Consider the following 144,179-nt stretch of genomic DNA (forward strand, 5'->3'; position numbering starts at 1 on the left):
ATTGGAGAAATAGGGGAGAGGCCTTCACCCTGCAGTGGGTATAGTCAGGGTGATGATAATGATGCTGATTATGGTGGTGGTGGAGGTGGTGGTTATATAGGGCAAGACAATGTCCCAAAGGTAATACCAAATTACGTGCAGCCATTACAAACGGTTTTAGTTTTACAATAAATAAATATTCTAAATAGTGCATTGTTTTCAAGAGAGTGGGAGGGGGGCGGTGAAGGCTTCATTCTGAACATCCTAGCAGCGACATTATCGCCTTTTGTGCTTCGTTGGTTGTCTTTCTTAGTGCCATGATTTCGCAATCTGAAACAATGCGAAACTATTAATAAAACATTAATCCGTCCCCAGCCCCGGCATTACTGTTCAAATATAAATCCATGAGCAGTGTCACGCACATGCAGTGTCACGCACTCAATGGCCGCCCATTGCGCGGGAAGCAGCGCCTTCTGAAAAGCTTTTATCCGACCACCATTCCTTGTTGAAAATGCAGAAATGACCTCAAATTTTGAGTTGTTCCTGAATCGCAAGAAAATCAGGTGCAATCCCTACTTTATATCTTTGCCACATTTGAGAGTAGTTTGAGTAGTTTTTACTCCCCACAGTAGAAACAAGCGCCTTTTCTTAGATGATTGCGACGTAGAATCTGTTAGGTTTCGCAATATTTGTGAAACAGCGTTCAATATGAATTCGAGCACGTTGCCCTAATCGTTCGTGAAAGCATATATACGTGCACATTAATCCGTAACTGCGAAGAAAAACATGAGAACCCTGCAGAGAGGAGCTCATTTACTGGACGTGCTATTTAAAGCTCTGTGCAACAGACATCTTTCCTCTTTTTAGTGGTCTGGAACAGCGTGGGGTCCGATCACGCTTCGATGTTGAGATCCGAAGCTGGACAGGACTGGGGAGCTTCCGGTTCACAGAAAGAGCTTGGGAGGTTCGCAGCTGGCTCAGGGCCGTGCTGACACCGAAGGCTCATAAGGAATCGCACTACCTACTGCACCATTTATATATAATGAAAATGTACTGAAAATCTGCTGGGACACTCTATTGCCGAGACAGGTGTCGCATGTAGTTCTACACTCTCGTTTAAAAGATATACCAGCAAGCGAAGGAAAGCTTGTTAGATGTATCATAGCGTTTTCCTCCTCTCCAGGAACGAGGGTGAGGAACGGATGTAGCTGTATTGCACAAAATAACATTCACATTTTTCCATGGCCGGGTTTAGACACCTGCTTCCTTACCTGCCTCAGCCCTACGAACTGCGCAGAAGCGTTTTATACCTATTGATGCCTTGGCCCGGCACAGGTACATATCAAGCATCGCAATAGGAGTGAAATGAAATCAGTGGCTTTTATAACTGTCATATACGGCTAAATATTTGCTCATTTACGATGTCTTCGGCTCACAGCAAGCGCATACTTGCTGCTATTTTAGAAACAGTTGGCGTTTGCACAGTATCAAGATTTTACAACCCCCTATACTGTGCTTATTTCAGAAGCGCACATACAGTAAACTGTTAGGGTGACTGAATATTTTGGTAGCAAGGTCGAGGTCTTAGATGCTGGTTCATCAAAGCAAGGATTAGCATATCCCGTCTGGTATAGGTCAAACCTATATGCAGGAAAGAATCGGAGTGAACATTTTCGACGTTGGTACTTAGATGAGCGCGCAGTGAACTCCGTACGTCTTTCAACTAGGGCCCGATGTCAGCGCCGAAGAGTCTGGATGCCGGTGACTGCGCCATTTTCGGCGTGCTCATAACCCTGGGGTACGCTGTTGGACTGTACTTCTCCTTCTCTCTCCGACGCAAGAATGTAAGTTTGTTGCGCTGTTTCTGCTGGCGTCTTTTCTTTAATGGCTGCATACATTTGTTAGCAGGATAAGCGAAAACTGCCTTTTAAATGGAAATCATGTAGGTTGGCCTTTTAAAAACGTGCTAAGAGTAGAAGTGTGAACTCAGAGTAGAAATACGCGTACAAGAAAGATAATAGATTTAGAGTGTTTTCGAAAGTTGACACCAAACTAAAGTAGGCATCTGGAGCACCTTTATGACTATTATGTCCTATTTATAAGCGGAATTCGTGTTTCGTGACTCATGAATGAACAGGGGTGCTAATATTATTCGGGTAGCAGGCTTTAAAGCACTTTGAGAGGCTTTCATCAGGTGAAGAGGGCTAAGGCTTAGGCGGGAGATAACGATACTGACCATTCTTCATTTACGAAAACTTTTCGGCATGCGTAACAATCCTATAAATCACACTTCAGACAAAAGGAAACAGTGAGAATTTCATCCGCCTAAACGTTATTTACGACCACCAAACATATATATCCCAAATACCAGCTCTAGCTGCCTATGCTTTCACCGTAAGTGTTCATTAGACATTCTAGCATCCGCATTTTTGTTATACGACTAACTGAGAATTAATAACGTAAAACATTATTGTCCTATTGCCACCTCGCCGTGTCCTCACGTATCGTGCTTTGGTTTGCCCGTCTTCGCTGATTGCTATAAACTTCCGAAATTGAAAACCTTTTCGGAATGGGTATTCCAAGTGTGCTTCAAAATATTACGTACTTCGTCAATTACGGTGATCGCTAACACCGCATACCAGAATGTAATATCGTTGCTACCGCTACAAAGTTGCTTCCATTGTTTCTACGATTGCCATTATTGTAATTCAGGTCGTTTGTAGTTCGCAATGTAAAGATCGAGTGGCGAATTGCACATAGTAAAAGCTTCCTTTTTGCACAGCATGCCGAAATTAGAGTCCCGATTGCTATCTATACAATAGCGAATTACCATTACAACACATGGTCGTTACAAGTAATTATAGGTATATAAACAGGTTTCACTGAACGTTAAATGCTACAATAATTTCGATACGACAAATAAGTGCTTATTAAAGCATATTTATCCTAAGAAATGGTCTTGTAGCTAAGCTCCGCTTTCTTTCAAGATACTGTTTAAATGTAAAGCTTTTTAATAATCATATTTATTACCTGATATGTTCATAAACATTGAAGAGTTATGAGCTGCGTTATACTTTTAAAATTATAGCTTGCCGGTTATTTACAGCAGCCATCAAATTTGTAGCCTTTTTTATTTACTACTCCAAGTGCACTCTTAAAGCGCATACCATTTGCAACGGCACGCTTTGCCTGGCGATGTAAGCCAAAGTTCTTTGATGAGATATTCAGCAAACACATTTCACTTAGACAACCAATTTTATTTCGGAAGTACCTCCAAAATGATTCAATATCTTATTTAAAATAGTGCAAGCCTTTACGTGCCGTTATAAGATGAGAAACGGAAACGAAATACCGCCCCCCCCCCCCCCCCCAATATAAACCTATGAAAATAAATACAAAAGAAAACAAATTACACTTGCTTGGTTGGTTTGTGTGGTTTAACGTCCCAAAGCGACTAAGGCTATGAGAGACGCCGTAGTGGAGGACTCCGGAAATTTCGACCACCTGGGGTTCTTTAACGTGCACTGACATCGCACAGCACACGGACGCCACTCCGTTTCGCCTCCATCGAAACGCAGCCACCGAGGTCGGGTTCGAACCCGGGTACTCCGGCACAGTAGTCGGGCGTCTTACCACTGCACCACCCCGGCGGGGAATTACAATTATTGAAGCGAGAAGTTCCCTCAGAATTATCAGGATCCTCCAGTATGGCATGTCTCTAGACTGTGTCGGTCATGCAGGTTAAGCTCCATAAACCCAACCAAACGAAGTCTCCTTCGGCTAGTATATTGTGAGTTTCACTATTCCTGGCACCAATTGACGATACCCAAAGAATAAAATGAACAACTGTGGATGAATTCATAGGTGGAAAAACTGATTTGGACTTAGAAAAGACCACATTTGTTCATTGAATAATGAATAATACTGCAAAGGGATCATTTGGAAACATTTCTTTAGAGCGCTGCTTAAACAGGTTCGTCTATTTATTATTTTATGTTTGTTCCTCACAAATCAGCCCCAGAGCCCTGGTCCCGACACCTTATATATTTGTCCGCTGAAATAGACTACGGTCACTAATGTGGCTAGTTACTAAAGTAAAACACAATTTCGAAAAGAATAATGCTACAGTCCGCATACACTAAAAACATCACTAGTACAAACATCCAGAAAATAATAAAAATGTTAAAATGAAAAACCCTTCCGGCCCCTGAAAGGCTTCAGAAGAAATAAATTTTTGATGTGATGTTTTAGTGTACTGGCTGTTTAGCTGACATCTTTTCTATGATTTTTAAAATGAGAGTGTAGAAGTGTTCTTTCATAGCGTTGGAAAAAGCTACAACTAAGCTTTCGATTACTCTTTCATATAGAGTGTCTTCAAGGGTTTGAAATATTCTTTTGTGAGAAGATTAACGGCTTTGTTTGCATTACTGTGTTTCCTTATCAAGCCGCTATCTTAAACTCTAACACTTTTTGCAAGTAGCTGAAGTTAAGACATGAAATACTTAGCTTTTTTATATTCGAGAAGTGTACCTGGGCCAACAAGACTGACTATTGACTTCATTACCAGAACTCTTTATAACATTCTACGAAATAGCAACAAATCATCTATGTGTCGACTGTACCCCAAAATGTGTAATACGTAATGGCCATAATCATTCCAGCAAGCAAGCTTCTTGCAAAATCTGGGTAAACCTGCAGAATCATGTCACACCTTCCGCCACTTCCAATGCTTCCGTTTCAAATCACGTAGCTGCCGCCTCGATGCTAGAGCGTTAAAAGCGCAAATTCAGATTGTCCGCTTCATATGAACAACTTTTGCAATATTATAATACAAATTACGTCAAACATTGTGAAAAGGCAAATCTATGCAGCTCGGAGTTCACCAAAAAACCATTAGTGAATGTCGCAACCACTCTAATGAAATAGCTGCATAAGTATACTGCAGGTTTTCACAACGTCTAGTATATATATATATATATATATATATATATATATATATTAAGGATATTATATATATATATATATATATATATATATATATATATATATATATATATATATATATATATATATATATATATATATATATATTAAGGATATTATATATATATATATATATATATATATATATATATATATATATATATTAAGGATATTATATATATATATATATTATATATATATATTATATATATATTAAGGATCGTTATTAAGGAATTTAAAGGAGCCAGCAGACTACGAGTGCAAGGCAAACGTTTTTTTTTTATACTGTTTGCATTTACAGGAATTTGTCTTGTGGGAATATAGGTATAAGGAGCATTAGATGCAAGGCGGAAGGAAAAACAACGCGCCGATGGTGGGAGTCGAACCCACGACCTCTGAATGTTGCGTCCTGTGCTCTTCCAACTGAGCTACATCGACGGCAGCCCACCTTTCGCTTGCTAGGGTATATATGCTTATTAACCGGCTTAAACATGTGGGCGTGCGCCAGCGCCATCCTCATCCCTTGTTGCGGATGTGAAACAACCTGTTATACCGCGAGCGTCACGTAGCACGTTATCATTAGGGAGGGCGGCAGCTGGGCTGCAGCCCTCTTACGCTACGTTTGCGACCTCCAGACTGCCAGAACCGAGACCCTCGCGGTACAACAGGATATTTCACATCCGCCGCTACAGATGAGGATAGAGCTGGTGCACGCTCTCATTTTTAAACCGGCTAGTAAAAATATATACCCAAGCTAGCGCAAGGTGGGGCTGCCGTCGATGTAGCTAAGTTTGAAGAGCACTGGCCGCGACATTCGGAAGTCGTGGGTTCGATTCCCACCATCGGCGCGTTGTTCTTCCTTCCGCTTTGCATTTAATGTTCTTTGTACCAATAATCACCATAAGACAAATTGCTGTAAATGCCAACAGTATAAAAAAACATTTGCCGTGCACTCGCAGACAGCTCGCTCCTTTATATATATATATATATATATATATATATATATATATATATATATATATATATATATGTGTGTATGTATATCGAAGACCACTGCCTTTTGCCCCGCGAGGCGCAATCCGCACGACGAACAACCACAGACCAATTTGTGTGAACCACTTTTACTTCTGGCAGTGACCAAAAAAATAACCAATTCGCTGATGAAGCGACAAATTAAACAAAGAAAACCGCGAAAGTGCTAAGTGACCAATTTCCACCAGACGGAAAAGTTGAAAGGCACAACACGATTACAAAGCACTCACGCCGAACGTCCAGATTCTGCGTCAAAACCAGCTTGGAAAGCAAACACAGAGCACTTCAAAACACAGACACAGAAAGGGAACGACAACACAGCGCTGACTTCAACTGGTTTTTTATTAGAGAGCGACACAATACATATGTACGAAAAGTGGGCGGGAAAGAATTGATAACAGCTGCTTAGCTTGTACATATGTATTGGGTCGCTCTCTAATAAAAACCCAGTTGAAATCAGCGCTGTGTTGTCGTTCCCATTCTGTGCGTGTGTTTTGAAGTGCGCTGTTTTGCTTTCCAAGATGACGTACCAACTAGCCCGTTCCTTCACCCTTCATAACACAGCTACGACGAAAAAACGCTCCGTCCACGTATGCCTCGCACAACGCTGTCCACACTGGAAGAAGAAAAAGCTCTGCACCGCTGTCCCGCGGCCTTCCTAGCGGGCAATGATAATCCCTGCTTTAAACGCCCAGATTTGCTCTCAAGCGCATGTGCTGCCGCGCGTGCTGTTGGCGCCCGTTTTAAATAATCGCGTTGCAGCTGCAAAGATCCCAGTGCCCGACAATATATATATAAGGGAAATGAGGGGCTCGTTATTAAAGCATATAAAGGAGCGAGCAGTCTACAAGTGCAAGGCAAACTTTCATTTTTTTTTCTTTTTTTTCGTTTATAGTGTTGACATTTACAGGAATTTTGTCTTAGGGTGATTATTGGAATAAAGAGCATTAAATGCAAAGCGGAAGGAAAAACAACGCGCCGATGGTAAAGTACGATTCCCACCATCGGCGTGATGTTTTTCCTTCCGCTTTGCAATTAATGCTCTTTGTTCCAATTCCAACAGCATAAACGACCTCTTGCAATATTTGGCTGTGGCACTGTATTCAGCATGTGCTGTTAGCTAATGGTACCAGGCAATTGTCTGAAAAGATAAAACAAATCATCTTGCAAACATTTTCATTCATTGTGGCTGCTGGTGGCTTTGCACATTTACATGCACATGTAAACAAAAGCAGCTACACGACGTGCATTATATTATGCAACTCGAGCCATGCTTAGCAAAAATGCTAAAATATCATGTACCTAATTCGCACAACGTAAGTAGCTTTTTACTTTGCGCTGCTATTCCCCAGCAATCGACTAGGCAGTGTTCAGACGGGCGGGCCGTACGTATCGTGGAAAAGCATCATCCACCACCACTCCTACTCGGAGCGCACGTGATCGGCAGGCGCCGAGTCACTGCCATTTCGAGCTACTCGAAAGTGCCGTTTTCGTCACACATGATAAGTAATTGTTTCACTCGGACAGTCTGATGCCCAGTCCTCTCATTTGAACAGAGAAGGTAGTGGGTCGTAACTTACCATAATTATTTTTTTTTTCTGACGCTGGATGGCTTGCAAAGGCCTTTGCGAACGCCTTCATTGCGCAGTGGAGCAAGCGCTCGTTCGCCGTCGGCGCATCCCTAAAAATCTTTGCAACATCTTTGGACGGCGCCTTCTCCCTGCGCTGTATAGTGTATGTGCAGGATGGTGGCGATCTCGAGCCACTTGCTGGTCGTCCGCCTCACTGAAACGCTTGCGCATGATGTTTTCTTGGCACAGGCAATGGTACTGCAGCATTTGATGACACCATTCCTTTTTTTTTTTCCTTCGGGATGCTGGGGAAAACTATGTGAAAACGGGGGAACTATGTGGCCCGTTGCGCACAGCAGCACTCTACAAGCCCTCGCAGCACCATACCATCGGCGCTTGGTGTAGCTTGGCGGCTTGGCTCCATGGCTGCTGAAATCCCGTGAGATCTCGCGAGATTAGGGCAAGCTGGACGTCACACGGCATACATCTTCTGAGTACGTCTCCAGCGCCTGTACGTATCGGTAGTTTGCACGCATGCGCAGTAGGCGGCGTATACGTGTACGTCTGTACGTCTCCGGCAAACGTCATACCTCTCCGGCAAGCTAAATCTCTCTATTTACTCGGGAAAACCCAAATCTACACTTGCCGCCGAAAAGAGCCAAATTTAGGAGCATATGACAAAGTAGGGGTTTCGAAAGTGGGAAGTGCCTGATCACGTCAAAGGTAGAGGTAAAATGATTTTTGCTGCACAGAAAAACAAATATATATATATATAAATATATGCATCTTTAGCAATGCCTATTAGCAAATGGCCGACTTTATCTTATTCAGAAATTCATGGCTTCACTACTTTGCGAAGCTACAAAACTACCTCAATGTATGTGGTGCAAGTCTCGTCAGGTATTTGAGCGCGCTGCAACGTTTGCTCTGTGAGTTTCTTTGTAGCTGCATCACCGAAGCACTTCTGTGTTTGCTGCGTGAAATGGTTGCAGCTAGTGAGTGTGTCTTCATTGCTGTCGAACCAAATTAGTGCTGTGGCTTGCAGAAAGAATACACTAACTAGTTTCACACTGGGTTGCCATCCTTTGTACCGGCTTACGCGCTCGTTGTTTGGCATCCACTCATTGATATCTTCGTCAGATTTCGTATTGGAAGTATGCGGCTCATGATGATACGCTAGCTGCTCACTGTTAGTGGCGTTCGATGCGCTTTGCCTAGTTGAGCCATATTCAAGGGCAGCAGTGGTAAGCCAGTGGGTCAGCGGCTGCGTCGAAGGTTGAAGGGATCCGCCTTGGACTACCTCACGCTCCACCGAACTATTACGTACTGAGTACGTAACAAAGCGTTTATTTTCAGTTGGAGGAAGCGAGAGATCAAGGCTTGCGAGCTTCCGCTTTTTCTATTTGATTCCAACTCTTTCTCTATTTCTTAGCTTCCGACCTAAGTACTTGAAAATAATATGCGTACTCGCTACAAGGCGTCCATCATTTTGCAGAATTTTTTTACTGTAGACGCGCAGTTCGCACTTGCGCCATCTATCCAAGGATATATGCGTATCGGATCACTTCTAATATCCGCCGTTATGGAATCGACGCAAACCAAACGCTTTCCTCGTAGCATTTTGACTCGTTCTTACAGTTCCTTCTAAAACTCTGGTAAGGCGGTTGCTTTTAGCACAACAGAAGCGGTACGCTTCACGCGAAACATTGCCGCTACTAGGATTTGAACCCGCACCAGAACAAACAGATCAACTTCTGTTGCCCAGGCTCGAGGGCAGTTTTATCTTCCTTCATTTCTTTCTCTATTGCCTTCATAGACAACACCATACAAATATAGAGTACTGTGTACAGTACGTAAGTACCACACCAACACCACCATGGCTATAATAAAATTTCTTAAAGCATGACAGGTCATACAAAAATGCTCACCCACTGGCGAGATTGGTTTTGGGCTTTATACACTACTCTAACTTTCTACACAACGAACAGCCATTGTCGTCTTGCGCAAATAGTGAAGGCCCAGCATTACAACCATATCAAGCGGTATAGCTTTATCACTTTCAGTCGGAAAGCCTCGAATTCCATAGATGGTTATCGTAAGTTCTTTTTTCAGAGTATTTTATGAACATTCTAACCAAGATGGCCTCCGAACGACCAACGAAGGCATGTTCATCAGTTCTTATTTTTCCGGTTTCTCCTTTTTTTGTGCAACAAGAAGTTAGTCGTCCACAGTATGAAGACTACTTTTTGCTAAGGCGACGCCTAAACAATACGGCTGTTAGAATGATGCTTAAAGAAGAAGGTTTTACAGTAGACGTTACTGCCATCCTTTAAACTCGTTGCAGTACACCCCTTTCCTCTACCTCCGCAGTGTATCAACATAGGAATACGCAGGTACTGGCATCATGTCTGCTTACAATTTTTTCTCTATGGCCCCCCGGGTTCAAGGGCTCCAGGGCGTCGTATAGGCGGATAGTTTGACGCCTATTATGTATCTGTTGGAGATTGAAGTTTTACCATCACCACAACCACTGAGGCAAAATACTGATATTGTGAAAGAAGGCTAGGTTGAGACGGCAAGATCGTGACGGCAAGGCCAGCGATGCCATGTCTAGCGTTTTAATCCGATGACGAAAGCCCAGGCGCGTGCCGGAGCCGGCGCCGCGAGCGATGATGATGGTATGTACAAATGAAAGCGGAAGATCATGGCATGTACAAATTAAAGAACATCCACGGAAGACTCACACAATCTGCCCGGGGGGTCGGAAGCGGCCAGCCTGGCCGCTCCTACCTAACCAATGCATCGCGGCGTACAAACGGTTTCAGGAGAGACGCATGAACAATTTCAGTTCCACGGTGGCGTCGATCAGCTGGGGGATCAACAGGCGTCACTTTGTAGTTCACTGGGGAAGTTTGGCTTATGACCTCATAGGGACCTACGTAGCGGTGGTGGAATTTGTCACTAATGCCAGGGGTGCCCAATGGTGTGTAAAGCAGTACTTCGTCACCAGAACGAAAAGAGTGCACTCGACGTGTAGAATCATAGCGAGTCTTATGGACTTCCTGGCACGCTGCCGTGTTGAGGGGGGCAAGATGACAGCATCTGGCCACACGAGATAAAAAATGGGTAGGTACTGATGTGGAATAGTCGGGCGTAGAGATGAAGGAAGCGTCGAGAATTGTAGTGGGAGGACGGCCATAAACAAGGAAAAATGGAGAGTAACCGGTAGTTCACTGTACTGCTGTAATATAGGCGAATGTGACGAATGGTAGAATAGTGTCCCAATTTCGATGATCTGGTGTAATGTACGTTGATATCATGTCCGAAAATGTGCGATGAAATCGCTCAGTCAGACCGTTAGTCTGGGGATGGTAGCTTGAGGTTATCTTATGAAGGGTGGATGAGCCGTGAAGAACTTCGGCAATGACTTTCGATAAAAAGGCTGTACCGCGGTCACTTAGGAGCACCCGAGGAGCGCCATGACGCAATACAATTGATCGCAAAAAGAAATTTGCTACTTCTTCAGCGGAACCAGTCGGTACAGGTGCGTCTGAAGTGGTCGACAGCTGTTATAATCCAATGGTTACCCCCATAGGAGAGAGGTAGGGGACCATATAAGTCGATGCAGACTACGTCGAATGGCGTGGTGGGACAAGGAAGAGGTTGTAGAAGGCCAGCGGGCGAAGAAGTCAGCCGTTTGCGACGTTGGCACAGAGGGCAGGATGCGACGTATTTGGCAACGGTGGAAGATAAGCCAGGCCAAAAGAATCGTTTTCTCACGCGGTCGTAGTATTTGTCAAAACTAAGGTGACCTGCAGTAGCGTCATCGTGGAGAGCCACCAGTATACGTGGGCGAAGCACACGCGGCGCGACTGGGATCCAGCGAGTTCCATCAGGACAATACACGTAGCGGAGTAGGATGCCATCTTCGAGCTTGAAATTGCGAAGCTGTCGGCGAAGCCTAGCATTGGGCGGGTCCGAAGCGCCGATAAGGCGGTCGATGATAGGATGGCAGTAGGCATCGGCTAATTGCTGTGGGCGACGAGCGTGCTTGTTCTCAGAGTCGTCAAAACAAACGGTTGTGATATACGTCGGGCAAAGATACGGTCGGCTCTGGTCAGAGGTGGAAATGAATTGGGAAGAAAAGCAGCAAGTGGATTCCGAAAGGGGACAGCGATAGAGAGCGTCGACGTCTTGGTGTTGGCGACCAGATTTATAAGTGACGTCGAAATGGTATTCTTGCAGGCGTAGAATCCAGCGGCCAAGTCGGCCTGTAAAATTTTTGAGTGAAGACAACCAGCAAAGAGCATGGTGGTCGGTCACAACTGTGAAGTGCCGACCGTATAGGTAAGGGGCGAAATTTTTGGACAGCCCAGACGACGGCAAGACACTCCTGCTCGGTAATGGTGTAGTTTTTCTCAGCTGGAGTGAGAGTCCGACTGGCAAAGGCAATCACTTTCTCACGCGATGTTGCATCACGCTGTAGAAGTACAGCGCCAAGGCCGTGACCACTGGCATCGGTGTGCAGGATAGTTGGAGCGCTGTCACTAAAGTGGCCAAGAACAGGATCTGATGTGAGGGCGTGCTTGAGGTCATTAAAAGCAGCTTCGCACTGCTCAGTCCACACGAAAGGGCTGCGTGCTTTAAGTAGCTCATGAAGTGGTGCAGAAATAGTTGCAAAATGCCTTATAAAACGCCGGAAATAGAACGCGAGGCCGAGGAAACTGCGCAAATATGTAGTCCGTTGTGGACGAGTAAAGTTCAAGACCGCGATTATTTTTTCAGGATCTGGGCGAATGCCGTCATGGCTGACCAGATGTCCCAATATTCTAATTTCCTTCTGTGCAAAGTGGCACTTCTTGGTGTTGAGCTGAAGGCCTGCCGAAGCGAGACAGGTGAGGACTTCATTCAGACGCGTGAGATGGTCATTAAAGGTTGCCGAAAAGATAACAATGTCGTCCAAGTAACACAAACAGGTTCTCCATTTTAGGCCACGAAGTACAGTGTCGATCATTCTTTCAAATGTCGCTGGTGCGTTACAAAGTCCGAAAGGCATAACATAAAATTTGTAAAGGCCATTGGGTGTTGCAAAAGCGGTTTTTTCTTTATCGTCCTCGTGTATAGGTATTTGCCAATAACCTGAGCGAAGGTCCAAGGTCGAGAAATATTCGGAGCCTTGGAGGGAGTCAAGGGCGTCATCAATTCGCGGCATCGGATATACATCTTTGCGGGTAATTTTGTTGAGTGCGCGGTATTCAACACAAAAGCGTACCGAGCCGTCCTTTTTTTAACTAGCACTACTGGGGAGGACCATGGGCTTGTTGAAGGACGAATTATATTGCGATGGGGCATGTCATTTACATTTTCTTCAATTACTTTTCGTTCAGAGAGGGAAACCCGATAAGGCCGTCGGCGAACGATAGAGTTACCTTCAGTAATAATGCGATGGTGCGCAACACTAGTCCATTCTTGTGGTGTGGAAGTGGCATCAAAAATGGCTTTGTGGTGTCGAAGCAACGTCAGCAGTTCTTGGCGTTGTTTCAGCGTGAGTTTAGGATTAATAGTCTTTGCGAGAACAGAAAGCGAGACGCCTGACGAAACACGTTGCTGAGGCGGAGGGGCGATGAGCACCATCAGGGAAAAACGTTGAACATCCACCATACAATTCAGAGAAGTTCCTTTTGGGAGCACTAGGGATTCACGTGAAGTGTTAGTGGCTACTACTACTGTCGCTGAGCCGTTGTGGAACCGGACAAGACTTGACGGGAAGGCGATGCCGCGTGCAAGATGACTATACGATGATGATATGAGCACGTCCCCGTCAGTGATGTGGTCAGAAACAACAGTAAGCAGTTTTTCGCACTGAGGAGGCAAAACAGTATCAGCGGCGGCAACGAGGGGATGATGTCGTTCAGAAAAGTCAGATGAATAATCACTGTCTGTCATATGGATAGCACGGTCACCACAAGAAATTAACGCTGAAGCGGTTGACAAAAAATCCCATCCGAAAATCATGAGATGGGCACAAGTTGAGAGCACAGCAAACTGTACATGATGGCGGATGCCGTCGATAACTCGTACGGTGCACTTCGCTGAAGGGCGCAAAGGGACGTCATTGGCTCCACGGAGTTCAGGCCCATCATATGGGGTTGTCACTTTTCGCAAACGGTAGCACAAATCAGCGTGAATGACAGAAATTGCAGCCCCTGTATCAATTAAAGCTTCAACCGGTAAACCTTCAGCGATAATAGCAATCACGTTATACGGGCGATCAGGAGGACTTGTAAGTTCGCAGAGTGCAGTTTGACCTCCGGAATCTGCAACACTTAGTTTTCCAGATGGCGGACGGGGAGAGCGGTTGCGGGGCGGAAAGGGGAAACTGAGCGGCGGTATGGGGATGTGGACCGGCGTCGGGATACATGGTTCCCACGAGGCTCAGAGGAAGGTACTGGAGGTGGGGAGGATCGTCGAGGTGGGCTCGGAATAGACCGGCGTTGATAATATGAGGTTGAAGGCATGTCTCATTCGAAGGTGTAACCACGGCGCTCGTTCTGAAGGCGGCGACGACAGAAGCGGGATATATGTCCTCTAATACTAAAGTAATAGCAGACTGGTCGGGGGGGACGCCAAGGTGCGTAATTGGGTTGTGTAGGTTGAGCCATCGCCATTGCATTGACGTGATTGTATGTTGGTGCCGGTTGGGGCGAGGGAACCAACGAAGGGGGGGATGCAGCGACGTGCGCGTAGGTCGGCGCTGGGCGGATTGCAGAAGGTTCGGATGTCATAGGGCGGCTGATGGTAGCTAACTCTTCTTTAATTATGTTGCGGAGAACGGCGTCATTAGGAGGTGCGGAAGAATGATCGCACCCACGTCGACAGAAAGGATTGAGGGCTTGAAGCTCCTCGCCGATGATTGCTCGAATCATTGCCCGCAGATCAAGGTCAGCAAAGGTCGGACCAGTTGCGAAGCCGGGCTGTAATCGAGAGGACTGCAGCTGGTCGAGGCGTTGACAGGTCGAATAATTGAATCAACACTTGAAGGATTCTGGGCAACTAAGGTGTGATATGCCATAGCATTGATCCCTTTTAAGACGTGGTGCACACGTTCAGGTTCCATCATGGTGGGACTAATGCGCCGACAAAGTGCAAGAACAACCTCTATGTAAGACGCATATGATTCATCGGGACCTTGAAGGCGGGAAGCGAGCTTTTTTCTCGCGATCTCAGTCCGAACTGCCGGGTCGGCGAAGTATTCTCGGAATTGCTGTTTGAAAGTGGTCCAGTTAGTAGTGTGGGGTTCGCGATTAATGAACCAGTTTCTGGCGACCTCAATTAGATAGAACGAAACGTTGAGGAATTTTAAAGCATCGTCCCACCGGTTATAGGCACTGCAGCGTTCATATGTGTCGAGCCAGTCATCCACGTCTTCGTCACGAGGACCAGCGAACAGCGGTGGGTCGCGTTGACATGTGGGCAGAGTCGGAGGCGTCGGTGCAGCTGAGGTATACAGGGTCCGGCCGGGTCGGGATTGCTCTCGGTGGACATGATTATGGTCGTAGTCACCAAACGGCGACCGGAACGTAGCTCCAGCGAGAGGCAGCAAGGGGATCGAATTCGACCTCCACCACTTGTGAAAGAAGGCTAGGTTGAGACGGCAAGGTCGTGACGGCAAGGCCAGCGATGCCTTGTCTAGCGTTTTAATCCGATGACAAAAACCCAGGCGCGTGCCGGAGCCGGCGCCGCGGGACGATGATGATGGTATGTACAAATGAAAGCGGAAGATCATGGCATGTACAAATTAAAGAACATCCACGGAAGGCTCACAATATAAAAAATGTGCCCTGCCCCCCCCCTTCCTGGGCAGTATTCTAAACTACACTTGTCGATAATACTCAGTCCCTTTTCAACGGAAGGCACAGGATGCAGGTGCAATAAATTAGAGAGCGTTTCGTCATTTTTAACCAATGGCTCTACAAAGAATTCCATTCCAATGTCATAACGCTATTAAAAAGAGCATAAAAATCTTCTTTTAAACAAGGTATAGAGCCATATCTTTCCCATATCAATTGTATGACATACATTTATGATATCTATTTGCTCACAACTGGTATTTCAGATTAGACAGCAAGCACATGAGGCATTTGTTGAAGGTTTACGGGTGACTTGAACGTCACCTGCAGTCTGTACCAAACCTTGGCAAGCAGAAAAACGTTACAAGCTGAAGTTTTCGCCTGGCAAACCCCCTAGATCAAGTTTTTCCTGTCAGCGCAGGAGCTCGCAACGTCGTGTACCAAAGCTAGCATTTCTGTTCTAAGTTATTCAGCTTAGAACTACGCTTGTTTTTATCTCGGATAGCTACCATACAAAATGGTTCGACGTATACGGCAGAAAGCAAAGGAGACATGGAACAGCGTTGCATTAGTAAGGAATAAACTGGCAATCACGAGCTAAGGCATTTGCTGATATTTATATGCGCATCGTTCTCCCACTTCGTAATAATTCTCCCAATATTGCAGTCTTGAAGTACACAGAAAATTACTCCATGTGAAACCCGCTCAAACGTCTTTGCAAGAGGAGCTGCGGCATGGCAACGAGACCTTAAATGGCAACACAGCAGTCTAGTACGTTCCTTCCGATGTGTGTGTTTGTAAATATTGTACGGCCTATAACGCCCCATCTTTCTTGCTGGTCTACAGGCTCCTCAATAACAGTTTGAAATCTTGTAACTATGGCATTTTAAAGATTTTCCTGGCGGTACTAGTTAGGCATAGGCCTTACCAGTACCGCCAGGAAATTGCTCTATATGCTCTATTGAGCAAACTTGCTCTATATGAGCAAACTAGGAGCAGCTAAACCCCATCCTCAATTTTTGCTATAAAGACTGTGTGCGACGTGCGGAGTGAAGTTGGTACTTTCTTGAATATCTATGCTTCACTCAGTACCTGATGGAGTATGCTTGCAAGCTCGGGGCCGGATGTTTTGTAAAAAGCAGCACCTGTGCAGTCTGATCTTGACGACTTGCATGATGGCAGTTCTATCGCCTTTTCAATCAAGTGTTCACTTATTGGTGTATCAATGCCCTTTGTGTCCCTGTCATGCAGCCTTGCCATTCTGTTAACGAAATGCAAAACCTAGACGCAAATGTAAACACTACTGAAAAGCTCACGATAGTGGTAAACAAATGCACTCTCCATCAATAAAGCCTCTGATGTCACGTCCTTTCGAAAACGCATCTGCCTACTTTTGTTAGTGGAAACCTGGCAGTTTCAATTGCTAATTGCTCAGTGTTTTGGCATCACACCCAACCATACATCTATAACCACTCACTTCTGGCAAATATAAGCGCAGCTTGCTATCTCTGAGTGTGGATTACTTATTTTCAATTCTTTCTTTCCTTTCCATGTTGATAGATCAGGAAGTATTTTTAGCGACGAAAGACTAGTTATCAAGCAGCATTTCAATGATTTGATTTGAGTTCAAATTCAAACGTGCGTCTTTAATTTTGCTTCCAATGTTGAAGACAACCACTATAAAATCTGAAAACTACAGAATTGACGCATTGTAAATGTTGCAAAGGGGATGATTTTAAGCGAAGCATACAATCAGTCCCTCCTTGCTCGGCTGAGGTGCTGAATGTACGTATACTGCGCAATTATACCATTTGTACGAACTCGCATCACATGGTCTAAATTATGGCTATCAATAAGCGAGCTCAAAGCAAGAAATAATTTTCATAGACATATCCCTCTCTGATGCGGTAGTTAAAGTTTCAAATACAGCTAAAACGGCCAAGAAATATGACGAAGCAATAAAATTTTAGATATCGATCTAAACTTTTAAAGAGCATCAATATATCGTTAAAATTGTTGTATGCGCAGGCACACATTATTCGCCATGCGTCGAATATTACAAGCAGTGGCACTTTCCTCAATATATGGCCAGCACTATCCGGCTTTAGCAATGCAAATTCGCCTATATGCCATTAGCATGGTATATACATACGTTAAAATGCGCCGTGCTATTCATGTGATTGGTTTACTTTTGAGTTTCGAGCGTAATTCCTTGAATAGCAACCATATCGAGTTCCGCCTTCACGCACCAACGGTTAAGTAGGTACTGTCGCCATCGTGCCTCAAGACTCCGAAGATTCAAAACAGTAACCTTTAATGCTGTTCTGATTTAATCATCATTTATCTGTTAGAGCAAGCCGATAATATAGTGCTGCTATTAAACAATAGATCCAAACACCATGATACGGTGGTGTCCCCCCGCCGCCCCATTTGGTACAGCGCGGTGAAGCGAATGCTATGCTGTGCGCATTTTATATCTAATAACGCATGTTTTGAGCATTTGTTGCACTTTTCACAGCAACGAATGAAATATACAGCAGCTTTATTTCTAATAGGTAAAAGAGGGTGCATACAGAGGTACTAGCACTAAGTGCTGAAAGTGCGGTACCAACGCTGCCTGCTGTTGGCATTATTTTCCATCGCTTCCAGCTGACAAGATATGAAAAGACGTTGGAGTCGTCCACGATGCAATCATAGACGTTACATCCTTTCAGTATACAATCATGACGGCTCAATGCTCTTTTATTATCGTGAAGATAAAAACGTGACAAAAACAGGTGCTAATAGCAGAGAGCACAGGTGCTGCACTTTGCGCTGTTCTTTTTTTCGCCCCTTTTTTATCTGAACTATTGATATGCAGGCGAACAGACAGGGACCTAGCTTCAGAAATTGAACATACGCGTACCATTTTATGGGGCTGATTTTATATAATTTCCACATATTTGTGTGTATATCAATGCTTCCAGGTCTGTGTTTTGGCTTCCCTCAGATTTTCTTCTATATTTCTTTAATCTTCGAAGGCATGGGCGTGGTAGCAGTGAACCTCCGCCAATACTACTAGAAACAGTAAGGACAAAAGATATAATATTTCGAAAGACTATAATATAACCTACGTTTATGACCTAAATATACCTGCAAAAATAAAGAAGTTTTTTTATTAAAATCTCCCGATGGAAGTAAGTATGTGCAATGAATAAAAATATTTTAGTTGGTACACACTTCAAGATAAAGGAGAAGGTTGAAATATATGTGAATGAATTTTTTAAGAAACTTCAACTATAAGAAGGGAGGCCAAGAATGTAAAGCATAAGAACATTTATTATTGTCATTCTAGAAATAACACCAGAAGAAGCCCTTCTTTCGACGTTTTTTTCTCTACTCTACTGCAATATCTACTGGTTTCCATCACTGGTTACGCATCCTGGAAGTTGCGCCTCCTAAAGTATTCTCTCTTCGTGTTCGCCGCATATGCCAATAGAACTTTTTTTCAGAACACAAAAATTTCCCCTAGACATGTGCAACCTACGCTATATTTCTTTGCTCCTTCTCTTTTTTACATTTTATTTAATCCATTTTCATTTACTGTCGCTCTGTTCACGCTCCAGAAAACCCTCCCTAAAATCACTTCAATGCATTTCCTACCCTGTTGTACACGAACGTCCTTCGGTTCGTTATCCCTACCCAACCCTTTTTGTCCTCTATAGATAACATTCCAAGTTTCCTTAAACATTTATTTCGCCACGTCCAGAACTTCCCAGTAATTCATCTCCAGCTGCATTTCTTATCCGGCAGGTTTGGAATCCTAAACATTTTTCAATAACACATGCAAACAGCGAGCATACATTCGTCGTGAACGAGGTTTTTCTGCAAAAGTATGGGTGTGATTTGCGGTCCAACCCCGGCTCCACCATTGTTAGCTAGACGGGAGCCTTTAAGTTGCAGCTCAAAAACCAAATTTTTTTGCAGAGAACATGGCAGTCAAGAATCTGACGTGCATGCTACGTGATGGCTGCTACCAAGTGCAGGCTCACAAATATAGTGGCGTAATGGAAGGAGTACTGCGTAATGGAAGAAGTGCTACACAACGTTTTTGTTCTGTGACAACCTTCTTTCTCTTACAAGCTTGAGATCAGTACTATGGACAACACACATGAATTCCTGCTGCGTGTGGCCCTGATTAGACCGCAAATGTTCTCTTCGTCTCCTGCTTTCTCCAGTTGGTACAATTATAATGCTTTGAAGTTTCAAAATTTCCAGCAAAGTTCGCGAAGGAACGAAGTGCATAACACAAGTCAGAATGTCCAAGTGGCGTCCTCTAAAGCTTGTTTCTTGATATGTCATAAATTACTGCTTTGCAGGCGGCGTCTGGCCGAAGTGGCAAAGAAAGCGCGGAGCTAGATGCGTTCCTGGGCGGCCGCACCCTTCCACCCATGGCCCTGGCCGTCTCCATCCTAGCGTCAGCAGTCAATGGAATGCACATAGTGCCCACGGTTGGATACTTCTATGCCTACGGTTCCCCCATCTTCTTTATGAATGCGTGGAATATTGCGGGCGCAATATTTTCCGCATTCACCTTGGTGCCTCTTTTTTACCGACTGCGGATTTCGACTGTTTTCCAGGTATTAAATACTTAGCAGAGATACTAGCATGTGTATCGTAGTAACTGTCGGATGAGCATCTAGCTCATTTAGTTCTCTTAGTTTGCACGTTAGTATTTTGAAGACGAGAAAATATGCGTGGGACGTTTTATTCGCAGAGCTGAAAGCCATTGCGAATACGTGCACGGAATCTTACAGCTCACCTCCTTTGTGTGTGACAGCCCGAGAGACATAAAAATTAATTGAAAGTGAATATTGTAATATGCAGACGTGTTTTAGAAACTTTCGGTTTCTTAGATTCGTGAAGACATTATGAAACAGCACTCCCTGTCTGACACAACTTTTCGTATCAAATTATCATGGAACATTCTACACAATCCTAAATATCTGAAGCCCTGAGCAGGAAGACTCCTCATTTCTAGAAGCAGCAAATTTTATTATTACAGTAACTTGCAGATCATTAAAACACCCATTTCAGCATCTTGAACTTGGACGGCGATGTATGTGGTATACTCTTGTAAAAGTTTGTGTTTGGAACTTTTTATATATTAGCATAAAAATTATGAGCTATGTTCATATAACTACGTTATTCTTCTCAAATAATAAAGTGTTTCAAACTGTGATAGTGAATTCAGCAATATTTTTAGACTGTCAGCGCCTGCGCTCATGACAGTGCACTTAGGGGGGAGCTTTCTACGAATGTAGTATAAGAAGTGGTTAGAGAGCATTTTCAAATTCGATGCCACCAAAACTAACATTTTCACAATCTTAATTAGGGACAATTTATTAAGACTGTCTCAGCTGCTAGCTTCAGCCATTTCTTAATACATAGCCAGGCTTGTGTTCTTGCCGACCGGGTTGCATTCTTTGGCGCGGAAGGCGTTTTATGTGTATGCTGTGTATTGTAGTCATTCACGAAGGGCAAACTAAGGCCGACCACGTGGCAGCAGTGTTTATATGACAGCATGATGTAAGTATTAATTTATGTGGCTGTCTGTCGGTTACTTTCAGTACCTCCGCCTTCGTTTCGACAACAAAGTCGGAATTACAGCTTGCGTCATTTACTTCATCCTCACTGTAAGTTATAAATATTTTGGTGACAATGGCGGCTGAATCAGCTTGACCACTACTTTTTCATGCCTTTGCTTGCTTGGGATGCTAATTTATGAAAAGCATATCGTTTCCTTATTTCCATCCACACTCTAAGAACGGATAGCCAATTGCAACGTGACAGGTACGTGTTTCGAAGAAGCATTAAATAGAAAAAAATGCAATAATTTATTTCGCAAGGTGGCCAATGGGAGCTAGTCTATTACGTATGAAAGTATACTCGATCGCAGAGATCAGCATATTTTGCACGTAACGGGTGCTCGCCTTGAACGGGGACCTGATAGGGAGCTCGACTACACCTGGGCAAGTTATAAAACAGAATGCTGTTCATACTGCTGTATTAAACGTCCGCAACCCACATCTCGACATCCACTATGTTCTCAGGCGTCCAAAACCTCTCTGTCTAGGTGTTTCGATTCAAATAAAGAGAATCTGCTTCACCAGTTATCCGCAACTAGTTTCGATATCGTGTGTGGCCTGTATTTCCTCTCTCTTCATTTGTTAGGTTACAAGTGAAAACAATATACTTTTGGAGCATAAAATGAAACTCGTTTAGACTAGTGGCAATATAAATGGTATCAAAGGTCAAGGTAAGGGCTTCTTATCTTTCTGTTTTGTACAACAGCCATAATCATAATGTACACGCCCCGCCGGGGTGGCGCAGTGGTTACGGCGCTGGACTACTGTTCCCAAGGACGCGGGATCGAATCCCGGCCTCGGCGGCCGCTTTTCGATGGAGGCGAAAAGCAAGGCGCCCGTGTGCTGTGTGATGTCAGTGCACGTTAAAAAACCCCAGGTGGTCGAAATTTCCGGAGCCCTCCACTACGGCGTCTCTCATAGCCTGAGTCGCTTTGGGACGTTAAACCCCACAAACCAACCAACCATAATGTACACGAGATGGCTTTACCTGACCTACCCCGACTAGCAGGCAAAGCTGGCGACAAGGATACCTAAAGTCTGGACCCATCTTTATGGGAAGGCAATCATAAGGGTATTTGACTAAGTCCTTTCGGTGGTGCTCGGCCTCTGTCAGTGGGCATCAGGCCACGATGACCAGTGCTTGGGGCGGTGGCAGGCCAGCGGAGATTCGCACTAAGTTCGATAAAACAGGCACAAAACGGTGTCTAAAGGCCTAACAGAAGACAAAAATCCCACCGGAGGTCTCAGCCGTGGTACGAAGGAGCCACCACTTCATTCAAGCTTATTAGCCATCATTTTCTAAACATTGGCTGTCACACAGTGTTTTGGTTGTATGTACTTACTTTCTAAGCCTGGGTTCCCGTAATCTCGGTCGCGGTTTCACTCGGAGATATATGCTTTTATGATAATGAAACCCGGCGGCTAGTTGTACCTGAAATTACCCGAGCAATAAAGTTCGGGTAATGTAGCAAATCGGACAAAACTTTTGAGCGGCCATGCTTTTCCAAGCCAACATTTATTTGCTTTAAGCAAGTGGTGCGACGTATCTCCAATAAAGCGCGTTTCATACGCTCTAGATTGCCCGGTCGTAGTGGGGCAGATCATAACAACACCCATTTCAGCATCTTGAACTTGGCCGGCGATATAGGTGGTATGCTCTTGTAAAATTTTGTGTTCGGAACTTTTTATATAATACAACGTATGTATTACAATTTTTTTATATAATATAATATATAATATATAATACACCATACAATTTTACTACCAAAAAACATTGACGAAGCCAAGCTTCAACAAGTTACCGGTTACAGACCAATATCCATGACGAACACATAAGATCGTCATGAAAATTCCAGCTAAAAGGCTTCAAGTTATAATGGAAGAATTAGTAGGACCGCATCAGACCTGCGGCATTAAAGGCCGAACCATATATATATATATATATATATATATATATATATATATATATATATATATATATATATATATATATGAAGGAAAGAAGCCAACAGTCGGCGAGGCCAAGGAAAGCGTTGGGGATGGTATGTTTATGTCATTTTTTTTTTTTTTTTTTTTTAATGTTTACTTCGATAACCACAGAAATTAGTAATGTAATCTGTTTAGGGGAAAGATAATTAGACACAAAGTAGAAGAAAAAACAACGTGCCGATGGTGGGATCCGAACCCACGACCTCCGAATAACGCGTCCGGTGCTCTACCAACTGAGCTACATCGGCCGCTGTCCCCCCTGCTACTTTCTTGGGTATTTATGTTGTCTGTATACGAACCTTGAGAGTGTTCACCAGCGCCACCCTCAGCCATAGCGGCGGACGTGGGACGTCCTTTGTTACCGCCAGCGTCACGTAGAACGTGATCAAGAGCGAGGGCGAAAGCTGTGCTAGAACCCTCTTACGCTACCTATGGCTTCAAGACTGCCAGAACCGAGACCCCCGTAAGCTACAAGCAGATCAATCAAGGGGAAATGAGGGTGCTCGTTATAATACATGAAGGAAAGAAGCCAACAGTCGGCGAGGCCAAGGAAAGCGTTGGGGATGGTATGTTTATGTCATTTTTTTTTTTTTTTAATGTTTACTTCGATAACCACAGAAATTAGTAATGTAATCTGTTTAGGGGAAAGATAATTAGACACAAAGTAGAAGAAAAAACAACGTGCCGATGGTGGGATCCGAACCCACGACCTCCGAATAACGCGTCCGGTGCTCTACCAACTGAGCTACATCGGCCGCTGTCCCCCCTGCTACTTTCTTGGGTATTTATGTTGTCTGTATACGAACCTTGAGAGTGTTCACCAGCGCCACCCTCAGCCATAGCGGCGGACGTGGGACGTCCTTTGTTACCGCCAGCGTCACGTAGAACGTGATCAAGAGCGAGGGCGAAAGCTGTGCTAGAACCCTCTTACGCTACCTATGGCTTCAAGACTGCCAGAACCGAGACCCCCGTAAGCTACAAGCAGATCAATCAAGGGGAAATGAGGGTGCTCGTTATAATACATGAAGGAAAGAAGCCAACAGTCGGCGAGGCCAAGGAAAGCGTTGGGGATGGTATGTTTATGTCATTTTTTTTTTTTTTTTTTAATGTTTACTTCGATAACCACAGAAATTAGTAATGTAATCTGTTTAGGGGAAAGATAATTAGACACAAAGTAGAAGAAAAAACAACGTGCCGATGGTGGGATCCGAACCCACGACCTCCGAATAACGCGTCCGGTGCTCTACCAACTGAGCTACATCGGCCGCTGTCCCCCCTGCTACTTTCTTGGGTATTTATGTTGTCTGTATACGAACCTTGAGAGTGTTCACCAGCGCCACCCTCAGCCATAGCGGCGGACGTGGGACGTCCTTTGTTACCGCCAGCGTCACGTAGAACGTGATCAAGAGCGAGGGCGAAAGCTGTGCTAGAACCCTCTTACGCTACCTATGGCTTCAAGACTGCCAGAACCGAGACCCCCGTAAGCTACAAGCAGATCAATCAAGGGGAAATGAGGGTGCTCGTTATAATACATGAAGGAAAGAAGCCAACAGTCGGCGAGGCCAAGGAAAGCGTTGGGGATGGTATGTTTATGTCATTTTTTTTTTTTTTTTTAATGTTTACTTCGATAACCACAGAAATTAGTAATGTAATCTGTTTAGGGGAAAGATAATTAGACACAAAGTAGAAGAAAAAACAACGTGCCGATGGTGGGATCCGAACCCACGACCTCCGAATAACGCGTCCGGTGCTCTACCAACTGAGCTACATCGGCCGCTGTCCCCCCTGCTACTTTCTTGGGTATTTATGTTGTCTGTATACGAACCTTGAGAGTGTTCACCAGCGCCACCCTCAGCCATAGCGGCGGACGTGGGACGTCCTTTGTTACCGCCAGCGTCACGTAGAACGTGATCAAGAGCGAGGGCGAAAGCTGTGCTAGAACCCTCTTACGCTACCTATGGCTTCAAGACTGCCAGAACCGAGACCCCCGTAAGCTACAAGCAGATCAATCAAGGGGAAATGAGGGTGCTCGTTATAATACATGAAGGAAAGAAGCCAACAGTCGGCGAGGCCAAGGAAAGCGTTGGGGATGGTATGTTTATGTCATTTTTTTTTTTTTTTTAATGTTTACTTCGATAACCACAGAAATTAGTAATGTAATCTGTTTAGGGGAAAGATAATTAGACACAAAGTAGAAGAAAAAACAACGTGCCGATGGTGGGATCCGAACCCACGACCTCCGAATAACGCGTCCGGTGCTCTACCAACTGAGCTACATCGGCCGCTGTCCCCCCTGCTACTTTCTTGGCTATTTATGTTGTCTGTATACGAACCTTGAGAGTGTTCACCAGCGCCACCCTCAGCCATAGCGGCGGACGTGGGACGTCCTTTGTTACCGCCAGCGTCACGTAGAACGTGATCAAGAGCGAGGGCGAAAGCTGTGCTAGAACCCTCTTACGCTACCTATGGCTTCAAGACTGCCAGAACCGAGACCCCCGTAAGCTACAAGCAGATCAATCAAGGGGAAATGAGGGTGCTCGTTATAATACATGAAGGAAAGAAGCCAACAGTCGGCGAGGCCAAGGAAAGCGTTGGGGATGGTATGTTTATGTCATTTTTTTTTTTTTTAATGTTTACTTCGATAACCACAGAAATTAGTAATGTAATCTGTTTAGGGGAAAGATAATTAGACACAAAGTAGAAGAAAAAACAACGTGCCGATGGTGGGATCCGAACCCACGACCTCCGAATAACGCGTCCGGTGCTCTACCAACTGAGCTACATCGGCCGCTGTCCCCCCTGCTACTTTCTTGGGTATTTATGTTGTCTGTATACGAACCTTGAGAGTGTTCACCAGCGCCACCCTCAGCCATAGCGGCGGACGTGGGACGTCCTTTGTTACCGCCAGCGTCACGTAGAACGTGATCAAGAGCGAGGGCGAAAGCTGTGCTAGAACCCTCTTACGCTACCTATGGCTTCAAGACTGCCAGAACCGAGACCCCCGTAAGCTACAAGCAGATCAATCAAGGGGAAATGAGGGTGCTCGTTATAATACATGAAGGAAAGAAGCCAACAGTCGGCGAGGCCAAGGAAAGCGTTGGGGATGGTATGTTTATGTCATTTTTTTTTTTTTTTTTTTTAATGTTTACTTCGATAACCACAGAAATTAGTAATGTAATCTGTTTAGGGGAAAGATAATTAGACACAAAGTAGAAGAAAAAACAACGTGCCGATGGTGGGATCCGAACCCACGACCTCCGAATAACGCGTCCGGTGCTCTACCAACTGAGCTACACCGGACGCGTTATTCGGAGGTCGTGGGTTCGGATCCCACCATCGGCACGTTGTTTTTTCTTCTACTTTGTGTCTAATTATCTTTCCCCTAAACAGATTACATTACTAATTTCTGTGGTTATCGAAGTAAACATTAAAAAAAAAAAAAATGACATAAACATACCATCCCCAACGCTTTCCTTGGCCTCGCCGACTGTTGGCTTCTTTCCTTCATGTATTATAACGAGCACCCTCATTTCCCCTTGATTGATCTGCTTGTAGCTTACGGGGGTCTCGGTTCTGGCAGTCTTGAAGCCATAGGTAGCGTAAGAGGGTTCTAGCACAGCTTTCGCCCTCGCTCTTGATCACGTTCTACGTGACGCTGGCGGTAACAAAGGACGTCCCACGTCCGCCGCTATGGCTGAGGGTGGCGCTGGTGAACACTCTCAAGGTTCGTATACAGACAACATAAATACCCAAGAAAGTAGCAGGGGGGACAGCGGCCGATGTAGCTCAGTTGGTAGAGCACCGGACGCGTTATTCGGAGGTCGTGGGTTCGGATCCCACCATCGGCACGTTGTTTTTTCTTCTACTTTGTGTCTAATTATCTTTCCCCTAAACAGATTACATTACTAATTTCTGTGGTTATCGAAGTAAACATTAAAAAAAAAAAAATGACATAAACATACCATCCCCAACGCTTTCCTTGGCCTCGCCGACTGTTGGCTTCTTTCCTTCATGTATTATAACGAGCACCCTCATTTCCCCTTGATTGATCTGCTTGTAGCTTACGGGGGTCTCGGTTCTGGCAGTCTTGAAGCCATAGGTAGCGTAAGAGGGTTCTAGCACAGCTTTCGCCCTCGCTCTTGATCACGTTCTACGTGACGCTGGCGGTAACAAAGGACGTCCCACGTCCGCCGCTATGGCTGAGGGTGGCGCTGGTGAACACTCTCAAGGTTCGTATACAGACAACATAAATACCCAAGAAAGTAGCAGGGGGGACAGCGGCCGATGTAGCTCAGTTGGTAGAGCACCGGACGCGTTATTCGGAGGTCGTGGGTTCGGATCCCACCATCGGCACGTTGTTTTTTCTTCTACTTTGTGTCTAATTATCTTTCCCCTAAACAGATTACATTACTAATTTCTGTGGTTATCGAAGTAAACATTAAAAAAAAAAAAATGACATAAACATACCATCCCCAACGCTTTCCTTGGCCTCGCCGACTGTTGGCTTCTTTCCTTCATGTATTATAACGAGCACCCTCATTTCCCCTTGATTGATCTGCTTGTAGCTTACGGGGGTCTCGGTTCTGGCAGTCTTGAAGCCATAGGTAGCGTAAGAGGGTTCTAGCACAGCTTTCGCCCTCGCTCTTGATCACGTTCTACGTGACGCTGGCGGTAACAAAGGACGTCCCACGTCCGCCGCTATGGCTGAGGGTGGCGCTGGTGAACACTCTCAAGGTTCGTATACAGACAACATAAATACCCAAGAAAGTAGCAGGGGGGACAGCGGCCGATGTAGCTCAGTTGGTAGAGCACCGGACGCGTTATTCGGAGGTCGTGTGTTCGGATCCCACCATCGGCACGTTGTTTTTTCTTCTACTTTGTGTCTAATTATCTTTCCCCTAAACAGATTACATTACTAATTTCTGTGGTTATCGAAGTAAACATTAAAAAAAAAAAAAAAAAAAAATGACATAAACATACCATCCCCAACGCTTTCCTTGGCCTCGCCGACTGTTGGCTTCTTTCCTTCATGTATTATAACGAGCACCCTCATTTCCCCTTGATTGATCTGCTTGTAGCTTACGGGGGTCTCGGTTCTGGCAGTCTTGAAGCCATAGGTAGCGTAAGAGGGTTCTAGCACAGCTTTCGCCCTCGCTCTTGATCACGTTCTACGTGACGCTGGCGGTAACAAAGGACGTCCCACGTCCGCCGCTATGGCTGAGGGTGGCGCTGGTGAACACTCTCAAGGTTCGTATACAGACAACATAAATACCCAAGAAAGTAGCAGGGGGGACAGCGGCCGATGTAGCTCAGTTGGTAGAGCACCGGACGCGTTATTCGGAGGTCGTGGGTTCGGATCCCACCATCGGCACGTTGTTTTTTCTTCTACTTTGTGTCTAATTATCTTTCCCCTAAACAGATTACATTACTAATTTCTGTGGTTATCGAAGTAAACATTAAAAAAAAAAAAAAAATGACATAAACATACCATCCCCAACGCTTTCCTTGGCCTCGCCGACTGTTGGCTTCTTTCCTTCATGTATTATAACGAGCACCCTCATTTCCCCTTGATTGATCTGCTTGTAGCTTACGGGGGTCTCGGTTCTGGCAGTCTTGAAGCCATAGGTAGCGTAAGAGGGTTCTAGCACAGCTTTCGCCCTCGCTCTTGATCACGTTCTACGTGACGCTGGCGGTAACAAAGGACGTCCCACGTCCGCCGCTATGGCTGAGGGTGGCGCTGGTGAACACTCTCAAGGTTCGTATACAGACAACATAAATACCCAAGAAAGTAGCAGGGGGGACAGCGGCCGATGTAGCTCAGTTGGTAGAGCACCGGACGCGTTATTCGGAGGTCGTGGGTTCGGATCCCACCATCGGCACGTTGTTTTTTCTTCTACTTTGTGTCTAATTATCTTTCCCCTAAACAGATTACATTACTAATTTCTGTGGTTATCGAAGTAAACATTAAAAAAAAAAAAAAAAAATGACATAAACATACCATCCCCAACGCTTTCCTTGGCCTCGCCGACTGTTGGCTTCTTTCCTTCATGTATTATAACGAGCACCCTCATTTCCCCTTGATTGATCTGCTTGTAGCTTACGGGGGTCTCGGTTCTGGCAGTCTTGAAGCCATAGGTAGCGTAAGAGGGTTCTAGCACAGCTTTCGCCCTCGCTCTTGATCACGTTCTACGTGACGCTGGCGGTAACAAAGGACGTCCCACGTCCGCCGCTATGGCTGAGGGTGGCGCTGGTGAACACTCTCAAGGTTCGTATACAGACAACATAAATACCCAAGAAAGTAGCAGGGGGGACAGCGGCCGATGTAGCTCAGTTGGTAGAGCACCGGACGCGTTATTCGGAGGTCGTGGGTTCGGATCCCACCATCGGCACGTTGTTTTTTCTTCTACTTTGTGTCTAATTATCTTTCCCCTAAACAGATTACATTACTAATTTCTGTGGTTATCGAAGTAAACATTAAAAAAAAAAAAAAAAATGACATAAACATACCATCCCCAACGCTTTCCTTGGCCTCGCCGACTGTTGGCTTCTTTCCTTCATGTATTATAACGAGCACCCTCATTTCCCCTTGATTGATCTGCTTGTAGCTTACGGGGGTCTCGGTTCTGGCAGTCTTGAAGCCATAGGTAGCGTAAGAGGGTTCTAGCACAGCTTTCGCCCTCGCTCTTGATCACGTTCTACGTGACGCTGGCGGTAACAAAGGACGTCCCACGTCCGCCGCTATGGCTGAGGGTGGCGCTGGTGAACACTCTCAAGGTTCGTATACAGACAACATAAATACCCAAGAAAGTAGCAGGGGGGACAGCGGCCGATGTAGCTCAGTTGGTAGAGCACCGGACGCGTTATTCGGAGGTCGTGGGTTCGGATCCCACCATCGGCACGTTGTTTTTTCTTCTACTTTGTGTCTAATTATCTTTCCCCTAAACAGATTACATTACTAATTTCTGTGGTTATCGAAGTAAACATTAAAAAAAAAAAAAAAAATGACATAAACATACCATCCCCAACGCTTTCCTTGGCCTCGCCGACTGTTGGCTTCTTTCCTTCATGTATTATAACGAGCACCCTCATTTCCTCTATATATATATATATATATATATATATATATATATATATATATATTTGTGTTCTTCCAGGTCTTCCTGGTTCTTCAATACCCTTGGAATGCACCGACTGCAGATCCTTTGCAATTTTGGACGCTGCCCGACGTGACCAGACCCTACAGCTGGACGAAACCGCCGTTTTTGGACGATATTGCCAAATTCGGCCGGCAACTACAGTCATGTACATCCGCCCACCCCGCTATCAGCGTTGGAAGCGCGGGATATAATCGGCAACCGGACAGCGTTTTCTTGGGGCACGACATCGCTTTCACCATGAAGCACTCACCGTTCGTGTTCTTCCAGGTCTTCCTGGTTCTTCAATACCCTTGGAATGCACCGACTGCGGATCCTTTGCAACTTTGGACGCTGCCCGACGTGACCAGACCCGACAGCTGGACGAAACCGCCGTTTCTGGACGATATTGCCAAATTCGGCCGGCAACTACAGTCATGTACATCCGCCCACCCCGCTATCAGCGTTGGAAGCGCGGGATATAATCTGCAACCGGACAGCGTTTTCTTGGGGCACGACATCGCTTTCACCATGAAGCACTCACCGTTCGTGTTCTTCCAGGTCTTCCTGGTTCTTCAATACCCTTGGAATGCACCGACTGCGGATCCTTTGCAACTTTGGACGCTGCCCGACGTGACCAGACCCGACAGCTGGACGAAACCGCCGTTTCTGGACGATATTGCCAAATTCGGCCGGCAACTACAGTCATGTACATCCGCCCACCCCGCTATCAGCGTTGGAAGCGCGGGATATAATCTGCAACCGGACAGCGTTTTCTTGGGGCACGACATCGCTTTCACCATGAAGCACTCACCGTTCGTGTTCTTCCAGGTCTTCCTGGTTCTTCAATACCCTTGGAATGCACCGACTGCGGATCCTTTGCAACTTTGGACGCTGCCCGACGTGACCAGACCCGACAGCTGGACGAAACCGCCGTTTCTGGACGATATTGCCAAATTCGGCCGGCAACTACAGTCATGTACATCCGCCCACCCCGCTATCAGCGTTGGAAGCGCGGGATATAATCTGCAACCGGACAGCGTTTTCTTGGGGCACGACATCGCTTTCACCATGAAGCACTCACCGTTCGTGTTCTTCCAGGTCTTCCTGGTTCTTCAATACCCTTGGAATGCACCGACTGCGGATCCTTTGCAACCTTGGACGCTGCACGACGTGACCAGACCCAACAGCTGGACGAAACCGCCGTTTCTGGACGATATTGCCAAATTCGGCCGGCAACTACAGTCATGTACATCCGCCCACCCCGCTATCAGCGTTGGAAGCGCGGGATATAATCTGCAACCGGACAGCGTTTTCTTGGGGCACGACATCGCTTTCACCATGAAGCACTCACCGTTCGTGTTCTTCCAGGTCTTCCTGGTTCTTCAATACCCTTGGAATGCACCGACTGCGGATCCTTTGCAACCTTGGACGCTGCACGACGTGACCAGACCCAACAGCTGGACGAAACCGCCGTTTCTGGACGATATTGCCAAATTCGGCCGGCAACTACAGTCATGTACATCCGCCCACCCCGCTATCAGCGTTGGAAGCGCGGGATATAATCTGCAACCGGACAGCGTTTTCTTGGGGCACGACATCGCTTTCACCATGAAGCACTCACCGTTCGTGTTCTTCCAGGTCAGTTACAATGATGACTCTTTATCTGCTAAAACCTCGAATCGTTTTTTGTTCGTGGTGTCGTGCCCCAGACACTGGTTGAATGTTCTCACTGTTTGTAGGACTAGAATGGCAATCTGTATTACCAGCATTCTCTTAGCGCTTTCTGGAGACGTAGAGTAAAACCCCGGTCCGCCTGGCACCGATCAAGAAAGCGTTCTCGCAACTGTACTTGCGACAGTCCAGAGAATTGAATCTGGCCAGGATGATATCAGGAATGACCTACGCGCCCTAAAACAGTGGCAAGCATCAGTGGACGTTGAGCTAAAACAGCTTTCTGCCAGAATTCGTACGGTCGAGGTCGAAATGGCAGAAATGAAATCAAACATTTCAATGCCATCCACAGAACTGTCTACAATAGGTCCCTCAAATTTAACAGAGCAATTAAAGATAATTACCTCTCGATGTGACGACACAGAAAACAGACTTCGCCGCTCTGACCTGCTTTTCTTTGGTATACCTGACGACCAGTCCGAAACATGGTCCAGCTCAGAAACCAAGGTGTTGGAACTGTGTGCGGAACACCTTGGCTGCACACTTGAACCAACACAAATTGAAAGGGCTCATCGGCTTGGTCGATACCAACCAGAGAAAAGTAGACCGATAATCGTCAAGTTCGCGCACTACAAGGACAAACAGCATATCATAGACAAAGGCTACAAGTTTAAAGACACGCAGTATGTTGTTCGCGAAGATTTTTCTTTCCCAACGCGCCTGGCTAGGAAAAAACTGTTAGATTTCGCAAAATCGGAGGGCGGGTCGTTTAAACTTAGAGTTGATAAACTGCGCATCAACAATCATGTGTATATGTACGACGCTGCTTCCGACACTGTCAAACAATGCACCCAATAGCAAAAACGAAGAGCGGTTGCACACAAGGCAGACTATCATTCAGAGCCTTCATACGGCGTCATCCCTTCGCTTTCCATATCATTTACTAACATACGTAGCATCCTCCCAAAGCGCACCGAACTCTACTCGTATCTAGAAGATAATAAGCCTGACATCATAACTTTAACAGAAACGTGGCTGCACTCGGATATAACTGACGACGAAGTCTTACCCGATTCACCTGATTTTGTTATTTACCGCAATGACAGAACTAATAAAAGGGGTGGTGGCGTGATGATCGCCATAAAAAATCACATTCCTTCCTTTCGTGTAAACATTTCGTCCCCTCTAGAAATTTTATGGGTTTGCATCACGTCCTCATCTCTTAAGTCCCTTCTTGGTATATACTACCGACCACCAGATAGCTCGGAAACTGTCGTAGCAAATCTGTATGCTAACCTCTCAGATATTAGAATCAACTTCCCAAAGGCAGACATTTATTTATTCGGTGATTTCAATTACCCGAATATCAACTCGAATATCTTAACTGCAACGGCACAGGACCCGGTTAATTTCGTTGAACTAACATTAGACTTTTCTTTAACTCAACTTGTTTCTAAACCTACGCGCGGCCTTAACATTTTAGACCTTGTTTTCACATCGGCTCCAGACAATGTTAGCCCAATCTCCCTCACGGATGGTTTCAGTGATCACAAACTGCTCCATTTCACTATAAAAATGCCATCCCGCCCACGCAACCAACCTCAGAAATACATCTTCGACTATAACAGAGCGAACTACGATGCCATTAACCTCGGTTTGCAAACCTTCTGCGATTCTTTTCTGCAATTCCTTCCTGATCAATCTGTTAACGCAAACTGGCGTCAGTTCAAAGATAAACTCACGCAGTTAATGAACACCTATATACCCCGCATATGTTTCCGTGCTAACTCATCTAAGCCGTGGTACCACAAGAATCTTCGTACGCTGATGAACAAAAAAAAACGACTTTTCAAAACAGCTCAACGGCTGAGAACACCCGAATCATGGGAAAAACATAAAAATGCCGATAAAGAATACTGCTTGGCCATACGGAAAGCTAAGCATAAGTTCATGGCTCACGATTTGCCATCCCTCCTTAAAAACAATCCAAAAAAATTTTGGAAAACATTATCACCTTCCGAAACTTCTTCAGATTTTACATTGATAAATGAGGCTGGAGATCCCATTGCTCTAGATGAACGCCCTCAGACCTTCAATAACTTTTTCGCCAATATGTTCACGAAGGAAGACTATTCCAATATTCCATCGGCACCTGAATATGACTATGATTACATGAGCCCAATAGACATTACTGTTGATGGTGTTGCGACATTGATTAACAATCAAAAAGTAAGTACTTCATGTGGTGTTGATGGGATTAATTCAAAAATTTTGAAACATACCGTGGCTCATTCCAGCGTCATACTCACTCATATATTTCGCCAATCCCTTTCAACAGGAGAGATACCATTCGAGTGGAAAATTGGAAAAGTTATTCCAATTTTCAAATCTTGTGACCGAACTAATGTTGCTAACTATCGCCCAATATCGCTGACATGTATATCTTGCAAACTTCTCGAGCACATCATTGCATCTAACACGGCACTACATTTAGAAGGCAACGGTTTCTTTTTTCCACAACAACACGGGTTCAGAAAAGTGTTATCATGTGAGACACAACTACTCGAGTTTACTAATGAGCTGTTTCACGGTATGGACGAAAATCTTCAAATCGACTGCATATTCCTCGACTATGCTAAAGCCTTCGACCGCGTTCCACACTGTCGTTTAATCGCGAAACTCTCATCCTTGCACCTTGATTCATTAACAATTTCTTGGATAAGAAACTTATCATTTCGTAAACAATTCACTTCTGTTGATAACAATTCGTCCCCTCTAATTGATGTAACATCAGGCGTACCGCAAGGTAGTGTAATAGGCCCTTTACTGTTTCTGATTTTCATCCAATGACTTACCGTTAAGCATCACCTCAACACTCAGAATGTTTGCTGACGATTGCGTCTTTTGTCGCAAAATCCGCTCTGCTAATGACCACATCGTCCTTCAAGAAGATCTACACCGCATTAATAACTGGTGCGCATCATGGCAAATGTCCCTTAACACTGATAAATGCCAATTAATGACATTTAGCCGTAAACAGACTATTCACCGTTTCACTTACTTGCTTAATCACAGTCCAGTCACCCTTGCGTCCTCATACAAGTACCTTGGCGTGCACTTTTTACCAAATCTCTCATGGAAGACCCACATAGAAAAAATTACTGCCAAAGCTAACCGTACATTAGGTTATTTAAAACGTAACCTCAGAGGTGCACCGTCTTCCACGCGGCAGTTGGCATATCAAACATTTGTTCGCCCACAACTTGAATACGCATCTTCCATTTGGTCACCCCACCAACATTACTTAATTCATTCCCTAGAGCGCGTACAAAATCGTGCCGCTCGTTTCATTTCTCGCAATTATTGCCGACATTCCAGTATAACTAACATTAAGGCGTCGTTATCCTTTCCATCCTTAGAATCTCGCAGAACAATAGCACTTATCTGTCTCTTCCATAAAATTGTTTATAGCCATCATTCCTTCACACTACCTCTCACAAAGCCGGCCCGCACATCTCACCGATTGCATAATCACCTCAGTTTTAAACGCCTTTCGGGAAGAACCACTGCATTCAACTCATCAGCCCTGCCCCGTGCCATCATTTATTGGAATAGTCTTCCTGATAACATTGTTCTTCAGATTATGTTATTTTCAAAGAAAAAATAAGCAACATTTTGTTCTGAAGAGTGCTGTTACTGAAGTGTGTTCTATAGTGTGCTTTTCAAATTGTGTTCTCTTTTCTTGTGTTTGCCATTGTATAATGTTAACATTTTGAACATAACGATGTTAAAATAACCATCTTCTACATGCTTCTGTTTCGCACCCCAGTTATGTAACCCCCCCTCACATAATACTCCAATCGGAGCCCGTGAGGTATTTGAATAAATAAATAAATAAATAAATAAATAAATATATTGTAACGACGTTTATTTACACAGATGGTAGGATACGCTGGAGATTAGCACACCACAGCGGACAGACCCAGCTTCCTCGTCCTCTTCTCCTTATTCCGCCAAACCTCATCTTCCTTCAATAAGGACCGCGGGAAGTGCGTGACACTGCCCCCTTCGCAGACGATGCCCGCCGGGCGAGTCAAGGTTCGTCACGTTGATAGAAGGGCTTCATGCGGGCAACGTGGACTACTTGAGTCTTCCGAGAACGACGTCCTTGGGTGGTCACGCGAGAGACTACAAAGTTTACTGCGCTGAGGCGTTCCAATACAACGAAAGGGCCAGTATAGTGGTGCAACAGTTTCTGGCACAAGCCGCGCTTACGCAACGGCGTCCAAATCTACACCAAGTCACCAGGGACATAATTAACATCTTGATGACGCTTGTCGTAGCGTTGCTTGTAGCGTTCCTGGGAGGCTAGAGTGCGAACTCTAGCGAGTCGACGAGCTTCTTCAGCCAAAGAGAGAGTATGCAATAGTGAATTTTCAGCAGGGAGTGAGAAAGGCAGAAACGTGTCCAAAGTGCTTCGTGGAGGTCGTGCATAGAGAAGAAAAAACGGACTGTAGCCTGTCGTTTCGTGCTTAGCAGTGTTAAATGCATATGTTATAAACGGAAGGACTTCATCCCAGTTTTTGTGGCGGGAGTCGACATACATTGCGAGCATGTTGCTAAGCGTCCGATTGGTGCGTTCGGTAAGACCGTTTGTTTGTGGGTGGTAAGGAGTTGAATGGCGAAAATGGGATGAGCAGAGGCGAAGAAGTTCTTCTACAACTTCTGCCGTAAACTGTCGGCCACGATCGCTTATTAACACACGAGGAGGCCCATGTCGAAGAATGATGGACCGTAGGAGGAACGCCGAGACATCAGAAGCAGTGGCTGACGGTATAGCAGCAGTTTCACAGTACCGCGTAAGATAGTCTACGCACACTATGACCCAGCGGTTTCCGTTGGAGGAACGGGGAAACGGTCCTAGAAGATCAATTCCCGCCTGTTCGAATGGGGTTCGTGGTGGCGTTATAGGCTGAAGACCACCCGGCGGTAAGCAGGTTGGGTGCTTGAAACGCTGGCACTGGAGGCAGCTGGCCACAAAACGTTGAGTAGTTTGACGCATCTTCGGCCAATAAAAACGTTCCTTAGTCCTGTGCAATGTTCTTGCGAGACCCAAGTGTCCAGCTGTAGCATCGTCGTGCATTACCCGAAGAACCTGACACCTAAGACTTGTAGGAACTACCAGAAGAAGCCGCGCACCTACTGACGAGTAGTTCTTCCTGTATAGTACACCGTCACGAATGCAGAATGAGGTCGTAGGGTTCCGGGAACTTGCTGCCTCAAAAAGCGGCGCCAACTCGTTGTCGTGCCGCTGCGCAATCTTGAATTCACCAACATCAGGGAAACTTGTAGAGATAGCAGCTATATATTCATCCAAGACCTCATTGTCGCAATCAGTAGTTTCAAGTGGCAACCGTGACAAGCAGTCAGCATCACCGTGCTTACGACCACTCTTAAAAGAGACAGTAAAATTGAATTCTTGAAGGCGCAAAGCCCATCGCGCGAGGCGTCCACAGGGGTCACGAAGGTTTACAAGCCAACATAAGGAATGATGGTCCGTCACAATTTTAAATGCACATCCATAAAGATATGACCTAAACCGTTGCACACCGAATACAACAGCTAAGCATTCCTGTTCAGTTACAGTGTAATTACGCTCAGCCTTGCTCAAAGAACGGCTTGCATACGCAACGACATGTTCATCGCCATTGTGGCGCTGTATGAGCACAGCACCAATTCCAACTGCGCTGGCGTCAGTGTGAAGTTCTGTTGGAGCTGATGGACAGAAGTGGCGTAGTACTGGTCCTGATGTCAAAATAAACTTTAACTGACGAAAGGCGGAGTCACAATCGGCAGTCCACTTGAAAGGCACATCTTTTTGCAGAAGACAAGTAAGGGGATATGCTAGATCAGCAAACTTCGGAACAAAACGCCGAAAATAGGAGCAAAGCCCCAAAAAACTCCTGAGCTGTTTTAACGATTTCGGCGGTTTAAAACAAGTGACAGCTTCGATCTTTTTCGGATCAGGCCTGATTCCATCCTTGTCTATAAGATGTCCAAGTACCACAGTCTGGCGTTCTCCAAAACGACATTTCTTGGAATTGAGTACCAGACCAGCTTTCTCGATACACTCCAAGACAATCTCTAATCGACTGTTGTGTTCATGAAAAGTTGTCCCGAATATCACTACATCGTCCAAATTACACATACAAATGTGCCACTTCAGCCCGCGCAAAACTGTATCCATGAATCTTTCGAACGTGGCTGGAGCGTTACATAATCCAAACGGCATCACATTAAATTCATACAGCCCGTCTGGGGTGATGAATGCCGTATTTTCTTTATCTTCCGGGTGCATGGGGATCTGCCAATAGCCTGATCGCAGGTCAACTGAGGAAAAATAAGAGGCGGAATGTAAGCAATCAATGGCGTCATCAATACGTGGCAGGGGATACACGTCCTTAACAGTATTCAAACGTCGATAATCAACACAAAATCGCCATGTGCCATATTTCTTTTTGACTAGAATCACAGGGGCAGCCCACGGACTAGACGATTCCTGAATGATGCCCTTATGCAGCATGTCACGAACATGTTCTTCGATTGTTTGGCGCTCTGATGGGGATACACGATAAGGCTTCTGGAGGATTGGATCAGCAGTTCCTGTATTGATTCGGTGCTGAGTACGGGACATGGGAATCCGTGGTGGCGAGTCCCGAGAGAAATCGAAAGCCGCAGTATGTTTCGCCAGAACTTCCACTATACTGTGACGGTCACTTGTTGGCAGGGATTTGTTAATCATGGCAAGAAATTTTGTCTCATCTTCTTCTGAGCATGCGGTAGGCTGGGAATTGTCTGTGCTGAGCACGGCCACTGATTTAAAAGTGTCTTCGTCAAAGTTGGCAAGTTTTAGACCGCGTGGTAATACAACAGGTTCGTTAGAGCAGTTAGTCGTCCACAAAGAAGAATGGCCATTCATGACTGAGATGATGCAGCGGGGAATCAGAATACTTTTTTTCGCGCAGTTGAGGGTGAGTGGTTCAACCACAGCGTCGAACGCATCACTGGCACAGCTGGAACTAACAACTCGTATAAACTCTGCTGACATTGCAGGAATGACTATGTCTTCCGAAACCGAAAGCGTGCTAGGATGGGTCCGCGAATTTTCACGCAAAGCAGATTCAATTCGAGTGCTCACAGAAATGTCTCCATTGCGAAAGTCGAGAGTGGTCCCACATTGCTCCAGAAAATCGAGTCCAAGAATTACGTCATGCGTTGATCGAGTAAGTACTGCGAATTCAGTTCGGAATGTGTGGCCGGCGATAACAAGATTCACGGAACAGACTCCAAGTGGGTTAAGCGGTTCGCCACTAGCACCACATAATGTTGTCGTACTATCCCAGGCAAACATAATTTTACGACCAAGGCAGTTTTTAAAAGCAAGACTTATAATAGAAATAGTTGCACCTGTGTCCAACAACGCCATAGCACGTACACCGTCCACAAACACTTCAATTCGGTTCTTTAACATCGAAACGGGCAGAGGTATGGGTAAGCTAGAATCATTTGCGACCTCACCTCCATCGGCCGCACTCACTAGTTTACCGGAGGTGGCGAACGTCGTCGGGGAGAAGGGGATTGTCGTAGGCGCCGAGATGGTGGTGTCAGGCTACGGTCAGAGGCCGGTGATTCGTTTCGGTTCAGCACCATTCTGCGTTCTTGTCGGCTAGCTGTTGATCTGTACTCATTCCGGCCAGGTGTTCTTCTATATGAATCATCATTTTCAGCAGGAAGCCTTGTACGGGAGTTCACCCACTGTCGGCGATACTGCTGGTACGGACGACGGTTGCGGCAAAAGCGGGAAATGTGGCCGATCATCCCACAGGTATAACACACTGGCGGCTCGCGTTCATTCGATGAATAAGGTTCGTCGTCGCTTGTATTAAACGTTTCATGCTCTGGATGTGGTCGACGAGGAGGACGAGAGTGCTCGCTGTTGTAGGCGTTGATGTTGAGAGGCTGGGTGTTCGGGCGATGAGCAGCAGAGCATCGGGTGTCCGAAGGAGACGTAGCAGAGGGATCATAACAGGTAGAAGATGGGCTGTCAGACGAAGAGGTGCTCCTGTAGATGGGTGTGACGTGGCCCCCAATACCTTGATGCCTCCGAAGCTCTTCGCGGACGATCTGGCGAATTGTATCTGCCAGGCTTGTCGTTTCAGACACATCCACACTAGCGACAGTTGTCACATTAGGCATCCGACCAAACTTCGGAATGATACGGCGTCGCTTCAAAGATTCAAACGTGCGGCAGTGTCGTCTTACATCAGCGGTGGTATTCAAATCGTCCTTGCAGATAAGAAAGGTGTACACGTCTTGCGCTATTCCTTTCAGGAGATGACCCACTCTGTCTTCCTCAGTCAAGCGAACATCAACTATTCTGCACAGCTTGAGGACTTCTTCTATGTAAGTTGTGCAGGTCTCCCCCGGTACTTGCGCTCGTTGAGCCAGAGTCTGTTCGGCGCTTTTTTTCCGAGCATCGTCATCACCAAATCCCGCTCTCATTTCTTCCATGAAGCATTCCCAGGTGGTAAGCGATGCTTCATGATTGTCAAACCATGTTAGCGCAGTTTCTTCAAGAAAAAATACCGCATTCGCCAACTTGGTAGTCGCATCCCAGCGGTTGTATTTGCTCACCCGATTGTAGTGGGTGAGCCAGTCATCCACGTCTTCCCCGGGCTTGCCATAGAAATGCCGGGGTTCCCGATAAGGCCGTGCGGTGGTCGGGTGAGCTGCTGGCGTGTGCTGCGTTGAACCATCTGCTTGCGCCATCTCCGTCCGAAGGGGGGGTAGCCCAGCAATTCTTCTGCTCCGGCGAAGTAGGAGAGGTTCCGTGGTGATCTGTAGCCCGCAAACTCCACCACACTTGTTACGACGTTTATTTACACAGATGGTAGGATACGCTGGAGATTATCACACCACAGCGGACAGACCCAGCTTCCTCGTCCTCTTCTCCTTATTCCGCCAAACCTCATCTTCCTTCAATAAGGACCGCGGGAAGTGCGTGACAATATATATATATATATATATATACAAGGGCATTTTGTCGCTAGTATTTTTAATACCAAATTTGTTCGGGGACTTTCTTTTGATCGAATCAGGCAAGTCCCCGAACAAATTTGGTATTAAAAATACTAGCGACAAAATGCCCTTGTATATATATATATATGTATATATATATATATATATATATATATATATATATATATATATATATATATATATATATATATATATATATATATATATTATATATATATATATATATATTTATATATATGTTTCCAGATGTTTCAGATGTTTCCATCTTATGCGGCGGCGACGACGCCAGACGAGCCGCTGCCCCAGCGATGGTACTGGTGGCGCCACCTCATGCTGCTTACAACAACTCTGGGGCAGAAAAAGAGCGGGCGAATGTTTTGGCAGAAGGTTTGAGTTGTTGTAAGCAGCATGAGGTGGCGCCCCCAGTACCATTGTTGGGGCAGTGGCTCGTCTGGCGTTGTCGCCGCCGCATAAGATGGGAACATCTGACTTCTTTTGATCGAATCAGGCAAGTACCCCAAACAAATTTGGTATTAAAACATACTAGCAACAAAATACCATTTCTGTGCAAAATGTGAACGGTGAGGATTCCACGGTTTAGCTGGGAGAAGCATTCTACATCGCGCCTGTAATTGTGCAACACCCTATATATATATATATATATATATATATATATATGAACGAAAGACCATATATATATGGCCTCGCCAACAGTCGGCGAGGCCAAGGAAAGCATTGGGGATTATATGTTTTATGTCTTTTTTTTTTTAATTTTTACTTGGATAATCATATTATATATATATATATATATATATATATATATATATATATTAGTATATAGCCTTAATATCGCCTGCTTGTCAATGTTGATTTAGTTTTACCCCATAGATGCAAACCTATCGCGCTTCCTTCTACTGACATTGAAAGACGGCAGCGCTAGTCGCGCCTTCTGATCGCCATCTTAGGTTGTGAATCACCTTACCGCATAGTTGTGTTCTGTTTCAGCACAGAAGACCACTTGTCGCTGCTTCAATACCTTCACTGAACACAATGTATGGTCCATAGAGATCTGTTTTCCTTGTATGCTGCACATTCAGCCTGTCATCCTACCCATACTTACCACGCCCTCTTTCTCACTAGCACCTTCTACCGATGTCCACCTGTGTTCTCACCTGCACCGCCAATCTCGACATTCGTGCATCCCACTGCCATTCATTCCAGAAACTACTTCGTAAACAGCAAACCTCTTCTGATGTGACTTCGACGGTCAGGGGCCGAACCAGTGCTGCACAGCACCGCATCATTACCGAAAGCAGTTCTACTAATAATGTCAATCATAATTTCCGACGGGACGTTATTCGGCCCTCAGCTAGCACCTGATAATCCCAGATGGTATTGGTAAAAAAGTACGGCACCGTGCGATTCTATGTTTATTACCGCGCCCTCAGTAATATCGCTCGACTAGTCGTTTACCCTTTGCCACGCAATTATGCTTCCCTAGGCTCTCTTCAGGGAGCCGAATATTTCTCTGCCCCGGGCCTGCGATCCGGTTACTGGTAGGCTCCGACGCATGAAGCCGACCAATAAAAAGCTGCATTCGTTACTCCCGGCAGGCTTTACGAATTCAGTGTCATCTATTTTGGACTCTGAAATGACAACGCGGTATTTTAGAGCATCATTGACACTGTTTTAGAGGGCTTAAATGAAAAACCTGCTTATAATACTTCAGCTACATAGATATCTTCTCTCCATCTTTTTCTGATCATTTATACCGCCTTAATCAAGTACTACCGTTCCTAGCCTCCACCGGGCTCGAACTGAAAAAGTGTAATTTTGCCAAGAAAACAGTCAAGATTTTTGACCACATCGTTAACCGCGACAGCATTAGAACCGATCCTGACCAGCTTACTGCAGTTTTGAATTTTGATCGCTCTCAGCGGTCTAAGTATCTCTACAGCTTCCTTCGCCTACTATACTCATACTTTCCTTCATCCGCAATTTCGCTATCATTGAAGCTCCACTTTACCGGCTTCTTACCGACCGTTCTGTTTTAATTTGGTCCAAAGACTGTGAAGAAATGATTTAAAACACTCAAGAGTGCGCTCACTTCAAATATCGTCCTTGCTCACTTTGACGACACCCCTACCTCATTTCCTCCTTGTGCTGTTTGCGCCCTCGGTATTGGTGCTGTACCTATGCAGTGTGATAGTGCTTCTCCGCTTAATGTAATTTGCTTACGAGTCGCACCGTGGCACCTGCGGTACGAAATTACATCATCACCGAGCAGGAGTACCTCGCCGTCACTCTGGCCGTTCAGAAATTCCACCCCTACCTCTAGGGCTGCCATTTCACGGTCGTTACCAATCACCCCGTTCTGTGTAGTATACTTACCGTCAAAATTGTGACTGGATGCCTCAGCCATTGTATTATGCGTTTAAAGGAATGCACCTTCCACGTAACCTACAGATTAGGTTGTAAACATTTTGACACTGATGCTCTTTCACATTGCCCGCTTCCGGAGTGGTCGAGTACTGATTCTAGGGGACTTACTTCGTGTACCACCGACACCGTACTGTCGTTATGAGTGTAGACATCACTGCTGCAGTTTCTGCCACCGATCCAAATGTGCACGCTCTTGTGTTAAATGAACGAGCTGCTCCATACTGTCATTCTGTAAATGACCGTCTTACCGGTGCTTCCAAATGCAAATTGCAAATTCCGTATTTCTGATAAATGTTCTGATAAATGCTGCAGCACTACCAAGTCCCGTTTGCTGATTCAATAATTTTTCGTGCTTTTTTTTTCAGCAAACCCTTGGTGCTGTTGGAATCTACAGCGCTGCTCTTGCAATTTCAACAAGTATGTATCCGCAGTATTAGTATCGACTAGTATTTCTTTACATATTTTTGCCCCTAGTGTCCATTGTGTGTCGAGATCTAAATGTGCACCGCAATGCGTTCGTTGAGGAACTCCATGTAGAATGACATTAGTCATCCAAAACACTATCTTGAACATGCAGTAAACATAAACGCACCTACAGTGTATATATTTAGCTACTACAGTATCTAAAAAAACCACCATGATTACAAAGTCCTCTTTTACCTAATCTTTACGAATAAGCTGCTAGGCCTAAGCATCCATGTCTGTTTTGGGTAACAAGTGTTCGATTTCTATCCGCCCTATTGTCTCAAAGCGACGCTTGAGTAGGCAGCATCTAGCCAGTTGACAATCTAATGTTGTAAGATCACACAACCACCGACAAATCAGTGCCCGGTCATGTCATCTGTCATCTGCATGCACCACAGGCATCCTTCTCACTTCTCTACCACAACGCCTACACCAGGATAGCTGTGTAACGCGGCCTTCGAATGGCAACTCCAGCAGTTTTTCGATGTTTGAAGATATCAGTTAAGTTTGTATCAAAAGTTCTCAATGTTAAGGTTATGTGTGCAAAGCAGCCCAATTGAGTGCGCTTTACTTTTCTGGCAAATTCATTTTAGAGAAAGCACTCTGAGACTCGAGAGTTCCGCTGCCAAATAGGAAATGCTTACGGCTAACACTGTTTGATGACGTCACAGCTTTGAAGGAGCGTCGAGCAGACGATGGCGACAAGGCAGCTGCCCTACTGGATGCGGCTCGTTTGGTCGTGAGGTCTCCTCCATAGAATTTTGTTCGCAGACTATCTCGATGAACATGATCTTAAACAATCCCTCTGGAACGGGGCAGGGGGCATCGACATGGGGGTCGGCAGCGATGTTCAAAAGCAGCACTTTCCCATCCCTAAGCCACAACATGCAAGAGGGTTTCCCAGCCCCCCCCCCTCCCCCCATCTGTGATTCAAAAGGTGTGATATCCCAGCCCTATCACGAAATCTCTGAAAACTTCGTAGGTAATGCTTGCTGCAGATTTCAACCTGCCAGACGTAAAATGACTCTTATATGAGGCAGTGCCGTGCAACTCGTCTTCTTGGCGTAGAACCTTTCTTGAAATGATAAATACCCACTCACTGTTACAATTTGTTGAAATGCCAACACGTGTTGGACCGACTAGTGTCTGTTTCCTAGATTTATTCTTGTGCAAATTTCAGTAGCAGCATACCAGGAATATCTCGCATACGAGGAATATCTCATCACGACATGTTCTTGTTAACATATCTTTAGCTCCTACGCGCCACCATGTTAAAACTCCACAAAAAATATTTATGAAGAAGGCGATCATGTCTCCGTATCACACGAACTGTGCGTGCTTTTACCCGATTACAGTCACTTAGCTTGTGCTTTGACGTGAATGCAATATAACGCGTGCTAAAAACAAAATTACTATCGTTGATTGAACGGTACATTCCATCGCGACTCATTACCGCCAAACGTCGAAATGATTAACCCTCGCTGAAAAAACCCATTCGGGTACTAAAAGTAAAAGAAACTGTTATTTCGTCACTACTGTCAATCTCGCGATCATGGCGTATACAGTAAAAATGGAAACAAATCATCAAATTTATGACAAGATTGTCGTGAAGCTCAAAGTGCTTATTTGTTTATTCTAGAGAAAAACAAATTAAGGGTAACCCAAAAGAATTCTGGAAGTACGTAAAAAGTAAGTTAAACAATACGGGATCCTTTCCTGACAACTTGTACGGCGCCAGCTACGCGGCTGATATTACAACGATGGCAGAAACATTTCATCTTTATTTTTAGTCGGCAATCGGAACCAGCAATAACTGGTTTTGAGAGCAGCAGCAGTCTCGCGCAAATGACAGAGATTTAATTTTCAGAACAGGATACTAGTTTACTTTTATAGAAGAATAAAGTCCACTCTACCTCTAGTCTAGATCATGTCTTCAACTTCATCCTGAAGATCTGTGACACTTCTGTTGCTACTTTCTTAACGTTTTTTTCCATGAGATCCCTTCAACAAGATGCGCTTCCTTTTTATTGAAAGTGTGCAAATTTTATACCCGTCAAAAAGAGCAGTGAAAAACTAACTTTTAACTATAGAGCGATTTCCCTGACTAGCGTGTGTTGCAAAACTTTAGAGCACATCATTTACATCAACCTTTTGAGTCGTCTTAATATTAATAACTTCAACGCCACAAGGCAACAGTGTTTCAGAGCCGGGTTTTTATGTGACAAACGGCTATAGAATTTACACCCGACAATCCTTCTTCAATTAACCTTGGTAGGCAAGTAGACTATATTTTTGGATTTCGGCAGGGCTGCTGATTCAGTAACACACACGTTGTTGCTACAGAAGCTCTCTGTACTTAACGCACCTGGTTAATTTACGAGGTAGACTGAAGCTTACCTACGAGGCAGAAGACAGCGAGTGGTTCCAGATGGCGTATCGTCATCGTACCTGAATGTTTTGTCTGGCATCCCGCAAGGTTCTGTTTTAGACCCGCTTCATTTTCTTGTGCATAATAATGACCTTAAGGGACACTGCAGCAGTTTTCAAATGTACCAATAACATAGGCTTTTGAAGTACATTATTTGTTGATCATGCCTGTGAGGTTACTTTTTCGATTATGCATAAAACACCTGCGCAATCGTCGACTGAAAGCGCGCAATTCATATTTTCCCGCGCCCGCGCGACTGCTACACAGGAGGAAAGCGGAGGAAAAAACCTCGCTTCTCCGTCTGTCGTGACGTCACTGTGAGGAGCCGGAGGTATTTTAGGCGTGCGTTGTTCCTCATTTTGCGTGCGTTGCGGACGCGCAAAATACGTCAACTTAGTGTTGTGCACCTGATAAAACTCAGCTCTGCATGTGTTCGGATGCACGAACAGCTTGGACTCGATGATGTAATCTTCCATTGTATTAAAAGCTCGCGGTGCAATGCGGCGTTGCTGACAAGAGAGATAAATTCAAGCCGACCAAAGGAAACATTCCATTTTCGTAACTGTGACTACATGCAGTTTGTTCCTAATGCGATTTCTATAGGGCTTTGACAAAAAAAAAAACATTACTGAACCATGAAGCGGTTCCTTCTGTATTCTTGTACAAAACAGTCGGGACAGTCATTCTGCGATCCGTTCATGGACTGCAGTTTCATGATGGGACGGTCAGACAGCATCGGCGCACGGTTGTATTTGCGTGTCTCATTTTTTTTTTTTGAGCAAAAGCTTCGCGCAACGGCTTCTGTGCTAAAAATGAAGAACTCATCAGTAGCATGCACTGATGCCTATTGCGAACCAGCGTATTATTGAGAAGAGCCCACTGCTGTGTCAAAGCTAGGTTGTGAAAGACTGCGAGATCTTGTCCAGTACGGCACGTGCCTGATATGTCCGTGGAACCCTTACTGGAGCATTATTAGAAGATAAGGAATGTACCGCTCAGCTGGGCATAGGCGCATTTAGGTAAGGAGTGCAAAGAGCAAGGTTTCCTTCGGTACGCCCAAGCAATCAATCATTGAAGTTGTTCATACATGGCCTTTCAATTTTGCACCCGTTGTTGCCTTGTCATTTTACATAGCCCTGTCTTGTTTGGGGATGCACATTAAGTTGGAAATAAAAACGACGAAGGTCTTGTAAAAAAACACATTTCGGAACAAGGCTTTCTTATGAAGGTATGGGTGCGGAGGAGCTCAAGCTTGGCTTTCAACGTACGTCAGCCGTTAATTCACTAAACGTGTATTGTAACAGTACGATAAAAAGGAAAATCTTTCAGCATCTGCTAAATGTCGTATGAGTCAAGCAACATTCTGCGTGCATATACGTGGTCTCCAGCATAATGGCCCCGTGAATGCCTCGTATGCATTGCAGAGCTCCGCAACCGCGCTTCGCTTATCGTTAATTTTTCTGGTGGCAGCAAGTGTACTGCTTCACCCTTTCTATAAAATCCTTCGCTTCCCCAAGGTACCGCGACTGGCATTCAAAGCACGATTTTGTACACCAAGCTTTGGGCTCATTTTTCACAACAATGACCTTTCGGGCGGGGCGAGAGGCCTGAAACGGAGGTAGTCGGCTAGGGCATTGTTCGCTGCCCTTCCTTCCCAGGAATATGCAGGGCGAGGTTTCGCAGAGGGCTATGCAGTTGCTGCTAATAATGACACACAATACTTTTCAAAATGCCTCCCTGTAACTAAAGCAAGTTTTCATGCCATATCTAGGCTTCCCACAACGGAAGTGCTGCATCGTTTGTGTGCGTATCTAATACGGATACTACATGCGGTAAACATCCCGATGGTCATTCGTGTGGAAATGGCATGCCATAATGACAATCACAAAGCCGCAGAGAGCAGCGATCAGCTCAGCGCAGCGAAGGAGCCGCATCGGCAGCTTCTCCGGTCCTCAGAATGTCGTCACGCGACGTTTTGGCCACTCACCGCGGCGACGTGACCCGCGGAGAGCCCCGTCGTGCGGGCTGCGTATTTCTGCTGAAAAAAGGCTATTCCTGCTTTTTTCTGCCTAATTTTAATCTGATATTCGCGTTCGCAGCATGAAACACTATAGCTTACCGCCGAAAGCCCAATTTTATGCAAAAAGTGCTGCAGTGTGCCTTTAGCGAAACTGTTACTACCGGCGTCAGACTATACGCTAGTATTCCCGTATCTATCGTTACGTTGGCAGTGAAATTGTTCAGAACCGCTTGTAGGACAATTTCAACTCGGTGATGTAGGACATGGAACTTGAAGCTTAGTAAATCAAAGTCCAATGTGACAATGTTCACAAATGAAAACCGGTCTTTATTTAAACATTTCATCAAAAATTAAAGAGCATTGCAGAATCTGCATTGGAGTAATCCGAAAGCACGGATGCTGCTGTTGGTTGCTTCTGGTTGCGTCTAGTTGCTAATTCACTACTTTGTTTTGCCATGTACTTTCAAATTGCGCTTAAATCCCTTTTTCGACTCTACTTTCGGTTGCGTGGCGTCACATCCTCTACGTCAGATTATTAACTTCTTGTTTACCCATTTTAGTATTTGGTACTTTCGATTTGCGCGCCAATCCCTTCCTATGTTCTTTTTTAATATTAATTAATATTTTTAATATTAATATTAATTACTTTTTAATATTCTAAAATTAAAACCGTAGTTATGAGTGAAACCTACGTAAAGAAACTTATGTGTCCGCGCGCATCGACAACAGCTTGATAATAAGAGAGTATAGCTGCACAGTAAATGTTTCTAATTTTTTTTTTCCTCCGAAGAATACACTATTGGCAGAGTTTGCCAGATGCCATTGTCCCTCAGTCTCTCAGTCATAATTTTTTTCTCATTATCAAATGATCATATATTTATCTATGGACACAGTTGGTAGTTTCAAGTGTTTCTTTTATTAATTTGTTAACAAAACTGTTGCAGCGTGTCTTGATTTGTCTATTTTATATAGTGTGTACTGTTCATCATGTCGCTGCCATTGAAGTGTTGCAGTATTTTTGTCGCATCGTGTGCGTATTCTACACACACACACACACACACACACACACACACACACACACACACACACACACACACACACACACACACACACACACACACACACACACACACACACACACACACACACACACACACACACACACACACACACACACACACACACACACACACACACACACACACACACACACACACACACACACACACACACACACACACACACACACACACACACACACACACACACACACACACACACACACACACACACACACACACACACACACACACACACACACACACACACACACACACACACACACACACACACACACACACACACACACACACACACACACACACACACACACACACACACACACACACACACACACACACACACACACACACACACACACACACACACACACACACACACACACACACACACACACACACACACACACACACACACACACACACACACACACACACACACACACACACACACACACACACACACACACACACACACACACACACACACACACACACACACACACACACACACACACACACACACACACACACACACACACACACACACACACACACACACACACACACACACACACACACACACACACACACACACACACACACACACACACACACACACACACACACACACACACACACACACACACACACACACACACACACATAGAGCCAGAGTTCTACATTGCCTTTTTATATCTTTGCCGTACACTAATCCCCTGATGGGCCTAGTATGAACCTGTATAAATAAATAAATAAAACAAAATACACCTGCCGATGCCCTTGGCCGGCAGCGCTGCTTAAACAGCCTGGTACACCACAGGTACCGTCGACTTCTTGTTGAAAATGACAATGATCGTGTAATAATGCATCATTGTGTAGTTTCAGCTGACGGTAAACAACCCATGAAAAGCTATTTACGAAAACTTGAAAACGCACACGAGAAATAGGTATCCCATCAATCGTTACTGCAATGCAAATTTTTATAAACTACCTTTATTAGGAGTTGAAGATATGGGTGACTTGAAATGATGCTAATCCTCTCCCTTCTCATCTCAACCAAATCCTACGCGAAAGAATAAATGAAGTAAATAAGTCGCGACAAATCACCTCCTGCCCGCGACAAGTGGGAGAAAACCGAGGTGAAGTCACATGGATGGATGGATGGATGGATGGATGGATGGATGGATGGATGGATGGATGGATGGATGGATGGATGGATGGATGGAATATAGGAGCGTCCCCTTTGAAACGGGGTGGTAGCAGTAGCTATCATGCTCATTTTTCTCCCTATATCTTAATTATTGCTTTAGATTGGTTAACTAAACCATCAGTCTATTTATAAAATATTTGTTTCGACATTACTATCATTATGTCACTTTTCTGCTTTTAAGCCACCAATCTTCCAGTCGTTTTTTGCTAGTTTCCACCGCCGGTTTATTTACCCGGCCACTGTTATCTCTAAACCCCAGAGCTTCAGGAACAGTGATTGCGCCTGCACCAACTTCCGGATGGATACCATTACATTCGAGTATAATATAGGCAATTGTTTCACCGGAGTTTCCACATACAGCACATGCATCATCTCCATTGTTAAATTTCTTTTTGTAGCTGCGTGTTCTAAGGCACCCTGATCTAGCTTCAAAAAGTAGGGCACTGCCTCTTGAGTTATCAAAGAAATCTTCCTTCCTGATCTGCATTTTCCACTTTCGGTATAATTCCACACTCTGTTTCTTTTCCATCGAATTTATCCAATTTTTACCTTCTGTGTTTTTCACCTGTTGCTTAATGCTCTTTATTTGTCCGTCATTGTTACTAGCATACTTACTAGTTAGTTTCCTAGTTCTTTTCCTCCATTGTGAGTCAACGCTTTTTAGGTACAGGTATTTAAATACTTTAGCTGCCCATCCGTTACTGTCCAATTTCCTCAGGCGTTCCTCATATAATATTTTACTCTGAGCTTCCCGTACTTCGAAAGATGCCCAGCCCATATCTCTCTGTACCGCCTCATTTGTAGTTTTGCCGTGGGCACCTAGTGCTAATCGTCCAACGGATCTCTGATTTGTTTCTAATGTCGGCTGTACCTCTGATTTTAGGCACAAAACCGCATTTCCGAAGGTAAGTCCGGGCACCATAATTCCTTTCCAAATACCCCTCAAAGCCTCATACCTATTGTATCCCCACAATGCCTCATGCTTCATTATCCCGACATTCCTTCGCCCCTTGGCCTTAAGTGATTGTTCATGCTTTCCAATGTATATATGCCAATCCTTCGTTTACCCATACCCCCAGATATTTATATTCTGCTAATCCAGGTATTTCATGGCCTTGATTTTAAGACCCTGATCAGATGAGACGTTGAAAATCATCAGACCCGACTTAACTGCGCTGAAACTGAAGCCTAGAGCGTCCCCTTCGTCTCCGCAATACTTAACTAGAGTTTGCAATTCTTCCAGACTCTCAGCTAGCAGCACAATATCGTCTGCATACATCAAACCGGGAAGGCGCTGATCTACCGCCTTTCCACCTAATCTATATGACAGGGTAAAACCTAGGTTACTGTCTTGTATCCCCCGTTCCAGGTTTATCATATAAAGCATGAACAACACCGGTGATAGAGGACAGCCTTGTCTTAATCCTTTGCATACTCTGACATCCTCCGTACTTCTTATCCCTTCCCACGTAATTTCTACTTTGTTATCCCGGTATATTTCCCGTAGGAACTCTATTATCTCATAACCGATACCATCTTCTTTTAATATGTTCCACAGGAGTTCCCTGCTTACGTTGTCGTACGCCCCGTTTATGTCCAAGAAGGCTAAATACAAAGGTCTATTTTCCACTCTAGATATTTCGATGCATTGAGTAAGCATGAACAGGCAATCATCTAAGCGCCTACTATTTCTAAAGCCGTTCTGAAGTTCTCCGAGTATCTTGTTAATTTCAACCCATGCTTGCACCTTTAATTTCACCGCCTGCATGGCTAACCTGTACCGTCTTTGCCAAAAATAACCAGGCTGCTCCGAAGGCTGGCGGAGCAAGCACGCGGCCGCCTGGCGGCGTTGCGCTCGCTGTGGCTTATCGGTGCTCGTCAGCTCCGAGGGTACAACAGCTGACGTTACTGCGCACACTTACTCTCGCCCGTTGGATGATAAAAACTAGGCGCGTATGTTGTGCGGGTTGCGGTTTCACGCGTGCGAAGCCTTTTTGTGCCCAGCGAGGGCGCTCAGTATAGCGACGGGGCTATTCACCCTTCTCGGCAACTGCGGAAAACCGACTGATAGTAGACACGGTGAGCTCTTTCTTGTTCCTTTCTAGGACGAATATGTGCTAGGTTTGCCAGATAGTGTCGCCCTCAAGTTAGGGTTCCACGAACGAGAAAGCGATCATGTGCATAGAATGGCTAAGCGTGAGGAAGGTTTCATTTTAGTTCTTTACTTAAACCAAAACTTGCCTACAAGCAAATGCAAAACTTGTTGAATCAATCATTCCACTTATTTTTAAACAGCCTCCCCGAGGGGCTAAGACAATTTTGCAAGCCTAAAAAAGAGATAAGGTGGCTTGAAAGGGTTCACAAGCTTTCCCATATCTTTGTACCGGAGTTACGACCCGTAATGTGACACTACGCAAAGCACCTTGGAGAAATCATATGGAAATTTCGAGGTGCGTTATCATTCTTTAATGCACAGACGCATCAAAACGCAGGAAAGCGCAATACTGCTGGTGCGTTTCAGCAGCGGATTACAGAAAACAGCGAGAAACGCGACATAATATCAGCTTCAGGGAAGTTGCCGAGAAGAGCGAATAGCCCCGTCGCTATACTGAGCGCCCTCGCTGGGCACAACCAAGCTTTGTACACGTGAAACCGCAGCCGGCACATCATACGCGCCTAGTTTTTATCATCCAACGGGCGAGAGTGAGGGTGCGAAGTTACGTCAGCTGTTGTACCATCGGAGCTGACGCGCACCGATAAGCCACAGCGAGCGCAACGCCGCAACATGGTCGCGCGCTTGCTCCGCTAGCCTTCGGAGCAGCCTGGTTACTTTTGGCAAAGACGGTACATAACAGATGTTATGGTAATCGGCCTGTAGGATTTTATGTGCATCCTATCTCATTTCCCTTTAAAGATCAAATTCATTTTACTCTGCCGCCAGCTGTCCGGAATTTGCTTATTCGTTATGACTGTTTCCAGAGCTTTTAACAACGTTTCCTTACTTTTTGGACCGAGTTCATTAAACAGCTTGATCGGAATTCCATCTATTCCTGTAGATGTGTTTTTAGGAATATTTTTTCTGCCTTTTTCCAGTTTAGATTGGTCAGTTCTAAGCTGCTTTGTATTCTGCTACATTGTGTTGCTTCCTGTTTTGCGGAGATTACCCTATCGTCGCTCTTACATGACTCAGCTATAACTGATATAATGTAGTTCACTGCGTTATCTCCCTTTAAACAATTTCCCTCGTTATCTTGAATCCGATCCTGCTTTCTTTTATTCTTCTTCCCTAGCCAGCTTATATGGTTCCAGAATTTTCTTGCTCCGCCTCTAGAGGCATCGTGTATATCAGCCATCCAGCGATCGGTGGACTGTTATTTTACTTTGGACGAGGGCCTGCACCTGAAGTTTCTTTTGTCGATATGATTCCCATTTTTGGTCGATTTCCTCCTGAGATACCTGTGCTTTCTTTGCCATTCGGTGTTCCCTTGAAGCAGCCCGTCGTTGTTCAATAGCTTCCCTGATTCCTTATTCCACCAGCTCCGTGGCTTCCTCTTTCCATTCCAGCGGTTTGCTACTTTAACCTCCTGAATTTTCCTCCTTATGAGTAGTTTACCTGTTCATAATCCCAGTCTTCCATGGGGTTTTTCTCTATTGCTTCCTCTATGTCTGCTGCTATCTGCGCTATTTGATCGTCGTTTAATTTTGCGTTTACGCTTTGTCTAAGTTTCATTTCTCTTTTCATCAAGGGCCCCATCTGCAGACTAATACGTTGATGATCACTTCACAGACTACACTCCCCTTCTTCGTCTATTTCCATTTTTGTGACCTTGCTATAAATTTCCTGCGACATTAGACAATAGTCAATGGTCGTCTGCCTGTTGCGGAATTCCCACGTGATTTGGCCTTCACATTTTGTTTCTCGTATTTACTATAACTAGATCGTGTCGCTCACAGAAATCTAGGATTAGCTTGCCGTTACAATCCGCGTATCCATCCAGATCATCGATGTGGCCGTTCATGTCCCCCAGTAGAATAATATTGGCCCCGTTTCCATACTGGCTTATATCGTCACTGAGACATTCAACAAGATCCCTGTTTTCTTGCCTGCATTGATGTCCTGTTCCTAAATAAACTACCCCCAGCCATGTCATTATGCCGGCAATTGTTCCTGAAACCCAGATATGCTCTTTACAAGATGATTTAATTCTTTGCCAATTTGTTCGCTGGTGTATCAACATACCTACCCCTCCACCCTTTTTTTCCGTTCTCGTTCTGTTGCACCCTTCCCAGACGTAGCCTTCTATAAACGGCGCACGTTCTAGATCCCTGAGATGAGTCTCGCAAAGAGCGTACACACCTATTTTGTCATCCTTCAACTGCTGTTCTATCTCTAGCCATTTCGCTCTTTTTCTACCTCCTTGCATGTTTATGTAGCTGATCCTAGTGTTAAATTTCTTTTTTGTACTTTTCTTTCTCGACCTACTCTTTGCCATTTTTGGGGGCTCAGCCTCCATTATTACACTTTCTTCTGCTTCACTTCTAACTACCTCTGTGCACGGAGTCCTCGCGAACCTCCTAAAAAAGCTACAGCCCTGCCTGCTAGGCGCCAGCCGATCTCTGCTCCCACCCTTCTGTTAAAATGAATTCCATCTCTCTGAAAAGCCCTACCAAAACCTGCTTTTTGTACCTCCCTGTTTACCTCAACCACTTCGAAACGCTTCTCCAGGCTTAACTTTCTTATGTCTTGGTTAACTGTCACCACGTCCTTTTCCATCTTTCCGTTCAATCCTAGCACCTCTGGTACTGTGCATACAACTATCTGCGTCTGCTGTGCTATCTTCCTGATCTCGTCAACTCCCTTAGCTAAACTTTCCACCACTCCTGCAGCGTCACCATTTAGGACATCGTTTAGCCCCGCGGCTACTATTACCATACTGCGCTCTGCGGAATTCTTCAACAGCCTATTTTTACTCTCTTTTAGCACTGCCCTCATTGCTCTCCCTGAGAAGGCTCCAACCAACACTCTCTTATCACCCCTTACACGTTCCAAGATATCTCGCTTGCACCTGTCCATGTTAGAATCTCCGGCGATAAGTACTTGGGCCTTCTCTCTCCCTCTCCCAACTGTTGGCTCCTGCTTTCGATTATCTGTGTCCTTATCTCTGGGATTTTCATTCTGCCTTACTTCTTCCTTTTTTTTTCCGGCGTCTTAGCTGCTTCTAAGTAACTCTGACGGTTCGGATCCGCCTGACCTACTTTGATTATGCTTTCCATGCCAGTGCTGGCCCCTGCCACGTGGCCCGCATTGGAATGTTCATCCTCGTTGGTTCCAAGGATAAAGTCGGCCCTTTTTTTTTCAGCTTGAGTAAGCTGTCCAAGCAGTTTCTGATTTTCCGCTCTTAACAAACTTACTTCATTTTCTAACTCATCCACACGAGACACTAAACTGTCCCTTTCTTGATCAAATCTATCTAGACGCGCAATCAGTACGCAAAACCGACACAAAAAGTCGCTGCCTTCCGCTTCACCTACAGAGTCAAAACGCGTTTCCTTGAGATCAACCTGCGCCTCACACTTAGTACACTTTACCTTCTTTTGATTTCACATCTTAAGCGCTCATCGACTGAGCTATATCTATTACGAATTCTCAGAATATACAGAATGCCAAAAGAAGACACAAGAAACGACTAGCAAACACACGTTAAAAACCAATTCTGCGAATGCCAATAGCCTGGACAAAAAAAAAATATTTATCTAGACAAGATAGCTAAATAATGAACGCCAAGAAAACCTAGCTGCCGGCACGAAAAACCAGGCCGCTAGGACCAAGAGCGAAAATCTATTCTTTAGGCTGCACCTAACCTAACTAGCTGAAAACGAAATAAAGTTAATAAAAGAAAGAACTCATCTATTTGACGCCTCGGAAGCTCCCGCTGTCGCCAGTCCGTCCGTTTCCGGTAGCCACGTGCAATCGGAGGAGCGATGGAACACGCGTCCGCACCCCACGGCTGTCAACTGTCAACTCTCAACATGTAAGCTTAGTGAGCGGTCCTTGCGGGAATCTGTTGCTCCAAAAGGTTGTGAGCAGTCGCCAAAAGCAGAGTTTAAAATTATGTGTAAATTTGAGGCTCCTCGCAAAGCTGCTAATTTCGACTCCAATATTCATAGGGTACCATATCTAGCAAGTAGCACCCCAGAGCCCCTTTTATGCATCACTTGCAGCAAAGGGTTCTAACTAGCGCTTGATTTGCTGGATGCACGAATCACAGAACAAAAAACAACATACTTATTTACCACCGATTTCTTAAGAAAAAGGTGCTTCGTGGCAAAATTAATCTTGGGATCCCATCGCCCAAGCGGCGTCGCCGAATCTGAGAACGCATGTGGGCTCAGAACATTTCACGCTAAACTGCTGCCAACACAGGATGCTTCTGATCGAGGAGTTAGGCCTCGCGAGTGCCAAGTGATGGATTAAATCCGATGTTGCGTAGATGATCTTAGCACACCACATAAGATAATTGCGCCTGGCTTCTGCGCCGCACTCAGTATTTGCCGACAGGGTTTGTCCTTTGTGCTGCCTTCAGGAACGCCTGCCAAAATCTATTAATCTTTTATCGATATGCACTGAATAAACGAACGTCAGCAATAACCCTCACCCTTCCTCACTTATCTGCAATGAGCTTTTCGTATGAGTGGTAACTGCGATACATTGAAATTTTCGCTCGCAGCCCCATACAGCTGCTAATGCTGCGCAGCTCATCCGATGTTGTACACTAGCTCCCCTGCTGACTTATCGCCACAATTATATCTCTATTTATTGTGAGACAATTGTGTTGACAGTAAAGCAGTTTCAAGAATAGAACACTATTATAAAGCTTATCAATTCCAAAGCATCGTCCGCTGAGGCTTTGATGTGAAAACAGTTAGGCGTAGTGTTGACTAGGGAGTAGCGCACTGACAGAGAGCCATCTTTTGCAGCTCTCGCGGGCAGCACCATTGCGTACGCTCGCAGCATCCTGCGTGGAAACCATTACAAATCTGTCGTCTGCTAATGTGGCCGGGCTCGAGTATTTTTTGAGGTGCCGCTAACATTACGCTGAACAAACCATCCTGCGCAGACGGGACGCGTAGTCGGGGGATACTAAATGTTTGGGTCTAGGGACCCTCGGAGGACACACAAGACTGCTTATTATACGCGTCGCTCTTGAAAGTTGCTTTAGTGCGCAAAGTGTATGTGGTGAGACAGTACGCTTTTCACCCCAGGGCGTGGAAGCGCAGCTTACGCGCATATCCCTCCGTAAACAAATGCCGGCACAGCTGCTGAACTTCTTTAGTCGTGATCAACAGGTTGGCTACAACACATGTAGACATAAATATGAATATAAAGGCTGCTTTCGTTCACAGCCCAATGATTTCCACAACATATTGCCGCGAAACGCTCAAAACTGTATTTGTTGTTTTTTAACAGCTGCTGGCGCGCGGCCTTATCACTCTGATTCTGGATCGCATATCAGTTTTGTCTTCTTTGTTTGTTAATGCTCGATGTCGCGAGTCGCACCTTTATCAGTTTCCCTGTAGCGTAAGATGCACCGAGATCGGTCTCGAAGACTCCGGCCACTCGTGTGTTTTCTACAAAGTTTTCTAGCTTGCGCTGGTAGCTGTTTATGATGTTATCTCAGCAGCCTTAAAATTGAGCGTTGACGAATGCGACGGGCATTCTTTGTTCGACTATCTACGAGCAGGTTTGTTGCTATCGCCGCCGACAAGTTGCTTAGTTCTTTTGCAGGTGCAAGTCAGCCCAATAAAGAGTTTCTTCAGTGCAATCATCAACTCTTCATTTGTGTCATCGACCTTGTCACCACCACCTGATAATATATTGAAGGAAATATGCGTATGTTCCCATATTTGGCTATCGCAATTCTCACTACTTTCACATAAAAGCATTCTTTTTTGTCGTGTATTGGTGCGTAGAAAAATACATTAAACCAAATAAATACCATTTGCTTGAAACGGCATTGAAATTACCAAGCAACAAGGGTGATTTGGCTGTGGAAAAATCTAACTTGCATGCCCAGGCAGCGTTTGGGTCGGTATAGTGGTAAGAATAAAAATTTGGACTGGCAGTAACAATGGGTCTCCCATCCCGGCCACTTGCGTCAGTGTGTGTGAGTGCATAAATGATTTAAACAAAATCTAGCGAATGCTTCCTACAGCAGTAATTTTAGCTACATGCAAGGTGGCTCACTCCTTCTGCACTCATTGGCCGTGCAAGCTGATTACTGCTTTTTATTTTCGATCTTGTTTGATCTTGTTTGTCAATTGAAACTTAATGAAGAGTTCTCTCTGTCACTGCTGATGACATCGAGGACGACTCACCGACCTGAAATAGTACGAATGTTGTGTACTCCACATGGTGCCGAGACAGCGATATACACTCGCACACCCCGAAAGGACGGCAGCGCGCGCGTGCGGCTGAATGCACGCCTGCGCCGTCATCACATGATGTTACTCAAACAATGCTATCGAAGCTTCGTGCGGCAGCCTCAATTTTGACTCAAGTTTTTATGTTTATTTTAAATTACTTCTAGATTACTGAACAAAACGAAATCGCGTACTATGGCCTTCAGAAATATAAATCAATCGTTAAGTCAGCAGCGTCAGAAAATCGCCTTGTTTGCCCTTTAATGTGTCGCTGCAAAAGGGAAGCAGCATATATTATTGAATCAAGGATCATATAAGGCAGGCATATTTTGTGCGTACTCTACTCATGCGAAAATATTTTGGAAACTTTTCTTAGGCACCCGTTCTTGGCTTGAGTCGCATCGCCGTTGGCGCCGGTGTAAGCGGGGAGGCGCCATATAGGGATACCAAAGAGTTCACTCGGCACTGGCCATTTTTGCCTGCAAAATTCTGTTCGGCCTTCTTCTACCCACTTTAGGCATCCGGAACATAGACGTCTCAGACAGTTTGGGAATGGTAATGCTAGGTTACAGGGACCCTTAACAAAAATCATGCCGGCACTTAAAAACGAAGAATAAATTTAACTGGGGTAAGGTTTCCCGGTCGTCGTACATTAGGTTGCCGGTGGGAAGGGCCAAACCGAGGCAAAACATTCTCCCCTGCCTCAATCAACCTTGGATGATCATACGAAACATTTGTCTCCGACAGTTTAGTGAACAGCAGCATACGAATCCTGAGTCTCCTCAGCGCTATCTTCTGTTGGCTTTAGTCGCGTAGCTTACTCGCTATCGTCCAAAGTTCGGTTTCACATTCAGTAAAATATCTGCTGAAGCAACTAAAATGAAAATGAAAGAAAAAACCATTACAAGTAGAGACAAAATAAAACTAATCTCTGAAAACCTCAGTTGGGATACACTGCGGTGCAGAACAGTTGACAAGTAGCGCACTCTCAATGTCACAATTTCTCATAAATTTGCACTTGATTACCTCTTGACATAGTAATTTTATTATGTGTATGTACCAAAAATAACAGACCAGCACAGATTTTCTCACAAATCTTTGAAGGGATATTAAAAACGAGGACTAGATCTGTCAGTGCTCAGTCGCTGACAATATTTCTGCTTGGAATCAATGGTGGGAATATACTACAAAAACTTGAAACCTTGAGCCTTGTATCGGACTTTTTATACAAAAAAATAAACGCTCCAAAGTTCGCTTATATAAATATTGATGAAACACTTCTAAATAATCAAAAATATTTTTATTGCAGGACAATAAACATAGCAACGGTCTCACATCGGCGGCAAAGACTGCATTATAAACATTATAATGCTGCTAGCACAGAACCGGGTTAATTGGAGAAATATGGGAGAGGCCTTCGCCCTGCAGTGGTTATAGTCAGGCTAATGATGATGATGATGATGAACCCGTCTTATTCACACCAACTCACCTCATATACTTTGAAGTAAAGAATTCATACAGGTGGTACGAAGAAAGCATTATAGATATATCCAGGTCTATTCACTCTTTTCTCCAAATTTGTTTCCTCCTTCGGCCTTCCGTGTGCACGTCGTTTCACAAGTTCTGCATGTGAGAACCGGACGAGCTAGATTCTTATGCATTTGAAACATTGCATTCGTTAACTGATATAATAGTTTGTCCCTTTCAATGTATTTCCAGTGCTTTCTCTGCCACTGGTGTACACAAGCATTGTAATTGGCCTGGCTGGCACAATCTACACGGCTCTGGTAAGTTTTTCCCCCTGTGCCAAACATATTCCAACAAATAATATTTCCCCTCCCACAAAAAAAGCATGTGTCTTGAATTATAGGATGATATCTTTAGAAACGTTTCACTAGCTTCCTATCCGGAGTACTACTCAGGGAATAACTAACGTTTTCTTAGAGAATATTTTACTGCCTCACCGCCGCTGTAGAGCTTGCGAACACACTCACCTGAACTGCATTGAAATATGAAGTTTTTCAGGGCTGCGCATGAAGTCATGAAAATTCATACTGTTTCATCTCACTAATTACAAATTGCCAGTCTTAAATATGGTTGATATAAGGTTATATTGACGCGGCTTGACTATTTTTCTTACATTTTGAATAATCCATAGTGAACCACGCGGTATAAATGTACAGTACGCAGGAGACGTAGGGATGTCGTTTGTTCGTCACTTCGAGATCACTGGACATTCTTTGACCTTGACTTTCGGTGGGCGGTTGAGACAACACAACGAATATTACATTTTATATCAACGCTTCGTAATGATTTAAGAAAGTGGTTTTGATAATTTTATGTTGTGCCCAGTGACAGCGGCTGTGATACTAAATCACCGAGAAATCCCACTTCAGCTTGAGACGAGAGCAATTGTAGGGTGATGATTGTTTCAAAAGAGCAGATAAGATTACCTGCAGAGGCCAAGATTTACTTTGAAAGTTTATCTTCCTATTCGTGGCAGAAGTTGCGGATCACTGCAGACATCCTGTCTGTTCTGTAATTTCTTGAAGATGTTGCAGTTTATTGCGGTGAGTGCAAAAAAAAATCAGTGTTAAACAAAACTGTATTTTCAGGAAAGCCCTTTGAAAGCCCGTTCCTAATAATACCGCCCACTCATTAGCTTCTCGGGCATTAACAATAGCTTGTAGCCCATGTGACAAAACAATTTGCGACATATATGTGTGCGCTGTTCTAGCAGTAATTTATTTTGGTATAGCCAAAGGCTTAATACCTGCGATGTCATTCACATATTGTTTCCTTTTTTTTATAGGGAGGACTCCGCAGTGTGGTGTGGGCGGACTGCTTTCAAGCAGTCGTGATGCTGGCTTCGCCCATCACAATTTTTGGGAAGGTTCTTTACGACTCAAGTCGTGTGACGCCTCCCCTTAGGGCGATAACTGACTTCAACGCAAGCCAGTATTTTCTCGGGTAAGTACTTGAAATTAAAATATATATTGCATTTTGCTCTGTAATCTTTAAAACCTAAAAAATTACGGCTCTAATATACAGATAACTTTGGGCCTCTTGCCATATTCTTCATATATCGCACGTTTTAATGCAAAACGATATATTCTATGCACTTTCTTCGAAGAAATTGCTTACACTGAGACATTCTAACCTCCGAAGGTCTAGAAGAGAAGGTATGCCATAGTATGCTTTGTCATGATGTGCGGTTATGGTATTGAATGAGATGGTATAACATGGTATTCTATGGTGTCGCATGGTATAATATACGGAATTTAACCTCCCAAATCGGCATCAGCTATGGGGGACGCAGTAGTCGCAATTTTGTCCAGCCGTGGTGTTTTTGTGCACTGTTATTACAATGCGGAAGGTTGCCTAGGTTTTGACTTCATAGAAAGGCGACCGCTAGAAATGAGAATGAACTTGCGTGCTCGGGCTAAGTAGTGCGGAGCCCTAAATGCTGAACAGCGGCGGAGAGTGCAGAGAAAGAAAACAAAGTATTTGTATTGAAAATATTGTCACGCCACTAACGACGACGAAGGGTGTGATGGTCTGGGAGAAGAAGAGGAAAAAGCGTTGGTGCCTGGGGCTAGTAGGCTTCACCTTATCCCACTGCCATATCACTGTAAATAAACACCCCTTTGCTATTTCTTCGTAACAACTTGGTGGAAGGTGCTCCGTTCGATCCCTAAGTACGACGCAGCAAGAACAACTGGAGTTTCGACGATGTCGCCGCCTTGCTGGACTGCCACCGCTTCCAACCATCATTGACCACACCGATTCTAACCGTGCCAGCCGCGACGCTGCAAGCCAGGCTGGTGACAGGCCTGCCCCCTCTAGCTCAATTCCCTGCCAGCCTTACCGGGAACCACGACCGTTTGCAGGAGAGGAAGGTGAGGGCGTTGAGAAGTAGCTACTTCATTATGAACGAGTTAGTCGGTACAACCGGTGGGACCCTATCACCATGCTCACAAATGTCGTTTTCTTTCTAACTCACACGGCTATTACATGGTTCGAGAATAACGAGGACAATTTGACAACTTGGGAACGGTTTGTCACCGAGATCAAACAGCGTTTTGGTAACTCTGTACCGAGCAAAAAGCGGGCTGAGCAGACCCTTGCCCAAAGAGCTCAATTGCCGGATGAAACTTGTAACACTTATACAGAAGAGATCCTCAGATTGTGCAGATGTGTCAATTCCAACATGCCCGAAGAAGACAGAGTCGGCCACATTTTAAGACAGCCTTGAAACCATCTCCGATGTCATTAAACACATCCGCGCTTTTCAAGCTCTGAAAACGCGTCGTATTGTGCCAAAATTTGGGCGGCTGGCCAACGTGCCTACCGTGGCCAGCCTTGATGACCACGCCCAACTAGATCTTTCGTCGACGATCCGGCAAATCGTGCGGGAAGAACTGCGGCTCAACCCACTTCCCCTGCACGAATCTGCTGAGGTCTCTGTCCAGAAGGTATCTAGACGGCCGGCTTCGCCATCACAAGCGATTACCGTTCAGTCTTTCCCACAAGCTCCTGAAGTTGAGCTTCCATTGACTATCCTCCTATGCATTTCGCCAACCGGAATGCGTCGGTGCCTGACGCCCCAAGGTATGACGTCGCCTCAAGTGCACATAGTTCTTCCATTCGATCTACCAGGATTCCTGAGCAGTATGAGCATTCAGCCAGACCTACGACGCACCCAGCTGTCCCCTGCTCTTATTCGCAACAGCATTTTCTACCTTCCCCGCCGATATGCTACCACTGCGGCGTCGAAGGTCACATCGCCAGATACTGCCGCAGTAGGTTCCCACCTCGCTATAACCGTCCGGCGCTTCCAACAGTACCCAACAATTGGCAATACAATCCCGTTTTCAACAATCAAATACTCAGCGTGGATATTACCGCAACGTCCATAACCAGAATATCCGCGACCACTCCCCTGCATCTGATAGAAGTGTTACTCCACCACCCGCCTTCCGTGCGCGTCGTTCTCCATCACCACGACGGCGCTCCATGTCGCCTCAGCATCCTCAGCATGAAAACTAACCAGCGCGACCAATGGGGGTGAGGCCGCTGCAAATGTGCTGTGTGCCAACATCCCTCCAACTATAATGCTCAAAAACAAAATTCGTGTGTTTATTGATGGTGTGTATACATTAGCTTTGGTGGATATGGGTCCGACTGTGTCTGTGATGAGTAATCAGTTTGGGCGCTTGTTGGGACGGAAAGTGATGTTTGAATATGACCGTGCTTCAACGTTTTGTGGTGTGAGTGGAGAGGCGTTGCGGCCACTGGGTGTGTGTAGTGCGCAAGTGTCTGTGGGTGGCGCAATTTTTCAAGCCGAATTCGTAGTCTTACCCCACTCTACGCATGACATCATTTTAGGAATGGACTTATTGAAGTTTTTTGGCGCTACCGTGGACTGCCGAAGTCAAGAGGTTCATTTCGACGGCTCGCATCTGCCGACTCTTTTTGAAAGTGGCCGCAATGAAGAAACAGTTTTTAGTATTACCGAAAACACAGTAGTTCCACCTTTGTCTGCCATGTTCGGCCCCGTGTCCGCTCCACTTCTTGACCAGGTTTCATTTCAGGCCGTGGTGCACCCTGTTCACTCAGCATGCCTGAAGAAAAATGTTATTATCCCTCATTGTATGATCTCCGTGCATCACGGTAGTGCCTCGTTATGGATAATCAATCCATCGTCCGAGCCCGCAGTTTCACCAACGGGATTGAAGCTTGCCTCCTGTGAACCCGATGCGCCCCACATCGTTGCTTTGGTCACAGATGCTACGAGTGCCACTGTACCTCTGCCTACTGATGAAACTTCAATTTCCCGCATGATCAGCGCCGATCTCAGCTCACCTCGGCGCCGTACTCTTAAGGATATTCTTCTACCCTTTTCGCCTATGTTTGACTTTTCTCAAACAGATGGTCCGACCTCTCGCCCTGCACATCGGACCCATCATACTATTGACACTGGTTCGGCTCATCCCATTCGTCAAAAGCCACATCGCGTGTCCCCATCTGAGCGCAAAGTCATTCATGAGCAAGTGGAGGACATGCTACGGAACAAGGTGATACAGGAGTCATCTAGCCCCTGGGCAGCCCCTGTTATTCTTGTACGCAAGAAAGACGGTTCGTGGCGATTCTGCGTCGATTATCGGCGTCTAAATTCTGTTACGAAAAAGGACGTCTATCCTCTTCCTCGCATAGACGATGCCCTCGACTGCCTCTCTGGTGCGTCCTATTTTTCTTGTCTTGATCTCAGATCTGGCTACTGGCAAATTCCTATGGACCCTGCGGGTAAAAAAAAAACAGCGTTCGTAACGCCAGATGGCCTTTATGAGTTTAATGTTATGCCATTTGGGCTGTGTAATGCGCCAGCCACATTTGAACGCTTTATGGACACAGTTTTGGCCGGCCTAAAATAGGACATTTGTCTTTGCTATCTGGATGATGTCGTCATATTTGGGAAATCCTTCCAAGAACACAATGACCGTCTAGTACGCGTCTTGAATTGTCTGCACTACGCCGCCCTAATTCTAAACTCGAAAAAGTGCCGCTTTGGAGAGCGCCAAGCGCTGGTGCTAGGACACCTTGTCAATGGTGATGGTGTAATGCCGGATCCCCAGAAAACTGCCGCTGTTGAGTCTTTTAAACCCCCGCAGACAATGAAGGAGTTGCGCAGTTTTCTAGCGTGGTGTTCGTATTTTAGACGCTTTATACATCGCTTTGCTGACGTTGCTTACTCATTGACGTGCCTTCTCAACAAAAACTCCACTTTTGACTGGACACCAGACTGCGACGCATCATTTCGTCAGCTGAAGTTTATTTTAATATCGAAACCCATCCTACGTCACTTTGATCCTGCTGCAGTGACAGAAGTTCACACGGACGCTAGTGGAATTGGTCTCGGGGCAGTCCTTGTCCAACGGCACGATGAACGATAGCATGTTATCGCGTACGCAAGTCGTACCCTGAGCAAGCCGGAGCAAAACTACATAGTCAGCGAACAGGAATGCCTGGCTGTAGTTTTCGCTGTGCAGCGTTTCCGTTCATATTTGTACGGACGGTCATTTACTATCGTAACTGACCATCATTCACTCTGTTGGCTGCGGAACCTTCGAGACCCATGTGGTCGCCTCGCACGCTGGGCCCTCCGGTTACAGGAATATGACTTTTCCGTGGTGTACAAAAGCGGGAGGCGTCATGCAGACGCAGATTGTCTTTCTAGGATGTCAATGGCCACGACTGGACCTGACAGTGACGATTTCGACAATTATATATCGACCCTCGAGCCAGCGTTCCCCGACACGAGTGTTTTCAAAACGGAACAGCAAAATTAGAGCAGCCTGCAGCCTCTCTTTGCCGCCGCCGAAGCCAGCGTACCTACAAGCCGTTTTTGTGTGCGTGATGGCCTCCCATGGAAAAAGCGTTATTCGCCTGTCGGCCAGTGATACTTACTCGTCGTTCCTAAGACGCTGTGCACGGACGTATTGCATGTTATGCATGATGATCCAACTTCTGGGCATTTGGGATCGGTTCGAACATTCCACCGTGCTCAAGAAAGATTTTACTGGCCCAGAATGCGCTCGACGATTGAACAATACGTTACCAGTTGCGAGCAATGTCAACGCCACAAACGTCCAACTGCAACTCCATCTGGCTTGCTGCACCTTGTGAAGACCCCGACAGCTCCGTTTGATCAAGTAGGCATTGACCTCGTAGGTCCGTTTCCGAAGTCCGTGGATGGAAATCGCTGGATTGTAATCTGCGTGGACTATCTCACACGTTACTGTGAAACCGCCGCTCTTCCATCTGCTACGGCGCATCAGGTGTCGCTTTTCTTGCTGCACTCAGTCATCTTACGACACGGGCCGCCACGAATTGTCATCACTGATCGGGGCCGACAATTCACTGCTGATGTTATTGAAGAGCTCATGCGTTTATGCTCCGTAGCTTTCCGACACTCGACGCCATACCATCCCCAGACAAATTGCTTGACTGAGCGCGTCAACAGAACGCTTATCAACATGCTAGCCATGTATGTGGACGCAGGGCCTAAGAACTGGGACACCATACTACCCTTCATCACGTATGCGTTTAATACCGCCACGCATGAGGCGACTGGGTACAGTCCATTTTTCGTTCTCTATACTAGACCGCCACGCTACCCCCTGGATACTATCCTGCCCTTCACAAGCCGTGAAGACCCCTGCCTGGCTGAGACCCTCTGTCTCGCCGAAGAAGCTCGGAGAATCGCCCGATTACGGTCTGGTGCTTCACAAGAACGTTCTATAGTGCGATACGATGCCAGTCACCGGCGGGTCACGTACTCTGTAGGTGATCTAGTCTGGCTGTGGCGCCCAATTCGGCGCCGTGGCCCGCATCAAAAGCTCTTGGCCCACTATGACGGACCATATTTGGTTGTCAAACGCATCAGTGACTTAACTTACGCAATAGCCCGCCTGACAGCATCGGGTCGTAGGTCTGCCAAAACCGAACTATGTCATGTTGCCCGCTTGAAGCCGTGTCAGCCTCGCACGACTCAGGAACACCCCCATAAGGCTTAGGCTGAGTAGGGGGGAAATGTCACGCCACTGACGACGACGAAGGGTGTGATGGTCTGGGAGAAGAAGAGGAAAAAGCGTTGGTGCCTGGGGCTAGTAGGCTTCACCTTATCCCACTGCCATATAACTGTAAATAAACACCCTTTTGCTATTTCATCATAACAATATATTCCCTAAAATGTTACTAATAATTATTCACGTAAGGAGTAATGTTAGATGGCAAGTAATGAAATCAATTTACTCTTCATATATTGCCCTTAAGGTGAACCATTAAAGGTTCCTAATGACAAAAAATGTTTTTGAACCGTGACAACACAAACTTTCCCAAGCAAAACCCGTGCGTTTTGAAGAGCACTGCAAACATATGTTCATTTTTCATACTCATTCTCACATTTTCTTGCCACGTAATTTCATCATCCAAACTGTTTACCTAACGTTAGTTGGAATAGAAGACGTAATCATGTAACGTTCAAGTCAAAATATCAGTTTATAGAGAATGCGGGTTTTAAGCAATCGGTTGACAGGAAGAAAGCGGCTAATAACCGCGACGTCGAATCATCTACTGCGAGAGGAGTTTTCATTATAGGCAGAAAATTCAGATTGCAATAATGTTGAGCAGTCAACAAACAAATATAAGGATATCGAGGGTTGATTACCAGGTACCTACTAAAAAAAAGATATTAGCTTCTGGCATCAAGAAAATCATACAGGATTTCTTTTTTTGGTAGATCGAAGTTTATACTAATACGAATGTAGATAAAATTCATTGGAAAGTAGAAATTAATTACTATTTAGCACTCTTTACATAAGGAAAATACGCCTCTGCTTTTCGTGCTATGAATGTCATTTGGCGCCCTTTGAAGATATATGGGCTGATAAGTGATCTGTCATTTTTTCTTTATTTCACTGTTGATCAGCCTAATGATATCCACGAATCACGTTGATGTCTTAGGTATCTTAGAAAAAAAAAAGGTCGTGGCAGCCACTTATCCATGGAGGCTAAAAGCAAGGCACTCGTTTGCTGGGCGGAAATAGTAGCTGAGGGAATGGCGGCGGTTTCTGAATATCAAGTCAGATGGTCAACACAGACCGCTATCCACTGGTTACCGCTCGAAAACCGCGGAAAAGGACCCAAAAGGTCGATTCCCACCTCCTCAAAGGGTGCGGTTAGGGTTTAGCAGTCCTGGCAGACGGGAAATAGGAAGCTTGTACTGCTGGCACTTGGCATAACTTTCTACATAGCGAATGATTAGACACATTTTCGGCCAGCAAACCTTTTCCTGTGCGCGGTGAAGGGTCCGGGCGACACCCAAGTGGCCAGACGTGGCACCGTCATGCATCATTTAGAGGGCGGGAATGCAGGGATTTTCCGGCACAACGAGACGAAATCACGCACCTCCGGAGCTGAGATTCTTGTGTAGTAGGCTTGCACGAATGCAGAAACGGGTATATCTTGAAGCATGAGCGGCAGCGAAGAGCGGCGCCAAAGTCATATCGTTGTGTTGTTCAATCTGTAACAGCTGAGGATCAGGAAACGTTGCTGAAATAGGCGCCAGTTAATCATCAGAGTTGTCACTGTCACTACCAGTTGATGAAAGCGGCAAGCGTGAGAAACAGCGTCGGCGGGTTGAGAGCCGCATTTGTATGCCACAGTGAAGTTATACTCTTGCAAACGCAACGACCATCGGGCAAGCCGGTCGTAAAGGTCACCTAAATTACGAGCCAACAGAGTGAATTATGGTCGGTGACGACGGTGCAAGCATTTCCATATCGGTAGCAGCGAAGTCGTTACACCGCGATAACGACTGCGAGGAACTCGTGTTCAGTAACGGTATAGTTACGCTCCGCCTTGCTCAACGAACGACTAGCATAAGCTATCACATACTTATCGCGGCCATGGTGCTAGATGACCACAGTGAAAACACCCACGCCACTAGCTCCGCTGTAAACTTCGATAGGGGCAGAAGTGGCATTGAATAGTTCCCGGCGTTACAAGAAATTTGAGGTGACGGAAGGCAGAATCACAGTCAGCAACCTAAATGAACAGGAAACCTTTGTGCAAAAGACACGTGAGAGGTTAGGCGATGTCAGCAACTCTGGGCATAAAATGCCGAAAGTGGGAACTTGCTCCTAAAACCACTTAGGCACCTTGACATATTTTGACGCTGTAAAGCTCGTTACAGCCGCACTCTTCTGGGGATCCAGTCGGCACTATCCGTACCAAGCAAGTGACCAAGGATAATTGTCTAGCGTCCACCAAAGTGGCACATCTTAGAGTTAAGGACGAGGCCTGCTCTCTCAATGAAATCAAGAACGACGGCGAGACGGCTATTCTGCTCCTGAAAGGTCTTGCCGAAGACAACAATGTCGTCCAAATAACAACGACAAATTTTACACTTGGGTGCGCGCAGAATGGTGTCCATGAATCGTTCCAACGTGGCAGGCGCATTGCACAATCCAAAAGGCATCGGGTGTAACTCATAAAGACCGCCGAGTGTCACAAATTCTGTCTTTTTTGTCGCTCGGGTTTATCGGTATATGCCAGTACTTGACCTCAAGTCTACTGAGGAGAAGTGTGACCCTGAGTGAAGATAGTCGATTGTATCATCAATACGCGAAAGAGAATACGCATCTTTTATAATTACGTCATTAAGCCGACGATAGTCCACCCAGAAGTGCTATGTGTTGTCTATTTTTTAACGAGGATAACTGGAGCTGCCCAAGGACTTGAACATTTCTAGATATACGCCACATTGGATTGTGTCCTGAACTTGTTCGTTCGCTCGGCGACACACAGTACGGCTTCTGTCTGATCGGGCGAGAGGTTGGAGTATCAATCGAATGATGAGTGCGAGAAGCTGGAATTAATGGCGGATGATCCCTGGCGAAGTAAAAAACGGAAACCTTCTTGGAAAGCAGGCTAGTCATAATTCGATGCTCCTATGTTCCCAAAGATCTGTTTTTTATTGCCTGGATTTCAGACTCTGCAAATGGGTGTTTTTTTTTAATTCAAGAGTACGGTTACATAGTGCCGCCACGCAATTTGTCACAACTTTCTCAAAATGAGCGAGTTTAATGCCACGAGGTAACACGAATTGCTAGTCTGAATTTTTCACAGTAAAAGCAAGGTGTGGCCTCTGGTCACTGAAACTATGCAAAGAGGCACCACGACACTGTTCTTTGCTAGATAAGTGTTGTAGGTTCCACGGCAGCGTCGCCATCCTCGCACAAATTTGTAGATGAAATAACATGAATTAATTTTCTGGACATCAAAGGTGCAGCTGTATTTTCAGACAGAGAAAACACTCCCAAATCAGGCGACGAGGCTTTTACAAGCGCTCACATCAATGTGGTATTCACTGCGATCTGTCCACTACAGCAGTCTATCGTTGCACTGGAATGTTTCTAAAGGTCTATAACTAGAAATACTTCATGTGAGTAACGAAGCAACAATGAATTCGATTCAAAGCGCTAAGCCGCCAATCACAAAGTTTGTCAACTATAATCGTAGACATCCTCGTCGAATTTCTCACAAAAGGTTCGGGGCTCTGCGATAATGGTGCCAGTTGCTCACCGTAGGTGTTGCTCGGACGCCGCCACTGTCTTGAGCCTATTTTAATGGTGGAGGTGGTAAACCAGCGAGTCGGCGGCTTCGTCGAGGACAAAGGGGATACGTGTAGATCTGCCCGCCAACCCCACCTCGAGAGGAACCGAAATCGACGCCCCACACCTTCCCTACAACTGTGACGTACGCATTATTTAACGGGGGTGTTTATTTTAGTCAAGAGCCTGAGAGTCCCCAAGGCAAGCCAGCTTCTGCTTCATCTTCATCACACTCCAGCTTCTCCCTTCTTGTGACCTCTCAAAGTACTTATTTTTACAGTTAACAATCCCGGGGTCTAATAATATAAGCCCTAGCGCTGAGTGGAAACGTCATATGGAGTACAGCGGACATCCACCTATAAAATAAAAGCATTACGCATGATATCACGTTACCTTCCTCTCCTGACGGTCTTCCTGTGTGCTATTCTTCAGTGCATTCTTTCATTTAGATTACTCCGAGAAGAAAACCTTCTAAAAATGCTGAACCCTTAAAGAATCATAGTGTAGAGGCTTCGTTAAGTGTCATTATGATGCGCAAAATCTCATATTTCACATCAGTGTTAAAAATATTACGAGCCTGAGATTTAGATCTAAAGCTGTCACTTTGCATCTATTGCTGAACTAGCACTTTTTCCACAGTTTTACTGAATCTACGTTTACTGTGTTGACATATATTCAAAATAGGTGCCGCTACATATTTCCAACACCTAGATATGAAGGTGTTGCATTGATGAAGTCAGGAAAGGAGGATCTATTTTACAGTGTCTATTTGCAGATGCGGTGCAAAGTTCCCCACGACAATAAAAATAAAAGTACAGAAGCCAAGGTTGAAATATTTCCAAATGAGCGGACAATACCTTTCAACATAGCAAAGGTGCAAATATTATAGATATATTAAACGTAAAAGCCTCCGTTTATAAATTACCTCTTGAATAGAATATATATGCAATATACTTAACTAACTCTCCTATCCAGTACAAATTCATGCCCATCGTCATTCACCTGGCTACGCCCACTGCAGGCGAAAGACACTTCCCGTACCCCTTCGATTAACCGCTCTCCATGCCAGCTTCCTCGGTGTAATCGCCGAAAGCTTCCTTATCGTATTCGCTCGCCTAACCCTCCCCCTCCCCACCTTTCCGCTGCTATGCCTATGCTGATGCGTGGAAAAACAACGTGAGAGCAACAGCTTCATTTGATGCAGAATAGAGCTGCCGCCTCACTAATTAGTCTTCCTTGCGTTCTACAGGGGAGGCTTCGACGTGACCAATGATGATAACGTCTGGACAGTGTTGGCAACCTGCGCACCATACGCGTTGGTGCGTGTAGCATTTGACCAGATGGCAGTGCAGAGGTTCATGGCTGCCAGAACGCTCCGCGAGGCGAAATGGTGAATCTTCGTTTCATTGTCTTGCAATCTTTTCAAGTGAAACCCATTGCGCTGCCAACGTTTAACTTTGTTTTAGGATCGCCATCGCAGGCGCAGTCTTTCTTTTGGCTTTCTTTGTGTTGATGCTCGCCGCCTCATTTGCGGTAATCTTCTGGTACAGAGACTGCGACCCGCTCCTCTACGGTGCCATCACGACGTATGACCAGGTAAACGGTTTCCTTCATATTTTCACTGGCTCACCGATTCAAACGTCATGCGTGCTTTTAAAGCTCGTCCTGCGGACGCGTTGAAACGTTAATGGTGTCTTCTTAAATAATGGGACCGATTATAGATACTAAACAAATGGAGAGCAAATGCCCCCCCCCCTCCCCCCGTGGGAAGATCTACGGTTATGTTGAGATGTATGCCACGATTAACGATCCCCAAAAATATGTCGTTCGTATTATTTTTCCGCTAAAATCAGATGTTTACAATTTATCGGCGTGTATCCAACAAGTATAGTATCGTTCCGATAAATATTTGTCAAAATACTTCACTTAAGGCAAATTTTGAGCCTCTGACCTGCTATTTCGACTATCGAAACGCCAACAGGCGTAAATAACCTGAGCAGCCATATGTGATACGGTATTACGCAGGTGGGAAGATTTAAGAGAGATATCCAGCGCTTTTTGTCACAGATATCGCTACGTTTTAATCGTTTGTTTTTTATACGAACAACCATTTTTTTCCCGCTACTAGGTGTGCCATCCGTTAAACTGATTTGTCGTCTAACAGAATGTGGCATTAAATATTTTTCATTATTTTAACCTTTTAGCGAACGAGATAGTGATTCGCAATTAAAAAAAAATTTACACTAAAAATAAAGGAAAGGCTTAATACGGCGAGACCTAAGTATACAAAGTTAAAGGGCACGACTCCTCCATGAATTTCAGAGGGCCTCAAAGGCACCACAGCCGGGTCTAGAGGATTCGATATTGCCGAGGAAATTTTAAAGGCAGAGGTCGTGGTGGCGCTGGAGGGAACGTGTAAGGAAACTGAAAGGCTGTGTCAAATTCCTTATAGCTTGTTTTCACTCATCATAGTCTATGCGCATTCTGTCTCCCCTATACTTCTTCCCGGTCCTCATGTTTGTGTCTCTCTCTCTGTATTTTTTAATTTCTTCAACCAATTTTTTACTAGTCAGACACATAGTTTCAGGCTCGACAAATGTCACCTTCCTCAGTTTCAGCTGTGTTTCATTGATTAATTTCGTTTCGTACCATACTAAATTTCCGTTCAAATTACTATTCGGCTTCGACATACGAAAATGAGTTCAAAATATTTCTTTTCAGTTATTCAAGCAAATTTAGACCACTGCAAACACGCAACGCCGATATTAGTAGACAGCATTAGAAAAAGCAATTTTGATTTTGCCTTAGTCTTAGATCGGTGCACGAGGGGTGTCACCTTCCAAGATTACCACCAGATTGGATCAAGTCCAAGGCACCGTCTAATCCTAGATCTGCCATTTTCATACGTACCACTCGCTTTGATTTTTTCCATTGGTCTCCACCAGTCGAGTGATTGCAATACCTTGTTCGTACAAAGCGGCATCAATCGTCCTCATTTCCGCATACGCGCAACCTATTACCATGACACTGACAGTAGACAATTTTTGTTATTTATTAAAATTGGTTTTCAGGCAGTATTGTATATTTGAGGAGGTATGCACTGGTATCAGTTATGTTTGCCAGTTGTGTGAAAAAGAAGCAAGTGTGCCAGGCAGCATAAGAAGCGAAGCAACAGGAGAAGAATCAATCGATCGCCGCCAGCCACTGCACTGCACGTGAGAAGAAGAAGCGGCCGGAGCTGGCCACGCGCCGCTAGTCACGCAACTCAAGGTCATTTCATTTTTTATCTAATGCTAGGCTTTAGAATACATCAAAATATATGGCAGCAATGAAAATGAAACCCACCAACTCCTAGGAGTGCGCCTTAGACACACTAAGATTCTCCAAGCCCCACCAAGTACTCTAACTTTGGTAACCACTCTAGGGCACAGGTTTGATAGTTTGATATTTAAAAACCTCAATGAACTTCTGGATATTTTTACGAACGTATATGCGTGCCGGTCGGACATCAACATCTCAGTGATACCCGGCCATTCGGGAGCTCCATACTCAATGGAGGCTCACAAACATAACTAAACAGAAGGCAACCATCTTCATTATCTTTAGGAAAAAAATCTATGTTATACGAAGTGAGTGGTAACTCTTTTTTTAACAGACCTTTGTAGCACGTCCCAGAAATAAGTCCCTTCGCCACAGTGCTAAAATTCGTGAGCTATTTTACAGATGAGGCAGTTAGATTCCCATTGTAGGAAAAAGCCACTTTTTTCTTGGAAACGCTTATAGGCTATATTCCAATATGGAGTTTGAAAATAAATCTTTTTGTTCTCGGTGGAACCTGGATCTTCTTAACCTTCTTCGAAACAATACTGCCTTGGCCTCCAGGATATACGGCCCTGTACATGGGCTCCGGAAACAGTGTCACATAAGTCTCTGTACAGTGTCTGTCGCTTAACATTGCTTAGGTAATTCATTGAAAACCTGGAAGTTATAATTCTTACATTGGAAATCACTTCTTTAAAGAAACCGCAAATCCCTCTTGTCATATACACCATTCCAATAACAAAATTGGGCAGGCATGTCCAAGAACTACTTGGTACACGTTACACAAAAAAGTATTTGACGGAAAAACATGAACCTATTTTTTGTTCGCCGCACGACCAAATGCGCAATCCCCAGCTGCCTACTTTGACGTACGTACCTCCGAAAATTCGCCAGAATAGAGAGCTTTTTTGCGGAGACGAAAATAAAAAATGCTCATCTTTCCGCGATCAGTGCAGCACTTGCAGTACGTACCAGAGCTTGCTTACAAAAAAGGTACAGACTGTTGCTCTAGCAAACAAATACAGATCCGCGGTTTTCCATTGCTCAGCTTATTTTTTTATTGGACCTGCGTTTACTAATAGCGTTCTGTATCATGGTAGAATGCCAGAGGGACACTTAGGTATTTACAGGGGTTGTAACCTATTTAGGAATGGCAAAACATTGGGGTGGATGGCTATTCCCGGCTTTCGTTTACAGGCTACAAAAGTAAAGCTGGTGGTTTATAAGACGATGTGGCAGTTTTCTGTGCAAACAAAAGAGCATTTGCAGGACAGAAGACGATATAAAGAGCTTAAGTGAGATTACTGAAAGCTTGGTTAACTGGGGAAACTGCCGGGGGTTTGGGTTGAAGACCAAATTGCAGATTACGTGAAACGCGCCGCAACCAGCCTAGTGCCGCTTTCGCTTCAACATCTAGACGATTGTAGATCTTAAACCAATTTTGAGTTGCATTAAATGCCACTTTATGTTAAATATATTCCCTTAGATGAAGACACGATTGGAATGAACGTTGCGGTGTGTTTGAAATTGCCATCTAGGTCATGTGGCTGTGACTTCATGACCCTCTCGACCAATCCGCGTTTACCACTAATTCCCAACTAGACAACACCTGCCTTTCAGCGAAATGGGATTGTTGGGCTATTAACTAAATCCACGCAATGTCAATGCGCTAACAATGAAATCAGAACCAACACTCGTGATTGCCCCTAACGTTTAAAGTCTGTAAAAGAGTGACAGCGCTGTTGTAATTTTGCGACTTTTTATAGGAACCATTTTTCAAAATTCTTCCAACATTATTGAACATACAAAAGAGCACATAGCAAACGAAATACTGTAAGCATGCTTAAGCTTGACCTTAAGAATAGGCGTGATGGGGCCTTGAACTCTGTCTTCTCTCCCATTCCGCGAATTATTATGAAACATTCGTACACCTCCCAAACACACATTAGAAATATATAAGCACTAAAATTGTTTTGCTAGGTGCATCTCCAACACTCCTAGTACCAGCGAGCCTCCGTAAACTGTGCTTCTTGCGCATGGCATGCATACGGTCAAAGTTGTAATTCCAAAGAAGACGAGTTTATTATAATGATTGCTTCTAAAATGCTCCCATTAGAAAACCTCATGATTTTGCGCTTCAATGGCACCCTTCGCAAATTTGTTGGTTTGGTTTAAATGTGAGATACTGAAATAACCGTGCGATGTAATCTGGTTGTGGCACGATCGCCTTGTCCCCCAATCGAAAATTTTCCGGCAGGTTTGGGTGAGCCGCCGTAGGAAAGGTCTGCGGTAAGCCCGGCAGTATCTTCTGCCGGAACGAGCTGTATACGTTATCGAGCAATATTCGCATTCATGAATAATATCACATTTTTTTTTTCTAGATGGGCTCTATACATGCGCATTTTCTGTTCCGGTGAATTACTCAAATTAGTGCTGGAAAATGTATCACAGAGATAAATTTTGCCTATGGGCTTAGTTTACTCATGATTGCGTCAAAATGATAGAGCAGCATAACGGCAGCCAAATTATATTCCTTTTTATGAAAAACAACAATGTTTGACGCTTTGTATTTTCTGTTTCAGATCCTTCCTTATTATCTGAGGGAGAGCTTCTCTGACGTAACCATGTTGAGGGGACTGTTCTTGGCTGGAATTGTCTGTGCTTCTACAAGGTACAGTGTTGCTGGTCATCCGTAGCTAATAAACCTTTGGATATTTATTTTATCGAATGGTACACGACCTACCATTTTGATAAAGAGAGACAAACAGAAAAAAACATGCGACTATTTTAAGAGACGCACATTACCACGATTTGAACAAAAATGATATTGTGTACAGCCACCGCGATGTGGCCAATGTCTAGCCATTCACATATTACCACTGTCCTCGGCAAACAAAGCATGCTTTTGTGCTTACGAAATGGTCATGTAAGCTCACTTTATGATGCTAGTAATGACTTTAAAATGCTACAAGCAGAAATACTTCTTTCCGCCTACTCGCAGCACGGTTTCTTCAGTCGTCAACTCCCAAGCAGCGATGATCTATACAGATATTGTCACACCTTTCGTCAAGATCAGCGAGCGCAAAGCAGTTAATCTCATCCGTATTCTCGGTAAGATATATGGCAAGTTTACTTAAAAATTTTGTTTTCTGAGCTGTAAATGGCTTTAACATGTATTGAGAACACTACATGTTGGTTCCAGCATGTACGTCTGACTTCATAAAGGGAGGTTTTTGTAAAAAAAATTATTTTAAAGTCTCTTGGCCATTACAAAATTTTCCAAGGATCTTTACTCCTTGAGTGATGAGAGCAGCTTTAGTTTAGAATAAAAGCATTTCCTAAACCTTAAGTGCGGCACATTAGTAGGAAGCCAAAAAGTTTTCGTCAAATTTGTGGGATGAGCAGCAGGAAAGATACCAAACAGAGACTCAGGAATGGCTCAAGAATGCAGACAACGTTTGTAAAACGATTGTAAAGCTTTAGTAATATTGCAATTTTCGTATCGCTTCGCGCCTTTCCGAAACAACTAAATCCTTTTCTAATTAAATCACTCTATTTTTTTACTTTGTTGTGTTCTGAAACGTTGTTTGTATGTTTGAATAAATGTGATTGTATAATGTGACCACTGTCGTTAGTACATATTGCTTTCATGTAATTTTCAAATAGTTTTGTTAAGCTGACAGAAAAAGAAATGTTTAGTGTGTATTTGTTGGGCCCCATAAAGACAAATTTTGTCGCCGAAGTTTTAACTTTATATACCATTTTTATTATAATAAAGAACTTTCAAGCTTCAAAAAGCAGGAAGAAGTGATAGACCGATATTTATATGTTTTGCAAAATGCCATGCACACAAAAGCACTGAGATGAACTGGAGTGCAGGTGATATATGTAAAAAGACACCTTCAACACTCACCCTCAAAAGGTCAATTTGAGGCTCCATGCTTCGCGAAGATACCTTATTGCTTATAACGAGATTCTCATGGACAATTGTCATGCACATTAGGCCAATGAATTAGTGTTTTTTGTCTAATCTCAATTGCCACAGCTAGTCGCGGTGCAACGCTTTTTATTGAACACTGTAACCTATGTAACACCGGAGTGCGTGCGGATTGCTTTCAAAACCGCGATTCTTGATTCTAGTTGCAACTCATGTGTCAGTAATGGCGCAATTCATTATAGCACACGATGTTTCGTTTCAGCTTTTGCGAGTGGCACCTTAATGACCATCTTTGCACTATTTGTTCCATTCCTTGGGAGCGCCATGCGGGTATGTGCGCAGTGTTTTGAACACCAAGTCTTCTATATTGCAGCTATGTCTCCTCTTATGCCTTCACTAGTGTCAATATGGCGCAGCTGTTCGTGTCCTTGTACTCTTCGGGCTCTGGTCCATTTGCGGGTCTTGTGCTGCTTGCGATATCATCTCCATGGGTGAATGCGAAGGTTTGTGTTTTTTTTTCTCATTACAGACTACCTCCTCCCACGGTCTTTGATATTTATCACCATACATAAATGCCTTGGTAAAGGCAGCTTGGTCGATATTTCGGGCCCAGTGTTTTTTTTTCTTCTTAAAAATGCGTGCGGCCGCGAAGTGACACTAGAATCAAAACTGAGGTGGTGACCATGCCTGGGCATTGAAAAACACAAATTGTGGTTTTTGGGTATCAACTCTGTTATCAGACTGCCATCACCAAATGTTTATGCTAGTTTATTAGTTTCGGATACTTCTCCCTTTTTGATTTAGCAACATGCCACTAGCTCCCGCATCTTATCGTACTGAGTGTTCGAGCACTCAAATAGTTTTTATCTTACATTGTATATTGCCCATTAATTTTCCAAGATATACTTGCAAAGAAGCATTTCTGGGATTACTCCAGTATACTTACGGTCGTTTTCTGCTTTAAGTGGCCACAGCATTTAATTGCTTAGTTCACTCCTATTCAAATCGTCAAAGCCAAATATATCAGCCAAAAACGATAATAATTTGCATTTCGCCAAAGCAGAGACGTACGTATTAACAATACTGTAATACTTTTCTACCTGTGCATTTGTGTACTCGTTTTCACTAGTTATGCTGCTTTGACTAAAATGCGCTGTAGTATGAAGGCTTTTGTTGCAGTGAAAATATCTGTATTGTGGAGAAAAATGCTACAGTCATCTGTAGTACTTTACCATACTGTGCCAAAATCTACTATACTATGTATTACTGTAGTGTTCTATGCAGGATTACAGTATTACTATATTTTACTACGCTCATTTTTATAATAACTAAAATTCTGCCGCAGACGCAAAAGGGAACGATTAGCAAAATCCGGACAACCCTCACTCGAACTATCCTCCGGTGCAGGTTGCAACATGCCAGTGCCTCGTCGCATCGATGATCGCTGATGATACTTATTCTTTGTGACATATTTTATCAGCCAGGCGCACGCTTTCAACCTAACCTTATTGCACAGTCACTGTGGTACAACTTCCCTTTCACAAGCATTCCTCATTACCTCGCTGCAGTAGTCTGAGCATGGTCTGATCACAGCTCGTGAGGGGAATAGCGGTTGTAAGAAAATAACGCCGCAAAAACGCTTATCTAAGTCTAATGCGCCAAGCATGACAAATAGCATTCCATTCAGACATAGTACTTTATTAGGTACACCATTAAATAGTACTAGTGCCTGCTTAAATAAAACTGAACTCTAAGTTGGCGCATGATAGCCTAAGTTGCTTATGCGCCACTAAACCCTACACAACAACAACAAAACTGAACATGGGCTAGTGCAAAAAGCGCTATCCTTCATCCGGGCTGCTGATGAAGCTAAAACCAGAAGTGTCAAGCTGAACATCCGGGGAAACCACAAGAACGCAGGCACTTGTGCATCCGTTTTCATGCGCGCCGCAAAACAAAATTTTGTTTCTTCTTGTGGTACACTTCATTTTGGGTGTACTAGTACTCGAGAGCCTCAGTCACATAAGGTGCACAGCCATGTGCACTTGCTGACGTATACCGTGTCATCGCTCTCCATCTCGAAACAAATCGCCAGTATTCCGTCCGGAGAACGTTTGGGCCTGTCAATCTAATGTATAACATGAACATCATAATCACCATCATCAGTCGAACTATACGCACTGCAGGGCGAAAACCTCTCCCATTTTCCTCAAATTATACCGACTATTTGCAAGCTGTATCCACTTGACTGCTGCGGGCTTCTTAACCTCATCCACACACATAATGTTTACGCCCCTGCTACGCTTTCTTTCCTTGGAATCTACTTGATTACTCTTAGAGACTATCAGTTATCTTCTCCGCATTACATAAATAATAATAAAAATAATAGTAATGTGAGCTCTCCACGGATCTTCTTTCATTTGTACATACCATGATCTTCTTCTTCCTCTTGTACATACCATCATCATCGTCCCACGGCACCGGCTCTGGCGCGCGCTTGGGTTTTCTCCATCAGATTAAACGCTGACACGGCATACCTTGCCTTGCCTTCACGACCTTGCCGTCTGGACCTGGCCTTCTTTCACAAGTGGTGGAGGTGAAATTTGATCCCCTTGCTGCCTTGTGTCCTGCATCTCGCTGGAGCTACGTTCCGGTCGCCGCTTAACAACTACCATCGTCATGTCAACCGAGAGCAGTCTCGACCCGGCCGGACCCTCTACCTCGGCTACACCGCCGTCTCCGATGGTGCCCACACGACAACGCGACCCGCCGCTGTTCGCTGGTCGTCGCGACGAAGACGTCGATGACTGGCTTGACACTTATGAACGCTGCAGTGCCTCCAACCGGTGGGATGATGCTTTGAAATTTTGAACGTATCTTTCTACCTTATTGAGGTCGCCAGAAATTGGTTTATTAACCGCGAGCCCGACACCACAAACTGGCCCACCTTCAAGCAGCAGTTCCGACAGTACTTCGCCGACCCGGCTGTTCGGACGGAGATCGCAAGAAGCTCGCTACCCGCCGTCAAGGTCCCGATGAGTCCTATGCGTCATACATAGAGGCCGTGCTGGCACTCTGTCGGCGTATCAGTCCCACCATGCCGGAATCTGAACGTGTACACCATGTCTTGAAGGGAATCAATTCAATGGCTTATACCACCCTAGTTGCCCAAAATTCATCAAGTGTTGATTCCATTATAACGACCTGCCAACGCCTCGACCAGCTACAGTCCTCCCGATTGCAGCCCGGCTTCACTACTGCCCCGACCTCTACTGACCTCGATCTACCAGCCATGATTCGAGCGATAATCCGCGAGGAGCTCCAAGCCCTCAGCCCTTTCTGCCGGCATGGGTGCGATCATTCGTCTCCTCCTTCTAACGACGCCGGCCTCCGCCACATCATTAAAGAAGAGTTGGCCACTATCAACCACCCTGTCACACCTTATCCTCCTGTACCTCGCCCAGCACCGACTTATGCTCGCGTCGCTGCATCCCCTCCTCCTTTTGTTCCCCCACCCCAAGCACCACCCTACAACCACATCAACGCCATGACGACGGCTCAACCGACGCCACCCTATTACGCACCTTGGCGCCCCTCTCGCCCAGTCTGCTATTATTGTGGAATTCGAGGACATATATCTCGCTTTTGTCGCCGACGCATTCAGAACGAGCGACGTGGTTATGACGCCTTCGAAAGTGACATACCTGCATATTATCAGCGACGACCAATTCCCAACCAACCTCGTCGATTCTCTCCACCGCCGGCATCCTCGTCTGAACCAAGTGGGGCTCACGTATCCCGACGCCGGTCCCCTTCCCCATACCGCCGCTCTATTTCGCCACTTCGACCAGCAACAACTGTTCCTGTCCGTAATTCGGAAAACTAAGCGATTCAGTTTCCGGAGGAGAAACTGCACTTTGCGAACTTACAAAAAGTCCTCCTCATCGCCCGTACAATATGATTTCCGTTTTAGCTGAAGGATTCCCGGTCGAAGCTTTGATTGACACAGGAGCTGCACTTTCTATTATTCATGCTGATTTGTGCCACCGTTTGCGGAAAGTAACGACACCATATGATGGACCTGAACTTCGTGGAGCAAATGGCGTCCCTCTGCACCCTTCAGCAAAATGTACAGTTCGAGTTGTTATAGACGGCGTCCGCTACCATGTGCAGTTTGCTGTGCTTTCACCATGTGCGCATTTGATTATTTTAGGATGGGATTTTTTGTCAACCACTTCAGCATTAATTTCTTGTGGCGACCGTGTCATCCATATGACAGACAGTGATTTTTCATCTGACATATCTGCACGGCATCATTTCCTCATTGCCGCAGCTGATACTGTATTGCCTCCACAGTGCGAAACACTTATTACGGTTGTTTCCGAACACATCAGTAACGGGGATGTACTCATCGCACCATCTCATCGTCATCTTGCACGTGAAATCGCCTTCCCATCAAGTCTTGTACGATTCCGCAGCAGCTCAGCAATAGTAGCTGCCACGAACACTTCCCGTGAATCCCTCGTTCTGACTAAAGGAACTTCCCTGACATGCATAGTGGATGCTCACCCTATATCCATGATGGTGCTCACTGCCCGCTACTTCCGCAACGTGATTCATCGCAAGTCTGTCTTTCCATGCTGTCGAAGACAATCAATCCGAACCTCCTGCCACACCAACGACAAGAATTGCTGCAATTGCTTCAAGCCCACCAAGGCATTTTTGATGCCACTTCCCCACCACTGGGACGGACTAGTGTTGCACATCACCGCATCCTTACCGAAGGTAACTCAATTGTACGCCGACGACCTTATCGAGTTTCTCTCTCGGAAAGAAAAGTAATTGAAGAAAATGTCAATGACATGCTCCGTCGCGATATTATTCGTCCATCAACAAGCCCATGGTCCTCGCCAGTAGTATTAGTTAAAAAAAAGGACGAATCGGTACGATTTTGTGTTGATTATCGCGCACTCAACAAAATTACCCGCAAAGATGTCTACCCGATGCCACGTATTGATGATGCCCTTGATTCTCTCCAAGGTGCCGAATATTTCTTGACATTGGACCTCCGCTCAGGTTATTGGCAAATACCTATGCATGAGGACGACAAAAAAAAAAAAACCGCTTTCGCAACTCCCGGCAGGACTTTACGAGTTTAATGTTATGCCCTTCGGTCTTTGTAACGCACCCGCAACATTTGAAAGAATGATCGATACTGTACTTCGTGGTTTCAAATGGAGAACCTGTTTATGTTACCTGGATGACATTGTTATATTTTCGTCAACTTTTACTGACCATCTCACGCGCCTGAATGAAGTCCTCATGTGTCTTGCTTCAGCGGGCCTTCAGCTCAACACCAAGAAGTGCCACTTTGCAGAGAAGGAAATTAAAATATTAGGACATCTGGTTAGCCATGACGGCATTCGCCAAGACCCTGAAAAAATAACCGCAGTCTTGAACTTTCCTCGTCCGCAACGGACTACAGATTTGCGCAGTTTCCTCGGCCTGGCATCCTATTTCCGGCAATTTATAAGACATTTTGCAACTATTGCTGCGCCACTTCATGAGCTACTTAAAGCGCGCAGCCCTTTCGTGTGGACTGAACAGTGCAACACTCCTTTTAACGACCGAAAGCACGCCCTCACCTCAGATCCAGTTCTTGGCCACTTCAGCGACAGCGCTCCTACCATCCTGCACACTGATGCCAGTGGTCACGGTCTTGGCGCTGTACTTCTGCAGCGCAATGCAACTTCACGTGAGAAAGAGATTGCCTTCGCCAGTCGGACCATGACTCCAGCTGAGAAAAACTACACCATTACCGAGCAGGAATGTCTCGCCGTTGTCTGGGCTGTTCAAAAGTTTCGCCCTTACCTATATGGTCGGCATTTCACAGCTGTGACCGATCACCATGCGCTTTGCTGGTTATCTTCGCTGAAAAATTTGACAGGCAGACTTGGCCGCTGGATTCTACGCCTGCAAGAATACCATTTCGACGTCGTTTATAAATCGGGCCGCCAACACCAAGACGCCGACGCTCTTTCTCGCTGCCCGGTTTCGGAATCAGCCTGCTGTTTTTCTTCACAATGCATTTCCACCTCTGACCACAGCCGATCATCGCTTCCATCGACGCATATTACGGCAGTTTCTTTTGACGACTCTGAGAACAAGCATGCTCTCCGCTCACAGCAATTAGCTGATGCCTACTGTCGGCCTATCATCGACCGCCTTATCGGCGCTTCGAGCCCACCCAACGCTAGGCTTCGCCGACAACTTCGCAATTTCAAGCTTGAAGATGGCATACTACGCCGCTACGTGTATTATCCTTATGGAACTCGCTGGCTCCCAGTCGTACCGCGTATGCTTCGCCCACGTATACTAGCGCCTTTCCACGATGACGCTACTTTAGGTCACCTTGGTTTTAACAAAACATACGACCGCGTAAAAAGACGATTCTTTTGGCCTGGCCTGTCTACCACCGTAGCTAAATACGTTGCTTCCTGCCACCTGTGCCAACGTCGCAAGCGGCCGACTTCTTCCCCCGCTGGTCTTCTACAGCCCCTTCCCTGTCCCGCCACACCATTCGACGTAGTCGGCATCGACTTATATGGTCCCCTACCTCTCTCCAATGGTGGTAACCATTGGATTATAACAGCTGTCGACCACCTTACACGCTATGCTGAGACGGCCCCTGTACCGACTGGTTCCGCTGAAGAGGTAGCTAATTTCTTTTTGCGGTCAATTGTATTGCGTCATGGCGCTCCTCGGGTGCTTCTAAGTGACCGCGGGACGGGCTTCTTATCGACACTCGTATCCGAAGTTCTTCGTGCGTCATCGACCCTCCATAAGACAACCTCAAGCTACCATCCCCAGACTAACGGTCTGACTGAGCGATTTCACCGCACCCTATCGGATATGCTATCCATGTACATCACACCGGATCATCGAAATTGGGATACTGTTCTACCATTCGTCACATTCGCGTATAATACTGCAGTACAGCGGACTGCCGGTTACTCCCCATTTTTCCTCGTTTTCGGCCGTCCTCCCACTACAATCCTCGACACTTCCTTCTTTTCTACGCCCGACTACTCCTCATCATTACCAGCCCAGTTCTTATCCCGTGTGGCCAGATGCCGTCATCTTGCCCGCCTCAACACAGAAGCGTGCCAGCAAGACCGCAAGAGTCGCTACGATTCGAAGCATCGCGTCGTCTCTTTTCGTCCTGGTGACGAAGTACTGCTCTATACACCACTGCGCACCCCTGGCCTTAGTGATAAAGTTCAGCACCGCTATCTTGGTCGCTACAAGGTAATCAACCAAACTTCCCCAGTAAACTACCAAGTCACACCTGTTGATCCCCCAGCTGACCGACGCCACCGTGGAACTGAAATAGTTCATGTATCTCGCTTGAAGCCGTTTGTGCGCCGCGGTACATCGGTTGGTTAGGAGCGGCCAGGCTGGCCGCTTCCGCCCCCCCCCCCCCCCCCGCCCGGGAAGATTGTGTGAGCTCTCCACGGATCTTCTTTCATTTGTACATACCATGATTTTCTTCTTCCTCTTGTACATACCATCATCATCGTCCCGCGGCGCCGGCTCTGGCGCGTGCTTGGGTTTTCTCCATCAGATTAAATGCTGACAGGCATACCTTGCCTTGCCTTCACGACCTTGCCGTGTGGACCTGGCCTTCTTTCACAATAATAATATTACCTTTATTTTCCATCAAGGTGATGGGGGAGGCAGGGAGAAAAAGCCGAGCAATCGGCTTGACGAGCTCCCACCCTTCCCCCCCCCCCCCCCGAAGAAAATACAAAGTAAAAATAAAATAAATAGAAGTATATTCGACGAGACATTGCGTTCAATGATAGCGCATAAAAAAATTGACAAGAACGAGCACTTTATTGCACATGAACAGAGAGTCGGTAACAAAGAAAAGAAAAGCGAGATCGCAGTATGATAAGGCAAAGTAAAACAGCAGAAAAAGGATCAATTTCTTTCCATATAGCAGTAGTAATAATAGCAGTGTCAGCAATGCAGCAGTGACAATAATAATAGCAGTGTCAAACTGTCGCACACAGAAAAGAAGAAGAAAAGACAGCAAAACATTTAAAAATTGAGTTTTTACACAAAAGAAAAACAATCGCAATCAATTCCCCTCACAAAGGTAGTACATCAAGGTAACAACTTTGAAGGCTTCAAGTAGCATATCAAAGACAAACAGGTTCAGTCGCTGATAAAACTACTCTGACGTCATCTTTCGGTGACTGTTCGAGTTGAAAATCATGCTTATGCAGTAAGTTTAACAATTTTGGAAGGCGAGATTGAATCATCTGCTGACCATAATTTGTTCGGCATTGAAATTCGTTCTATACGTCTGAGTTACGAGTAGGGTAATGCACTTCCTTTCTCTGCAGGCAAGCCAGTTCTCTTAAAAAGCTGACATTGTTACGTATTTCCTTTTTATAGGCTAAAGCTAAGTGATAAGCGTACATATCATGTATCGCCATTATGTTGTTTCTGGAAAAGTGGAAGAGATGGATGGTCATAAGGAACGTTAGATATAATTCTTAACATATTTTTCTGCAGTCGATGTATTTTATGCATGTTTCTTAGGGTTGCGTTCCCCGCACCAAATGACAATATTTTGTGTGCGAGTGAAACAGTTCATTGTATATAAGAACTTTAACTTGAGTAGGGAAGGTGTGTTTGTTGATAGTCAAGCCAACAGCACGTGACAACTTGTGTACAATGTAATCTACCTGGTCGTCTATCTTCATTGATAAACACGTTTCTATTTTTCGGACGAAAGAGAATAGCTTTAGTTTTATTGGCATTTACTGTTAACTTGTTTCGTTCAGACCATTCTTCAAGCCTTATAAGCGCTCTGCTTGCCTGGTCAATTAAACGATTAGGCGAAGTCGCAGAAAAAAGTAATGTCGTGTCGTCTGCATAAATGACAAATTTGGCTTGGTCGTCTATGTCAACAATATCATTTACGTATATATTAAATAAAAATGGCCCCAGGATGCTACCCTGAGGCACGCCAGATAAGATTGACTTGGTGTCAGAAAGATAGGGCCCAAGTTGAGCAAACTGTCTTCGGCTAGCCAAGTAAGATTTTAAAAGTGAGAGGGCAGTTCCACGGAAACCATATATTTCTAACTTTTTTAAAAGTATATTGTGATCTATACAATCAAACGCTTTGGAAAAATCTACGTAAATTTCTAAAGCTAACTGCTTTTCTTCGAACGCTTTCATTATAAACTCTTTTTGTGTCAATAGAGCAAGTTCCGTTGATCGATGTTTGCGAAAACCAAACTGTGCAGAGTTCAGTATCCCGTACTTATTGCTGAAACTTAACATTCTGTTCAATATTATCTTTTCCAGCCCTTTAGAAAAGACGGACAACACAAATATGGGTCTGTAGTTCGCGATATCGTCTTTATTCTCTTTTTTGTGCAAAACTGTCACTTTAGCTATCTGCATTCGCGTGGGGAATCGACCTTGAGACAGAGGTTGAAAATGTGGCTTAGGCATGGTGATAATAAATCCAGTACAAATTTCACAGGCTTGATTTTTAGACTATCGGCATCGGTGCTAGCACTGTTGTTTAACCCTGCGAAGGTTGAAATCACTTCAACGTCAATCACATGACTCAAGAAAATGGAATCATCATTCGCTGACCCAATATAGCTCCGCGAGTGGTTATCAGCCTACTTCAACAAAAAAATCATTAAACGTGTTAGCTAAGCAGGACCCACTTAGCTGCCCATCCTTCCATTTAATTTTCATTGGTTCACTTTGGCCAGGACTAGGATTTATTAAATAAGTGAGCTTTTTCCATGTCAGGTCAGTTCTGGTTCCGCAAGAAGAGAATTGATTATAGAAGTATTGTTCTCTTGCACGTCTAATTTCTTTTGTTAATTTATTTCGAAGCGACTTGTACGACTTCCAGCCCATGCCCGTTTCTTCTTCTTGGTTTCCACAAGAATGTCAGTAACTTGACTTATTGCTCTGGCCCACTCTGTACGCTTCCTATCTCCTAACATTACCCCATCATTTTTCTTTCCACAGCCCTCTGCGTTGTCCTCAACTTAGGTAGAGACATTTTCGTTATGCTCGATGCTTCAGCCCCATAGATTAGTACCGGTAGGTTGTTACTGTTATACACTTACCTCGAGTGAAGCCGGTAAGCTGCTAGTCATAATGTGTGAGTACCTTCAAAATTCGCTCCATCCCAATCTTATTTTATCAGTTATTTTTGTTTCGTGGTCTGGATTTGCGATTTTTCCCGGTCATAAATAGACATGTCCGCTCACCACTTCCAGCGCTTCGCTACCTAGTGTAAACTGCTGTTCCTCCTTTCACAGGCTGTTCAAGATTACCTTACCGTCCTGCATATTGATTTTCAAGCCTATAACTTTCTGCTATTCATGTCCAAATTATCAATGATTATTTTCAGTTCAGCTCCGGAGTCACTTAGCAAGGTAATGTCATCAGCGACGTGCAGATTACTGAGGTATTCTCCATAAACCCTTACGCCTAACTTCTCCTATTCCATGTCTTTGAATACTTCCTCTAAGCAAGCTATGAACAGCACTGGGGGGGTCGTGTCTCCATTCTGTATGGGAATTTTTTAATTTATTTATGCAACACTATAATTTCAGTGCAGCCACTATGTGTATCTTCCAGTGCTTTCAAATGTTACTCTACACCCTGAGTTTTCAATGTGTACATACCCTTATTACTTATTCAAGTGTTTCTTTATAATCAATGAATGCTATATAAGGGCTGGTTATATTTCGAGTATTTTGCTATCACCTGATTAATAATGTGGATATGATCGATGGTAAGTATCCTTTCCGAATTCTTGTTTGATTTTATGGTTGATTGAAGCCGAAGGTTGTCATGATCCTATTAGCGATTACCTTAGTAAATACGTTGTACATAAAAGATAGTGAGCTGACTGGTGTCTAATTTTTCAAGTTCTTGGCGTCCCCTTTCGTTTGAATTAAAATAATAATGCGATATTATCCATAACTGCGCTTTTTTCGATGTCATCAGGCGTTTTGTATACAGGGTGGCTAGTTTTTGTATAGTACGATATCCGTTTCATCCTTCAAGAAACCTGTAGTTACCTGATCCTTCCCAGCTTCTGTCGCCCTTCATAGATTCTAAGGTTAATTCAGATTTCAGAGCATCTTATATCATCATCATCATCGTCATCATCAGCTTGTGTATAGACCGTTTTACCGAGAGCAAGCAGGAAAGGAGGAAAACACTCTCTAACCAGATTCCTCGCGCCGGCCCATTGTTGCCGGTACCGAGTATTCATGTATAGCAGAGCAGCCTTGCACCTTAGTATATTGTCGTTTGATAGACTTAAATACCTCGATTAGCGCCCCTTTTAGTATTAATGTCATCAAACCAGCAGTGCGTTATAACGCAGAGCACAAACAAAGAAATCGCAAGGCGATTGCCGAGAGCGTATTCGAAAAGCATGCAACGACAGTCCGAGTTCGGCTGTTTCTGCTTCACCGCTTTCCAGTCTATGCAGATTTAATTCGCCTATAAACGTTTTGAGTGCGCCAGATGGACTTGGTACCGATGACGGCTCCATTTTACTTCCTCCGCCGTACTAAACACACACGCCGAGCAGGCCATGCTTCCCGCAAGTCATCCGCGCCAACGATACGGTGGATCTCTACAGCCAGCGCAAGAAGAGTGTGCCAAAATCGGTTCTTCGCTGACAGTACGCTGACAGTACGCTGACAGTACGCTGACAGCAAAAGTAACAATCTTTCTCGTGGATTTTTGGCCCATACCGTTTTTATAATAATTGCACAAAAAAGAAGTTTCGCAACACATTGCCGCTGGTGCGGCACACGGCTCATCGTCTGCATGCTGGCTCCGCTGGCGTCACCGAAATTTACATCTTTCTTTTACTGATACAATGGGGTTGGCAGTAAGGCAGTTCCATGAGAGGCCATTTACTCTAGCGCTGAGCAATCACAAAGCACAGTCGGATGTTCCTTCGACGCGAAACAACTTAGTCCTAGCGACAACTAGGGAGTAGCGCTCGGCAAGAGTGCCCGTCGTCCATAACGCTAGCGGGCGGCGCCGCTTTCGTAAGCGCTGCTGTATGTGCTGCAAATTTGTCGTCTTCGTTCATGGTGCGAGTGAAAGCGCGCGTTTTACGACGTTTTGCTCAATAATACGCCGTGCAAACGGTGGTGTTACGACGTACGGGACGGGGATATACGATGTTGTTATACGCAGCAAGACGAACACCAAGGCTGCATAAAAACGTCGACGGATGGTACTTTAAACACTACTTCTTTTATGTGCTGTTCTTGAACCGTGGTTTAACTTGAAAGTATACGTCGTTCAAGAAGAACAACTCGATCGTACATTGAAACGGATTGAACTTCACGTTAAATCAATGCGGCAATGACTGGAAAGCATCTCACGTAGTATCTGTATTCCGCGTTCAGTAGCAGCCCGTACGGTTCATTCGCTGTGTGTTTCTGATTGCGGTTGTAAAATATTGTTACTGAGCGGTATTCGCTGGCCGTGCTGACGAAAAAGAAGTGCGACAGACTCCCAGAAGAAGAAGACGCAGACGAGTGCTGTCCTGTGCGAGTGCTGTGCTGTGATCATTCTCAGTGGTGTGGACAACTGCCTTACTGTGAATATTTCCCGTAACATCACTTGGTGGAGGTCAATCTTTCGATCCCCGTCACAAGCTGGATCTCCGCAGCGGCCGACGCATTATTACCACCAGTATGACTACTGACGCCGCTACATCTACTGCCGCCTCACCTGCTGTCGTCGTGGCCCATCCCCGTGACCCCGGAACCTTCTGTGGGACCGACGACGTTGATGTCGACGACTGGCTGGCTCTATACGAACGAGTCAGCAAACACAACAGGTGGGATCCCACACTTATGCTTGCTAATATCATCTTTTACTTGACTGGGACAGCGCGGTTGCGGTTTGAGACCCACGAAGAGGACCTCACATCTTGGGACATCTGTAAGCAGAAGCTACATGACCTCTTCGGAAAGCCCATTGGCCGTCACCTTGCCGCGAAAAAGGCGCTCGCTTCTCGCGCGCAAACGTCTACAGAGTCTTACATCACTTACATACAGGACGTCCTATCCCTGTGCCGCAAAGTCGACCACGCCATGCCTGAGGAGGATAAAGTCGGCCATATAGTAAAAGGCATTGCCGACGATGCTTTCAACCTCCTTTTATGCAGGGATTGTTCCACCGTGGACTCTGTACTACAAGTGTGCCGACGTTTCGAACAAGCGAAACAGAGAAGCATACTGCATCTTTTCGACCGTATATCGAACACGGCTGCCAGTTCTTCCTGTGTCGATCTTCCGCCTCCTCGACCGCCAACTAATGACACTACTTTGACCCGCATCGTCCGCCAAGAGCTCGAGGCAATGACTCCTGCAGCTTCACTCTCGCCTACCCCCGACAATACATTGGCTACAATATCACTCATTCAGGCTGTTGTTCGCCAAGAGGTTGCCAATATGGGTCTTCCTTCTACCTGCCGCACCGACACCGTGAATTCAGGACCTGCCCCTCCAGTAATTGCAGCTGCCTCACCTACCGCCGGTTTCTCGCCCCGATATCGGTACCGCAATCCGAATGAGTGGCGTACCCATGACAATCGTCCCATCTGCTTTACTTGTTCCCGCGTTGGCCACATTTCCCATCACTGCCGTAGCCGTTGGTACACGCCATCTCGTCAATTCACCGACGTCGACCGCCGCGGAGACTATACCCCTCGCTATACCTCACCTCGCCCCGACCAGACCACTGTTGACCCCGGTGTCCCTGCTCGTGATGCCAACCGTTCACCATCCCCGCAGACCCGACGCTCGCGTTATCCTCTTTCTCGCCGCCGTTTGTCCCCGTCTTATTCCAGCGACATACCAGAACACTAGCCAATGCAGCTCCCGGAGGTGACGCTGCATTTTTGACCCGGACTGAAAAACCTCTGCTGACCCCTGCCCTACAAAATAATCGCATCGACGTCCGTGTGGATGGTGTTCCCGTTTCTGCTCTCATTGATACCGGCGCCCAACTGTCCGTTCTCAGCTCCTCATTTCGCCGTCGCCTCAAAAAAGTCCTTACTCCAGCCGTCTCGCCCACAGTTAGCGTCGCCAATGGAAGCCCTGCTGCCGTGGTTGGTATGTGCACAGCGCGAGTTACCATAGGTGGTCGTCATGCTCCAGTGTTGTTTACCGTCCTCCAAGAATGCCCCCACGACGTTATCCTTGGCATTGACTTTTTAACAGCCCACTCTGCCCTCATTGACTGCTCTACCGGCCTACTTCGCTTGGACCTTCCGCTCTGCTCTGAAGACCCCTCCTGCTCACCCCGCCTTCGATCAGCACAGTTCTGCCGCCTTCCTCCTGAAGCTGCCGTCTACATCTCTATGTCACCATTCCCATCCGTCCCAGACGGCGACTATCTCGCGTGTCCCATTACTGATGTCATCTTGCAGCGGCACATCACCCTTCCTCATCTGATAGTGCATATCTCCCAGAACCGTACCACCCTCCCGGTCCTTAACTTCAGCTTATCAACTCAGGTTCTGCCCGAGGGAATTTCACTAGCAGAGCTGTCGCCGATGACCGATTGCGCCATTTCAGTTCTGACTACCGATAATCCAAATGCCGTCCCTGCAACACCTCCCTCGTCCTCTACATCGCGCACTGATCCTGTTAAAAGCATGATTGCAGCTGATCTCCAGCCTGAATTCGCCGCAGAGTTAAAACAGCTTTTGCTCACCTACAGTGACCTTTTTGACTTCGGTACCCGCCCATTGGGTCAAACCACAGTTGTCAGTCACCGCATTGACACCGGTGACGCCAGTCCTATTCACAGGCGGCCCTATCGTGTTTCGCTTGCCGAGCGACGCGTCATCCAAACAGAGGTCGACAAAGTGTTGGCGAACGACATAATTGAGCCTTCCAGCAGCCCCTGGGCATCCCCTGTTGTGTTGGTCAAAAAGAAAGATAACAGTTGGAGATTCTACATTGACTATCGTCATCTAAATAAGATAACCAGAAAAGATGTGCATCCTCTTCCGCGTATAGACGACGCGCTTGATACTTTGCACGGAGCCAGCTACTTTTCGTCCATCGACCTTCGTTCCGGCTAGTGGCAGACCTCTGTCGACGAGAGAGACCGTGAAAAAAACAGCGTTCATCACCCCTGACGGCCTTTATCAATTCAAAGTCATGCCTTTTGGCCTTTGCAATGCCCCAGCAACCTTCGAACGTATGATGGACTCTTTGCTCCGAGGCTTCAAGTGGACAACTTGTTTGTGTTATCTTGACGATGTAATAGTTTTCTCGTCTACATTTGAAAGCCATCTTCGTCGCCTTTCTACAATCCTAGCGCTTTTTCGTCGCGCGGGACTGCAGCTAAACTCCAAAAAGTGCAGCTTTGGTCGCCGACAAATCAAAGTCCTTGGTCACTTGGTTAATGCTGCCGGCGTTCAGCCTGACCCCGACAAGATTCGTGCCGTCAGAGATTTTCCCACTCCACGTTCATCCAGCGATGTTCGAAGCTTTATTGCCTATGTTCTTATTTCCGACGATTCGTCCCGAATTTCGCAGCGCTAGCTCGTCCTCTCACCAATCTCCTAAAGAAAGACGTTTCATTCTCCTGGGGGCCTGAACAAGTTGCAGCTTTCTCGGAACTTATTGCTGCTTTCACAACTCCACCCGTCTTGGCCCATTTCAACCCATCTGCCAATGCTGAACTCCGCACCGACGCAAGCGGCCACGGCATTGGAGCTATACTTGCCCAGCAACAACACGGCCACACAAGGGTGATTGCGTATGCCAGCCGCCTCTTATCTACGTCCGAACAAAATCACTCTATCACAGAGCGAGAGTGCCTGGCACTTGTTTGGGCTATTACAAAATTCCGCCCTTATTTGTTTGGGCGGCACTTTACTGTTATAACAGACCATCATGTCTTGTGTTGGCTTTCCTCCCTCAAAGATCCTACAGGCCGTTTGGGGCGCTGGGCGCTGCTTCGATTACAAGAGTATACATTTTCCGTCGTGTACAAGTCCGGCCGGCTTCACCAAGATGCAGACTGCTTGTCCCGTCATCCCGTCGACTCCCCTAGCCCTACTGACTCTGACGATGACGCATGTGTCTTGTCTGTGATGGCCTTTTCAACATTGCCGACGAACAACACTTAGATCATTTGCTCCATTCCATTATCCTCCGTCTGACCTGCGACCGACCTGATCCTTCTCTTGCCTTATATGTACTCCACGAGAACACCCTATACCGACGCAATATGCGACCAGACAGCGAAGACCTTTTGCTCGTCGTTCCTCAACATCTGCGTTCCACCATCCTTGACCAGTTCAATGATGCTCAAGCAGCTGGCCACCTGGGTGTCTCTCGCACATACGACAGCCTGCGCCGACGCTTCTACTGGCCGGGGCTCTATCGCTCCGTCCAACAATACATTGCCGCATGTGAATTGTGCCAGCGTCGAAAGAAACCCACAATTTTGCCTTCAGCCCATTTGCAGCCGATCCCAATACCCACTGACCCGTTTTCCCGTGTAGGTGTTGACCTTCTTGGGCCCTTTCCAGTTTCAGCCTCTGGGAACAAATGGATCGCCGTCGCCACCGATTATGCTACGCGGTATGCTATTACCAGAGCCATCCCGACCAGCTGCGCCACAGACGTCGCTGACTTCCTCCTAGAAAACGTGATTCTACATCATGGTGCCCCTCGTGAACTACTAACTGACCGTGGCCGCTGCTTTCTGTCGCGAGTGGTTGACGAAATTTTCCGTTCGTGGTCCGTCCGTCACAAATTCACCACAGCCTATCTATCACCCCCAGACCAACGGCCTCACGAAACGCCTAAACCGTACCCTCACAGACATGCTGTCCATGTATATGTCTGACGACCACCGGGATTGGGACGTTCATTTACCCTTTGTGACATTCTCCTACAATTCATCAGTCCATTCTACCGCTGGATACTCCCTATTGTATCTGTTATTTGGCCGGCACCCGTTACTGCCCTTCGATACCTCACTACCCGCGGCAGACGCCACCAGTACTTACGCCAGTGATGCCGTAGCCCGCGCTCATGATGCCCGCCGGATAGCTCATGCCAGGCTCTCTGCATCCCAAGACTCTCAAAAGTTCCGGTACGACAGTCGCCACCGTAATGTCCACTATAGTCCTGTGTCACTAGTCTTGCTGTGGCTCCCGTGCCATCGAGTGGGCTTGTGTGAAAAACTTTTTCCCCGGTACATAGGCCCTTACCGAGTTTTGCGGCCCGTGACAGACGTCACATACGAAGTTGAATCTGTGCCTCCGAAATCCTCGTCCAGAGCGCCATGCTCTGAAATAGTGCATGTGTCCCGCTTAAAGCCCTATTACGCACGTTTTGTTTCACAAACGTAGAACGCACCGGGACTGTGCTTTTCCCGAGAGGGGGTAGTGTTACTGAGCGCTATTCGCTGGCTGTGCTGACGAAAAAGAAGTGCGACTGACTGCCAGAAGAAGAAGACGCAGACGAGTGCTGTGCTTTGATCATTCTCAGTGGTGTGGACAACTGCCTTACTGTGAATATTTCCCGTAACAATATAATCGAAAATACATGTATCGGGAAAGACGCAACAGATGTCAGCTGACGAGTTCGGCCTGCGGAAGCGGAGCGCAGTCCTTCGCAGTTACCTCAGCTGCTATTGCTGTTTTCAACAGCAGCCGCCATTCCAAACGGAGGGTATATGGTTCGCCGGCGCGCTCAAACAAAGCACAAAATAGCACCAAGATGTCGGATACCTTTCACGAGCATCGCGAAACAGCACATTTACAGTAACGCATCGCAGCATCAGCATGCACAGCATATTCCAAGATGGCGTCAAGAGGAGCCGGAGCGGACTTTCCCAGTTTGGCTCATACGTGGCGCCACCATCAAACTAAATTGGCTGCGCCCAGGCATCGAAGCTAAACTGGTCTATACCCACTGCAGGGCAAAGGCCTCTTCTATAATCTTCGAATAGCTCCACTCCTGTGATAGCTGCATCCACTTGACCCCTGCAAACCTCTTAAACTCATCCGCCCACCTAACTTTATACCGCCCCAGGCTACGCTTTCCAATTCCATTGGAATCCAGTTTGTTACCCTAAACAACCATCGGTTATCCTCTCTTCGCACTATATGTCCTTGCCATCCTCATTTCTTCTTCTTGATTTACACTAGAATGTCAGTTACTTGAGCTATTTCTCTGATCCACTCGGCATGTTTCCTATCTCTTAATGTTACCCCTACCATTTTACGTTCCATAGCCCTCTGCGTTGTCCTAAGCCTACGTAGAACCCTCTTTGTTAGCCTCCACGTTTCAGCCCCATAGGTCAATACAGATGAGATGGAAATGTTGTATACTTTCCTCTTGAGCGATACCGGTAAGCTGCTAGTCATAGTCTACGAGTGCTTGCCAAATGCGCTCCATCTCAATCTTATTATCCTTGATTTTTTCCTTACATACTTTCAGTAAAATGCCGCACAAACACACGACATTAGGTGAGAAAACATTTATACGCTCACAGACAATAGTCTTGTCCAATCTTTCTTTCCCCTTGCTCTGATTGTCAAAGCTTTTTCGTGGGTCAGAACCTCATGGCCTAGCGAGAGCAATTCAAACTCAGTTCAGTATAGCTGATGCAACGCGCATTCTCTCCAGCGGATCTTTCAAGTACACCAACCAGCAGAGTGAGTGATGGAGCCTATGTTGCTAACTAGTGACTGACAATCGTTTCCTCTAGTGTTTTCAAAATTAAAAAAAGGAAACACATGCATCCTTTTCAGACCAGTCGGGCTCGATCCTTTTACTAGGGTTCAAGTATAAACCGGTGACCTCCCGCGGAATGTTTTCAACGAGGTATTTATTGCACCGAAGAAATATTATACATACATGAACTATGTGCAAACTACTGGGAAAACGGCATCGAATGAACACAATGCGCAATAGTGTGACTCACTGAGTCCACAAAGCTCTTCGCAAGAGGAAATCCAGAGAGCATCACTGGGCGTGACTCACAGTCCGGTTCTAAATGCGCCTGTGCATACAATTCCCTTAGATGAGATAAATGTAGGTGTGCTTCCCTCGCTATAAAATCAGCTTATACAAGGTCAACATCTGCCACTTGAAATGGTGGCTCCCAGATTCGGCCACAAGTGTACTTGAACTCGTGGTCTCCAGCGCCTGGTAAATTACAAGTTATTGTGCAGGCGAAAATACAGTTCTTACGAAGCACACATTTACCAGCAATGCACATATTCATAGACATGCAGCTGCAGCTGATGCATCCGCAGCCAATGGCATTCGTGTAAAATCTCTGGAAGCAAGCAAGCACCACAAGAAGAGAAACTTTTGCTAAAATGAACACCACAGCTGCATGAAAAGTTGCAGTTTATGCAAAACTACTTGCCTGCTGCGTGGTGTGAGGAGAACGCGTGACCAGAAAACATGTGACTAGAAAACGTTTTTCGAACTAAACAAAAAGCGTCTGTCACCCCAGAATATAAGCAACCCTTCATCTTTTTCCAGCGAGTGCGCTAAAGTTTAATCTACTTCATGCTTTCGTCAAGCATAATATTTCCTATAGTGAAAACGGGCTATATATAAAGGAAATATTTACTAAGATTTTATGAAGCGCCGCAAAAACAGCACGCCGAAAATTTAGAGGATTAGAGCACTAGAGAACTTTTAGGGCAAAACAATTTATTAAGCGAGACTAACACTGCTATTCAGTCGGTCTCTTGATACACGTCCCTCTATTGAACAATCATTTCACAGAATATAAGTTTTATCGAAAAAACTGATCCACAGAGCCAGTCCGTATTCTAGTTTTCATTAAGATCTGTGGTCTATTACAAAAAAAAAAAACATCAATGGGTACATCAACACATTGCTTTGCAGTGATGTTTTGAATGGAACTTTAAGTGAATAAAATAATTTATTAAGGGCCGTTGCATTGCTCATAGTTACGATTTCGTAATTCTCCTTGTTCTTCGTAATGGCGCCGGGGGGCGGTGTGGAAAAGTACAACAGCGCTATTAGAAAAAGTTTAGAATGAACAAAATATTCAAAAAGCTGCTGCCGCGTGCAGGCTTACATGAAAGGCGAATGCGTCTCTAAATCTGCGCATGCACACTTCAACACCAACCAAAGGCTATGAAGCTTCGGTTACGCAGACGCGTGGCGCCATCTAGCAAGTTTGACAAACAACAGAACAGACATCTCGGGTGGTTATTCTCAGGTAGCAGCACTTTAGGCGCAAAATGCGTTACAGAAAGCAAAGTTACAAACGAACACGCAGCAACAAACGGATGCAGTGAGAGATATGCATTCTCAATGCTGCACCTGTGCAGAGTGAAGTGCTCTTGTGAAATGTTTTCTCTGATTAATATATAACACTAAATGTTCTGCCCCAGAATTCTGCGGACCCCTTACAACCTGAAGACCACTTCAGCGCTTCACGATCGAAACAAAACAGTACCTAAGCAATAGTTTGCATAGTCATTGTACATGGTGTCTCAGCGAATCTGCTAGAAACAGCGAGTAGACCACCGGTCAAGCTTGTTCTTCGAGTCGTCGCCAGACAAAAACACTAAATATGGCTGAAAATATCGCTTCATACTCTGCTTTTTTTTTCTTAATACTCTGGCCTATATCATAATAAGTGGACGTCAGGCGAGGAACAAGGTAATGAAATTTTACAGTTTCTGGCTGGAATTAGACGCAGGACTTACCATTTTCTGTGCCAAATGTTTGGGCTTGACCAAGTAGTTGTAAATGCTTTTCTGCTTTCGTTTATTGTGTCATTCGATCATGGTGGTGTTTTATATTTTTTGAGAATTGTATTTTAAAATATACAAGAAATGTCTCCGTGAGCTTTAAGCAGATGGGCATTTCAAAGCTGAGACTTTATACATCATCGATCTTGTTAATTGTACGATCAAATAACTAAAATAAATATAAACATCACTTTATTTACCATTTCTAACGGCAATGTTAATATGCTTAATGTAAACCCGACAACACCGAAGGTAAGACCCCGAAAATTTTAAATTCCTTAATTTTTACTAACATTGTTTATTGCTGCCATACCTCAAAATATTTTACGTCAAAATAAACCATCTGAAATATTTCTGAGTCTCCATTCGCGCCTTTTATATTTATAAAATGACGTTGCTGGACATAATACTGTCGTCACAACCATAATAGATTTACACTGTCAAATGCGCAAGCGGCTTTCATGTTCGACGGTAAAAAAAAAATGTAATCAACGCCATTTGATGCATGAGATACGCGTGGAGTCAACTGAACACAATTTAGAAGCGCTTTTTTTGGCATTCAATATTTCGAGCCGAATTGCTGATTCTTGAGCTTCAAATGGGAGCCAACCTTTCATGTTGGTGTTTTTTTTTCACCATTTATTATTGCCCCAAAAATCAAAAATATAAATTTTTATTGAATAATTTCCGAAAATGAATGGTCTATCCATTATTCTCTCAAAAACGCACGATTTACGCCTTGCTGTACTGCACTCCTACTTTGACCGCACCCAGGCATCTGTCATAGCTTTTGAATTGCAATCGGCTAATAGTCTAAATAGCACACAAGACAGTTCCTTTAACATAAAATATCAAATGCCACTCGCCACCCATGGTATGGTTCCTGACACCTGGTTTATTCCTGAATATTCTGGTTGCATATTCCTTGCGTATTCTACCATATACAGGCTTGATAATTAATTTCGTGTCCCCTTAGTTATTTCTGTTTACTACCGCACCATTGGTTGTTTTATTTGACTCAACGATATTAGTTTCAGCGCTAGAGCTCTAGTCGCTTACACTCCCCTTTAAGTATACCACTGCGTCAAATATAGCTGCGTTAATCTGAAATAAATACCTAATAATACTCCGAGTGCGCCCTTTCAAAACCACTTATTTGCATTGCAGGGTGCAGCATGGGCCAGCCTGCTGGTGTGCGCTCTCCAACTGTGGCACGCGCTTGGCAGGAGTATCTCCGGCTTTGCACCGTCGCCAGTGCTTTATGGAACACTCGACCGTTGCCCACAGTCTGCACGTACTGATAATACCAGCAATATTTCCAGTATCCTCGCTCCAACTTCGGTAGAAAGGTTAGTGCTCTCATAAGCAAAATATATAGAGCACTGCATTTGTATTAATCCCCAGTTCTAATTAGATATCAGGAGCTGTCAAGGCACTTCTACATGAAGTTATCGCTCGAAAGAAAGAAAGCATATATAGAAGACGTAGCGCAGTAATCGCCAAACTTTGTGCCTTGCATGAAGGATGCTGAAAGACTTGTCTGTAAGCCTTTTCAGCTGCATGTTAGAGTCTCGGTAACTGCATCTGATGTACAGAACGAACAAGAACTTAAATCTTACGCTTGAGAATGAAATTGTGTAAAGAACTTTTTATTCCAATCTATGCTGCAAGCATATTCCTTCAAGAATGCTGCGAAACTTACCTCCAATACTAAAATAAAGGTTGAGTCTTTGTTCTTGGAGCTCTGAGTAATTTTGCAGTTCAACACGGACAGCCAATTCACCTCGTTATGTATTTAAAATTACGCACGAGAGCACATATAATAATGCAGCGAACCATTGTAACCTTTATTTTTTTTTTCGTAAATCGCCGACAAGCGGCCTCATCTTCCTAAATCTAGCGCAGGGATCAATCTTGTACAGTGTTTATGCGCGTTGTCGCGCGAAGGAAATTTATCATTTTCGTTGGCATGCAATATTACCCGAGATGCATCTCGATGATTTCGGCCGCTCGCATGTGTTTCTGCAATGCTCCAGGTAATGCTGATCACCGTGTTTGGCTTTATCTAGATGTTTCTTCGCCGCAACTTAATTGAGCGTTGACGGATGCGACGGGAATTGTCAGTTCATTGACCAGAGAGCACTTTAGTTGCTATCGCCGGGCTGAATTGTTTCTTTCTTTTGCGGGCGCAAGTCAGCCCAATAAAGAATTGATTTCAGTGGAAAAACATCCGTCTTTGCTTTTAGTGCCTACGGTCTTGTCATCGCCTAGTAACAATATAGTTAAGTTCATTACGAAACTGTCGTTTAACCATCTCATGACTGCTTGTGAAATAATATTACAGTAACCTCAAGCAAACTACACTCGTTCGCAAATAATATGATAATCAATAAATAAATAAATAGTTAACAACCACTAGTATCACTTTCTGCGAGAGTCATTGTGAAAAAAAAAACATAAATATTAGGTTTCTAATCTATTATATAAGATGATATACGAACCTTTGATCAGCTGGAGGTAATGCTTGATAACTACTCCTCGCAGAGCTGGGACATTGGTTTCTAGACTCTACATAAGTGTTCATGAATGCGAGATCGAATCCCGGCTGCGTGGACAGCTTTTTGATGGAGGCGAAATGCGAGGCGTCCGTGTGTTGTCCAATTTCAGAACACGCTAAATAACCCCAAGTGGTCGAAATTTCCAGATCCCTCCACTACGGAGTATCAAATAGTCTCAGTCGCTTTGCTACGGTAAACCACATAAACGAAACGAAATAATTTGGGGCCTCTTATAGAAAGGTTATAGTTGAAACCGACGCACGAGAGGAAGTCATAAGCAATATATTGTTCAAGTTTGCGATACTTCATATTACGTTTCTTATAAAGCGCTTATTCATCAACTCCTCTATAGGTATTACCTATTATGACTCATGGTAACAACACTTCAGAAATTTCAGACAACCCCAGTGAGGATATCTATAGGTATTCACTTTAAAATTTTTGACCACAGTGATAATCACATTTAGTGCGCATTTAGCCTTGATAGCTTTCGTCTGAAATTATGTGGATAATAATAAACAAATTAGGCACGAACCGCTGTATATTCTTATACATTTAAGAGAAAATTATTGGTACTTTAAAAACCCACTTCTTGAGCACCTCAATTTAATAGGGTCGTAGTATATGTTAAATCCCTATGTTTAATTTTTAATTACAAAGCTACTAAGCAAATATTTTTGAAATAATTTGTCATGACTTAGAAGCCAAGCAAAAGGTTCTGGCAGAAATATAGGGTAGACAAATACACGAAACCTTGTGATACATTTTATGCTCTTTAATCTTGAAAGCCTACAGACAGCGGGCACGTATGCCATATTTAGAATCCGAAAATTCCTGTCACCTGTACTGTAAGTACTAAGGTGCACAATTATTTTAAAAGACCATAGCAGGTCGGTTGTTAATATCTACCGAAGCATTCAGCGAAACATAATTTCGAGAGCACTGCACAGTCGGCACTGGAGAAATACCTAAGCCTGAGAGTTGCTGCTTTACACGGCATATAGCGGGCCTTGTAGAGACTTCAGACTGCGGAAATTACACGGCATATAGCGGGCCTTGTAGAGACTTCAGACTGCGGAAATTATGATAGCAGGTGAGCCGCTGACGACATTGTATAACAAGCTGCGTAGCTGCGTACTAATCGCCGCGTGGCGTACTGTTTCACTACATAAGGCTACCAGCACCATCGTTTTAGTAACGTTGACCACGACAATGGTTTTAGTAACGTTGACCACGACAGCGCTAAGACATGCTGGCTGCCGGCTCACCTAGACGTCACTGTCGCTAGGTGCGCGCTATGCCTAAAGCCCAATGGCGGCGTGCGGTTTCTATGGGCAACATTGCGGCTATAATGTACTACATTAACGGTAGTGTGTCGAAAGAAAGCCCGCGCCAGCGGAACGCATGAAGCAGGTAGGGCAGAAATTTTACTTTCCGCTGGCAACCCTTGACCGCATGCTGCTACGGCTGGACCGCGCTCTGCCTTGGAGTAAATGCAAGGCCGAGGGCGTTGTCTAATTAAAATATTAAGGTAGCTGTTCAGTGAAGGATGGATCAAGAGGGAATGATGACCCATCAGGTCCTTATCACTTTTTATTGTAGCCGCGTGGTTACGGCGGCTGTACAGAGCCCACCCGCAGTTCGCACGCAGCCGCCCTCACGCTCACAGTCACTCCAACGCCACACATAATACCTGCGCTCAGACAGCACCGGAAAAAGAGAGCAAGTCAAAATTGCCTGAAATTCATAGGCTTGAAGGTGTTGCGTAAGGCACGGTGCCTGTCATTCTATACGCGAGCGCCGCAGAGCTGTCTGGACAGAGCTAGGAGGTCGAAAGTGTTGCGACTCACGATAATAAGGAAAGAATGCAATCGCTAACAGTGCCATATTGATTGCATGCGAAAATTTTCATGCAGCATCGCGTCAACACACCAAGGCCCTCTTAATGCCGTGGCGATCTTGTTGGGCACTGTTTGCAAAAAGATCGTCCCAGAGCGTTCCCTTGTTGACCTCTGGAAACATGTGTTTTTGATTTCATGTCTGTTCACTCTGCAACCCACAATTAACTAATAGGCAAACCTTGTTGGAGGAATTATTGTTTCGCCCTTGCTCTGGTAACGGGTACTGCAGCTGGTGGATCAGTGATTGTGACGCTCTAGACTTATCGTTATATTTAGGGTTTCTGCAGTAATTGGTACCATGTCCTGCGGTACTACGTACTACGTCCTACGTCTACGTTGTATGCGCACTTCCTGGCGGTTGGAGATTACGTACGTAATATTTTATTATTTAGTTTTCGCAAATGGCACTTGTTCATTCCAGAGGTTTACGGTGCAATTTGCAGCTCTATATACGTGCACTCCTTTCATATGTTGCACTACCACACAGGTAATTAATTTAGTACGTTGCGATTTCGCGTTTGAGCGCAGAACACTTGTCTGGAATCACCCGGAAGTCAGGAAGCTCAGTGAATCTTCGCTTCCTTCTCAAGAGCAGTTCCTCACGACTGTAGACGCATGAAACTGGCTGTCATTTTATAACCTTTCTTGAAGCATTATTTATACTGTCGGCGCCAACGCCCCTTCAGAAACAATAAACACACTGTTCAATGTAAGTGACAAGGGCAAAACTATGACCTCGAAGCCTATTAATAAGCTTTAATTGTTCCAGTTATAAATTATATGAAGCTGAATCTCCTCTCGTTAATGTAGGAACAACAGGCGCCCAGCCCGCATGTTTAGGGGTCGAAAAGTGATCCAATAATTATTAATCATTTGGCAGTATACGAGGTCAGAAGATCGCTTGGAAACTTTACTGTTCCTGTTTAAAACATTTTCCTGGTGGATCCAGATGAGGAAGCCGCGTACCAGCCATTTCCCATGCGTGTACACAAAAACTGCGGCCGGGGCGGGAATTCACAAATTTCTCAAAATATTTCTATAATGCACCATCGCTGCGATCAAAAATTTATTAACAGGACGTTTAAGCATTGGAGAACTATGTACCAACAGCATCTGTGGCGTGGCAATGCTTGCGGATCAAAATTTGATTCCAGTGCTGTTGGGTGCAGTGTACACAAAGAAGATATTCGAATCAAGGTGGCCACTGCTTGCGTGCTTATACACGCGTCCTTCCTTTTCGAAGGACTAAACGTAGAAAACGGCGCAAGGCTAAACAGACCAAACTTGTATTGCTGAGCAGGACAGTATAAAGCCCGCGGAAGACCGTCTGAGGATTATTCCCGTGCCTATATATGAGGTGTAGCGAACGTATTAAATCGTTAGCAGCACCTCACACACAGCATTTTAGCCTCATAAGAGGCCAGAAACTGTTTGCTTTTCTTCCGTAAATATTTGTTGTATCAGCAAGCCCAAATAGATTCAAGATCATACCCGCCTGATCCACCTGTACTGGTTGAGCTGCTACGCGCGAGCACGCGCGTGCTAGGGGAAGCCTGCGGCCGCACCACCTGTCGGCGTCGGCGCAAACGGCCTCAGCACCGCCTTCCCTCGACTCACTACCCTTAACCTATTTCACTATATTTGCTGCGCCAGCGGGGTTCACCCTCCTTGGGTTCACCATGGCAACGTCGCCGAGGCGACGTCACCGCATACCCGCTGAATTTATGATTTTCCTTGCTCATCCTCGTCCTCTTTTTCCCAAATTGTGTTTTATTGTAATTAATTGGCACGATTTAATCACGTTTTTATCCGATCACGGAGCTTAAGAACTGCGCATGTGCAGCTATCCACATGAACGAGGAAAAGGGCGCCCATGCATAGGCGGCCTCCTAAAAAAGGCGGATTTAAGAAAAAATCCTCACACTGCACTCGCTGTGGCACTCATGTAAAAAAAAAACTATGACGCCTCTGTACGTGTTGTCAGTGCATGATACCATTACCAATGTTTTTGTTCCTTTGTTTTTTTTTTTACAAATAGTACTGACTTATCTCCGCCTAGTATGCCCCCAGCGGGCCTTTAGAGCATCCGAATAAACAAAAACGTATTAACAAAGGAGCATTACAAATCGCATAAAGTAGGTTTCCCATATTAGAAACCATGATTCATGCAGTAATTATGTGAAAGGCAGAACAAGAAATAGAAGGCTGCATGTGGTCAGTGAGATAACATCCCATCTTATTCTGTATTTCACAATCCAAAATTAATTTTGCACATGTTGCTCATTGTTCTTTAACGTATATGTGTCAATCATAAGATTCCATAAAATATGAATTTGAATAAAGAGCCGCCAATAAAAGAAAGCTTCCTGCAATGAGCCAAACTAATTATTTCTGGTCTTCGCCTAAACAATACAAATGGAAATGTTCAAATCGATTACGTTCTATATAAGCCGAAAACAAAAATCCGGTATAGCAAAGTAGTTATGTGAAACGTTTTTCTATTTACACTAGCCCGTTAGTTCCACTTTTACTACTATAGAGCCTTTCAAACTCACACATTTATTCTACCCTATGTGAAGGGCGAGTTGAAATCCATGCTGCATAATACAAGCGATATTCTTCACATATCACGTATAATATCTGATAATTGGTTTTTCCTAAACTGAACAAGGAGTTGTGGAACCTCTAAAGTAAATCGTTACCAGTGCTTTAGGTTATTTATTTCTTCAACAATATGAAGTGACCAACACTGCATATGCTTCCTAGATATCGAAGAGAGCGACAATCATTCAATTTTCGTACATGACAAAATATTGCATACTGAAATGACACTACATTTGGAAGTGGTCCCCTATTTGCGAAAAGGAACTTCTGATCTGCAATAACTCTAAGGGGCTCAAGAAATTCCACTAAAGAAATTCAACCCGCTATGCGCTTTATTTGCAATAAACAATGGTAATACACTTAGCACAGATATAGCCCTGTAGATCTTGTTTAATTCTACCTTCTTTTTTTGATCTAGAAAGCACTTATATTAACGTGAAGCTGCGTTAAACTGCTTAGTCAACAGCTTTCTTGATTCTAACCATGAGTCCCCAGAGACGGTATAAAGTCAAACTCAGCGCCAACTTCGTAGTGCTCAGAGGGTTATAGAGGCCATTCTAATAGGAAACAATTAGTAATTTTAAAATGAAAGGAAGTGAAATAATCATTCGTTGCACGACATCTGCTGGAGGAAACCTTTAAGTGCGATGTGCCTTTCACAATTTCATCCGAGAGCATTCCCGTCTCTCTTCATGCTACCCTTGTTTTGTATAAGTATTTTGTAACATATATTTTTGCAACTTTTCAGATATGCCAGTAAGTTGTTCCGGCTCTATATATTTGTCGCGAAGAGAATCATTTGCTTTGTTATTCTTCCATGCATACTGGATTAATTTTTCACTTTCATTACATCAGGTCATATTAGCGATATGCATTAGTATGCAAGACTTCCACAGTTATGCCTGACATATCCAAAAGTTGAGTTCGTTTTTGTTCATAATTTAAAAAACAAAAACAAAATCTTCGTAATGTTTCATTACGCAGACATTCGAAGGCAATGCACTCCGGCAAGTATCTAATTGATGTAATGAAAATGCAACGATCTCTATGCGCTTGATTGGTTAGACGATAACACACACAATATCCGGCCCAGAAGCCATATTTGCTCCGGTGTTCGGCAGTATGTAAAATTTTGCTTGTTAAGGTATAAAAACATTTCGCACTTAGGAGCTTAGTGAAAAAGAAGGGCATAATAACTGATCTGCCAAGAAATCATACTTCAAGTTATCACATATAATGCTGGCAACATTTAGGTGCACAGATATTTTAACCTAATATACAATTAGAAGATATTCTTTGAATTTGAAAATTGCAGGCTGTGAAATCAAATCAATCACGGGGCCGGACTGAGTCGTAAAAATAAAGCTACTCAATTTGCATCCCTATGGGTTTTTAGCATATGAAATGCAATGGACCCATCCAGCTTAGAAAAAAAAAACACCTTTTAATACGGCAATACTGCATTTGTACTTTTTATCTTTTTCAATGTCAGTAAGGTCGAGATTTGTTCTCTGGTGTACTATACGCAGGTCAAACGTCTTCCCGCTCTACCAGCTGTCTTTCTTCTGGATCTGCTTTCTTGGTGCTCTGCTCACTATCCTGCTCAGCAATGTGCTGAGTTTCGTGACAAGTGAGTATCGTAGGTTCGTGCTTTTTCGGCATTGTTATGCAATTTTACCACAAGCAATAATACTAAACCAAAGGAACGAGTAAATGTTTATAATTTTCATTTAACATGCCTCACATATATAAAAAGGTTGAGAACAAAAGCAATTATGTAACATCTTTTTGTTGGTCCCAATATATTTTTGAGGCGCTAAATGCTTCCTCAGAGCGAAAAGTATTTGTATGCAACAGGCTGCTGAGAAGAACTACGAATAAACATATTGTTTATCTTAATAGTGATTCTCCTTGCGGATCATTAAAGATCTAGCCTAGTTTTGTTTTGTCGATGGTATAAACAAGTATATTTTCTTACTTCTAGATTTTATACCATAGCTTTTTCTTGCCCGATAAAATTATGCGGTCAGTAGAGTTAGTGAACAATATCTCTGTTGGACACAAAAATTTATCAGAACCGATGCAAAATTACCTACTGAGAACGTGAATGTTTGCTCAAATTAAATGCGCCGGATATAATTTTCTCGTGTGTTTAGGGCCAACAAAACTGGCGGTTGGCCAATGGAAAACTCAGTTAGTTGTCTGAAGGGGTGCTCTCCTTAAGTAGTTACCGGCCGACGTTTGGAGCGGGATTTCAAACTGATACGAAGTAAAGTATGAAAACAGCAGTCACTTGCTATACTCTGCGTCGATGTGCGCGTAGAACCGTAATTGTACGTGCTCACATAACTTTGCTTCACATTCAAGAGGTGAACAATATTTATGTAATGCCACGCAAGGCGAACTACCAGAAGAATAACTCCAGCAATAATGTCATCGGTCCCTTAAAACTTCTACAGATATGCATTTGAAAAAAAAAAAAACGTCTCTACGTCGTGTGGAATGTTTTGCAAAATATTTAGTGCTCGCACTTCTGTACAATTCTGTGAATCTAGATTAGTCCATGTAAGTAATGGTTAATGAACTGATCTGCTCTTCAATTTTTTACACACAGCAACTACTAAGACTTCAAGAAACAATTCACATCTCACCAGCAACGTTTTTTTGAACGTGTGGAAAAAGTGTGGATTTCTTCATCTGGAACTTCCGGTAAGTCTTCAAGAACAGCATTAACCTTGTTTTGACAAGACGTAATGATTTCGCCACGCAGATTCCTGGTCCATAAAGGTGTATATTTAATCACCTTCTGCCATTATTTTATTGTCACACATCCAGCTTTGCTATCTTATGATTAGACTACAAGATATTCATTGCTATAAGCAAACGTAATAATTTTGACAGAGGAGCGTAATAATAAAAAGGCATTTCCATAACTTTTTCATGAAACCATCAGATGATAAACATTAATATACAAAATCGGAGGCGGTGGGGTATATTTTTTTTGCCTTTCTGCATCTGTTCTATGGCTTGGTTTAGCCCGGAATGCTCGTCGTTTATTTCTCACCCAGTGTAGCCGGTGAAAAGCTATGTGTGCTTTCACTTTGCGCACAAGTGCGTGGCATCATTTTGTCACCTTGCTCATTAAGGTTATTTTATAGTAAACTCGCATACTAAGACGCTTTTTTGCATCTCAACAGCCCCTTGCCTTAAGTTGCGAATAAAATGAGGAGAAATCCCCATATTTGCGAACACACTCGTATATACAGCACCTTTCGACGGGGCTTCACTAAAGAAAAAAAATTAAAGGACACTTTGGCCGACTAAACTGGTGAAAGGCGAAAGCCTGAGTGCTGTATTCTGCTACGCGACTGTTGCGCATGTAGCGATGAATGCTGCTATGAGTAAAGTGAGTGGCTACTCTTTCACATTGTGCGAATGCATTTATAAGAAAATCCTGTTTGGCAGCGACGAGATCGCGCTCCTTGTATCATCGCAGTTGTTCTACGTTTACTGTTGTGTAGTTGATTTTACAGAGTGCGCGGAATTAGTCAGTAATTAAGCAATTATTTGGAAACTGTCACTATTGAGTGAGTAATAATTATTCATTCACTAATTGGGAAATAACAATATAAATAATAATTAGTAATTGATTACTAAATATTCACTAGGCAGAAATTAATTATGATTTAGCTTTACTAATCAGTAATTATTTATTTAATATTAAAAAGTGATTAACTGGAGAAGGTAATGGCAACCCATTTCAGTATTTCCTGCCAAGAAAACCCTATAGACCGGAAAGCGGTGACATGGTCTACAGGGTCACGAAGAGTCGGACACGACTGAACGACTGAACTAACTGAACTGAATTCTTCGTTGATGCGTGATCAGCAATTAATTAGTTAATCAGTCATTATTTATTGAAAATTAACTATCATATGGTAATATAACTCACGCATTCGCACATATTGTGGTGGTGTTCTAAGTATGATTGGTCGAGACCTCTATGACGTTATCCCGTCTCAATCAATCAGAGTTGGCGCAAAAGCGCGACACTTTTGCTGAGGACAACGATGAAGCAATAAAGGAGTTCGCCTTAACAACCGCTTTCAGCTCTCACTATAAATAGTTGACATGCTAAAAAAAATGAAAGTTCAACAGTTACGTTTGGCTATGTTGCAGCTCTCGTATGATAGGTGCCATTCGAAACGTTTTGTCTGGCTCTTTAGCCTTTGGTGGTTGCTTAAAATACGCTGCATTTAGCAGAACTATGCCGTTAGTTATGCATAATATACGAATACATTTCTCGCTAGCAGCGGTGTATTTCGTCTACAGTGCACTGGTTCGCGCATATTATCGTAGATCAATCATGAAATCAGTTACGGCATAGCGATGTCATTTTACGACGCAGCAGCGCACAGGTTTTTCTTCTTCAGCGTCTTTGGCGACGAACCAATATTTATTGTCACAAGTGGACTGTAGCGTAATTTTCCTATGAGATCAAGCAGATATTTGCGCGCTACAAGGCCTGGATGTTTTAATGCTGAACGACATAACATGTAAATTTGATAACTTTTATGTAAAGGTTACCATCTAACCTTAAATTTCAATGTACCACTTTTATCCGTTGCTATATGTACGAAATTGCAGATTGGATGCAAAACGTAGGTGATAAGGGTTTTACTTTACAATTACCACAAAGGAATGCAATGCACTCAGCTGGCTATTGCGTTCGCCAGACAATGGATCACTGCCAATTCGCTCCAGCATGACTATTTTTTTTTCATTCCACTTAAACAGCTTGAAGAAGCAAGTGGGCAAACCTTCGCTACCAATGCTTCGGGAGACGAAGTTGAAGAAAACGCATCCTTTGGAACAGAGTTGCATACAAATTTTAAAACGCAAAGCGAAGCAAAATATCTTGTTTCCTGAAGTCACGAAGGAAACGAATGTATAGCATATCGAGTATTTCGACGTAATAAAGTTTCTATCGACATAACACCATACATCTTCAATTTTACAAAAGATAAGGCAACTTACACATCGTATGAATGGCAAAACTTCCTAACCTTTGTACGAGTGCTGGTGCCTTAAAAACATGCATTAAATTAAGTATATCTCAAGCAAAACTAAAACTCTGCAGTTTTTGCAAAAACGTGTGGCTTTTATCGACAGTAACTCACCCGTCGGCCTCCGCACGTTACGTTGGCCAAAACCCGATGTGTATACGCCAACAACACGGCGTGACGGGCATAACAAGCGCGATCCGATGCAGCACCGCGTCGCTGACGCGCAAATAGCTCCTCGCTTATTTCTCGTCTACCGCGCTGGCCTCTCATCCCAGCATTGCTCACGTGCAGAGAAGCATACCGGCCTGTGGTGTGAAAAACGACACTGAGCATTTGAGATTATTGCAGAATACCACCAGAAAGCATTCGAGCGTGTCCCTGCATCTATGATGGCGAACGGATTCACTACACAGAGGAAAAGAAAAAAACTGTTCCTGTGATTCAATCAGTAAGCAGTGCGACCTAGATGCAGCCGTGAGCACTTCGCTGCAGTACGTATACATATGTAATGTGCCGTGACCGTTTTAATGCACTGCTCTAGTAGGTGTAATTCTGTGACAAAAATTTTGTTTCCCTTATTCGCATTAATTTCAGTTGAAGAATTCCAGAAACGGGGGGTGGTGGTGCTAAACATTTATTAGTTGTTTTGTTAAGGAGGTGTCTAGACCAGTGTCCTATAAGCCCTGGGTCTCACAAATCTAAGTTGAGCTCCTATTCTGGAGGATCAGTGCGTCTAACGCCGCTCGCTCCCCTGGGACTAACGTCCGTTGGAACTGTAAGTCATGCCAGCTGAGCAGTGCCGCCTCGCAGCCCTCCATAGAGGACGGGTGTTGAAGGATTGGGAATAAAGGACATTATAAGGACAGCTCAGACCACTTGGTAAACATTAGAAAAGGTCGCCTCACACAGGCTGCAGCCTCCATTCTGTGTTGAAGTGTTTCAACACTTTCGAGCACATTTTACTGGTAAATATTCTGAGAAGCAGCCTTTTTGTCCACTTTCTCGAAGCAATTACAGGGTCCGGCGAAGGGAAACACGTCATTACCGACTCGTATAGGCTTTTCCGGATTATTAGCTGAGGTAAATGGCTCCACTCCCTTCGCATACCCAGTAAAATCGCTCTCTATTCAGCGACCCTAAAACTGCTACCTAAACAGGGCTCTCGTCCGTCAGGGACTACTGGGATATGAGTTAGCTGACCTGTCGACGCAATTTTAAAACTGTGGTCGACCGGGAAAGTGATCCTCATGGTTGTGTAATCTGTAGCTCTTCTTCAATCACATAGACCCGTAGCGAAACACTTTGAACAAAGCACGTGCACACAGTAATTATCGCTCCGTATCGGACGCCCAAACAGTTGCTGAGTTGGACATCCTGACGGCCATCGGCAAATGCTTTACGCCTTTGAACAGTCACAGGAACCACATCCCATCGTTGCCTTGATCACGACAAGCTTACGTGCCTCGGTAGGCGACTACGCCAGTTCCCGCAAGAAACCAGTTCTTTCGCCGAAAATGTCCTCCAAAACCTAACAGCGGTCGGGTTCGAGGGCAGCCTGTGTGCATGCGCGGTGCGGCATTGTACACGCCAGGCGCACCAGACTAAAAGGTGGCAGTTTTTTTAAAAGCCCGTGGTAGCCGACTTAACGTGGTCGACGTGGCCGGATCTGACAGGCGTGCCGAAAACGATAGATTATATCGAACGCTTAAGTCAAGGCTGATCAAAAAGCAACTTCAGGAGCTTCAATTGCGACATTTTTACCTAGAAAAATCCTTCGAAGATAAGTCTGCGAAAGCACAAACACTGCAGACGTCTGTCAGGAATACTGGTAACTGCAACTGCTGACCAGAACGTTCCTAATCAGTTGCAAAAAATGTAATCCAGAATTACAATAACAGTAATGATTTCATCATTTATTTATGCTACAAGAAAACCTGCAGAATTGCAAACACAAAGAAATAAACTCATTGACAGATACAGCAAGACAAGCTCTGCAGTTTTTGCAAAAACGTGTGGCTTTTTATCGACAGTAACACAACATCTGTGGCCTAGTGAAAAACGTTCAAAGTGTAACATGCCGCCTGGCATAAAATTACACAAATTACTGAACTGACTTCCGTAGTCTTGACAGTGGCAAAGCGCACTCATGTGCGTAGCGCATTTGCCGCATTTAAATTGGCTTATGTATGCGGTAAAAAGGCACTACTGTATGGCTCTTCAGCATCTATATTCTTTGCGCTTTTCCGAAATTAGGGGCGATGCTGTTCTGCGACAGTAATATAGTAAAGCATGCTTATCGGTGACGCCACCGAGACATTATTGCGAAAGCAGTACTAGGACAGCCAAAGCGCGACTTCGGGTGGCCGAAGCTACGCTGTGAAGAAGCGTAGCTATGGTCTCCTCATAAGAAAATCAGCCTGCCATGATATTTGAATTCACGTTAACCCTATGCCACGGGCAGGAGCTGCCCACCCAGGTCGCCCCTTTCATATGGGAGGGTGATACCACAATTAGCCTGCCAGAACCGTTTGCATTCTCATTATCCCTACGATACGCAGGTACAGCCTTTGTCACAAGTGTAGAGCCCGGGTGGTCTGCTTCTGAGCCCTGTAGTAGCGCTGATTTAACATTAGTGGTGTTCCTTCCTACTGGAGAAAGCAGAACAAAAAAATTGGCTGTGGCTTAGCTTGGTTAAGCCTGGTGATTGCGAAGCAATACGTGGTACTACTACTGTACCGCTTGTGGTGATGCTTGGCTGTGCTATATTCACCATGGTGATGCTCCGGTTATGTTTGCTGTTATGGCTATGGTGACGCTTGACAGTACTCTATTTAGCTATGGTTTTACATACGTCTGGAAGAAAGGCGCAGTATCTGGCACACTTTCCCCGACAAGTGTGTGTTTGGATTGTACGCCATCACTCCTGTCGCGTGGCGTTCCTTGGCGCGCGTTGGGATTGGCAGGAACGCTAGACAAGGTGAGACTTCTCAGGCTTTCGCCTTACACTACTTTAGTCACCGAACTGGTAGTGCTGCTAGTATATGCACGTCCCTAAACTATCGGGAAAATTCGTACCTTCCTCTCCTGCTTCTGTCGTCGATTCTGCTACCGAAGACATTGACCGCCTTTTCCGCCTAGCTGCTTCTTACGCTCGTCGTTTGGAAAGCCGTTCTTCTCGCTCTTCTTCTGTCTCTGTGGCTCGCTTTTGTTTCCTCTTTGCAGCCTGCCTAAGCTCTTTGACTGTAGGCGGTACCTCATGGCTTGACGAGAGAAGCGGAGTCAGGCCCTAACTGCCACCGCGCAAGGCGACGGTGAGCCCCCGCTCTTACACAGATAGTATGACGTCACGTAGCGCGCAGCGCCACTGGTGAGAGGAGCAGAAGTCAGGCGGTAACTGCCTCCGCGCAAGGCGACGGCGAGAGTTGAGCCCCGCTCTTACACAGATGTTATGATGTCACGCAGCGCGCAGGGCCACTGGTGAGAGGAACGGAGTCAGGCCGTAACTGCCACCGCGCGAGGCGACGGCGCGAGTTGCGCCCCCCCCTCTTACACAGATGGTATGACGTCACACAGCCAGGTCACGCTAAAGGTCAAGCGTGGCTGCCACCGCCGCGCCTTTTGACGGGCTGAGGTGGTAGCTAAAGTAGTATTGTTTCGCAATAAAAATCTTACCATCAAGAGATGTGGAACCCTGGAAATGCATTACAAGCTGCACGAAGTGGCTCAGAAGCAGACCCCTTGGGCTCTACACTTGTGACAAAGACTGTACGTCCATGCGACTTGGCTGAAGCGTGACTTTATATGTGGGCTAGTAGCTTACGCCCTTAAAGTATGAGTTAAGTGTCCCAATATTGTTGCCCTTTACATTGATAGGATTTGATAGGGGAATAATGTAGCAGGCAAAAGAAGCTTCCGCCTTTGGTTTCGCAATTGAACTAGGGCTAACCAGGGCTAAACCACAACTATTTTTTATTTTCAGATGCACATCAGCCTAATAAAAGAGTTGTTTTGAAAGTATTTAGCTGCCGTCCTATCTAGATGATGGTTTATCGCAAGAGAACGTAACATTGCTATTAGACGCCAAACAGAAGGATTAGCTGCGTTGATATTTCGCTGTGCTATAGTAGCGGAAATTTCCATTTTATGGCGGGCAATCCAAAGTAGGCAATTATCAGTGCCTAACCAACTACAGACGGGCGAGCCGGTAAAATTTGTGAGATTCGAATTTGAAACAAGCACACGTAATATACTTTATGCACGAACTGAGCTAATTTGTTTAGAAAATCTTTTGGATTCACTGACCAGCTGGTGTCGATCATTTCACTGAGAGAACGACGAAGCGCTTGGGCGACGCTTCTGTGAACAAATTGGCTGTGGCTTAGCTAAGCTTAATCCTGGATATAAGGAGCGAAAAGCGAGGTGAAATCGAACATTCCGCCATATCGTTTAGCACTGGTAAACCGGGAGGCATGGGTGGATAGTGATAGCCATTGGTAACACTATAAAGAGGAATTGCCTGTTTCACTAGAGATCCCTTACCCGTCGCACACAGCCTACTCACGGTTCCACTCAAATCGATAGATGCAAAACTCAACGTCTCGCGCATACTGTCACTTACCGGAGTCAAGTCTCTCAAGTGCCATAGTCTCTCACACACATCACAGACATGGCCAAACGGGGTGTTCACAAAGTCCGACGTAAACACTCTGGACGCACTCGCGCTTGCATTCAGTCTTAACACGTGCTCGTTGTAGCGGTGAGTCTTGGAGTCTTCTTGCATGTTTTCGTCCTTCTGCTGCTGCTCCTCCTCACTTTGTTGACTAGCACTGGCCACAGCGGTGGCCACTGCGCGTCGTTCGACTTCTTGGCGACGTATTTTCGCGAGACATTTCTCGCTTTGTTTCGGCGTTTCATATGCACGTTTCGCCTTAGCTCGATCTTTCCCCCAATGTTCGGCGGCCAGCTCTTAGGCGACTACTTCTGGATTCGAAGAACTCAATTTCTCCGTTCTTCTGCGTCGTTTAGCAGCAGCCGCACTCTCCTTGACTACCATGTCACACGCGACCGCCAGTTCTCCATCAAGCGCATTCCTTACAAGCGGCGCACCATTCTCGCTCTATAGCAGTGGCACGCGGCACATCTGTCGTAAAAACGCGGCCCGGTAAACAGGCGGCGGTGGCAAGGAGGCGGCGCACCTGCGCTTCTCGTGACATCATTTGGATTTCGCGCATGCACAGAACTAACGGCTACCGCACATGCGAATCTCGGCTCTGACCAGCGTAGTGTAGCTTTTCGCTAAGTATGCAGATAAAATGCGGATTCTTGAAGTACGAGCACGTGGCGAAATATGCACTGCATATAATAAGGACATTACGAAGCGGTTGAAAATAGTAAACGCGGGCGGATGTCTGCAGACGACAGTATTGCAACATGGCTGCTGGAGACGCGTACCCATTCCTTACTAAGATACCACTGACGTTCGTATCGCCCCTCAATTTGGGCAACTGGCCAACGTCACTTCCGGTACCGGTGTTCTTTATGGTGCTTTGGAGCCGATGGCTCATGTGACAAGCCGAGTCGTACGGGAAAAACAGCTCCGTAACCCCCCTTCTGTGCCCCGGGATGCAAAACCATTACTATGGTTGTGCGCTGCAGGTAGAACCCGGTTCTCATTGACGTACGCAAGAATTTCACCCACTGACACCTGCACTGACTTGAAATACCTTCCCCCGGCACAATTTTGAAATGCCTCGCCAGCTTCCGACCATCAACACAGTGACAGCGACGCTCATCTCCTCGGCGCAGTCCTTCGCCTCCGGGTAAGTATTGGAGCCGAGACATATGGAGACGAGGTCGCTGTAGAGATAACGTTGGAAACAAGTCTGCCTGTGTGTATGATACAAGAACGAAAATAATCTTGAAATAATAACTGATGATATACGCACTTTGGCGTTAATCTGCTAACGCCTTAGTGCGGATACAAGTGTCTATAGACACTTCCACGACTATTTGTTATGACTTCGGCACCAAAAATTCTTTCGCCCAAGGCAATATTCGGCGTGAATTTCATGGTGTCTGTAGTGGATCACTAGTGCCACTTGATGCGTGTTGGGCGAATGTTGTGACTGGTGGTCAAGCGTTTGAAACAGAATGCACCGTCTTGCCTTGTTTTACAAGTGACATAATTCTTGGTATGGGCTCAGAGTTGGACGGCCACTTTCAGCACCACTGAACGTTACGTTAATGTCTCAACTCTTATGGAAGCATCGCCTCCTGATTTGAGAGCGTTGTCGGTGTACGAAGTTGCAGTAGTCTGTGTCGTTCGAGACATTCATACAAATTGGTTCATCTAAAAATTCGTACGAGTATTTTGACGTCGTAGTGGACGCTTAGGCGCTTACCTGTACAGATAAGGCTGCCTCGGTGCCCCATTGAATACTTTCAGTGACCAGGGGCCACAGATGGCTGCGGACATTGAACTATACAGAAGTGTCAGTCCTGTTGCCTCGTTTCATGACATTCACTGATTTCGTGGAAGGTGTATACCCAGGCAGCACAAAGCATTGGGCCAATGTTGTAAGTACGACGGCAAGCAGTGGCCCTACATTGGGCCAGCCTAACCAGAATGCTCCCAACATAGGACATGCCAGTCAACACAATGTCCAACAATGGCCCAGTCTAGCCAGTGCTCTCCCAGTGTTGGTGCTGCCAGTAGCCAACACTGGCTAGCTTGGGCCAGGATGTACAGTGAGTTCCCGATATTGGCACTGCCGTGCATACAGAATGTCTATGTTGGACCGAGATTGCCGTTGTTCCTCCAATAATGGTCGCACGGGTTTTAAAACTGGCTATAATGGGCCAAGCTGTCCTGCCTTCCTCCGTCATTGGGTTTTCCGTTTTTTAAAACTGGCTACAATGGACCAAGTTGTCCTGTGTTCTTCCGGCATTGGATGTTCCGGTTTTTAAACATGGCTACAATGGACAATGTTATCCTCTGTTCTTCCAGTATTGGATGTTCAGTTTTTTAAAGATGGCTGCAATGGACCAAGTTGTCCTGTGTTCCGCCGTCGTTGGCCGTTCCTTTTTTAAAACTGGCTACAATGGACCATGTTGTCCAGTGTTCTTCCGGCGTTGCCCGTTAAGTTTTTAAAACTGGCTACAATGGACCAAGGTGTCCTGTGTTCTTCCGATGTTGACCGTTCCGTTGTTTTAAACTGGCTGTAATGGACCATTGCAATTTGTCTTGCGTTTTTCCAGTATTAGCTATCCCTGTATGAAAACTGCCCACGATGGACCACTTTGTCCCCTGATCTCGCAAATGTCATTGCCATCCTAAAAACGCAGCTTTAACCCAGGCAGCACAAAGCATTGGGCCAATGTTGTAAGTACGACGGCAAGCAGTGGCCCTACATTGGGCCAGCCTAACCAGCATGCTCCCAACATAGGACATGCCAGTCAACACAATGTCCAACAATGGCCCAGTCTAGCCAGTGCTCTCCCAGTGTTGGCGCTGCCAGTAGCCAACACTGGCTAGCTTGGGCCAAGATGTACAGTGAGATCCCGATATTGGCACTGCCGTACATACAGAATGTCTATGTTGGACCGAGATTGCCGTTGTTCCTCCAATAATGGTTGCACGGGTTCTAAAACTGGCTATAATGGGCCAAGCTGTCCTGCCTTCCTCCGTCATTGGGTTTTCCGTTTTTTAAAACTGGCTACAATGGACCAAGTTGTCCTTTGTTCTTCCGGCATTGGATGTTCCAGTTTTTAAACATGGCTACAATGGACAATGTTATCCTCTGTTCTTCCAGTATTGGATGTTCAGTTTTTTAAAGATGGCTACAATGGACCAAGTTGTCCTGTGTTCCGCCGTCGTTGGCCGTTCCTTTTTTAAAACTGGCTACAATGGACCATGTTGTCCAGTGTTCTTCCGGCGTTGCCCGTTCAGTTTTTAAAACTGGCTACAATGAACCAAGGTGTCCTGTGTTCTTCCGACGTTGACCGTTCCGTTGTTTTAAACTGGCTGTAATGGACCATTGCAATTTGTCTTGTGTTTTTCCAGTATTAGCTATCCCTGTATGAAAACTGCCCACAATGGACCACTTTTTCCCCTGATCTCGCAAATGTCATTGCCATCCTAAAAATGCAGCTTTAATGGGCTGCCGAAGTGAATATTTTCCGTTGACTATTCAATCAAAACAAATTCTCCATTTTTATGGTTGAATACACGTGCGCTGGACGCCAAACCGCGGCATTTAATTCCGACAACATTTCAGCCGATCGTTCGGACCTCACCAAGTACCACGTACGGGACGACAATTACTATAACGCATTCAAGCACGTACCGCTGCAACTGTCTGGATTCGTCTTTTCGGTGCGCTCATATGCGGCGCACCTTTGGGGGTCAGCTATATGTGTTTATGGTTTTAGCCTATTGGCATGCATGCAGATTTCGTCGCAGGCGCATACGTTTGTCGCACAATTATATCTAATGATAGCACGACCGTGCGACCACATATGTATACCCCAGACCGGCTAGCACTCACGACCCAATATGCCTGTATTGGACGCCGATTACATCCCTGCATCTATACGTAACCTATAGTTTGTCAGTGAGAACGCGCATAAAAACGAAATCGTGTCGCCATAGCATGTTCATGTGAGATTAAATTAGTGATTAGAAGGTAGCTTTTTCATTGCCGAGAAGGAAAACGTTGCCTCAAGTTGAAGGAACAAATGACCATTTTCTCAGCGATGTTTTTGTTCTAGTGCTTTTGTATTATCCATAAGGAACTACGCGCAGCATCGTCTGTTTACCTGGAGAAAGGACCGAATACGATGTGTGTACTTTCTAGACGCAATCACAGGAAAATGAAAAGCCGGAAGACTCGCGAGGTTACCATTTTAGTTTTGGGCATTCACACGGTGGTAAAAAAAAAAGAGTTTTTCGTGCAGACTGCGAGCATGAAGGCCCCGGTACATTTATATGGCGCACAACATATATATCGCCAATAAACAAAAAAAAATAGCTTTTTCCGCCTATTAGTTTAGAGTTTGACCATTCCAACCGCGCTAGGCGGTGGCAAAGGAATAAAAAAAAAACTGTACAGGAATGAAAATAATGTGCGCTGTCGAGTCATTCGAAAAAACGAATGCAGCCTACAAACACTGTTTTAATGAGGCAGTTTTCCATGCCCTTTCCAATTCTTTCATTCTACTAAAATGATTTGGAATACGTTTCTTGCTCATTGAACGTTATCGTCTTTTTGTGCAATCCGCGTTAAGGTGAAGGTGATAGCGAAAAACGTCTGTGTATTGCCTGATGCCACAGCGCTTCAGGACCTCGACGCGCACAAAATTGATTCTGAATCATTCATTGCTGTGTCTGTCACCGTCGATTTGCGAAGTCGAGACAAAACATGAGCGAAGAAATATTGTTACAGCTGGAGAATGATGAGGACGAAGTGGCGCGCTCGTTTGTGGAAGATTAGGAAAAAGAAGTGCGTCGAATGGGCGGCCCTCGTAGCCTGGCTCCTTGGCTGTTCCTCAATGTATATATCTTTAATCCTCTTTTGTAAATATATTTCTCCCTGTTACAAAATTATATGCCAAAATTTAAAAACCTTGAACAATTCACAAATTCCGTAGAATGTTCAGAACAGCGCAGTGCGCTATAATTGGACAAAGGCTTTATCGATGTGGCCATAATTACTTGCGCAACAAAATTATGCAAGGTGTTTTAATGGTTTTGAAAGCTGAGGTAGTGTAGAATAGGTGGAAAAAGTTTAAACAATGTGAAAACTGTTTTTGTTTTCCTAAAAATTTTCAATGTTCGCTGTTTTCTGTAAATTAGCGCGATCGTATCTCTGTATCCAAATGTCATAAAAATATGAGCTTTAGCTGTTTGCGGATAATTATGCTGAGAACATATTGTGGAATTCTTGCTGCTCTACCATGAACCTTTTCTGAAATAAAGGCCTGCAAATTTGTAAAATTTTCGTTTCCTGGGCTGATGTTTAGAATTTTTATAAAAACATCTACTCATACCCGAAAAGCGAACACTAACTGAATACAAATAAAAACATGTATATATTTAGTCGGATAATTTTCAGCTAGCTAACTTGAGCATAATTTGTATAATCTATAACCAAATTTGGCCAGAATAGAAGAGAAGCTCGGAACTCCACCTCTTTGACATTATTAATCAGTCATCACGCAACAGTATATAATATTACGCAACAGTATATAATATTTTGAAGTAAATATAAAAGGTCGAACGACCATCCTTTGTTCGATCATAGGTGGCGAAAGGGAGGGGACGCGCGCATTTGTCGATGCACCAGCTGTATGGATTTACGCAAGAATGTGGATGGTAGATGGGGAGGCTTTCTATTTTTTTAGAAAATGTTTGTCCGTGGTTGGCTTGAAGAAACAATGCGTTTGCGAACACACAAAACAAAACTATTTATTAGAACTCGACTCGAGCGGTGCGCGCTGGCGGCCGCTCATCGGCACGGTCCGAAGTCACGGCTGGCCGGTGCAAGCAGAAGAGGGCGGAATGGAATGTTGAGAGGGTCGTTGGTCCTTCGTTCCCACGCGCAGCCCTTGCGAACACAACACCGCGGCGGGAATCACGCGCTGGTTGAGCGGGTCGTTGTTCCCCCTCGCCTACGCGTCTACGTGCAAGACACAACAGACAGCATGCCCAGCGGCGCTGCTGTGCGGCCTCCTCCCGAAGCGTTCATTTCGGAGCTTGTTGGAGACGCTACAAGACTTGTGACAGCTTCTTAAACCTTTCTTTAATTTCTTCCCTCATTAATTTTCTTTTTCATTGTGCTGTGCATAATTTTCTCTTGCCCCTATACATGTCCATGTGCTCCGGTTGGTGCTTGCTACATATCAGTGAATAGCTGAGCTGTGAAATGTCGCCGGAGTACGGATTACAGCAACGGCGGGATACCATCGGCATTATCGGACTCAGTGAACGCCGTCATCTTAGACCGTGAGTATATATCTTTGCAGCATGCCATTGCTTCATAATTGGTTCTATATAATCTCCTACCAGTCCCAAATGTTCTCTTTCCTTATTCTCCTCGAAACAACTGCGCGAAGCATGACTTCAAGAACTAAGCGAATTTTCGTCCGGGTTACATGCAAGCAAGTGCGTGGACTTATTTGCTGGCTGCGATATGAATAGCATTTGCGCCGAAAATAGAGGAGCCGTGCGTAACAGGTGTGTATGCCACCAACACGTGACAGAACACTGCAGGCAGCCATTTGCGCAGTTTTTTTGACTGTGCAGCGCGCCGCAACCAATTAGTAACCAGATACTATGCGCCCGGCTTTGTACATATATTTTGGACAGCCTCTCTTCTGCGCGCAGGAAGCCATGTTCGCACAGTTTTTGGATTTTGTTAAGAGTTAAGGGCAGTTTTTTGTTTTCAGATGTACAGACGAAGTTTTGAAAACTGTTCGTGCCGTCTGTGTAAGCGAATTTTACAGTGGGGCAGACATGTGCGTGATGCCGCTTGATGACTAGGCTATAATTAAGTCATAATGAGCCTCCACTTTTATAATGGTTAATATCATATTGAGGAATTGAAAGCCGTGAACAGCGCAAGTGAGCCCCTTTTCAAAATTTTCTTAATCGACGCCCCCCTTCTGAGCACGTGCCTTCAGGTGAGGGCGTTATCAGAAAGCGGCGACAATAGGAGAGCGATTTCGCAGACGGGCGTCGAGGGCGGGGGAAAATAACAATACAAGCAAAAAGGCACATCAGCCGTGTGTGCACTGCGTCCCTGTCACTGCAAAGTAAACAACGTGCACGCGGGACACAATGTACAAAACATTGACGGCCAGTATGAGGCAACCATATCGTCCGAAATATTGCTCGCGAAGCGCTCGATGACGGCGCGCACTTTCAGGCGAAATGGGACAGGACGTCAGGTCCGCCTGTTCGGCAATTACAGCTCTTTGTACCTCACGTGCCGTACCGTATGCATGAAGTGCACGCCATAGCCATCGTGCAAGAATGTTGAAACCGAAGCAGCGATCCACGTACTCTAATTCTATAGGAAATCATTTGGGAGTAGAAAAGAGCAACTTAATATGATGTGCATGGTTCTTTAATGAACGATATGTATAAATGGACGGTTGAATAGTTACAGTAATGGAGTGTTCCGCTAGAATTGTTTACGGCCGTGACCGCAATAAACATTACTCATATTGCTCTTAGCTTTAAGCTCTGGCATTGATAAGCCTATCTAAAGAACCGACTGGCAGTGACAGGTTGTTTACAGCTGTTGATCAAAAGGTAGGCCATCATGCTATTATTGCAGGCATATTTGCTTCTTTTTGTACCTCTGTTTACTAAAACTTAATTTTGTTCCCCATTCCTAGGGACGCTGCACCTCTTACAACACTCACTGTTCAGTCGCTTTTATTTAAGTATACAAAAAGGAGGAAATGCGCATGCACTCATAGGATAGCCTGTCTTTCCGTTAACAGCTGCAAATAACACGCCACTGCTCCTCGGTACTTTGGATGAAGTTTTCAATGGGGTTACCTGAGATGCCTAGCAATTGCTGTAATATTTATACCAATCACTGCAGTGAAACAGAAAGGTAACACTGCATTACTTTAACTGCTGCATGCACCTATAAACGTGCCTTAATTTACTGCCTATTCTTATAGACGCAGGACCTCTTACTATAGGCTTTGTTCAGTAAGCAACCGTCTTTCATTGCTTCAATTTCTATCTCTCCACCACTTTCTTGTTGCTCTGGGTGTGATCATTTGATTTCATTGTTCAAATCATATTGTTTTATCATGTGTGAATTATTTAGCCTGCACATACATGCTTTCATTTTTTTAGATGCGCATCGGGAGCGTTTTCTACGTAGAAGTGGATCGATTGAGTTGTATCACTGGTGCGAAAACCGACAACCCCCAGAAGATATGTGTCCTGTGGTTGGAAGGGCAATAAAGAAGAAGAAAATCAGCGGAAAAGCCTGCCTCAAAAAAGGTAGCACTGCATCACTGTAACTGCTGCATGCACCTTTAAATATGCCTTATTTTTATTGCCTATTCTTATAGACGGTGGACCTCTTGCTATTGGCTTTTTGCAGAAAGCAACCGCCTTTCATTGCTTCAATTCCTATCTCTCCACCACTTTTTTGTTACTTCGAGTGTGATCCTTTGATTTTATTGTTCAAATCATATTATTAAATCGCCGGTGAATGATTTCGCCTACACATACATGCTTTCATTTTTTTAGGTGCGCATCGAGAGTGTTTTCTACGTATAAATGGATCGATTAAGTTGTACCACTGGTGCGAAAACCAACAGTTCGGTACCCCCAGAAGATTTGTGTCTTGTGGGTGGCAGTGGTATAAAGAAGAGGATAATCAGTGGAAAAGCCTGCCTAAAAACTTACAAAGATGGCGCAAAAGCGAAATGCTGATCAGGGTTAGAGTCTGATTACTTCTGTTATCCCATTTCACTTGCTAGGTGATGTGACATATATGAAGCACCTTAGTATAATTTGTGGTATACTCACTGAAAATTGTGTAGACATTAACTTTTTTCTCGTTCAATTATTTTGAGTGACGCACGAATTGGAATAAAACGAAGTCATCCACACGTCTAATGCCCATAGACATTAGATGCGTGGATGTGCTCATTAATTGTGTTCCTATCTGAGCATGCAATAGTTTGTCGAATATATTATGTTAAAAGTTGATTTTTTTACTGTTAACCGGAGTAATACATAGGCTCCACATCATAGCATTATTCGCCTGTAGTTTGTATCTGCTCTTTCCTAAATTGTATTCTACAAAGTATACATGTGTCATCTCGTACGTCTATTTAACTAGCGAACAATTTGCAATCGAATCCCTTTTGTGATGTTTCAGCTACAAATAATGTATGACAGTTGTGACAATATAGGTAGCTTTAGGTATAACATATAGCGCGAAAATCTTTAATATATGCGATGATATTTTTATTCACCGCATTGGCTAAACCAGCCTGTTGAAGAGACGAAATGAAAACAAATATGGATGTCTTCGGACAGGAACAGTAATCGTGGTGCCATGACCATTTTTTAAATTAAATTTTCATATGTCGTGGGCTAATGTCTCGACACAAAGGAATGACCCTTAGGTTTGCCAGATGCGGCGTAGTATTCTCGAAAAAAAAAAAACGCCTATCACTAAAGCTGGAAAACGCCGTTTTTGTCGTTTCAAAAAGTTGCACGTTTGGAGGCCGGCTGGTTGCGTAAAATTTTGTCATCCACTGTTTTTTACTCACCGCATTTGGGTAACGTTTACTTGTATAAGAAGTATTAAAAGTGTGTTTCATTGATGCAGTTGATTTAGTAAAAAATCGCAAACTTTGCTTCAAGAACAACGCGCTACAAAAATGTTAATGTTCAACCTTACATACTGGCGTGACGCATTGCGTTGTTTGCACTAAAATATTCTGTGTTTATTACGCAGGTCATATTGTTAATTTAAGGTGGAATTTGGAGCTCTAAGCTGCTATGTGTGTTCTCTGTAACGCCACCAAAAGTATTATGCTGGAAAGCGATTTGCTTAAGATTGTAATTATAAAAATTACACATTGAAAAATCATCTTCAAAAATATAGTATTGTTAGTGGTGGTCAAAGCTGACAAATGGAATAATATATTAATAACCTAGATTGAATACTATTGCACCTAGCAATAAAAAAGAATGCAGGACAGAGAAAAAGTTCAGCCTTCACTTGCGTTCTGCCATGAAATTGACAGAAATAGTGAATTAATACCATTTTAAGCTATATTAAGTATTTGTCCCAGAAGCAGAAAAATGGTGTTAAGCGCTGACAATGTTTTAAATTTTACTTAAGCTAAAATGTAACTAAATTAAGCAAATACTAAATTGAAGTTTTGATGCCTATTCCATAAGGGGGAGCCATATAAGCACGTCTATAGAACAAAAACAAGCATTTTTATATTTCTAATATTACATTTTGCAGAATTCAATATATTTACTGACTCAAATTAACAAAGTACTTTGCATTGTTTCCACAGATTTTGATAAAAATTGATGTTGCGGCCGTTTCTTCAATTCTAATCAGTTTTCCTTATTTTACCATTTTCTTACTTTTGTCCAATCTCAAATTAATATGCAGATACACACACAAATCTAGAGCTTCAAATTTTTTCAGAAATAAAGAATGGAACCTAGATAATGTAGAAAAAAAGTTTCTGTGCCAAGATATTATTGGATCTTGCAAGAATGCAGGCTGAGTTTGGCCATTATCAGCACAAGCACTCGGTTTAATATTTAATGTTATATTTTTAAACAGTATAACGCAACACTTTTTAGTCCGTGATATTTTTGAGGTACTGAAGATTTTTGAGAGGGATTTGAATGAAAATCGAAGATGATCTTTTTTAATTGCAGCAAATTTGCCCTTTACTGCTGTTTTCGAATTCTGAGCAATTTTGATGCGTTGTGGAGAACACACCTAGTGGTCTGGAGCTCCAGATACTGCCTGGAATTAAGAACATGCGTCAGGAAGTGAAAACATATTTAGTGCAACCAACCTAATGCATCATATGCCAGTACATAAGGTTAAAAATGAATATTTTTGCAGCGTATCGCTCCTGAAGAAAAGTTTGCGATTTTTTAATAACACAACTGCAAAAACAAAATAGGTTTCTAATAGTGTTTGTAAATATAAAACCTGCATATATTTAGTGAGTAAAAAAGAGCAGATGACAAAATCATGGCATCCAAACTTGCAACATTTTGAAATGGCAAAAACAGCGTTTTCTACCTCTAGAGATATACCATACAATTTTTTTTTTCGAGGAAACTACGCGTATCTTGAAAAACTAAGGTTAATTCTTTTGTGTCTAGATACTTGCCCACCACATATAAGAATTTCATTGGAAACGAAAGATGGCCATGGGACCTCGACTATGTTTCTTATCTAAGGCACCCATAATACGCTGTGAGAAAGCCAATATCAAGGGCTTTTTTTAATATTCCATATTTCGAACGGTTGTGCCATCTAAGAAAATTAGAAAGCTAAGCACACCTTAGGTGTAGCCAGCCCTCACTTTCTGTTACAGCTGCATTTGCTAAGCTGAATTAATGCGTTGATTACTTTATTTTAGCCACGGATATAGCGCTATTACGTGTCAATTTTAAAGAAAGGCCGGAGTGACGCGATTCCTGTAGAATTTGTAAGTGAAATCTGTAAACCTTGCAAATGTACCCATATATATGATCTCTTGCAGGTTTTATTCAAGCTACATTACACCTGCTGCGCCCCATAGCTTGAGCCAAGCGTTATAAATAAACCATTAGAAACAGACGATGGAAACCGGTGGTGCATTGCTGGCAGCCACTTAGGACAGCGCAGAAAATTTTTTTTTGTACGTGGGGAAGTGAGGTTATTCGCTTCAAGTACTAAATATACACTTTAGACAATAAATAGGACTTACAGAGTCGGTGAGCACGTTCGGAAACCCCTGTTTCAATATTTGCGGTTAGAAACCTCATGTGTACCTTTTTTTCCAGCTGTAGATAAATTCCGGATTATGTAGATACCGAAACCGTTACCAGCCCATTCGCGCACCTCAACTGTGCTGCTCACAACATGATTTTGAGCGGACAAAACAACCTGCCGCTAAGATTGCTAGCCCCATGCATGAGTAAGGGTGATATGCTGGCGATGGTTGCTTCGCGTCGGCCCTTTGGCGCACATGAAGGCTCGAGTTACAATGAGCGCGCCGAACTTTGCAATGCGGATAATGACTACAAAGCGGTAAGGATATAAATGAGTTTAACAGTATTTTTCAGCTGTAAAATACAAATACAGTCTTCTTGGACGATGTGCTGGCGCGGACGAAGAAACCATAGGCAACTTGTAGGTCTAACGCTACACAGGGTTGTCGAGCCAAGCCAAGTCCTCAATTGTATTGTCCGGGAATCAGATTTCTGTATTTTTGTGGTTTCCTATTATATCTGGCGTTCAAAATGCAGACGTGAGGGTTCTTTATCACAAATAATCAAACGTGGATTGTGCCGGTACTCTTCAAAGTAGCAACACCATTTATTGTGTAAGTCATTAATCAGTAATTTAGGTAAATAATGTCAATAAGGATTCCAAACAAAACCTTTTCTGTGGCGCTCAAGGTAGCTTCCAGCAATATATATCTGGTTTTCTTTGCCTGCCTCCGAAATGTTTTTTTTTTATCCCTTGGATCAAATTTGCTTGGACAAGCAGTATATGTGTAAAAATGATGCACCTGTGAGCTACCCGTTTAAGTGAGCTCCCGTTTAAGTGAACTACCCACAAAACCAGTCAAAAGCGTATATCAGCTAACCAGCGGCCAGTGCAGCAGTCGTGGGCTTAGATCGCTTGTGTATATTATATCTAGCCATTTAAAAAAAATGAAAATGGTCGCCGAACATTCTCTTGGTAACGATTATTACTATAAACTGTTTGCACATCGCAGAAAGCGTAGGAGCGGCAAAAAACTAGCGCGCCAGTCATATGCGGAGACAGCCGATAATCAAGCACTAATTCCTAGTGTGGGATGAAACACTGGCTGTCTCAGCCGTATTGCTGTGGAGGCGATCAAAATGCAACAGGGCACATGCTATGCAATGTATGTGCGTCTTTCATCCTAATAAACCCAAGGCAGCTGAAACTAGTCTGGAACTCATCAGTATAGTGTTTCTCATTGACCATAAATTTCGGTACATGAACCCTGGAATTTTCTACATCTTCCTAAAATAATGCGCGCGATTTTATATGCCTCGTAATAGTGTTGTAAATTTTGTTTCCTTATTGTTTTTGTGCAGGTGCCATTTGCGAAAAAGCTGGGGTGGACGATTTGGAGGCACACGCATTTATTCGCAGGTGGCTGCCTGGTTCCTGTGACGGGGGGGGGGGTGGAAGAAAAAGGCGTTATGCTGAAACCTCCCCTGGCGAACCAGGCATGCCACCTGTGAATGCAATTGCAGGGTCAGCCCCCTCACTACGCCTATGAGTGTGCCCTCCAGCTCCCTGGCCCCTTCCACTTCCCGAGAGCCCGCCCTGCCCTGACCAACCCTGCCACTGCCCTGCTAACTGCTGCTGTGTGTGCCCTCAGCGCTGGCTAGTAACAACTGCCGTCTATAGTAACAATTGCAATAAATATTACCTTTTTGTGAACCATGCCCTTGTTTCGTGAATATCTACTGGTTGCTCATGAGCAACAATTTGAATTTATATGGCCACTCCTATTTGAAAGGCCATTATTGTCCCAGCAAGTTCGATGTGCTGTCACGAATATGGCTAGAATGAAAAAGGCTGCATTTTATGGCCTGCACAGGCAGTGCCACAAAATGTGTAATCTTGACATCATCAATGGCACATGAACCCCGCCGGGGTGGCGCAGTGGTTACGGCGCTCGACTACTGTTCCCAAGGACGCGGGATCGAATCCCGGCCTTGGCGGCAGCTTTTCGATGGAGGCGAAAAGCAAGGCGCCCGTGTGCTGTGCGATGTCAGTGCACGTTAAAGAACCCCAGGTGGTCGAAATTTCCGGAGTCCTCCACTACGGCGTCTCTCATAGCCTGAGTTGCTTTGGGACGTTAAACCCCACAAACCAACCAACCAATCAATGGCACATGAATGAAGTAGCCGGTGTACCCATAAACCATTGGATTAATATTGGTATCGAGAATATGCGGCATGAATGGAGTAGCCAGTGCACCTGCAGTGGCTAACCATTGGTATGATATTGGCATTGACAATGGGCCATCAATGGAATAGCTGGTATTAAACAAATATTGGTAATACAATGATGGTATAATGCTGGACAGTATTGGCAAGAATCATGGTGCATGAATGGAAAGTCTAATATTGTGCCTACATTGGTGGCTCCAGCTTGGTTGAACACTGGACCAATCTTGGAACGAAAGATGGGCCAAGAATGGAGAATGTAGTAAAATGCCCAAATGCCAATATCAGTCCAATATTGATACCATTCTTTTCCAGTGATGAACCATTGTTGGACCAATGCTGGTGTGCTGCTTGGGAATGGGCTGCCGAAGTGAATATTTTCCGTTCACCATTCAATCAAAACAAATTCTCCATTTTTATGGTTGAATACACGCGCGCTGGACGCCAAACCGCGGCATTTAATTCCGACAACATTTCAGCCGATCGTTCGGACCTCACCAAGTACCACGTACGGGACGACAATTACTATAACGCATTCAAGCACGTACCGCTGCAACTGTCTGGATTCGTCATATGCGGCGCACCTTTGGGGGTCAGCTATATGTGTTTATGGTTTTAGCCTATTGGCATGCATGCAGATTTCGTCGCAGGCGCATACGTTTGTCGCACAATTATATCTAATGATAGCACGACCGTGCGAGCACATATGTATACCCCAGACCGGCTAGCACTCACGACCCAATATGCCTGTATTGGACGCCGATTACATCCCTGCATCTATACGTAACCTACAGTACAAATCCAGTTCTCAGTGAGAGCGCGCATAAAAACGAAATCGTGTCGCCATAGCATGTTCATGTGACATTAAATTAGTGATTAGAAGGTAGCTTTTTCATTGCCGAGAAGGAAAACGTTGCCTCAAGTTGAAGGAACAAATGACCATTTTCTCAGCGATGTTTTTGTTCTAGTGCTTTTGTATTATCCATAAGGAACTACGCGCAGCATCGTCTGTTTACCTGGAGAAAGAACCGAATACGATGTGTGTACTTTCTAGACTCAATCACTGGAAAATGAAAAGCCGGAAGACTCGCGAGGTTACCATTTTAGTTTTGGGCATTCACACGGTGGTAAAAAAAAAATGACAGTTTTTCGTGCAGACTGCGAGCATGAAGGCCCCGGTACATTTATATGGCGCACAACATATATATCGCCAATAAACAAAAAAAAATAGTTTTTTCCGCCTATTCGTTTAGAGTTTGACCATTTCAACCGCGTTAGGCGGTGGCAAAGGAATAAAAAAAAACTGTACAGGAATGAAAATAATGTGCGCTGTCGAGTCATTCGAAAAAACGAATGCAGCTACAAACACTGTTTTAATGAGGCAGTTTTCCATGCCCTTTCCAATTCTTTCATTCTACTAAAATGATTTGGAATACGTTGCTTGCTCATTGAACGTTATCGTCTTTTCGTGCAATCCGCGTTAAGGTGAAGGTGATTGCGAAAAACGTCTGTGTATTGCCTGATGCCACAGCGCTTCAGGACCTCGACGCGCACAAAATTGATTCTGAATCATTCATTGCTGTGTCTGTCACCGTCGATTTGCGAATTCGAGACAAAACATGAGCGAAGAAATATTGTTACAACTGGAGAATGATGAGGACGAAGTGGCGCGTCGAATGGGCGGCCCCCGTAGCCTGGCTCCTTGGCTGTTCCTCAATGTATATATCTTTAATCCTCTTTTGTAAATATATTTCTCCCTGTTACAAAATTATGTGCCAAAATTTAAAAACCTTGAACAATTCACAAATTCCGTAGAATGTTCAGAACAGCGCGGTGCGCTATAATTGGACAAAGGCTTTATCGATGTGGCCATAATTACTTGCGCAACAAAATTATGCAAGGTGTTTTAATGGTTTTGAAAGCTGAGGTAGTGTAGAATAGGTGGAAAAAGTTTAAACAATGTGAAAACTGTTTTTGTTTTCCTAAAAATTTTCAATGTTCGCTGTTTTCTGTAAATTAGCGCGATCGTATCTCTGTATCCAAATGTCATAAAAATATGAGCTTTAGCTGTTTGCGGATAATTATGCTGAGAACATATTGTGGAATTATTGCTGCTCTACCATGAACCTTTTCTGAAATAAAGGCCTGCAAATTAGGAAAATTTTCGTTTCCTGGGCCGATGTTTAGAATTTTTATAAAAACATCTACTCATACCCGAAAAGCGAACATTAACTGAATACAAATAAAAACATGTATATATTTAGTCGGATAATTTTCAGCTAGCTAACTTGAGCATAATTTGTATAATCTATAACCAAAGTTGGCCAGAATAGAAGAGAAGCTCAGAACTCCACCTCTTTGACATTATTAATCAGTCATCACGCAACAGTATATAATATTTTGAAGTAAATATAAAAGGTCGAACGACCATTCTTTGTTCGATCATAGGTGGCGAAAGGGAGGGGACGCGCGCATTTGTCGATGCACCAGCTGGATTTACGCAAGAATGTGGATGGTAGATGGGGAGGCTTCCTATTTTTTTTTAGAAAATGTTTGTCCGTGGTTGGCTTGAAGAAACAATGCGTTTGCGAACACACAAAACAAAACTATTTATTAGAACTCGACTCGAGCGATGCGCGCTGGCGGCCGCTCATCGGCACGGTCCGAAGTCACGGCTGGCCGGTGCAAGCAGAAGAGGGCTGGGTAAAGGAGGAATGGAATGTTGAGAGGGTCGTTGGTCCTTCGTTCCCACGCGCAGCCCTTGCGAACACAACACCGCGGCGGGAATCACGTGCTGGTTGAGCGGGTCGTTGTTCCCCCTCGCCTACGCGTCTACGTGCAAGACACAACAGACAGCATCCCCAGCTGCGCTGCTCTGCGGCCTCCTCCCGAAGCGTTCATTTCAGAGCTTGTTGGAGACGCTACAAGACTTGTGACAGCTTCTTAAACCTTTCTTTAATTTCTTCCCTCATTAATTTTCTTTTTCATTGTGCTGTGCATAATTTTCTCTTGCGCCTATACATGTCCATGTGCTCCGGTTGGTGCTTGCTACATATCAGTGAATAGCTGAGCTGTGAAATGTCGCCGGAGTACGGATTACAGCAACGGCGGGATACCATCGGCATTATCAGACTCAGTGAACGCCGTCATCTTAGACCGTGAGTATATATCTTTGCAGCATGCCATTGCTTCATAATTGGTTCTATATAATCTCCTACCTGTCCCAAATGTTCTCTTTCCTTATTCTCCTCGAAACAACTGCGCGAAGCATGACTTCAAGAACTAAGCGAATTTTCGTCCGGGTTACATGCAAGCAATAAGTGCGTGGACTTATTTGCTGGCTGCGATATGAATAGCATTTGCGCCGAAAATAGAGGAGCCGTGCGTAACAGGTGTGTATGCCACCAACACGTGACAGAACACTGCAGGCAGCCATTTGCGCAGTTTTTTGACTGTGCAGCGCGCCGCAATCAATTAGTAACCAGATACTATGCGCCCGGCTTTGTACATATATTTTGGACAGCCTCTCTTCTGCGCGCAGGAAGCCATGTTCACACAGTTTTTGGATTTTGTTAAGAGTTAAGGGCAGTTTTTTGTTTTCAGATGTACAGACGAAGTTTTGAAAACTGTTCGTGCCGTCTGTGCAAGCGAATTTTACAGTGGGGCAGACATGTGCGTGATGCCGCTTGATGACTAGGCTATAATTAAGTCATAATGAACCTCCACTTTTATAATGGTTAATATCATATTGAGGAATTGAAAGCCGTGAACAGCGCAAGTGAGCCCCTTTTCAAAATTTTCTTAATCGACGCCCCCCTTCTGAGCACGTGCCTTCAGGTGAGGGCGTTATCAGAAAGCGGCGACAATAGTAGAGCGATTTCGCAGACGCGGTTCGAGGGCGGGGGAAAATAACAATACAAGCAAAAAGGCACATCAGCCGTGTGTGCACTGCGTCCCTGTCACTGCAAAGTAAACAACGTGCACGCGGGACACAATGTACAAAACATTGACGGCCGGTATGAGGCAACCATATCGTCCGAAATATTGCTCGCGAAGCGCTCGATGACGGCGCGCACTTTCAGGCGAAATGGGACAGGACGTCAGGTCCGCCTGTTCGGCAATTACAGCTCTTTGTACCTCACGTGCCGTACCGTATGCATGAAGTGCACGCCATAGCCATCGTGCAAGAATGTTGAAACCGAAGCAGCGATCCACGTATTCTAATTCTATAGGAAATCATTTGGGAGTAGAAAAGAGCAACTTATTATGATGTGCATGGTTCTTTAATGAACGATATGTATAAATGGACGGTTGAATAGTTACAGTAATGGAGTGTTCCGCTAGAATTGTTTACGGCCGTGACCGCAATAAACATTACTCATATTGCTCTTAGCTTTAAGCTCTGGCATTGATAAGCCTATCTAAAGAACCGACTGGCAGTGACAGGTTGTTTACAGCTGTTGATCAAAAGGTAGGCCATCATGCTATTATTGCAGGCATATTTGCTTCTTTTTGTACCTCTGTTTACTAAAACTTAATTTTGTTCCCCATTCCTAGGGACGCTGCACCTCTTACAACACTCACTGTTCAGTCGCTTTTATTCAAGTATACAAAAAGGAGGAAATGCGCATGCACTCATAGGATAGCCTGTCTTTCCGTTAACAGCTGCAAATAACACGCCACTGCTCCTCGGTACTTTGGATGAAGTTTTCAATGGGGTTACCTGAGATGCCTAGCAATTGCTGTAATATTTATACCAATCACTGCAGTGAAACAGAAAGGTAACACTGCATCACTTTAACTGCTGCATGCACCTATAAATGTGCCTTAATTTATTGCCTATTCTTATAGACGCAGGACCTCTTACTATAGGCTTTGTTCAGTAAGCAACCGTCTTTCATTGCTTCAATTTCTAGCTCTCCACCACTTTCTTGTTGCTCTGGGTGTGATCATTTGATTTCATTGTTCAAATCATATTGTTTTATCATGTCTGAATGATTTAGCCTGCACATACATGCTTTCATTTTTTTAGATGCGCATCGGGAGCGTTTTCTACGTAGAAATGGATCGATTGAGTTGTATAACTGGTGCGAAAACCGAGAACCCCCCGACGATATGTGTCCTGTGGTTGGAAGGGCAATAAAGAAGAAGAAAATCAGCGGAAAAGCCTGCCTAAAAAAAGGTAGCACTGCATCACTGTAACTGCTGCATCCTTTAAATATGCCTTATTTTTATTGCCTATTCTTATAGACGGTGGACCTCTTGCTATTGGCTTTTTGCGGAAAGCAACCGCCTTTCATTGTTTCAATTCCTATCTCTCCACCACTTTTTTGTTACTTCGAGTGTGATCCTTTGATTTTATTGTTCATATCATATTATTAAATCGCCGGTGAATGATTTCGCCTACACATACATGCTTTCATTTTTATTTTTAGGTGCGCATAGAGAGTGTTTTCTACGTATAAATGGATCGATTAAGTTGTATCACTGGTGCGAAAACCAACAGTTCGGTACCCCCAGAAGATTTGTGTCCTGTGGGTGGCAGGGGTATAAAGAAGAGGATAATCAGTGGAAAAGCCTGCCTAAAAACTTACAAAGATGGCGCAAAAGCGAAATGCTGATCAGGGTTAGAGTCTGATTACTTCTGTTATCCCATTTCACTTGCTAGGTGATGTGACATATATGAAGCACCTTAGTATAATTTGTGGTATACTCACTGAAAATTGTGTAGACAAACTTTTTTCTCGTTCAATTATTTTGAGTGACGCACGAAATGGAATAAAACGAAGTCATCCACACGTCTAATGCCCATAGACATTAGATGCGTGGATGAGCTCATTAATTGTGTTCCTATGTGAGCATGCAATAGTTTGTCGAATATATTAATATGTTAAAAGTTGATTTTTTTACTGTTAACCGGAGTAATACATATGCTCCATATCATAGCATTATTCGCCTGTAGTTTGTATCTGCTCTTTCCTAAATTGTATTCTACAAAGTATACGTGTGTCATCTCGTACGTCTATTTAACTAGCGAACAATTTGCAATCGAATCCCTTTTGTGATGTTTCAGCTACAAATAATGTATGACAGTTGTGACAATATAGTAGCTTTAGGTATAACATATAGCGCGAAAATCTTTAATATATGCGATGATATTTTTATTCACCGCATTGGCTAAACCAGCCTGTTGAAGAGACGAAATGAAAACAAATATGGATGTCTTCGGACAGGAACAGTAATCGTGGTGCCATGACCATTTTTTAAATTAAATTTTCATATGTCGTGGGCTAATGTCTCGACACAAAGGAATGACCCTTAGGTTTGCCAGATGCGGCGTAGTATTCTCGAAAAAAAAAAAAACGCCTATCACTGAAGCTGGAAAACGCCGTTTTTGTCGTTTCAAAAAGTTGCACGTTTGGAGGCCGGCTGGTTGCGTAAAATTTTGTCATCCACTGTTTTTTACTCACCGCATTTGGGTAACGTTTACTTGTATAATAAGTATTAAAAGTGTGTTTCATTGATGCAGTTGATTTAGTAAAAAATCGCAAACTTTGCTTCAAGAACAACGCGCTACAAAAATGTTAATGTTCAACCTTACATACTGGCGTGACGCATTGCGTTGTTTGCACTAAAATATTCTGTGTTTATTACGCATGTCATATTGTTAATTTAAGGCAGAATTTGGAGCTCTAAGCTGCTATGTGTGTTTTCTGTAACGCCACCAAAAGTATTATGCTGGAAAGCGATTTGCTTAAGATTGTAATTATAAAAATTACACATTGAAAAATCATCTTCAAAAATATAGTATTGTTAGTGGTGGTCAAAGCTGACAAATGGAATAATATATTAATAACCTAGATTGAATACTATTGCACCTAGCAATAAAAAAGAATGCAGGACAGAGAAAAAGTTCAGCCTTCACTTGCGTTCTGCCATGAAATTGACAGAAATAGTGAATTAATACCATTTTAAGCTGTATTAAGTATTTGTCCCAGAAGCAGAAAAACGGTGTTAAGCGCTGACAATGTTTTAAATTTTACTTAAGGTAAAATGTAACTAAATTAAGCAAATACTAAATTGAAGTTTTGATGCCTATTTCATAAGGGGGAGCCATATAAGCACATCTATAGAACAAAAGCAAGCATTTTTATATTTCTAATATTACATTTTGCAGAATTCAATATATTTACTGACTCAAATTAACAAAGTACTTTGCATTGTTTCCACAGATTTTGATAAAAATTGATGTTGCGGCCGTTTCTTCAATTCTAATCAGTTTTCCTTATTTTACCATTTTCTTACTTTTGTCCAATTTCAAAATAATATGCAGATACACACACAAATCTAGAGCTTCAAATTTTTTCACAAATAAAGAATGGAACCTAGATAATGTAGAAAAATAGTTTCTGTGCCAAGATATTATTGGATCTTGCAAGAATGCAGGCTGAGTTTGGCCATTATCAGCACAAGCACTCGGTTTAATATTTAATGTTATATTTTTAAACAGTATAACGCAACACTTTTTAGTCCGTGATATTTTTGAGGTACTGAAGATTTTTGAGAGGGATTTGAATGAAAATCGAAGATGATCTTTTTTTAATTGCAGCAAATTTGCCCTTTACTGCTGTTTTCGAATTCTGAGCAATTTTGATGCGTTGTGGAGAACACACCTAGTGGTCTGGAGCTCCAGATACCGCCTGGAATTAAGAACATGCGTCAGGAAGTGAAAACATATTTAGTGCAACCAACCTAATGCATCATATGCCAGTACATAAGGTTAAAAATGAATATATTTGCAGCGTATCGCTCCTGAAGAAAATTTTGCGATTTTTTAATAACACAACTGCAAAAACAAAATAGGTTTCTAATAGTGTTTGTAAATATAAAACCTGCATATATTTAGTGAGTAAAAAAGAGCAGATGACAAAATCATGGCATCCAAACTTGCAACATTTTGAAATGGCAAAAACAGCGTTTTCTACCTCTAGAGATATACCATACAATTGTTTCTTTTTTTTTCGAGGAAACTACGCGTATCTTGAAAAACTAAGGTTAATTTTTTTGTGCCTAGATACTTGCCCACCACATATAAGAATTTCATTGGAAACGAAAGATGGCCATGGGACCTCGATTATGTTTCTTATCTAAGGCACCCATAATACGCTGTGAGAAAGCCAATATCAAGGGCTTTTTTTAATATTCCATATTTCGAACGGTTGTGCCATCTAAGAAAATTAGAAAGCTAGGCACACCTTAGGTGTAGCCAGCCCTCACTTTCTGTTACAGCTGCATTTGCTAAGCTGAATTAATGCGTTGATTACTTTATTTTAGCCACGAATATAGCGATATTACGTGTCAATTTTAAAGAAAGGCCGCAGTGACGCGATTCCTGTAGAATTTGTAAGTGAAATCTGTAAACCTTACAAATCTACCCATATATATGATCTCTTGCAGGTTTTATTCAAGCTACATTACACCTGCTGCGCCCCATAGCTTGAGCCAAGGGTTATAAATAAACCATTAGAAACAGACGATGGAAACCGGTGGTGCATTGCTGGCAGCCACTTAGGACAGCGCAGAAAATTTTTATTTTGTACGTGGGGAAGTGAGGTTATTCGCTTCAAGTACTAAATATTCACTTTAGACAATAAATAGGACTTACAGAGTCGGTGAGCACGTTCGGAAACCCCTGTTTCAATATTTGCGGTTAGAAACCTCATGTGTACCTTTTTTTCCAGCTGTAGATAAATTCCGGGTTATGTAGATACCGAAACCGTTACCAGCCCATTCGCGCACCTCAACTGTGCTGCTCACAACATGATTTTGAGCGGACAAAACAACCTGCCGCTAAGATTGCTAGCCCCATGCATGAGTAAGGGTGATATGCTGGCGATGGTTGCTTCGCGTCGGCCCTTTGGCGCACATGAAGGCTCGAGTTACAATGAGCGCGCCGAACTTTGCAATGCGGATAATGACTACAAAGCGGTAAGGATATAAATGAGTTTAACAGTATTTTTCAGCTGTAAAATACAAATACAGTCTTGTTGGACGATGTGCTGGCGCGGACGAAGAAACCATAGGCAACTTGTAGGTCTAACGCTACACAGGGCTGTCGAGCCAAGCCAAGTCCTCAATTGTATTGTCCGGGAATCAGATTTCTGTATTTTCGTGGTTTCCTATTGTATCTGGCGTTCAAAATGCAGACGTGAGGGTTCTTTATCACAAATAATCAAACGTGGATTATGCCGGTACTCTTCAAAGTAGCAACACCATTTATTGTGTAAGTCATTAATCATTAATTTAGGTAAATAATGTCAATAAGGATTCCAAACAAAACCTTTTCTGTGGCGCTCAAGGTAGCTTCCAGCAATATATATCTGGTTTCCTTTGCCTGGCTCCGAAATGTTTTTTTTTATCCCTTAGATCAAATTTGCTTGGGCAAGCAGTATATGTGTAAAAATGATGCACCTGTGAGCTACCCGTTTAAGTGAGCTCCCGTTTAAGTGAACTACCCACAAAACCAGTCAAAAGCGTATATCAGCTAACCAGCGACCAGTGCAGCAGTCGTGGGCTTAGATCGCTTGTGTATATTATATCTAGCCATTTAAAAAAAAATGAAAATGGTCGCCGAACATTCTCTTGGTGACGATTATTAGTATAAACTGTTTGCACATCGCAGAAAGCGTAGGAGCGGCAAAAAACTAGCGCGCCAGTCATATGCGGAGACAGCCGATAATCAAGCACTAATTCCTAGTGTGGGATGAAACACTGGCTGTCTCAGCCGTATTGCTGTGGAGGCGATCAAAATGCAACAGGGCACATGCTATGCAATGTATGTGCGTCTTTCATCCTAATAAACCCAAGGCAGCTGAAACTAGTCTGGAACTCATCAGTATAGTGTTTCTCATTGACCATAAATTTCGGTACATGAATCCTGGAATTTTCTACATCTTCCTAAAATAATGCGCGCGATTTTATATGCCTCGTAATAGTGTTGTAAATTTTGTTTTCTCATTGTTTTTGTTTAGATGCCATTTGCGAAAAAGTTGGGGTGGACGATTTGGAGGCACACGCATTTATTCGCAGGTGGCTGCCTGGTTCCTGTGACAGGGGGGGTGGAAGAAAAAGGCGTTATGCTGAAACCTCCCCTGGCGAACCAGGCATGCCACCTGTGAATGCAATTGCAGGGTCAGCCCCCTCACTACGCCTATGAGTGTGCCCTCCAGCTCCCTGGCCCCTTCCACTTCCCGAGAGCCCGCCCTGCCCTGACCAACCCTGCCACTGCCCCGCTAACTGCTGCTGTGTGTGCCCTCAGTGCTGGCTAGTAACAACTGCCGTCTATAGTAACAATTGCAATAAATATTATCTTTTTGTGAACCATGCCCTTGTTTTGTGAATATCTACTGGTTGCTCAAGAGCAACAATTTGAATTTATATGGCCACTCCTATTTGAAAGGCCATTGTCCCAGCAAGTTCGATGTGCTGTCACGAATATGGCTAGAATGAAAAAGGCTGCATTTTATGGCCTGCACAGGCAGTGCCACAAAATGTGTAATCTTGACATCATCAATGGCACATGAATGGAGTAGCCGGTGTACCCATAAACCATTGGATTAATATTGGTATCGACAATATGCGGCATGAATGGAGTAGCCAGTGCACCTGCAATGGCTAACCATTGGTATGATATTGGCATTGACAATGGGCCATCAATGGAATAGCTGGTATTAAACAAATATTGGTAATACAATGATGGTATAATGCTGGACAGTATTGGCAAGAATCATGGTGCATGAATGGAAAGTCTAATATTGTGCCTACATTGGTGGCTCCAGCTTGGTTGAACACTGGACCAATCTTGGAACGAAAGATGGGCCAAGAATGGAGAATGTAGTAAAATGCCCAAATGCCAATATCAGTCCAATATTGATGCCATTCTTTTCCAGTGATGAACCATTGTTGGACCAATGCTGGTGTGCTGCTTGGGTAGATTTCCGTGCCTGCACTAAGTAAACAGTTCTGTTTAAGAGAAAGTACAGTCTTTGTCAAAAGTGTAGAGCCCAGGGGGTCAACTTCTGAGCCACTTTGTGTGGCTTGTAATGCATTTCCAGTGTTCTGAATCTCTTAGTGGTAAGAATAATTTTTTCCCTACGCTCTTCAGAATTAGGAACCTCTACTAATGCAAAATCAGCGCCACTACACGGCTCAGAAGCAGACCCTCCGGGGTCTACACTTTTGACAAAGGCTGTACATCCTTATGGAGTCTCAAACTGTAGTCCAGTAGTAACACAGTTACCTTTACCTGTCTATAGGATTGAAAATGCCTCTAAACCAACAGAATGCAAGCTATATAAGACGGATGAACGGACTTGTTGTTCATTGATCGTGATAAAGCAGCGAATCATAGTCACGAACAATGAAGCAAATAGGCACAAGCGCTGACTTTCAACAAGATTTATTGGAAGGCACGTCAATATATACATGCGGCGCGAAAAAAAAACAACCAAAGTACACCTTGTCACAGTGACATTACATATTTTGAAAAAAAATAAAACATATAACCAAGCGTTCAAGAGCACGAACCTCTTTATTAGTGAGTTATACAGGAGGTGTGCTAATAAAATGATTGCAGTTTGTTTTACGATTTCAGTGGCCTCGATTGTCTCGCGCGCCAACTTATCTCTGTGTCGGGCTAGAACAGTTCAGTGCGTGAATTCTGGCTAGCAACGTTCAGGATCTTGCAATCGCTTCCAATCACGATAGTAAATCATCATATTCCCCCTGACAGCTTGGTAGACATTTTCATTTTGTTCATTTTCACTTCATGTTTATTTCCTTAAAGACCCCCTTTTTGGGGGGTATTACATAAGGGGTTGAGGTAACATAAGTGCGAAACACATTTTTATGATGACAAGTGCGATGTGGCTTTGTACATGAAGGTGAATGGGCAAGTGATGGCAGTTAATCTAGTGGGTAAGGTAGTTCCAGTAACTTGCTGTTAAGAGGAAGAATAACTTCTAAAAAGTGGTCGTACGAGCACGTTGGCGTGAAAGTTTAAATGGATGACCGATGCGATGAGACGTGCGTGATAGAGGCAGATGCACGGCTCCTGCTTCACATAGGGAAATAAAATTTGTGGCACAAACATAGGCTAGAAATGTATCTTGCCTGTTTGCCCAACGTACGCGTAGCAACATTTCAGCAGATCGAGTAGACTATTCCTTCTGTGCAGTCAACAAAGCGATTTTGATGGTTCATGGGGCAACCTTCGTTTCCTTGCCTGTTGTGGTTGACACGCTTACTCAGGTACTGAAGCTTTTGAGGACACAGTTAGTGAAGCCCTACAACCAAAATTTATCTCACCTGCTAGAGAAAATGGGCAGCCGTGTTGGCGTTAATGTTCTTTTCTCGGCAAAACTTAGTCTGCTATAGAAACGTCTGTCGAAATTTTGCCAAATATCTATAGCCGGCCATAAAAAAAACACATTGCTTACCATATATTTGAGGACAATTTAATTTTTATTCGTGATTCTAAATAAATATGTCTATAGGCTCGTTTTCACATTAATTTATTCAGTAACAGTGGCATTTGCACCTTTAGGCACAGGTTACGCGCGGCAGAGAAATGTCCCTGCGTCACAGCAACATACGCTTGTATTTCAGATGCTCTGTTCAGATCAAGGTGCTTTATTCCTTACACCTTAGTCACATCACACAAAATACGCGATTATTGTCCGCAGCTCATCGTCCTGAACTGCAAATTGTCTAAGCATTTCAACTACACTACAGGATTGAGCGATGTACGCTGGCAAAAACGATCGTACCTGATATGATGCGTGCAATAAAAATAAATGCCTACGAAATTGCTAACATTGCATTAGGAAAACGTTGGGTAATAATTTCCAGCTGTAGACTTAACAATGGGGAAAAGCAAGGAATCGAAACACGCTAAATTTTACTCACACTGCATAGGCGTGAACTGTTGGTCGAATGCCACTTGTCCCATTTTACATTTATAAACCTCAGGAACGTGAGGGGGGGGGGGCGCTGCGGTCGCCGCACGATACGGACGCGTCCATATCGAGCTCCGCTTCTTCCCCCCATATCAACCGGATCTCTTCAACTCACGCTTCCACTAGCATCACCATCGCCTGGCGCAAGTTACAGCGATCACCCCAGCGCAAAACCGGCAAGATTCGCACCAAATTTCACCCGCAAATTGCAGTTTATTCCGCGACATCGAGAACTCCGAGTGAGACGCCGAAAAACCACCACCGCAGCGTCGCTGGGCCGCAGGCGCGCAGCTCCTCGGCTGCAAGCGTCGGTCCCAGCACCTCCTCGCCCGTGCTGCTCAGTTTCACCCGCCGCCTCGCACCGCGCCCGCTGAGGGAAACAGACCAGACGCCTACAGGTGCCCTCTGACCCCACTGAAGCTCAAGCCATGACAGCAGAGAATTCCGCTTCGCCCGCCCTCTGCCCCGCTGCGGAATGGAAGACCGTTCCGCCATGCCACCCTCCCCAGAAGGAAATGGCTACAGTTATCATAAGACCCAAGGGAGGCTTCTCCGTCCGTACCATCCCGGGCCACCTTCACACGCTCATAGCCCCGGCCGCGGCACTCACACCGAAGGAAGTCCACCAAACTATTTTCAACTTACGACCAACGCAGAACCTAATAGCGGCAGATGTGTGTACCTGTTCCGCCAAAACCAAGCTGTTAAAGCTTACTGAAATCAAGCTACCGGACAACAGCGCTGTCCCCGTCGACACCTACGCTGCCTCGGGATACAATACCTGCCACGGCGTAATTCACGGGATCAGCGAAGCCACCCGACCTCAACTGCAAGCAATGCTGCAAGTGGACGAGCATATCATACTCGATGCCCACCAGATGGGCCGAACCAACAGTATAAAAATCACCTTTCATGGCAAAGTGGTTCCACGCCATATACTGGTCAATAGGTGCCCTTACAGATGCTACCCCTTTCAACCAAAGAGCCAGCTGTGCA

The 144,179-nt window shown here is 44.5% G+C and overlaps 1 protein-coding gene and 1 long non-coding RNA gene across 2 annotated transcripts; both read left to right on the forward strand.

Annotated features, from left to right (window-relative positions):
- Positions 1 to 1,712: 1,712 nt before the first annotated feature.
- On the forward strand, positions 1,713 to 114,705 carry LOC146195436 (putative sodium-dependent multivitamin transporter). The gene is made up of 15 exons (XM_084596797.1): positions 1,713 to 1,823; positions 19,774 to 20,034; positions 21,025 to 21,090; positions 43,745 to 43,796; positions 60,725 to 60,792; positions 61,818 to 61,975; positions 72,431 to 72,571; positions 72,648 to 72,777; positions 77,085 to 77,173; positions 77,504 to 77,613; positions 78,702 to 78,769; positions 78,856 to 78,942; positions 100,479 to 100,660; positions 107,904 to 108,017; positions 114,663 to 114,705. Exons 1-15 carry the CDS (start codon positions 1,713 to 1,715, stop codon positions 114,703 to 114,705), a joined length of 1,680 nt encoding a protein of 559 aa, XP_084452923.1.
- Positions 114,706 to 122,308: 7,603 nt separating this feature from the next.
- Positions 122,309 to 129,612, forward strand: LOC146195437 (uncharacterized). The gene is made up of 3 exons (XR_014705574.1): positions 122,309 to 122,442; positions 124,315 to 124,464; positions 129,304 to 129,612. It is a non-coding gene; the product is annotated as an uncharacterized LOC146195437 (long non-coding RNA).
- Positions 129,613 to 144,179: the final 14,567 nt, after the last annotated feature.

This window comes from Amblyomma maculatum, chromosome 3, assembly GCF_055883805.1.
Source record: "Amblyomma maculatum isolate TAMU_Amacu chromosome 3, ASM5588380v1, whole genome shotgun sequence".
NCBI lineage: Eukaryota > Metazoa > Arthropoda > Arachnida > Ixodida > Ixodidae > Amblyomma > Amblyomma maculatum.

Bases quoted from the DNA above. Each gene is read 5' to 3' on its own strand.
- LOC146195436 (XM_084596797.1), top strand. From the start codon at position 1,713: ATGTCAGCGCCGAAGAGTCTGGATGCCGGTGACTGCGCCATTTTCGGC. The intron at 20,035-21,024 runs GTATTAAATACT...GGTTACTTTCAG, and splicing joins GGATTTCGACTGTTTTCCAG to TACCTCCGCCTTCGTTTCGA. The intron at 77,614-78,701 runs GTAAGATATATG...GTTTCGTTTCAG, and splicing joins TAATCTCATCCGTATTCTCG to CTTTTGCGAGTGGCACCTTA.